Source organism: Mytilus edulis, chromosome 12 (assembly GCF_963676685.1).
Source record: "Mytilus edulis chromosome 12, xbMytEdul2.2, whole genome shotgun sequence".
NCBI lineage: Eukaryota > Metazoa > Mollusca > Bivalvia > Mytilida > Mytilidae > Mytilus > Mytilus edulis.
In genome coordinates, this window is record NC_092355.1 from 64,147,636 (window position 1) to 64,291,814 (window position 144,179).

General features: G+C 32.1%; 9 protein-coding genes across 9 annotated transcripts; 3 read left to right on the forward strand and 6 right to left on the reverse strand.

The window, feature by feature from the left end:
• Positions 1-4,534: 4,534 nt before the first annotated feature.
• On the reverse strand, positions 4,535-6,424 carry LOC139497765 (interferon-induced very large GTPase 1-like). Its single transcript, XM_071286001.1, has one exon. It carries the CDS (start codon positions 6,422-6,424, stop codon positions 4,535-4,537), a length of 1,890 nt encoding a protein of 629 aa, XP_071142102.1.
• An 8,403-nt stretch (positions 6,425-14,827) lies between these two features.
• On the reverse strand, positions 14,828-19,435 carry LOC139497766 (interferon-induced very large GTPase 1-like). Its single transcript, XM_071286002.1, has one exon. The coding sequence runs from the start codon at positions 19,433-19,435 to the stop codon at positions 14,828-14,830; it is 4,608 nt and encodes a 1,535-aa protein (XP_071142103.1).
• A 20,946-nt stretch (positions 19,436-40,381) lies between these two features.
• Positions 40,382-44,103, forward strand: LOC139497940 (toll-like receptor 4). Its single transcript, XM_071286191.1, has 2 exons — positions 40,382-40,473; positions 41,714-44,103. Exon 2 carries the CDS (start codon positions 42,780-42,782, stop codon positions 43,857-43,859), a length of 1,080 nt encoding a protein of 359 aa, XP_071142292.1. The 5' UTR covers positions 40,382-40,473; positions 41,714-42,779; the 3' UTR covers positions 43,860-44,103.
• A 1,131-nt stretch (positions 44,104-45,234) lies between these two features.
• On the reverse strand, positions 45,235-98,197 carry LOC139498927 (tubulin epsilon chain-like). Its single transcript, XM_071287518.1, has 8 exons — positions 98,071-98,197; positions 54,355-54,421; positions 53,751-53,871; positions 52,848-53,044; positions 50,420-50,560; positions 49,159-49,299; positions 46,276-46,450; positions 45,235-45,417 (listed from the first exon to the last, which is right to left on the reverse strand). Exons 1-8 carry the CDS (start codon positions 98,078-98,080, stop codon positions 45,259-45,261), a joined length of 1,011 nt encoding a protein of 336 aa, XP_071143619.1. The 5' UTR covers positions 98,081-98,197; the 3' UTR covers positions 45,235-45,258.
• On the reverse strand, positions 75,458-84,262 carry LOC139499276 (tubulin epsilon chain-like). Its single transcript, XM_071287946.1, has 6 exons — positions 84,236-84,262; positions 83,580-83,776; positions 80,866-81,006; positions 79,082-79,222; positions 76,497-76,671; positions 75,458-75,640 (listed from the first exon to the last, which is right to left on the reverse strand). The coding sequence occupies exons 1-6, from the start codon at positions 84,260-84,262 to the stop codon at positions 75,482-75,484; spliced, it is 840 nt and encodes a 279-aa protein (XP_071144047.1). The 3' UTR covers positions 75,458-75,481.
• Positions 88,814-92,799, forward strand: LOC139498926 (tripartite motif-containing protein 2-like). Its single transcript, XM_071287517.1, has one exon. The coding sequence runs from the start codon at positions 88,873-88,875 to the stop codon at positions 90,157-90,159; it is 1,287 nt and encodes a 428-aa protein (XP_071143618.1). The 5' UTR covers positions 88,814-88,872; the 3' UTR covers positions 90,160-92,799.
• Positions 98,198-109,985: 11,788 nt separating the features above from the next.
• On the forward strand, positions 109,986-120,513 carry LOC139498928 (uncharacterized). The gene is made up of 4 exons (XM_071287519.1): positions 109,986-114,582; positions 115,114-115,192; positions 115,803-118,103; positions 118,883-120,513. Exons 1-3 carry the CDS (start codon positions 114,450-114,452, stop codon positions 116,977-116,979), a joined length of 1,389 nt encoding a protein of 462 aa, XP_071143620.1. The 5' UTR covers positions 109,986-114,449; the 3' UTR covers positions 116,980-118,103; positions 118,883-120,513.
• Positions 120,514-123,091: 2,578 nt separating this feature from the next.
• LOC139497941 (uncharacterized) lies at positions 123,092-128,051 on the reverse strand. Its single transcript, XM_071286192.1, has 5 exons — positions 127,407-128,051; positions 125,924-126,006; positions 125,031-125,126; positions 123,587-124,343; positions 123,092-123,197 (listed from the first exon to the last, which is right to left on the reverse strand). Exons 1-4 carry the CDS (start codon positions 127,759-127,761, stop codon positions 124,209-124,211), a joined length of 669 nt encoding a protein of 222 aa, XP_071142293.1. The 5' UTR covers positions 127,762-128,051; the 3' UTR covers positions 123,092-123,197; positions 123,587-124,208.
• Positions 128,052-137,830: 9,779 nt separating this feature from the next.
• Positions 137,831-138,508, reverse strand: LOC139497767 (zinc finger BED domain-containing protein 4-like). Its single transcript, XM_071286003.1, has one exon. It carries the CDS (start codon positions 138,506-138,508, stop codon positions 137,831-137,833), a length of 678 nt encoding a protein of 225 aa, XP_071142104.1.
• Between the last annotated feature and the right edge of the window lie 5,671 nt (positions 138,509-144,179).

Genomic DNA, 144,179 nt, shown 5'->3' on the forward strand with positions numbered 1-144,179 from the left:
ATTTTGATGACCTTTGCATATTCCATTCGAGAAAAGTATGCATGCTTTATGTTTCGTTGAAAAAGAAGAGATGAACAGATGAAAGGGTACAAGACAGAGTGAAATGCATTGTCAGAAACATGGTCAACAACTCGTTGTCCTGTGCAATAACATTCTAGTATTCAGGTAGGCATACGTTTATGTATAAATGCAATTAAAAGTGTGACAAGCAACACCAATATTAAACTAGAGATTCTCAAGAGACTTGTCGCTCACATTGATGTGCATATTAAACAAAGGACACACTGAAACATTGTAGACGAAAATAACATTATGGAAAACAATCTCTGGCGTGTTTGTTTTCTAATCTCGTACTGCTGATCATTAAGGTCTGTTTGGTTGCCCTCTTTCGTCATGTTATTATTTAGCTTTTGCTCTAAACACAAAAGAGGGTAAACAACTCCTATGCAAAGTAACACTCATCTAAATATACCAGTAAACTTTGATTTGTTAGTATATCTTGCCTTGCTTATCCTTTTTGATTATCTAAGTTTTATCTCTTTAATTTAAGTGTATCATATTAGGCAAAACACAAATAAAACTGCAAAAATTGTATTTACTCCAATAAGTAGTCGGCTATTAATTTTAATTGTAGATTTTGTCTTGTTGATCATTTGTGTACGTTTAATTTATGTATATCTATCATAAGTTTTTTTGTAAAAAGATATCAGACAAACAGAGCAACATAAATTGTACAAATTGGCATCAAAGGCCAATAACTATATTAAGAAGTCATTTGAGGATTTCAACCTTAAGACGTGTTTGAAGAACTGGTCCTCTTGATCATTTTTGCAATTATAAGTTTCTCTAGATCAATCATAGTTTTCAAGATTAAAGGTAAATAATTGTGGCAAAATCAATTTAGGGCAAAAACTCCTACCTAAAATCAACTGACAATTTTTGACGAAGTTTTGCAAACCAACTTATTTTCACGGATACTTTATTTCGCGTTTTACTCTTTCTAGTACACTCCGCGGCAGTTTAATTTCGTAATTTCTAATTTACTAGATGTAGTTAAATAAAGAAAGATCCAAATTATACATATTCGTTTCGATTTATATTTGTGATATTTTTTCACTCGAGCAAGTCGCAAAAATAATCGCTCGCGAAAATAAGTTGATTTACAGAATATGGATAATTGGTATAGCTCATTATTCTGAACAATTTTACCAATTCAGATTTCTTACTCTTTCGACGGTTTTCAGAGTAATATACAAAACTTGCATGTTATAATTGAAGCCATTTTGGTAATCTTTGTTGACAGGCGGGCTCATCGAACATATTATTAAAATAAATACTCTTATGGTAATTGTTGTACAGTTTGATTATATTTAGCCAAGTAAATGCAAAGAAGTTTTTTTTAAAAAGAAAATCAAAAGTTACAAAACAATTGTTAAAAAATCTACTATTAAAGGACATATTGAGCCAAATGACATTTTTGGTCAAGCTTAACTTATTTGTAGATCGTACTTGTAGATAATACAAGTGAAAGGTTTAGCTAGCTATAAAACCAGATTTGATCCACCATTTTCTACTTTAGAAATTGCCTGTACCAAGTGACAGTTGTTGTTCGTTAATTTGATGTGTTTGAATTTTTGATTTTGCCATTTGATAAAGGACTTTCCGTTTTGAAAGTTTCCTCGGATTTAAGTATTTTTTGTGATTTTACAAACCAAGCTTAACTTCAAGTATTCAATTGACAGATATACTAAAAAACGAAAAATGAAAAAAGAGAGCATTTCATAGATAAATTTATACATTTTCAGATTATAAAACAGTTCATAAAATACAAACAAGTATTGATTTTTTATTTGCTTGTACCGGCAGGAAAACAGTTATTTTACAATTAACTTTTAAAATTGTTAAATGAAATTTAACACATAATGTTCAAAGTGAACTATTAACGATTGTGTTTATCTATTTGTTGATTGAAGTGTGTTGTATATCAGGTAAAAAAAGTTTCTCCGCAGAATAATTTAACTTTCGAGTTTTATCGCCAATGCCAGATAAATCATTATAACTGGATCAATAGTTTAGATTTAAGACGTTCTAATCTTGACCTTTTAACGCACAAGTTTGCAATGATATTTATTCCCAGGCTAACATCTTCATTTAGGGCTATCTTCATTCTTGATCATGTTGATGGTTAGAGACTTGATTGCATCATCTGCAGTTATCTTCTTCCATTCGTCCATTTTATTTTCAAATGCTTTATAACCATATGTTTTGCAAAGTTCTTTTTCGAATTGTGAAATGAACCAAATCCAGTATTTTGGAAGTTCATCGAAAGAAGATGGTTCAATTATCCAATTATCTATTACTTCTGTATATTTCCTGTACTTATGTAAACAGTTCAATCCATCCTTCCCAGAGTTTTTAAATCTCAGTTTCGTATCAATTGCATTACAACGAAAGTAGTTATCTGAAGACACTAAACAATTGCAAGACATCCATGCCATCATTTGAGTTCGTGTTTGTCGTATACCAAAAACACCTGGAGGTCTGTGTTGAATACAGGAATGCGTCTCCCTTTTGTGTTTATCCCTTTTCTGACAGATTTCATTGCAAAAAGGGCACTTCGCAGTGCATCCCCATAACCAATTAAACACTTTTTGATATGGTGAGTCTGTCCATTTAACGTTTTCAGCAACCTCTGATTTGAAACTATTTTTAACTTTTTGTTCAACGTTTTCAAACTCGTTCAATGTAAGTTCTTTGAAATGAAACACGTCTACGCATTCGTCACCTATATCAGTATGAAAAGTACCCTTTGTGACCGTGTTATCTTTGTAAGGATTCTCCTCGAATATAGTGCACCATTCAGACATACGTGCTTTTTTATCATCGCTGGTTTTGATGACAAGAGATTTCAAGATTGTTTTTATCTTCATACAACTTCTAGAAATGGAAGTCTCGGCAAATCTTGTATATTCATTTTCTTGCCCGTTTTTAGCAAATATTTTTTTGTTAATATACTTTGTCAGCCAATTGAGGGCATATGAACTACTGTCGTCAATATATTGCATAAATTCGTCAAAATTGGGATTATTAACAAAATTTGTCATTATAGCTATCATTAGGCTATACTTTGTATTGAAAGTGTCAGGTATGATACTGTTTACAACAATGGTAGGTAATTAACGTGAAACGGTTTCGATAATAAATCGTTCTATATTTCTTAAAAAAAGTTGTGCCATCCTCACCTCTGTTGCTGGGTCTTTCACTAAGCTTATAAAATATTTTGAATATGTTTCTTTTTCAGATTGCATTTGTTTTTTTATATCATTTCTGCCATTGGTTATTCAAACAAGTAAAATCTTCCACTATAAACATTTTGATATGCACTGCTAGTTTTGCACGAAGTGCTTTTGTCAGCAAAAAAGAGCTATTGGTGTTGGAATTGTTGTTATCCAAGCTTTTCATCAAAATAAAAAACACTTTTTTGGCATAAGTATCTTTGAATTGCCGATATTCCTCATGTAACGAAGAAATATAATTATCATTTTTTTCATAATGATGTTGATTGTGAAGTGAGCACTTGTCTTATGTTCCAGCAAAACTACATCTTTTGTATGATCATCGACCGGTGACAATGCCCATGTGATATGATCATCTTGAAGCTGGTCCAATCCTACACTATCCGCCAGTGCTTTCATATGCCGATATCTATCCCGAAAAGCCTTATTTTTTTTTGTTTCTTCATATAACAGTGATTTCTCGGCTTTAAATGTATCAAATAGGATTTTGTCAATGATCTCTTCCACTCGCAACGGGTTTTTATCATTAATGAAATCGATGCCTTTTAACCAACTATTCCATATTCCATCAAAAAGTGAATACATGTCTTTTTTCTGATAACTCTTCTTCTTTACATTTAGCAACATAACTTTGAGCTTTTTCCTTTAGCTCTTTTTTATGTCTTGTCATTTTAGTAATTTGATCCAAAGAAAATTGATGACACGATTTAAGAAGCTCTATATCATTTGTTCCTTTCAGTATAAGCAGTCTTTTCAGTTCTTTAATTTCTAAAATTCTTATTTCTGTATACTGCTCCATTATATTTTTGAGTCTGTGTCTGTTTACATAATCTTTGAAGTCCTCCTCTGCCATAGACAACTTTTCTGTTAAATTGTTCCTTAGTTCTTCGGTGTTCTTTTCGCAAACAGAATCGATAATTTCCCTTTTTGTACAAGCTATACGTCTTGTTACTATGGTAGAGATGAATTCGTCAGCTTCACATTCGAGCATCCATGTCATTTTTTGATAAAAAAAGTTCCATTTCTCTGTACACTTTAATTTCAAGACTGTTTCGGAAACTAAACACAAAACCCTCTGCAAGTATTCCGCGAGAAAAATCTCCAATTCTGATGATTGTGTCTGTAAGAGAATAACTTGTTTCATGTGATTTTGCGATGTCATGTAATATGTGGTGTTTTAAAAGTGCTACCTTGTTACTATAACCTTATGCAACAGTCGCCATCGGAGGTTCTCCTTGTCATAAGTTGGGAAAATACCGCACGTCCGACTCGGGTTTTATTCCAATAACTTGATTAAATGAGAAAATGTCAGAACGATCTTCACTGAGAGCAGCATATTTGACCATTTCGTCTAATCTATGCATAAGTTTGTCTATATCGTCTTTCAATCTAACGTCTGCATCATGGGCATCCACATTTTGGTGTAAAAATACGCACCTTTGTTGCATTTTTAGATTTTTGTTTACCATCTTTAGTCTTAAGCAAGCATGGACGGCAATTTGAAGGAAATTTTCTATTTCAGAAGTATTTTCACCTTTGATGTTCAATATAGTGATATTTCCGAGACCAATTGCAAACGTAGCAAGTTCATTTTCAAAAACACGCCTAGTCTGATCCAAAGAAGCGCGGATACCTTCTGTGTCAAGAATAAGTAAATAATTGAATGGTAAGGTATCGTCTGTAACTCTGATCAACTGCATGAATACACCACGAGTACATCTTCCAGCGCTGACTGCAAAGTGGAGTCCACACATAGTATTTAGAAGAGTAGACTTTCCAGAACTTTGGATACCAAGTACAGATATAACATATACGTTTTGATCACCGATATCTTCTTTCAATTGACTTAGAACGGCTTTTACCCACTGCAGTGGCACCATACCTGTGTCTCCGTTCATGAACTCAAATGGAAAACCAAACTGTAGCATGTTGCTTACAAACTTTTGAAATATGCCAACCTCCGACCTGTATGTAGTTTTGCGTTCAATTGTGTGTTGAACCTGAATTGAAAATGCCAGACCCATTTCTCGTATAAAATGATCATAACAATGTGTGAGTGTAAAACTTAAGGTTTTCTGATTATATTTTTGATTAGATCTTAACCTTTCATCCATGAAAGTTTTCATCCAAGCTATGAAAAACCGCTTTTCGTTATTACTTTCTTTTAGTTTGGCTGTACTGAGCATGTTGCGTGTAAATTGCTGCAAGGTTTCACTTTTTTCAATCAAATCAAATTGTTGCTGCTCAATTTTATATTTCATTCTTTTCAATTCTTCTAGTTCGTCTTCTAATTTTGACCTAAATAATTTTTTCGTACAAAAGCATAATTCTTTCCATACTCTGCCTTGTAGTGGAAAAAGTGTGCGTTTGTCAGGTTGTTTGTTTATAAAATCAATAATGTCTTTAGACATTGTATAGCCTTCAATGGAAAAATGTTCATCGCCAAAGTTGATATCTGATATCACTTCTGCAAACCTTTTTGCCTTTGTATTCAATAAAGACTTTCGTATTTTTCGTTGAAAGCGCTGAGCAATGGTAAAGTCTATTTCACCTCCTACCCTGATCATGTTCTCGTTATTTAACAAAAATTGTTTCTTGAAGTCTTGAACTTTAGTTATGTCCCCAGCTTCTTCTTTTCTGCTCTCGATACCATAAATTATACACTTATCAAAAGAATGTATCTTTTTAAGGGTTTGGACAATATTTAATTTATCAAGACTGTGGATATTTATTAGAACAATGACTACATCTGAAATGGACGATACAGTTCTGATTTCTTCCTCGTAATGCAAACAGTTGCCTCTCAAGTTCAAAAACATTACCACGTCTTGGGAAACATTTGCTGAATCGCTATTAGAGGGTATAAACCATGACGCCTCAACCATTCCATTCGTTATTAATTTCTCGGTTTCGAATGACATGCAAGCTTTTTTATTAAAAAATGTAGGAGGCTTTTGATTTGATAGAATTTCGTTAATCATGTTTGATTTGGAAACAGTTTCATGTGTCGAAGGTCCAATTCTAAGGAAAGTAACTTTTTTAATATCCTGAGACAGTGCATCTTCCTCTACCCATTCTCCATCCTTTTTTCTATTAATGTCAACTTTTCGAAATGCCCACTTCGACATTATAAGTTTGTCTTCCAGAGTGCGATAAATAAATGGTACAACAAGTCGACAGAAAAAACATTTTAGATACAAGTTCTTGTTGTAGAATTAGGTCACAACATAGAAAAGTAAGAAGAAAGACATCTAACGGATGCAAAGATATGACAGTTTTGTCAGGTCTGTCAAAAGAAAAATCGTCGTGTTCATCGTCATGGCATCCATAAAGAGCGATCAAATCTGCTTCCCTTCCCTCGTAGTTAAGATTCATAAATCTTCTGAAGAACAACCAAGGGATAGATTCTAAATTCAATTCTTCATCAGTAGATTTTCCAATGATTTCATTAATCATTGGTAGTGAAATCTTTGAAGGATAAAACTCTTCCAATTTAAGTTCTTTTAACATATTTAGCATAAACTCTTTGCGTGCAGCCTGATCTGTAAAAAATATTTCACACATTTCAGATAGCATCATTGTACAAGTCTCATGAAAGATTATTTTTTTTGGTTGAAGGTATAATATATTTGTGTAATAATCAAATTAAATTATTACCCTCATATGACTTTCCTTATATAAAAATTGAAATTTACCACACTTAATTCCGACAACGCATTTCTCTGCACATCTACATTTTAGTTGGTGATACAAAATCAAAATGTATAAATGACGGACCCTTAGGATATAAAGAACCTATCGATACAAAATATATAATAATCATGCATAATCAACACCAAGACGTTGGAATTTCATAGTATGATAACTTGACGTTATGTAATAAAACTGACGACGTCACGATTTTTGATGTTTTTTTTTTTTGCAAAATGTTGAGGTTGCGTCGCTTCGACCGGGAAAACGAAGTCGGTGACCATATATATCTTTTTTACATCATCTAATTGGTAAGACAAAGAAGAAGAAAATGTTTTTTTTTTTTTAAATCTATGGAGTGATTTGTGTGATTTATACATGGAACTGAAAAATGTAGAAGAAAAACAAGGATTTTCCCTATATATTCAATGTAATTTAGTACCTTCCCGGACCATTCTAAAAATTGATTTTTCTCGAAAACGAAGTCGGTGGCATATACTTTTTTTTACATTTTTGGATGTATATTTTCAATATCTAATTGAGTTCAAAATTTAAAAAAAATCTATGGACTAGTTCATTTACTGATCCTTGACCTTAATGGGTGTTTTCATAATGGCCATGCAATATGTCCAATCTATCTGATAATAGTTAAGGGTGTCTGTAATGACATAATGCAAAGCAGAGGGACATTTCAGACATGAATTTGGGATAGATAATTACTGTGACACGTCTATATATATAGTCCCCTACTGTACTGTAAGGGGAATAAATTAACATTTATATAGTTATGATAGGGTTCATTATACAGACAACATATGTTTAACTTAATGAATGAAGTACACTTTGCAATGAATAAAAACTTGTACACAGTATACAATCGATATAAACTTCTTGATATATATTGTACAAATTTATTTAGGAAAAATAGTTGTGAAGATCTTTACATGAATTTATTTTCAAATAGTTTCTGATTATCATATTGTTGACAAAGTCTCCCGATTGTTAACCACCGACTGTGTGCTCAAGCACACCGCCATATTCACTTTCATGGAAAGTGTTGTGTCTCCAATATTTTATTGATTAGATATAAATCAGGCAATAATCAGGATTGTTCCTTTAAAACTTCTATTAACAGAGGTTTTCTGGATTTTTACGATTTATTCATCATAATTATAGATTTCTTATATATTATAAATCGCGTGACAAGATTATGGAGTGTCTTCACTTAAACAATGTTATATGGATATGGCCATTGTTATATTATAGTTCGTTTCTGTGTGTGTAACATTTTAACGTTGTGTCGTTTGTTTTCTCTTATTTTTGAGTGTGAATTCACATTACTATAAGACGTGTCACGGTAATTATCTATCCCAAATTCATGTATTTGGTTTTGATGTTATATTTGTTATTCTTATAGGATTTTGTCTAATGCTTAGTCCGTTTCTGTGTGTGTTACATTTTAATATTGTGTCGTTGTTCTCCTCTTATATTTAATGCGTTTTCATCAGTTATAGTTTGTTACCCCGATTGTGTTTTTTGTTCATGGATTTATGAGTTTTGAACAGCGGTATACTACTGTTACCTTTAATAAATAATTTGAAAATTTAGAATGAACAATGCTCTTAAATATAAATCGCTACCAGAGTCTTAGATATGTTTATATATATTCAGCAAATTCATTGATACAAACACTCCAAATCATATGGGACAAACAATAAACGACAAACAATATGAGAAACAACAAAAACCACTTCCACTCAGCCACAGGGTCCTGTCTTGGACAGTTACATAAGGAAAATGAAAAGGTTAGACATGTTGGTAAAACCTACGTTCTAACCTGGCAGAGTGCTATATTCGTACAACATAAATACAAACTATAAAAATCAGCTAAAAAGGGTTTTAGATATTATATCGATACAAAGAAGAAAACATCTAACAGTTCGAGAATAATATTGAACAATGATAACTCAATTGTACCAGTGTGTTACCGTCAAAGTCCACAATTCATCTTAATTCCACAACGCCGCTAAGGTTCACCAAATAATTCCACTTAGATCCATAACTCCGCTAATGTCCGTACTCTTTTCACTTATTTCAAAAGCTCGGCTGAAATCCACAAATAATTTCCGCTAAAGTCCACAAAATAACACCGTTTTTAATCATAAACAATCAATGTGTTTTTTTTTTTATCCCGGTAGTACATGACAACGTATGGGCTTTTGTTCTTGGTATAGTTTCTTTTTTTTTCTATTCCAGTTTGATTAATGAAAAAAACCATACAGTATCTGTTGACAATTTTGTTTTATTTATTTGATCTTTGTATTTTGATGATTAGATCAGTGAATCAAACAGGCCAATTTGATCATAATTTCTGAAAAGTTATCTATTTAAATTAAATCCGTTTGTTAATACATAATTACTGCATCCTCAAATACTGTATTTTCCTTTACAATCTATTTTTGACATAGCTAATGTACTGAGAAAAAGTTCACATGAAGACAAATAAAGGTTATTTATATAGAATAGCTTGCAAACAGAACTTGGACAAATGATTGCCTCGAAAAAATTGGCAGAACAGGATACATCATCATGACCCCATGTACCTGCATATATAAGAAGATGTAGTATGAGTCACAATGAAACCACTCTCCATCCAATACTTTTGTATTGATTATTTCTATCGTATTAACATATTTAAAAAACTACATTTAATTTATAATTATCATAACAAGCCTGTTAAAACTGATTTTTTTTCCTTTTTAGTGTTTATAATTGAATTTATTAAAAAAAGTGAAAGAAAGTTTTTACTTCAAGCATTTCATTTGATTAGCAATTCAATGATCAATGAACATGAGAAAAATCTTTTCAGACAAACATGGAGGTCGTATAAATAAATGTATTCTTTGCATCAAATTTTAGTCAATTTTTTGTTTAAAGTATCTCGAAAGCAATCTTAATCCATAAATAAAATCTTTGACCAATGAATCACTAAAGTAGGTATAATAATAACTCTTTATTCCGAAAGCAATACAGCTTATAGGATACATACACAATTGTACACCAATATAATAATTCAACAAGAGATATATAATGTATATAAATATAAGGTGTGCATGAAAGAACATATATTACATAATACATAATACATAATACGCAATACGAGCGGAGAATGATATAATACTTAAATAATGTGAGTACAAAAATATGATTTACTACAATCAAATTCTAAGTTTTTCTGCAGATTTAAGAAATATACCTAAGTTATTCAATTCTTTAATATTTCTGACAGATAACAACTGGATAAGTTTGTATGTAGAAGGATTTCTCCAATAATACTTTTTTATATACTTTTCTCGAATTTGACTATATCTTTTACATTCAAGTATAAAATGATATTCATCTTCAATAGAGCTAGTATTACAATTTGTACATAGTTTATTATAGTACGGCGGCTTTGTGACCAATTGTGCACATCCTGCTTCAAGCATGAAATTTAGCATAGACCTTTCTCAACCATTACTCTTTTAGTTCAGATAGGGAGGCATTTACAAAAATGTCACATTTCCGTGAAAATCCAAAATGGCTGACTTCATACTTAATTCAGCCCAATATCAAAGGCTAGTATGTGAAAAGATGTTTCTATCATGCTACTATCATAATATTTGGTAAAACCTTTTTTCTACTTTTAGATATATAATGTAGATTATATGTCTTGAAAAACCTTACTTCCGGTTAAACCTAATATGGCGTACATTGTACTAAAATAAGCTTATTTTTAAGGGAGGTAATATCCAAAATGGCGGATATAGAAATATCAATTTCTTATCTATATATTCAACTTTTTTCAAAATGTAAAGACAATTTTGTTTTTTGTGCTGGTTGTAAATGTTTAAAAACATAGTTGACACTTCCGGTAAAAAAAGAACAATCTGGCGTCAATTTCTTCGATGTAGAGTTTTGGATAGATTGATTAAAACAAAATAAATTTACTAAAGTACACAAATATTTTTAACACTACTACTACTATTCGGCCAAAAATACATGTTTATTTACGATTACCACTACATATACACAAGGCAGACTACTGTAGACCCGATTTTTCACATAACAACGATCGACCGCATTTTCCTTTCTAACATCCACATGCACAAGCTTCTGACAAAATGATGAGGCATCAGAAAGAGTTTTTATTAAAGGGATCCTCTGTCCTTTCGCCATCCATTAGCGCCTGTATTGGGTAGCATAGGAGCAAATTCCAAGCTCGTCCCCTTTAACACCTGCCTTAGTATATTGCACGTTTTACGTGCTAGAAAAGACTAGACCAAATTGAGGAAATAGCCTCAATTAGCCTTCCCTTTTGCGCTAATGTTTATTTTCATGCTTCGTTAACCATGTTAACCCCATCTGTTAAGTTTGTGCGATCTTACAGTTAAACCCCGGTGATATCGATTCTTTATGTTAACGTCACATCTTCAAATGCCATCAACGTCTCTCACGCAGTCTTTTTTCTTTTCAAGCAAAGAGAGAACTGTATCACAACCGGTAAAGGCATGGATCACAATAAGTGTGTGTGATCACTCATTGCCTAGTGCATTTAAATGGTCATTGATAGATATTAGTATCCTGATCATTTGTTGCTACAACTACCATATGCATTCGAGAACTCATCCACTCGTGGTACAGTTTTAAAGTATTGTATTGAGGTAAGGACATAATACCCAATCAGCATACTCGTTAGGTCGTAAATACATGTTTATTCACAATCGGAGCTGATTTTCCACATTTACAAAGACTGGTATTGTTTCTTACATCCATAATGTACAAGCACCTAATAAGATGAAGAGGTTTCATTAAGAGTTGTCCAAAAGGGTTCCCATGGATCATATTTGTTCCTTCGCCATTCATAAGCGTCTGGACTAGTTAGCATAGGAACCAATTTCAAGCTTGTTACCCATTCATACCCACCATGGTAAATTGTTCGCTTTACATGCTGAAAAACACCAGACCGAGTCGTGGGAATAGCCTCAATTAGTCTTTCCTCTTCCGAAATCGCATGTATTCTTGCTTTGTGCTTAAGTCACATCTTCAAACGCCACCCATGTCACCAACGCAGTTCCTTTTCCATCAAACATGTTATCTCTCAATGCCCAGTGCATTTCAAAGGTCATGTATAGATATATATCTTAAGTTTTTCCTACTTCCAAATGCAAACCAAAGTTTGTCTGCCGCTTCGTACCGGAATAGCGAAACAGCAATGACATCAGTATCGACGGTTTGAGTCATGACTCCGTTAAGTCTGAGTTTTACTGCATCAGACACATCCATCTTGATTCTAGTGTAAGTCTCTTCGTGTAAACATGGTGCAAACTTGAAGCATCATCAAATGGTGGATAACACTGAACATCCTGAACATTTCTTGCTACAACTATCTTTTCCTCAAAATTGTATTGAGCAAGCTGCTGTGAATGATAACTAAAAAGTTCTTTCTTATTGTCGTCATCTCTCAGAAAACTTTGTTAATTTTGAGGAATTTCTTTTGACCCTGAATACGTCTGTGTATTCCCTTTCCCCAAAATGTAGCTCTTGCCTCTTGTAGAAGCCTTCAAACTACCAGTATTGTCTATGTCCGAGATGACATCCACTATTGTTACAGTTTCAATGTCTTTCCTAACAAGTATGCTGATTGGGTATTATGTCCTTACCTTAATAAAATTCCTTAAAACTGTAACAAGAGAGGATGAAATCTTTGATGAGTATGGTAGTTGTAGCAACAAAGGCTCAGGATGTTCAGTGTTATCCACCACGTGAGGTATTTCAAGTTAGCACCATGGCAAAACACTTTGAATTAATATCTTTCAATGGCCTTTCAAAATTTACTAGGCAATTAGTGATCAAACATACTAATTGTGATCAATGCCTTTACCGGTTGTGATATGGTTCTCTCTCTGTTTGAAAAGAAAAAAGACTGCGTGGGAGACATTGATTGCATTTGAAGATATGACCTTAAAAAAAAGAATGATTTTGAATTCTGTGATTGTCGATAATGCCTGTGATTATACATTTAATGCACTAAAAATTTGATTCTATTTAGCCTATCATTTGAACTCATTTTATTAAATGCATCACTTGGCTTCCACTTTGTCAAGAACAGGACTACTGACCTAGCTATGGGAATAACCAACGTTCACATAACACTGTCTGTGGTGTAACTCTCACACAACATTAAGCGCTAACTTTGATACATCTACTGTCGTATAGTTTTCAATCAGACCTTGATAATTTATTTTAATTTTAATGTTCACAACACATATTGATGAACCATTCTTAACTGTACTTGTGTTTCTGTTGTCTCATCAAAGAGGGACGAAAGATACCAGATGGACAGTCATACTCATAGATAGTACAGAACACAAAACATGGACAACGAAAGACTAAGCAACACAAACCCCTCCAAAAATTTGGTGTGATCTCAAGTTTTCCGGAAGGGTATGCAGATCCTGCTCAACATGTGGCAGCCGTCGTGTTGTGTCTATATTAAGATCCGGTAAATAGTCTAATTAAGTAAGTCACATTCATGAAATCTACAAGAACAGGGATTTTGTCCCTATTAGATCTATTTTTTGTTTGTAAATAGTCCCAGTTTTCAAAAATAACAATATCATCAGTAGTTTCCACTTTGAACAAAGAATCACGTATCGAAATAACCGATAATCCAAAAATAATATTAGCAAACATCAATCGTCAAACTTGAAAGTAATTCGGTAGACTGTCAATGAAAATCGGTTTCACAGTTGACCTTGAACATGTTTTAATTATAAAACCATAATCCCGTCTATGTTTAAAGAATAAGACTTATCACCAATTGAGATCGATCACAAAATTAGTACTTGCTATTATCACGATCAACACTTCAGCTGTGAATCTGTATCTGCTTAACCTGCAGAAGCCTCTAAAATCACTTGCATCCTTTTCTTAAGTCCTTAACTTCGTGTTATGATTTGTAAACTGTTTTGGGAATTTTTGTGTTTTTTTCCTTTTTTTGAATTATGATTTCTCTTTTGGTATTCCATTATTTTGTAAGCTAATGGACATATAGCTGCTGATGTTCATGGATAGTTTTCGAGAAAATCGACAAAAACATTGAAACTGGTATAAAATCGTTTTCAAACCTATAAAGCATTTTTCGTAGAGCTTTTGTTGCTGTTCCTTTCAACATCGTTTTTAGGTATTACGAGGATATTAATACAAATCAACAATTTTATTGATAACTGTGTTAGGGAGTATCTGAAAATTTTGAACGGAATGAAACATAGTTATATGTAAATATATACTGCGACAGATTTTTCTCTCCATTTTGCCATTAATAGGTCAAGATGGTACAATATAAATGGGACGTAAATCTGATACAATTACTCTCACATACAATCAAAGCCGGGAGTCCCTTGCCTGTTTTCATATCTGTGTTTTGCATTTATAAGTTAATTTTGTTTGTTAAACAAACATAAACCTTAGGTATTAAATTAACAGATGTGTGGAAAGGTCGAAAATGAAAGAAAACGGGTTCGTCATTAACAGTTTTCTGTCAATTTAATTCCGATTACTAGTTTGTTAATGTTAATTCAAGTGAAATTTTGAACATTTTATTTCAAATATCAAATTGATTCAGAATCAGTTGTATATTTACAGGCACAAGTTCTACCAGTTTATGATTAAAGGACTTTAACTTTTTAAAGGACTATTTTGTTGTCTTTATAACGTTTTTCTTGTTAAATCAATGACTATAGGTTGTACAATTATGTCATAACAACATCCAGCGTATCTTTGGTATTGCACGTGGAATATTAGGTAAGAGAATCAATTGCATCCTGGAAAGAGAGCTCCTCTGAATTATTTTCTGACGGCATATAGCGATATGCCTCGCACAACTCTTTTTGGAATTTTGACATGAACCAACGCCAGTATTTTGGTGGTTGACAGACAGGTATTGTTTCAATAGTCCATTCAGGTATCAGTGTTTTATATTTACTGTACGGCAATTTACATTTTCCTTCGCATTTCCCGGGGCACTTATGTTTACTATCAAAAATGGCATCACAAAGGAATGTTTCACTTGAGGAAACTAAACAATTGCAAGGCATCGTTGCCATCATCTTAGTGGATTTCCTCCGTATACCCCATAAAGCTGGAGGTCTGTGCTCAATGCATGCATGAGTTTCCCCTCTGTGTTGATAGTTCTTCTTACAACTTTCTTTACAAAAAGGGCATTCAGCTCTGCATCCCCATAACTGTTTGAACACTTTTTGGTAAGGAGATTTTGCCCACTTTACATTTTCTGCAGTTTGATTTTTGAATTGATCTTTTATAGTTTCCCTTAATTGTTTAAGCTCGCCGATTATAAGTTTCTTGTAATTATAAATATCTACGATTTCATCTTCAATATCTGTTAGAAATATACCATTTGGGACCATGAAAGTGGTATTAAACTTCTGCTCAAATAATTTATACCATAAACATATTTTCTGCTTATTACTACAACAGTTTTCGTTGAAATATTTTGTAGCATGGTCAATGCTTTCCTCAATTTTTTCAAAGATTATAGTGATGTGCTTCTCTGCAATTTTTGTGTATTCATTGTCGTGGCCTTTGGTGATGAACATTTTTACATTAATTAACTCTGTTAGATAATCGAGCGCATATAAATAACTGTCGTCAAGAAATTGCCTATATTCATCAAAGTCAGATTTGTGTACCAGGTATGTCATTATTCCTATCATTAGGTTATGCTTTGTATTATAAATGCCAGGAATTATACTTTTAACCACATCTGCAGGTATGTTTTGTTGAACGGTTTCCGTGATAAATTTCTGCATCTTTTTTACAAACAAATTTGCCATTCTCATTTCTATTGTTTTGTCTTTCACCATGCCTAAAAAGTCTCCTAAATATGTTTGTCTTTCAGACTCCGTTTGTTTTTTCAAATCATTTTTCTCCATCCATTCTTTATTTAAATCAGTAAAAACTTTCCCTATGTACATTCTTATATGCACTGCCAGTTTTGCACGAAGTTTTGTTGTCAGTGAAAAAGAGTTACTGGTGTTTGAATTATTTGCGTATAGGTCTTCAATCAAAAATCTAAATACTATTGTAGCATACGACTCTTTGAATGGAAGATATTCCTTTTGTAATGAAGAAATATAAGTATCAATTTTTTTCATTATTATGTTGATTGTTTTGAAAGCATTGAGCTTAAGTTTTAACAAAACTGCATCTTTTGACTGATCAACATCTATTGGGAATGGCGATGTGATATGATCATCATGAAGCTGATTCAATGGAATACTATTTACAAGTGTTTTCATTGTGCGATATTCATCTAAGTTATATTTTTTTATTTCGTCTTGTAACCACGGAGTTTCTAAATGAAACATTTCAAACATTTTTTTTTGAACGATCTTGTCAACTGACAACATGTTTTCATCTTTGATGGAATAGATACCGTCCAACCATTTAACCCACATTTCGTTAAAATGATAAATCGTGTCTTTTTCTGATAACTCATTTGTTTTACATTTCGCAACCAGATCTTGAGCTTTTTCTTTTAGTTCTCTCATATGTTTTTTCATTTTAGATATTTGATCTAAGGAGGACTGGTGCCGTTTTTTCAGACGTTGTATTTTATTTTGTCCTTTCGTTATAAGTAGTTCTCTCAGTTCATTAAGTTGTAATGTTTTGCATCCTTTATACTGCTTCATTATATCTCTAAATCTGTTTGTCTCTATAAAATTCAGGAACTCCTCTTTTCTCAAAGTAAAATGGTTTTCTAACGTTTTCTTTAATTTTTCGCAAGACATTACACAAACACACTCAAGTTTTTCCTCTGTACATTGAGCAATTTTATCACTTGTCTTAGAGATCAATTCGTCAGTTATCAATTCGAGTTCCCATGTATGAATTTGAAATTCTGAATCCATTTCTCTGTAAACTCTGATTTCAAGACTGTTCTGGAAACTGAACAAAAAATTATCTGTAAGTATTCCTTTACAAAAATCTTCAATTCTTGTATATGTTTCATTTACAGAATAGCTTGTTCCATGTTGTTTTGCAATGCTATGTAGTATGTGTCGTTTTAAACTTAAAACCTTTGTACTGTAACCTGGTGTAACAGTCGCCATTGGAGGTTCTCCTTGCCATAAGTCGGGAAAATACCATACGTCCTTATCAGCATTTATTCCAATAACTTGTTTAAATGAGAATATATCAGAACGATCTAGACTTGTAGCAGCTTCTTTGACCACTGTGTCTAATGTATGTATAAGTTTGTCTCTTTCTTCTTGCAATCTGTCGAATGCATCATGGGCACTCACATTTTGATGTACAAATACGCACCGTTGTTCTAGTTTTATATTATTGTTTGCCATTTTCAGTCTTAAACAAGCATGGACGGCAATTTGAAGGAAGTTAATTATTTGGGATGTATTTTCACCTTTAATGTTCAATATAGTAATATTTCCAAGACCAATTGCAAACGTGGCAAGTTCATTTTCGAATTTACGCCGGTCTGTCGTGTCATTCTGAATCCCTTCTGTGTCAAGAATAAGTAAATAATTGAATGGTAAGGTACGGTCTTCAACTTTAATAAGCTGCATAAATACACCACGAGTACATTTCCCGGCGCTTACTGCAAAGTGCAGTCCAAACATGGTATTAAGAAGTGTAGACTTTCCAGAACTTTGTATACCAAGTACAGATATAACATATACCGTTGTATCACCAATGTCTTCTTTAAGATGACTAAAAACGGCTTTTACCCATTGCAATGGCACCATACCAGTGTCTCCGTCCATCAATTCAAATGGAAAACCAAACTGTAGCATGCTGCTAACAAACGATGGAAATATTCTAGCATCCCATTTATAGATGTTTTCTCGTGGAAATGTGTCGACAATTGAAAACGCCTGACCCATTTCTCGTATGAAATGTTCATAGCAAGGTGCTAATTTGAACTGTTTCTGTTTATATTTGTTAACGGTTCTTAACCTTTCCTCCATTAGTGATTTTATCCATGCAATGAAAAAAAGAGTTTCGTTAGTATTTCTATTATCATAACCTTGACTGAGCCTGTTGCGTGCAAAATGTTGCAAGGTCCTACTTTTCTTAATCCAATTAAACTGTTCCTGTAGAATTTTTTTTTGAAGTTTTCTCCATATATCTTCATCTTCTTTCGACTTTGATCTAAATAATTCTTTCGTGCATTCGCATAATTTTTTCCATGTTGTATCTTGTAGTGGGAAAAACGGGCATTCGTAGTTTCCAGATTGTTTGTCTATAATATCTACTATATCCTTAGCCATTCTATAACCATCAACGGAAAAACTGTCATCTACAAACTTGATATTTGATATCACTTCTGAAAATTGTTTTGCATTGTTTTTTGATAGAAAATCTAAAATATATCGTTTAAACCTTTTAACAAGTGCTAGATCAATTCCACCAGCTACTTCGATACATTTTGTGCTTACGTCATTTTCTTTTATTTTTTCCTTGAAGCAGTTAAATTTAGCTTTGCTTCCATGTTCTCCCTTTTTGCAATCTATACCATAAATCATCAATTTACCAAAAGAATGCATCTTTTCAAGATGTAGGACAATATTGGATTTAGTTAAAATGTTGGCATCTATGTGAACAACTATAACATCTGAAATAGAAAACACCAATCTGACTTCTTCGTCGTGTTCCAAACTGTTGCCCCTCAAATTCAAAAACATAACCACGTCTTGGAATGTAATTGGTGAATTGTCGTATGAACGGTTAGAAGGAACAAACCATGACGCCTCCACCATTCCATTTGTTATTAGTTTCTCGGTTTCGTACGATACACAAGTTTTTCTATTAAAAAATGTAGACATTGGTGGAAACGATATTAATTCGTTAATCATATTTGATTTGGAAACTGTGTCATGTGTCTGTGGTCCGACTCTAATGAAAGAAACTATTTTAACAAGCTCCGACAGAGCATCATTCTCTACCCATTCTTCGCCCCTTTTTCTACTTATGACAATTTTCCGAAAAGCCCATTTTGACATGTTTAGTTTGTCTTCCAAATTGCGATAAATAAATGGTACAGCAAGTCGACAGAAAAACATTTTGGATAACAGTTCTTGTTGTAGAATAGGATCGCAACATAAATAAGTTAGAAGAAAGACATCTAACGGATGTAGGTGAATGTTATTTTTTTCAGACCTTTCGTCTTCATCTTCATCATAATCATAAAGAGCATTTAAATCTTCGTCTCTTCCCTTGTAGTTAAGGTTCATGAATTTTCTGAGTAACAACCAAGGGATAGACTTTTCAGTCACTTTTTCATCAGTAGAATTTTGAATGATTTCATTTATCATTAGTAGAGAAATTTTTGAAGGATGAAACTCTTCCAATTTAAGATCTTTCAGCATATCTATCATACATTCTTTGCGTGATACATTAGAATGGGTTTCCGTTGAAATATCATCATGCGAACGTACTTCTTTTTCTGTAAAAAATATTGCAACAAATCTGATGACAGTTCACATTAAGTGATAGTGTTTGGGATATTGCAAACAAATATTATTGTTTCTAAAAAAGAATATTTTTTTCAAGAGAAGAAGAAATAATCTACGTTTGACCCACTGAGAGGCCCAGCTTTAAATGATTTCGACAACAATGGTAATTTTATTCAGATTTATGGCATAAACAGATATTTAATATATTCTCTTTAATATATACAAGCACAAAGATTACATATGAATTTGATAAAAGCGACAAATAATTGTAACAGGATGCTGTTACGAAGTATCCATGAACAAATGTCCCGCAATTCGTCATTCTCATGGTCGCCTGATACGCATACTTGACGACTAGGGATTGACCCTGTATGTCATTAAAAACTTCTTGAAATGACGAACTGTAATATATATGGTCTAAGAGTGGAGATCTCAACTGTTTACAAGTTCTCAAAAGAGGAAATTGGAGTTGCCTTCATTATATTTGACTTTTTTTATAATATAGAATATATATGATTAGGGGTGGGGAAAATTGACCGTTTACAATTTCTCAAACCAGAGGGGATTGGTGACCTTAGGAAACACACCAATATTTAATTTGATGTGTCTTATTGTCCAATACAAAAATATATATGGGTTAAGGGCTGTGATCTCGACAAGCACATTCTCAAATTGAAGGGAGTGGAGGTGACCCCGAGATAACACTCTATATTTTATCTGATTAATTTTATCTAGTTCGGTCTATCACTTACTATTTTCAAGTCATTTGAAAATTTTAAAAAATGAAATCCTATAGGGTTCTATAGTTAACCCATCCCTTCTTTAGATCCCTAAAAATATCCCTAAATAGACTACAATGAACAAATAAAAGATTCATTACTCCCCTAGAAATGTTAGTCTAACACTTTATGGAACCCTAAGTAAATCCGATAAGCTGTTTTTGAGATTCGCTGATGACAAATTTATCTTTCAAGCGATGGAAAAAAAGAAAAAGAATAAGAACGTAACAACACCAATAAGTCTCCAAACTTTGTTCGGGAGTCTTATCAAACATATCCAGTTTCAACGAGCAAATTCTCATGAGTAAAACAATAATATTTTAATAACTTTCTCAAATAAGAAATGCAGATGGCATAATGAAGTGACACCAAAGCTCGAGCAGCAACATCAGTCAAATTCTTCCCCGATTTCTTTTTTGTCCTTCATGACAAATCAATCGATGAAACTAATTAAGGAAATTGATATAATTGACGGCATGAAGACCTTATAATAGTTGGTTTATGTAATAACCAATATAACAATGAACTGTTTTGCATTCATACAATTGGAAAAGTGGTGTTCTTCAAATGAGTTTGATCTCGAAAAATAAAATAGAAAAATATATTTTAAAAACCTTTCGAACATATAGGTTATAACAATTAATTTATGCTAAAATACCTGGTCGACTGCTACGAGTTTCGTTTGAATTTGGAATATCAAAACAAACATCACGCAGATCATTGGTAAGTTCACTGGGAATTGTAACATCTGAAAACAAATAGATGAATACAGCATGTATAAATTACACACTCCTATTCCTAAATCTAAATTTGTAATACAAAGCGATAAATATATGTGAGCTCTTGTATTTTTGTATTCAACAGAAAATTAAATGTTCGTAAAAAAAAGCTACATACATGTGTTATTCGAATATATATATATATATATATATATATATATATATATATATAAATCTAAATCGTGTTGACAAATAAATATATATAGGACTATCACGATTTCATGGATATATCAGATCTTACATCATCATGATCTTGCTGCGAAAAAGGAACATTAATATTAAGACTTCTGTTATCTTGTTAATTGCTTAGTTTATACATCAGAGCGTTTCAATTGTTCTAGTGTACTTTTAAAGATAACTTTTTGGATGTTTTATTTTTCGACTCATTGTTGAATGCCATGTGGTGAAGAAGGGATTTCTACGGTTTTTTTTTTTTTATTATTGTGGACAATCATGCCACATTTTCTTTTTTTACATTTGGAATTCAGTAAAAAGAAAAAGAAAAAAAAATTTGATGCGGCAGACTAGAATGTATGTGTGCTTTTCTCTATCTCAAATTAAAGGCGAAAGTTGCATTGATCATATAGGCAATACAGTATGTATTTCAAATCATCAACGTGGAGTAAGCGAAAAGTGTAGTGTTTACTCATTTTTCTTGAGAAGCTCATTCAAAAAACAAAAACAACTCATTTCGACAAGTATAGAATTACGAATTATTCCTTTTTAATGAAATAATAAACAATTTATAATTTATAACAGCCCTTCTTCGTGGGGGAACCAATCAAAACAACAATAGATTAGATACATTTTTGGCTATCAAAATTACAGGTTTACTAATGAATGTATATCAGTAAAAACTAATTTAGACGCAACATATTTTAGATGTTGAGTTTCACTTTTATCTAACACTAGGTCGAAACACTGACAGTGAACTGAAATTACAAAGGAGTATTATCATCGTGATAGTAGGTGTTTTGACTACATATACATTTCTAGTAAAATTGGTTGATAGACAATATCAAATAAAAATAATCAATTATCCTTTTTATCATATAAATTCTGCTAAATGTTTCAAAAGTTGGCGTTCTTTTTTTTTATATTTAACTGTAAATAAACGGCTCTCATGATAAACTCCGTTTAAAGTGTTCTTCATCTTCAAATATTAAATTGCATTACCGGGAAAAGAAATCAATAATCTTACTTCAATATAAAATTGACAACGTGTATTATGTTTGTTAAAATGATAAATATGTTTTTACTCCTATCAAATCTGAAGTACGAGCTTGATATAAAAAAAATGCAGGACAACAATTAAAGATTAAATGTTAGGATTTTAAAATATTTCGATCCTATTTCATTTGCATTGATTTATTTGTACATGGATACAAAGGATCGACTACTTACCACTAATATCTTCATTCATACTGTCAGATATGTTCTTGTATTCTGCTTCAAAAAATACTTTTGCAAGCAAACGTCTGTGATTCTCATATTTTGTTTTAACAACGTCACACCATTTTTTCAGCAAAACATAAAACATTTGTTGAGGCTGGTTGGAATAAATTCTCTCTAGGTTATTCAGTTTGGCAGACGGAAAATGTAAGATTGTGCCGACGTTTCTCGTGTGCTCAATGTGAATTTTCCCTGCTATTGCCCAGAGCTCTATGAATTAAACAAATAAATAAGATGATGCTATTTTTAACACATGAATATATAGTCTTATAGTACATTAGTTACAAGTAAACAGCAAAATAAAATTGTACATTTAAACCGTATTTCACAGCAAATAGTCAAAATAAGTATATGAAGTTCAGGATTATTCATTCGTAACATAAATGCGTCACTGTTTGTGATGTCCTATGTTGTCAGTTGCAGATGATGAAATCAGTTCGTTGCTGTTTTGCGGTTCGCAGTTTGTGTCGACAATTCTATTATTTGTTTGTTCGTTTCTCTGTGCTGTGTGATCTCGGTGTGTGTATCTGCTACATTTTAGTCACGCAGTGGTGTTATTTTAGTGACATTTTTTTTAATAATGCCATATAAGCGGGAAGTTTAGATAGCCTTCAACCAAGCTTCAACCCGCCTTTTTTAAATGTCCTGTACCAAAACAGGAATACAAGAAGTTTCAATCAATTAATCCGTGTCTATATATGTTTGGCGTTTGTTATTGCTGCAATTCAGAGTTGGCGTTCGTTTTTTTTTTGTTATAGTTGATGTGTTTCTCTCGGTTTTGATTTGTTAGCAAGATTCGTTTTTTTTTTCTGTTCTGAATCGGTTATTGGCTTTCTAAAAGATGCATACTACTGTTACCTTTTTTTAATCGTAAGATAAGACAATCAGAATGGTGTTACTCAATCAATTATATCATCATATATACATATCATTTCATTAGTGTGTAGGATACGACAAAATCATATTGTACTACAAAACCCTCGATCGTGTTATATTTTTCTTTATTTAATAATATCCAAATATAGTTTTACAATAAAAATGCTCCACCAAACTAAATCATTGAATTTAAAGTAAGTCATTTAATTATAAATACCAGAATCTTTTCTGATGTTTTTATTCGAGCTGGTGCTGTCAGTAATTCTGAATTCTTTGGATTGCTCTCTTTCATAAAGTAAATTGTCTTCACCCGACGATTTTGATCCCATATTTATAAAGAATCTGCAATATTATGTCAGGTTTACAATCAAAATAATCAAAAGAACAGGTTATGCCATCAATTTAAACTATTTGCTTGAAAATTTGATATAAAACCTCAAATGTCCAAATTCTAAATGAATGCATGTGCATTAAACAAATGATCAAACAAAGTATCACTTCAGTTGTGGGACTTTTATTAATAAACAAACGACATTGTCACCAGGACTTATTATTCTCTTCTTCTTGATGACTTCATTTTGTAGTCTTGATTGTCTGCTAAGGCCATCAATATAAATTTCTCGAGAACAATTAATTTAACTGACATAAGTCTTTTGTTCAACTTTCCGCTATAACCCAGTTGGTTTAAATCTAAACGAGAAACATAAGCCTGCATCCTTGGAAAATGAGAAAATTGTTCACAGAACTGTTTGTGGATGCTGTATATTTCAAATCAAAAGACCGATGAATTCGAAAACGTTTATTGTTGACATAAATTTACTGTCCAATTTACAAAATCCAGCGTCAACGGAAAACTGTGGTAATGTATTTTTTTAATAACTGTTATGTCATGTCCTGGATATAAATGTGATATCCTAAATAATGACTGAACGGTTTGAAATTTCAATGGAAATATATTTCGTGGTTATAGAAAACACATCTGACAAAACCTAAAAATAAATGTAGGTATTCTTGTTGTATCTACTGTGGATTCATAATCTATGAGATACCAATTAAAACTATTTCCATAACAAAATGTAAACAAAAAAATCTAAATGGTCAACGAAGTGAAAATTTTCTACATGTTTATTACATATTTTGGCAAAATACGCAATCAGATAAAAAAAAGATATAACAAAGATGATCCTTAAGAAAAGTCATGATCTCAGTGGAAGTTTGTGTTGATTTCAGAACTTTTACAAAAAGAGCAAATTGAAAAATTTCGTCAAGGTTGCATATGTCCAATGAAAAAGACAGGTTTAATCGTAAATGTATATTTGACATTATTCGATGCAATTATGTTTTTTTCTATTAAAAACAAAATTAAAAACGAGGTTTCTTAGCATGTTTTGTTTTTAATGTGTCATTATGATATTCCCTGTTTTATATCTTTGTTCAAATGAAGACCTATCACCATGATAACTATATAATACATTCTAACTGATTCGTAATCATCAACCGATTTATTAATCTCAAACATAATTTAAATGTTTTATTCAATCATATCTGTTCATGATTTTAGCTATCACATGCCTTTATTTGCAATATACAATAAATGCCTGACAAGTTGTGTGTAGGTCAATCTCTCTTTTACGTTGTGTCATTTAACATCCGGAGGTCTATTATAGATACATTCATCGTGTTGGTTTTATGTGGATGCTAGATTTTCTGCTTAGTTTCATGGTCATTGTCTCCGTTTTAAAATATTACAGTGCCCATTATGATTTTAACATAAGGATACCACTACGAAGATTGCAGGCTCATTATTTTCCACGAAAGGCGTATAACTTCATCTACACAATACTCATCACTAAAGCACAAATTAAAACAGTTTTACGATGTCGTAGCATTAGTCAAGTGTTTTTGTTTTACACACTTGTTCATGTAAAAATTCCAACAAATTCCTTATAACTATTAGAAAATCTGTTTTTTAAAACGAGAAAATGTTTATAGAAAATTCAGAGCGCGTAACATGCGAATTCTTTTGGCAATGTTAAATATGATCGCTCCTCGGCATACGATATAGTTACAGGGGAGGTAATGACGTTGCTAACGTACACTGTTATATTCACGACGCCAAACTAAGACTTATCGGGAAAAGATTCAGTTTTCGACTGATTTTTATCATTCAAACTTATTTAACTTAAAAACGAGTTTATGGACTCCTCTGTTTAAAAATGCCATGTGATTTGATAACACGAGAAGATAATGTTTGCCAATTTTCATGAAAACGTAAATAGTGCAATTTTTTTTAACTTGATAAATATACAGCAAAACATGATGGTTTTTTCTGCATTCATAAACATTTGATAAACATGAGCTATTTCTGAATGAAAAATGAAATTTTTAGGGTACTTATAAATTACAGAAATTACAAATTATTTAACAAAAAACAATTTGTGTTTATCCTTTAAAACATAAAAGTTATGATTTTCTTTCGAAAGAGAAAATACGGCCGCAAATCCGAATTTTGAGCAAATATACAAATTTCGACCAGATTTTACTCAAAAAGTACCACATGAAGGTATATTTTTTATTACATATTTGATTTAATCAGGTAAAAAATAGTCTATATGAAAATTTTATCAAAATGTAGATTCGGGATAAAAACTGTATCGTATACCCTTAAAAATGCATTCATTTAAAAAAAAGTTGAAGGCTGTACGGTGACCTATAGTTGTTAATAGAATTGAGAATGGAAATGGAGAATGTGTCAAAGAGACAACAACCCGACCAAATAAAAAACAACAGCAGAGGGTCACCAACAGGTCTTCAATGTAGCGAGAAATTCCTGCACCCGGAGGCGTCCTTCAGCTGGTCCCTCAACAAATATATACTAGTTTAGTGATAATGAACGCCATACTAATTTCCAAATTGTACACAAGAAACTCAAATTAAAATAATACAAGACTAACAAAGGCCAGAGGCTCCTGACTTGGGACAGGCGCAAAATTGCGGCGGGGTTAAACATGTTTGTGAGATCTCAACCCTCCCCCTATACCTCTAACCAATGTAAAAAGTAAACGCATAACAATACGCACATTAAAATTCAGTTCAAGAGAAGTCCGAGTCTGATGTCAGAAGATGTAACCAAAGAAAATAAACAAAATGACAATAATACATAAATAACAACAGACTACTAGCAGTTAACTGACATGCCGGCTCCAAACTTCAATTAAACTGACTGAAAGATTATGATTTCATCATATGAACATCAGGCACAATCCTTCCCGTTAGGGGTTTAGTATCATACCATCATAACATATATGAAGAGAACATAACCCGTGTCATGCCAACAACTGTTTTTAGAATAAATGTGTTTAGTTCCGATGCAAAGACCTTATCAGTGACTCAATATTAACGCCAAAATATGCAATCTTTAATGACTTGACAATAGTATCGTAATTATATCCCTTCTTAATAAGTCTATTCAAAGGTTTTGTAAGTTTCTGAGGTGAATACTGACGCCTTTGTGCTTTATAAAGAATATTTCCATAAAAAATTGGATGTGAAATACCTGAACGTATTAGAAGTCTGCATGTTGAGCTATATTTACGAATGATGTCTTTATACCGATGATAAAATTTAGTAAATGTTTTGACTAGTTTGTGATATCGAAAACCCTGGTGTAATAATTTTTCAGTAATACATAAATTTCTCTCGTTAAAGTCTAAAACATTGTTACATACACGAGCGAATCGTACAAGTTGAGATATATAAACACCGTAAGATGGTGACAAGGGAACGTCACCATCTAAAAACGGATAATTAACGATAGGAAATGAAAAATCATCCCTTTTATCATAAATTTTAGTATTCAGCTTTCCATTAGTGATATAAATATCAAGATCGAGAAAAGGGCAGTGGTCATTGTTAGTATTAGCTTTATTTAAAGAAAGTTCAACAGGATAAATTTCATTAATATACATACTGAAGTCGTCATTATTGAGAGCCAAAATATCATCCAAATATCTAAAAGTATTATTAAATTTGTTTATCAGATGTTGTTTCGATGGGTCTTTGCTTATTTTTGTCATAAATTGTAACTCATAACAATACAAAAACAGGTTAAATGTCTGTGTCATTTTGGTCTCTTGTGGGCAGTTGTCTCATTGGCAATCATACCACATCCTCTTTTTTTTTAATTAGTCTAAAAAACGGATTGTAAAAAGTAAAAAGAAATGATAGGTCCGTGTCCTTTGCAAGTTTAATCGTAAACGATTGTTTCTAGATTTTTTACATAAGCACTTTAAGCACTTTTATTCTTTCTACAATTATAAAACAATTACAAGTATTTTATGAGACTTCTAAAAACAATATGTAATAAAGACGATAGAACTCATCTGTATCGTCTTTATTGAACATTGAATTTTGATTTCTAACTATCTATAAACTTTGAACATCAGTTCTTTATCTTTTCGTCCTCGTTCAATTTGTTTTATCATATATTTGTGTTTACATTATTCGATTATAATCAGTCATGTAGTACGAAGGTAGATCTTAGTAAATGTCGGTCTCACCAACTAGTTACATACTAATTTGTTTTTTCTGGGTTTCAAGGTCAGTTTGTGGAAAGGAAATTTCGCACCTTAATATTGGAATCCTCTTTATGATTTTATTAACCATAAAATAAGCAAAGATACCAGGATTCTTATAATATCATTACGTACGCAACCTTCAACAACGCCTCAATAATCAAAAGGACTCAATCTAAAACTGTTTCTAAGGAACAAATGGGAAGCATGAATTGAATTTTGCTTTAATCCTAATTTTAAATACTATTAGCTATCTTCTTAATATAAAAGCTTAGTTTTCTTTCCATTACTAACAATAGGGTTTTTCATATATACTCTGTACTCTGTAAAACAAGCTGCAGTTTGGAAATATCCCAAAGCCTATAGCTTGTAAAATTAAAAGGTAAAAATAAGCTGATTAAAAAGAACAAAAAGATTGTGATTAAAATTGTGTCAGTATGGTATCAGCTTCAGGCGAGATTATCAAAAATAAAATACATCAGTAACTACAAAATTTATCATATATCGTAGACAGTTTAAAACTTGTACATGATTTTCATAAGTACTCGGAGAGAGGACAATCATCTATACTAAGATAACCCTGCTATTATGTACAGAGACTCTTTAAATAATTATAGCAGTGATCGCCGAGGAGAAGAAACTTGGAATCCGTAGTTAATTGCAAATAAACTTTATTAATAATATATATATGTGCACAGTATACAGATGGCTTTCATACCACCCTTTGTTCGTGGTTCGTGGAATATAGTTCCCAATTATTATATGAGGTCATGCTTCCGAAGTTTTTCTGTCTATGTGTTTTTTTGTTTTTTTTTTAAATATTTACTATTTAAGGGGTCATAGTAGTTGCATATGTCTTGAAAAAATAAAACACGCGGAAAAAATGTATAGTTGAAAATGAAATTAGGGTAGAAATTAGTCTTAGTCAGTTACATTTATTTCACGTTTGAAGCGGTGCAACGGTTTTTTTAATTCAATTGGACTTTTATCAAAAATTGCATTGTAGCAAAGGGAAAGAATAAATGTGGTTTGAGGCCAGAAACACGAAAATAGTGGAATTTAACAGAAAGGAAACAAATATCGGATTTTGGTAAAAAGGGAGAGGGCTTTTATTTTACCATTTCTGAAATTCTCAAAAATTCATCTTACAACAGTTTACAAGCGGTAAATGCGCGCAATTTCGCGAGTGTGTTCTAGTAATTTTTAACATGGCAATAAAATGCATCTCGATGAAATTTACAGATTACATTAGAATGTATTAAACCCAACAGTAAAACAAATACTTACTTAAACTTCTTCTGTAAAATTCGTGATTGAGTATTTGTGATACCTAAAATACAAAACAAATCGATTAAACAAGGGGTGGTGTTCTCGAAAATATCCTAAGATACGTCCTAAGTCATAGATAAAACCGATTTTAGGATGGACTTAGAATCGACTTAGCACACTCTTAAGTTGCGTCTCGAAGCTATTTCAAACGCATCTTATGTTAGGACGTCCTTAACATATCCTATATGTGAAAGTCTAAATAGTTAAAGTAATTGTTTGATAAAACATTTATTAGAGACGAAACCAATTAATAAAATAGTTTATAAAATTTTGTAATAACATGTATTTAATTAAATGCATGATTTTAAATGTAATTATGAAATAAATTCAAATAGGATTTTGATATAAAGTGTAAAACTATTTGTTTTGAAATAAGAATATTGATCTTCGTAGTGTCATCGTATCGTAAAAATACGAAGTTCAAAGTTTAAATTCATGCACAATTTCTTTGTACGAATTAATAACCGATGGTGCGTTTCTTTTCACGTTCATCTTCACGTAAAAAAAATGAGAAAACATTCACAAAGTTAGGATGAAGATATGATGATCTTAAGACACCTAATTTGTCTATTGTGTCTTTTTTGTTCACGCATCGTTATCAATATCATGGAATTTGACAAGACTGTCATACAAATGAGAGGTTCAGCTCTTTAAATCCGGGTTAAATACGTCATTTATTTACACTGTGAAAATGCCTGTAACAAGTCAGGAATATGACAAGTAACTGTGTTGTCCATTCGTTTGATGTGTTCAATCATTTGATTTTGCCATTTGGTGAAGGACTTAATTTCCGTTTTGAATTTTCCACGGAGTTAAGTATTTTTGTGATTTTATTTTTTGTAAGAAGGCTTTTAAAATGTGAAAAAAAAATATTGTTTAAAGTGAAAAAATATAAGAAGATGTGGTATGAGTGCCAATGAAACAACTCTCAATCCAAATTACAAATTATAAAAGTAAACCATTCTAGTAGTGATTGGACCGAAATGAACGGTAGGATAGAAAAATAAACCGACGTCAATTGAGACTCGTCATCTATACTCTATTTAAATCCTACCATTGACCTGGTGAATAATAGGGCCCTCAAAAGAATTGTCCCGAGACAATCATAGTTTTATTAAAATAATAATGTTCTATAAGCAGTTAAAATAATTTAATGTTTGAAGCGCGCAAAAGTTTTTAATTCAATTTTACTTTTATCAAAATAGGGCCGGAAGAATAATGGCGGTCTGCGGCCAGAATTGTTTTCCTTAGGTTAAATGGGTTGTTATGCGCATTTAATCGTTTATTAAAACGTTTTCTATGATTCATTTAAGGTGATTCTAATTTCTTTGCGAGGAACCAAAAACGGAGACACCAGAAAATTATTAAGAACTCGTAACTTGAAAACTATTACGATGTAACTTAAGGAAGAAATAAGAGCGATCTACGAACAACCTCAGGGAGCTTTGATTTACACTCTTTGAGTGATCTTAGAATTATCTTATCTTCCCTTTAATTCAATACTTACGACCTCTCTTAATAAAATATCTTGTTACCGGCACACGGTTTATTAATTAGACAATAAGGACCCTGGGGCCAGTAACAAGAAACATCTCATAAAATTCTCGTAAGTCATAGTTTAAGATAGCACAAAGAGTGCACTAAGAATCTTTTAAGAATGTAACTAGAAGCATTATTTATTCGCCCTTTTCTTTCTCTTAACATCGTTTAAGAATATCCTTAAGACGATCAATTCTAAGTACACTTACTAACTTTCCGTCCTGCCCGTTAACGTTTTCTTTCTTTGGTTTAGTCATTGCCGAATAAAAATTTTTCGTTCGCTTTGAAGTAAAAGAAATTGTTCTTACATATTCTTCACAAATATTGATCCTGATTAAGTTAAAAATGTGGGAATATTTAAAGGAAAAAGAATAAACTGGCTCAGTGCAAGACTACGAAAACTGGATTTTAAACAAGAGGAAATATCCCCCGTCCCCACAACGGGAAAATTGGACATGACCATTTTATTATGATATCGGTCCATTTCATTGGTTATCTACCTATGAATAAAGGAACTATTTAATTCATTTTCGTAACCCGAAACGGCGACGTTTTGTAGTTTTGGTGGAAATTTGAGGATCATTGAAAAAGAAACAGATTTGGCATGATGGCCAATTAGACAACTTTCTACCAGAAACAACGTAACGTAGAATTTAATAGATATGTGTCACTGTACGACCTTCAATAATTAGTAAAACCCATACCATATAGTCAGCAATATTTAATAGGCCCCGAATTGAAAAATGTAAAACAATTCAAACGAGAAACTTACCGCCTGGTTAATGAACACAACAATAAATGGAAAAAGAATATGATAAACAGCAACAATCGACAACCACTGAATTATGGGTACCTGTCTTGGGGCAGTATTATAAGACAGTGTTTTAATTTTTTGTTGTTGAAAATGTGAGGATAGGTATATATTAGAGAGTGTTTTGGATTTTTTGGAACACATTTGAGGATAGGTATATATAAGAGAGTATTCTATAATAGTTTTGGGGGAAATTTTAGGATCAGTATATATAAAACAGTATTTTATTTGAATAAGAAATATCGGAATATTCATACCGTTTATTCCGATAAAATGCAGTTCGTCTTTTTAATTAACGGAATAAACTGTACTGATATATCGATATATAGTTAGTGATTGTATAAGTTTTGGGGAAAATTTCAAGAGGATCAGTATATATGAAATACTATTTCATAGTTTTTGGGAAAAATTTGCGGATCAGTATATATATAAGACAGTTGTTAGAAATATGTATCAAAACAATAATTTATTTAATATTTCAGTGTCTAAAAAGATCTCTTTTGTACAATACTTGGGAAAAGTAGGGCTTAGTAGGATGTTAAAGGATATAGCCATAAATCATATATGCTAGCTATGGTCGCTTATGTCTTATCGACGGTTCTTGGTAATTTGTAAATCCGTCACAAAATCATGAGGATTTCAGGGTCATGGAATAAATGTCTTGTAAAGTGATCTTGATTTCTTCGCCCGTTAATTATTAATCATATGTTGAAAAACGCCATTTTCATTCAAAGAGTAGTAGAGTGGTGGGTAAAACTACTTACACTCAAACATGTTAAGTCCGAGTCGTGTTACGTTCGTAAATGTTTAAGTTGATGCAAAGAGTTCTTACTAAAGGAAAAAAAAAACGATATTTTCAAGTTACCCAAATTGATAAGTTCATGATAAGGGGTTGCAAAGAAATCACTTAAATCCGGAAGAAATTGAAATGTCTTAAGGGCTGTCAATCATTTTAAGATTGATATACGATTGCTTCTTGTTACACTCTTAGTCGCTAAGACGGTCTTAAGATGATCTTAAGGGCTAAGAGAGCTTCTTGTTACCGGTCCCTGGGTAACATTATGACGAAAGGTATTTAAACATAACAATACATCTACTATGTATTTCAATAATAATGCATGCATATATATAACATTTTTATATGACCTAAGAAACTTACCTAATTATGATACTTCTCCTGTTTGACGTTTTAAACATTTGTGAAAGGTCATATTGAATCAAACAAAATATAACTCATCAGTTTGCTTTATACCTGTGCGCAACACAGGACAGTCTGACATTATATAGGTCTGGATGTATACTTTGAACTTTGAAATGCTGATAAGTTTATGCATTCGTATGTTCAATTATAAATATTCAATATCATAGTAGTTTTGTCCTTAATATAATACCATCCATCGAATGTTTGACAATTGCATATTGGACCTTAAGATTATATCACATGTCATGCATGTGGACAGGTTTGTTTCAAAGTGCAATTACACACCAGTCTGCTACTTTATGAAATAAATGGCTGTGGGAGGATTGCAAACAAAACAACTTTCCTCAGTTTCAAGGTTATAAAGTATTATCATATGCTGATTTTCCAATTTGAACCTTATTTATCCCAATGTCTATTTTATTCTGGATTTGATCTGTATATAACAAATATACTTTCCGCTTTATATATGATGTGCTCTCACTAAGTTATTCAAAATTTGGTGACTATGTTGAAAGCATTAATTCCATCGAACTAGATAGACAGGATACAACAGATAAAATTAAGTCTGCCTCATATCTTGACTTACATCTAGAAATTGACGATGAGAATCGGTTAGAAACCAGACTTCATGACAAACGAGATGATTTCAGCTGCCAACTTGTGAAATTTCCATTTCTATGTAGCAACCTTCCAGAAGGGCCTGTATACGGAGTATATATCTCCCAATTGAAACGGTATTCCCGTGCTTTTATTTCCTAACATAATTTTATTGATAAAGTGTTGCTGCTCACAAGGGAGCTATTAAACCAACAGTTTCAGATGATGAAGTTGAAATCATCCCTTCGTAAATTTTACGGACGCTATTACGAGTTGGTGACCGTTATGGAATGACCATTTCACAGATGATATCGGATAGGTTTCTTTTATCGTAAATACAATCCCCTTCCCTTTTTATGAATGTGACCTAACGAGTTAGACTATTTACCGGGTTCTTAGTAACATGAGCAACACGACGGGTGCCACTTATTGAACAGGATCTGCTTGCCTTCCGGAACATACGAGATTAACCCCAGTTTTTGATTGACTTTGTGTTGCGCAGTCTTTTTTTTCTATTTTGTTTCTTGTGTACTACTATTTGCTTGTTTGTCTTTTTCATTTTAAGCCATAGCATTGTCAGTTTATTTTCTATTGATGAGTTTGACTGTTCTTTTTGGTATCTTTAACCCCTCTTCTATGCCAAAACCACTGGCCATTACAAAATTATAGCTCTTTTTGGTTAATTTTCTAAAATTATATGAAGTTCTTAAAAAGTTATGTATATCACTATTGTTTTGTCAGTAGGTAATTATATCATGTGTGCATGTCGTCTATCCATACCTTTTATAACTGTCAGAGAAACACAGGACGTCTGATAAAAGTTTAAAGTATGAATATACAACCTTGCAAGAAAAAAATCTAGAAATATTGTTAAAAATGTTTTGCATAGCATAATTAAACAGTTGCAAGGAAGCTAAGGAATAGTTGACGATCGAACAACAGTAGAAGATTACTATATCAACTAGCAAAAATAATTAATTAATGTCAAACATTCGTGTAAAACGCAGGTTGATTTATACAAAATGCAATGGTAACAAGACACGAATCTTGTATTCATGTAACTCGTGATGAATTTAAACTACTACCTTCTTCTTCAAAATGATTTTATATTGCATTAACATACACCAGAAACATGTTGTTTTATGTCTTTTACAGTGTGTACTTAGTATATTAAACTTTAAAGGAGGCATGCGTTCATATTTGAATGATTGTAATCTTCATTTAGTCTTGTATAATCTGATTACTACATTTATTTTCACATTTTTGTTCGAAGATACTTTTATCACACACTTCTATTTATATGTATATCAATTGATAACTACTAAATTTGAAGTGTAAGTTTTGTTTTGCATAATTTTGTTCTCACATCGCGATTCTTTATCAATTATTGTCGGCAACAATCGACAATATACGCGTTAACTACAAACTAGTAAGTTTGACCTTGATTTTAAGTCAGTTAAATGCAATTTATTGCTGCTCACAACCAACCCCTTTCATACAAGGATTTACGTATTTCATTTGTGTCAAGTCATCAAGGACATCAGGCTTAATATAAATAGCAGACGTGCGCCTTATCACGTATTATCCTTAGTGGTGCTTGACGCATATCAGAGGTCAAGTACATTCAGTGACTTCTTCTTTGTTCTTAATGCGAGCATCTTGAATTCATTTTTCAGACACTCAAAACTGTATTTAAATCAGATTAAAAAAAAGGTGTTAAAAGGATAACAACATTTTAGATATGAAATAACGCATCTTTTCAAGTACTTTAGTAAACAGTACTTAAGTGAATCATTTTGACATTTCAGAAACTAATATTTCAATTCCCTCAGTCAAAATTGCCCCATAAATAAATTTGCCTACTCTGTTAAGTCCTTTTTTGTCCTAGCACTGCACTAGTTTTGCTTATATATACACTAATTTTTGGCCTTCAACTATTCGAGTTTGAACGCGTTCTTGAAAGAAAATTCAAAAATGTTCTTCGGATGCATTAAAACTATAATGTGGTGTTTTCAATTTTACATCACTGGGTCTATATATCTGCTGGTGGATTACCTTCCCAATAGGGTGCTATCAGCTCAGTTGTCAGTACTTCGGTACTGACAAGATTTATAACAAACCCTTCTAAAGATTACATGTTTATAAATCTTAAAATCATAACAAACTAAGGTTTTAACTCCTTTAGGCAAAGTTGACCAGAGATATAGTTTGCTGTTCTTAAAGGTCCTTTTTTGGCCATATAGCTCTACAATGATTTTGTTAAACATTTATTCACGGCTTTCAGATATTTGTCTTTCAGCGTTCCTGATGACGGTAAATCACAAAAAGTGCTTTGGAGGCATTAAATTTATAACTTGTTGTTTTCATTTTTACAGCACTAGTCCGATCCCCCTGCTGGTTGATAATCAGGCCCATATGGTATCATCATCTCAACAGTCAGTTGTTCGGTACTGATATGATTTATAACGAACTTTTCTAAAACTGTCCGTTAATGAATTCAGAAATTATCATAAACTTAGGTTCAACAACCGCAAGCCGAGATAACATGTCATACATTTGTCTGTTTTTGTAGGTCCTTTTTTTGCCAAATATCTCTGCAAATGTTTAAGTTATCATACATTCCCGGATTTCAACTGTTCCTCTGTGAGCGTTACTGATAAAGATAAATCAAAAAGCTCTACGGACACATGATATTCATAACGTGTTGCTTTGAGTTTTGTAAATGTATTTGATCATCTACCAAACACAACAAGAAATGAAATACTTTTTCTGTGTGTAAAAACACAAGGGACTCAACAGTATATCTGATTGCATGGTGTTTCTCTTCATTTGTTCATATCAATTATATATTTGATATAAAATCGACTGCGGTGCACTCGAAATGGTTCACCAAAAACCTGTCTTCATATGCTATTCTTCGAGAAGAAACTAAAAACTAATAGCAAAGGACTACATTTTGAAATATGATATGAATAAAACTTACCATTATTAGCTGCTTTGATTATATCCTCGTTGTAAAACACATTGAAATAATATATCTGAATAGATTCTGAATACATATTTGAATTTAATCCAAAGTTTGAAACATCACAATCACTAACAACGACATCTCTTTCTTCGTTTGTTTGCATTAGGAGTATACTTTCATCACTTTATCAATTTTGAAACACAAAACTCATGTAAAGGTGTTCACGGAAAATATGAGCGGAAAGTGTGAGTAGTCCTGACGCACGCACAAATTATTACACGCATACCCTGTGTTTTATTCTTCGTGTAGCAATACATGTTGTTTACCTTCAACTGTACTGATGTTTGTCTATTTTTATAGTCGAGCTATTTTTAAAGTGGCCAACATGTAGAATTTTTTTTAATGCAAAGAAAGTTTGTTCCCAAAACAATTTTCATACTTGATGAAAATAAATATTTGATTGAATTTTTCTTTTGTTTTACCTTTTTGGACGTGTAAAACAATATTTTAAGTAAGATATAAGCCTCAGAATTTTCCAATATTTTACAGAATTGACTGTTATTGGCTTATATCCCATACATAATGTAAAAATGCAATTATTTTTTCAAAGGTTTTAACATTGATATGTTAATTTTTGCTGTGATTATCTAAAACCATGCATTTCATTTTTGCACATGTATCATGTGTATTATCAAATGCATAGTTGTAAATTTTTACAATTTGCTTCCTCTAATTATATTAGGTTTAACCGTATTGTTCAAAATTAAATTCTGTGTGTAGAGGTTGTCGTATTGAATGTAGGCCTCTGATAATGAACGGGATTGTGATGTATATGATGTTTAAAGCCACCACTTGCAATTGTTTATAAACCTTTTTTTAAAAGCTTCATACACATAACAGGACAATTATATAAAAGATCAAGTTTTAGTAAGAAACATGATCGTATTTAGTTATCGGCTTTTATTTTTATCACCCTAAGGAATATTGTAATGATGATCATAACAATTCTATGTATCAACATTCGCCTTTTGTGAAGACCGTAATGTCAGTGTTTAGATGGCTTTTTGGTTTTGTTGTTTGGTTGCAGTCTGATCGACGTATATCCAAAAAAAAAAATCAATTCAATACAATTTATTTGAAGCAACATTATAACATCAGTACTTTTAACAGAAATAACTTTGAAAAGCATCACTTTGACTTTGAGTAGATGTACTGCAAAAGAGGGACGAAAGATACCAAAGGGACAGTCAAACTCGTAAATCTAAAACAAACTGACAACGCCTTGGCTAAAATGAAACAGCACACATGTGAAAGAATTGTGTTGTTGTAGTCATGATAAAGCAGTAAAATTCCTTATTGTTGATGATTTACTACATGCACACTACATAATTTTAATACACTTTTAAACTACATTTCGCCATATCACGTGTCTCAAATACCAAGTAGCCAATTGGATTTATCTTAAGATAGCATATGAGTTGATAAGGATAAAAAAAGGATAGCATATCTGGACTGAATTTATTACCCTTCAACTTCAAAAAAGTGTAAATATTATGAAAACAACTTCGGTATTAACGACCAAATAATCAATTAAGCAATTCATTGTATGAGTTATAGGTAATGCACATACCTATATTGAGTAATAAAAGTATTACCACTGCACGATTTTATTGAAAAGTGCAGATACAATTGAATTGCAGTACAATTTAACATCAAGCATCTGCTGCTTTTTTCTTTTTCCTTCTGTTTGTCATGCAGCGATCAACCATGGCTTTTCATAACCATTGTCTATATACTTATGTTGTTCTTGAAGTTACCGTAGTTGAAGAAGCAGGAAAAATCTCTTAGTCACTTCTTCCAAAAGTCCTTGTATATTTTCAATCGATATACTTGTGACACCTATCTAATTTCAAAATGTGTCATATCAAAGTTAATATTTTTTAGTTAAAATCTTCAAAACATACATCAAATTGCATTTAATTAACTGCATCATTTCTAACAATGAATGGGTGACCAATATACATATTCAATATTTCTATTTGGTGTATGCGCAATATATTACCCATCATCCTTAATTTATGAAAGAGTGAAATAGGGGCGAAAGAAATTAAACTGACAACGCAATGGCAAAAACGAAAAAATAAACGGACATTAATAGTTTACAAGACACAAAATAGAAAACAAAAGACTAAACAATACGTACCCCCACCAAAGGCTCTGGATGATATCAGATGCTCCGGAAGGGAATCAGTTTCTGTTCCAGATGTTGCACCTGTCGTGTTGCTAATGTCATTAGAACCCTGTAAGTAATCTATTACCTGCACTGTCACGTTTATATAAATTCACTGTGACAAGCTCAAGTAACAGTATCGCATTACAATTGGGTTTGACGATGTAATTTTCGCACACATTCATGCAAGCCATTGATCTATTGGACATTGTTTGCTTTGAGTGATAGAAAGTAAAATAGAGTAGCCACAAACATGGTATATTATCTTTGCTTCAGCTGCTTCATAAAAACCTTATTTGTCCTATTGGAGTCAAGTAATGATCCATATATAACATATTATTTAGCATTTTATAAAATTAATAGAACACCTGCATGACCAAGATTGTGTGTTACAACAGTTTTAAAAAGGGAAAGGAAACTCAAAACAGAATATAGGTACAGGAAAATGTCAATGAGACATGAACATGCATAAGCCAGAAATGAACAGTTTCTTCCACGATTACGTTCAGATTGGACATTGAAGAAAACATTGAAAAAAACTTAAAAGGTTTATGGACATTTGACAATCTTATTCGTCGTTATTGGTTGTTTATTGAAGTGTTTTTCTATTCATATATATGTGTATTAATTGGATGGTGAAACACCAAGCGTCACTTCACAATAGTGTTAGCACCTTTCAAGTCCTTACAGTAAATGTCTTCTTAAGTTCATTATGTCTAGCCTGGGGTCCTGGCTAATCTTGTCAGTATAGCCAGGCGTGTATCAATATACTGCCTGTTAATGATTGGTTAAAATTTGTCGTGCAATTTTTGTTTAACATCTATATCCAATCAATTGTTGTTTTATATCAATTAGTAAAAATTAGACTGTAATTATTTTTCTTTATGAATTGATGTATAGTGTTATCATATCTAAGTATTAGTATGATGCTAATTGGTAAGCAGAAAAAGGGTTAATTTTTATCAGCAATCGCCTGGTGAGAAAGTTAAAAGCTTAAGATTTCACATAACTAAGGTGTGAATTGGATTTCATTTTTGCTGGTTAACATCAAACATCAAATTTATGCAAATATTTATTCAGCCTCACTTTAGATTCAGAGTCAACTAGCACTGAATCGATCACATGGTATTTGTTCCCCACCTGGCCCTTACGACGCACAGCTAGATTGGGCCGGATGCCAGGCTACATTATGTCATGGTATGATTTGAAAAAATATAATTTCAAAAATATCTCTTCATAATTTGTAAAAGAAAAGTAAATAACAAAAACACCGAACTCCGATGAAAATTCAAAACGAATGTCTTGTTATCAAATGGGTAAATCAAAAGCTCAAACGCATCAAACGTCAGAACGGATAACAACGGTCATATTCTTGACTTGGTACAGACATTTTTGTATGCAGAGAACGGTGGATTTAACCTAGTTTTATTACTAGCTTAACCTCTCAAGTGTATGACAGTCGACAAAAAAGTACAATTACAAAAATACCGAACTGCGATGAAAATTGTAAACGGGAATTTTATGAGCAATTAACAATAAAGGAATAAGTGTGTTTACGTCCTTAGATAATTTGGAGTACAATATAGATCTAAAAAAAAAACATGTACATTATTCTTAACGATGATAAAAAGGATACCGTTATCATTCATTCTACATATAACAAAAATTCGAACTTTGGTCTACAAAATACATATCTTTAAATTATAAGGAAGCAATTGCCGATGTTATCAACAATTGTGATACTTAAAATTCTTTCCAATGTATAACAGTATCTGCATTGCATACAGGATGAACTGACAACAATAATATATGAAACGTGAGTATTAAATTTGTATTTGTGTTGGAAAGAAATAAAGTGTGTATTGCAGTTCAGTAAAAAGAAATTATTATGTTTTGATGTTCGCACTTTTGTTAGTACAGCCAAAGTACCATGGCATTCGGTCAATATTAATTACTAATGACAACATTGCATATATCAAACTATATGATCTATGTATGCGTGTATAACTTTTTTGATTTAAATATAAATAAGGAGATGTGGTTTAATTGCCAGAAACAACTATTCATCAAAGTTCAAGTGAAATGGAGGTAAGCAATTATAGGCATAAATCTCATACTGATTGTCGGTCTTAAAGGTCAAAACAAAACAAAATATGAAACTATTCAATTGAGAAAACTAGCAGCCTAATGTATAACAAAAAACAAATATGACAGATATGAACTATAGACTCTTGACTTGGTGTAGGCACAATGTGACTGGGTTAAACATGTTTGATGCCGCAAAGGCTCTTCCTTACTCTGGTCAGTGATGTAGCGGCACAATACAAAACTAACTACAAAAGCAGTCAACGAATAATGAATATTAGACATAGCAATGAACGACATGCAATCACTACATTACAGTCTCCTGACCTAGGACAGGAACATGCATATTGAATACTGCTCAGTTAAACATGTTTGACATCGGACATGTTAGACATGGCCTCATTTTTTCCCTTCATTTCAGATATTTAGATATGACATATTTTGAATCGTTGTGATAACGTATTTCTTATGGACAAGTCCTTGTTTTTATATCGAATTTTAACATAAAACTATGTGAAAAATTACAATTATATACTAATTTCTTCTTAATCCATTTAATTATGAGATATCGGTAAACTGGTGAACTAACAGCTGACATTTACATTTAAAAAATGTCCATTATTTCCGATTCATTTGTCAGTAGTTAAAAGTCACATAATTTTAAGACTGCAACTCAATGATACTAAAGGGGTTTTAATTGTTAATATATTCTCTTTCAAGATCTCGTTTGGTTTTACGGTCTACAGTTTTATAAAGGGAATTGTTATAAATATGTATATAAGGTGAAGAAATACAAATGATAAAATGAGTCACTCTTTTTATTCTCCTTCTCTCATTGAACTGTAATATCTGCATGGGATTCTATCAAATTGCAAAGCATGACGTTGTCAGATTACTTATACTAGTAAGTGGTTATGTATATTTCGTCTCTCAGTGTAAGTGTGTATCTAAAAGATTGCTATATCTTTCAGATTCAGCTTCAGAATGAGACTAAAAGACCTTGCTATCTGGTTATGGCTTAAATTCTATTTGATACTTGAATACAGGACAGAGACTGCATATTGCGCCAATCATTGTCAGTGTTTAAGTAAACCTATCGTTATTTGTTCCGGTCGAGATTTAAATTATATTCCCACAATGCCGAGCGGTACGACTGTGGTTGTAATGAACGGGACCAATCTAACTCACATCGGGGAAAATGGATTGGTCAATCTTACAGACCATGTTATAAAAAAATTAGAGTTCGAAGATAATATTATTTCGTATATACATCCTAAGGCATTTGACGGATTGGTGTACCTAAGCAGTTTGTTCATTTGGTACGAAAGAAGACTCGATGTCAATATTTTTAAAATTGTCATTGACAACATGCCAAAAACACATCTCAAATTTCTTCATTTTCGCTTTAATCAGTGGACATCGATCCCTCGAGATATGTTCACGAGTTTCACAAATAACTCTCTCCGAACACTGTGGTTGGAAGGAAATAGATTTTATAATATGAACTGCTCAATCTTTTCTCCTTTGAAAAAACTTAAAAAACTTTACTTACCCGGAAATTCAATATCATACTTTGCTACAACTGGCATACCAAAAACAGTCATGGATTTATATCTAAACAATAATTCGCTCCATCTTATTCCCAATTGGTGTAAAGATCGCCACAGAGAAACAAGTTTTCTACCAGATTTACGAAATTTAGAACTCAATTCCAACAATATCGGCGATATCGGTAAACATTCACTGTTATGCCTTCCAAGAGTTGAAGTCCTGAACTTAGATGGCATCCATATTGGAAAAATAAGAGACAACATTTTCGCCTCGATGAAAATGTTGAATACCGTGAAGCTATCTAATATTGGAAATCTAAAAAGAATTGAAAGCTTCGCCTTTAATTCCTCATCTTTAATATCGCTTATAATGGAACAAACTTACTTTCATTTCGATAGATCCGGTTTCAACCCACAAACAATATTTGCATAAACGCCAAATCTCGAATTTCTCAGTTTATCTCATAATTACTTTCCAAAAGATGAGATGATTGTATACAGCATGTTTTCACCTTTAGTTAGATTAAAGAAGTTGATACTGGCATCAACTAGAATTACAATTCTTCCAAGATATGTATTTTCCAAATTTAAGTCGTTAAGGGTGCTTAGTTTAGATGCAAACAAAATCACAGCCTGGAATAACGGTGCTGACATTTTTCAAAACATGACATCCCTTAAAAGACTTATTCTATCAAATAATCAAATTGACACTGTGAATGAATCTTCATTTCCGCCTAATATGTTACGTTCAGTAGATGGCATAGATTTGAGTAATAATCCGTATACGTGTGATTGTAACCTTTTATGGTTCAGCGATATGTTAAAAAGCACACCATCTAAATTTCTTCAATACCCGTTTGCATATAGATGTCACCAACCTTCTAAATTTGTTGGACGGTTTGTAATGCAATTTGTAGAATCAAAGAAGACATGTCCGCCCTGGAATCCCTTATACACCATGGCAATATGTATATCTTCCTTTGGGATAATAATGGTGACTTTTATTTTTGTGGGAGTAAAATGTCAAACAAACATTAAAAACTATATCTATTTATGGCGAGTACAATCTAGTAGAAAAAAAGGTTACATCCCTTTACCGGAAGCCGACGATTTTGAGTATCACGCATTTGTAGTGTATTGTGACGCAGATCGTTCTTGGGTTCACGAAACTTTTCTTGTAAAAATGGAACGAGAGGAGAACGTCAAGTTATGCGTCCACCATAGAGATTTTGATGTTGGCGAATCCATTACCGAAAATATTGACAAATATTTAGAAAGATCGTGGAAAGTTGTAATCATCATATCGAATGAATTTGCGAAAAGTGAATGGTGCCAATGGGAAGTTGACGTGGTTCAGGAAAGACGTCGAAGACATGGACGAGATGTTGTCTTGCTTATTACGTTAGAAAGCATTGATTCCAAACATATGACAAGGCGACTACGAACACTTTTAGATAGCGCAAGCCCTATAATGTATCAAAGAGGTTTCGGCGAAGTCCTCTTTTGGAAGGCTGTTACTGAATCACTGAGGAAACCATTAGGGAACCCTCCAACGTCACAACTGTAATAGTGTTGAAAAACAATCTTTTTTTACAGATTCTGACAAAACAATGCCATGGTCTAAACTCAATTTACACCAATGGAACCGCGTGAGATACATGTAATGCAGCTGTATAGTTCTTTCTACTCTGTAGTAACTACACATTTACTATAATGAAGAGCTATATGTCTAAGCTTTTTACATGAGTTTGTTTTAAAATATGTTGATTTGGGCCTGGGAGTCTAATATTTCAATAATTTATCATGTACTTGTTCACATGTTATCTCTTTAATGGTTAGTTTTCTCATCAATATTCAAACCACATCTCCTTATTTTCTTATAACTTAGTACAATAAAAGTTAAATTAATCATAATTTGACTTTCTTCTCAGCCAGTATTTTTTGTTTGGAGTTGGAACACTATTGAGGGCATTAATATGAGTATCAGTTGATATCAGCATTTGGTTTGGGCATGTCTTGTGTAATGAATTGATACATCATACCTTTTTTTTCTTTTTCCCATTATATATGTATGTCTTCGTTGCTACGAAAGTTATTGCATCTGCAGAAATAACCCAGATCTCTCAGACATTAATGCTTAAGGGCCCTTTTTATTTTCATTTTTTTATTTCAAATTAACAACGCATTGTTTAATTACAAGCAAACCCTCACAGAATCTAATAAACCTGTGCTCCTTTGTGCTGCATTGTACTCCTTTCGGTGTATTGTTCCCATTTGCGGCGCAATGTACTCATTTGTTGTGCATTGGACTCCTTTTTATGTATGTACTTGAGGAGGGCATCAGTAGCCCTTCTTACAAAAATGTATACTAGTTCAGCAAGATGGATGTCACATGCATTCCAGGAAATGTATTGATGAGTTAACTAAATCAACCTAAACCATGAATAATTACTGTAAAAACTCATAAATCATTGAAATGTTTTTTTATAGAAAAAATTGAGATAGAATAAAAGTTACAAAAATGAAAAAAATTGCATTCTTTAAATATCTTAAACCCATATTTGTATGCATAATTTCCTCACATTATTATCAATTGGTCAACCATTGCAATAACAAATGCATGCAAAAGTTTATTATTCCTGTTTCAATTAAAATTTTGAAAAATAAAACTGCCACAAAACATTTTCATGTCTACAGTAATCGATCAATGTCATATTGAAATTAATTCTATTTTGGACTGTGAGTGAAGAATTTAACCAAAAGCCTGTAGATTCTAAAACACGAAATCTTTTTGACGATTTCTTTTCAATTTCATTGTGTCAGGATTATAGAAGTGATCTGCATGTGTTATTTTTATTTTTAAAGAAATCGAAACTCCTATGAAACCTATGGTCAAAGGCCATGTCAACTTTATCTTTAACAATGATTCACATAACACAATATGAAATTAACAATTTAATTCTCTGTCACATCAGTATCTGAAGCCTTGGTTCTGGTGGTGGTGGGTTATGCATTTGTTTTTCCAGTGCCTGATATTCATCTATCAGAGTATTAAGAGATTCATAGCTCTGGTTAAAGTCTGATACCTCCATTCCTTCTATATGTGTATAATGATGGACATGAGCCTGGAAAAAAATAAAATAAAATACATAAAGAAGCTTTATTCATGTATTTAGTTTTGATGTTATATTTGTTATTCTCATCAGATTTTGTCTAATGCTTAGTTCGTTTCTGTGTGTGTTATATTTTAATGTTTGTTTCTGCTGTGTCGTTGTTCTCCTTTTATATTTGATGTGTTTCCCTCGGTTTTGGTTTGTAACCCATATGTGGTTTTTTCTATCCATTTATGAGTTTCGAAACAGCGGTATATTACTGTTGCCTTTATTTAAGTATATTTTGATAAAAAAACAACAACGCTAAAATATCAAATATTGTGATGTTATATGCTTGACAATGGCTCAACTATTCAACAAAGGTCAAATGATGAAAGTAAATATAAGTGACTGTACAGTCTACAACTATGATCAAAAGCCATACAAAAACCCACTGTGAATCTTAGAAAAGTAGTTTATAAAAAGTTTATGACAAGAAAATATATTTACCAAAAAGAATACATGGCTATCAGACAATAATATGAACTTCAGCATCAGTTTATTGCTATTTTTACATATCACAAATAATGCAAACATTGGTATTAACCAATCCTATACAATTATTTTTTTACTTTTTTAACAGAATTTTGAAAACTGTGCTTTTAAGTTGTGCTTACTCCTGTATACATGGGTTGTATTTGTTTTTTATGTTGTTGTTTGTGTATTATTGTAATAAAACAGTATTATGCATGAATATTAGCAGGCATCAATAAGAAGTTTAATTGTTATAAATTGAGCCAATAGTTTTTTTTCCCCAATAATAAAAACCTCAAAATAATTTCTAAATTTACGGCATCTAACTTCCACACAATACATTAACAACATGCTTACTTTACGTTTATATAATTTAACAAATCGATCCCTGAGGTCAGTAAAGGAATGTTGAATACATGTATTATTAGCTAATGTCAGTAAAGAATATGATTGACCAACAGGGGGCACTGCACACAGTCCTGTCTTCCAACCTTCTTGGTTCCAGTGGATAAATTTTAAGTTTGGTTTAAGTCTGAAAATACATAAATTGTGTCAATTAATATTGTTTCAAATATCATATACCTCAAATCTGTGTGACATGTACCTATTTCCTTCTTAGAAATCAAATGTATAATGTGCACACTGTTTTAATTTTGTATTGCTACCTTTCATTGTAAATTGTGTTTATATTATAAATAAATGACAATACATCATAAGCCTCTGGCTGGATGGTATATACATCTTAAAAATTGTAAAATATTGTATTCTAACCTGACATACTTCAAACGCTTTGAGTACCAGGGGCGTAGCTACCCGGAGGCACGACAGCATGTGCATCCACGTCGTTTTCACAAAAAAAAAAAAACAGAAGAGGGAGAGGTGAGTTGGTCAATCGGAATTGGACAGAGCGATGCATGAATTATCTAAGACTATTATGATTATGATATTTGTATAACGTTCAGAGACTGTCAGTGTCTTTTCCGTCTATCCCGGATATTAGTTTGACAAACTAGTTACAAGTGTTGATGAAGCTGTTCGAGTCATGCAGAAAAAGATTGTAGCTCCGCAGTTGCGTGCACATTGATTCGGCTTGCAAAAAAAAATGACAAAATAAAAATTTATAAATTGAATGTTAAAGGAAACACCTATGTTGTCACTTTTTTAATTGATGAAATATCATTAAATAATAAACGATTTGGTTTCAAAATAAAATAAAATTTGGAGATTATGACAAAATCGGAAGGGGAAGGTAACTGGTATCTTTTACAAGATTTGAATTTGTAATACTCAGTCTTAAGATATGTAGTTTTGGAGCACATTTTACAATGTACAGTTCATCAGTTTGGAATGAGTTGTACCAATGGGCATTAGAATTATCAGATCCCTTCGATATCGTTGAAAATATGCCGCGGCGATGTGGTTAACAGACTACCGGAGCCAATCACCCTGCAACCACGCCAAAACAGTATTGGAAAGTCTCATTATTTTTTGCGTTCATAGACCATATGATAAAGGAACTGAAGAGTGGAGTCGCGTCAAGTTATCAGAAAATAGCTTCTTTGCACTGTATCTGCTTCATCGTGTTGTAGGAAATATTACAAACGAACAAATCTCAATATTGTCTGAAACATACGAAACTGACCTGGCATGTAATTTTGACGAATTCAATTGGGAGGTCGCTCCATGCCGAACACGTACCCTGGTTTATAACATCTCTCGTGTGCTGCCATGCCATGATGGCCCTGAGATCTATCAGTCATGGTACTATGTATGAGGGGGGATATGAGGAGTCCTGATCCCGAAATCTCGGGCTTAAAAACATGAAATCCTGAGATCCTAGGCTTAAAAACACTAAATCCTGAGGTCCCGAAATTCGAAAAAAAGAATTCCCGGATCCCGAAAAGGGTCAATCCCAAAATCCCAAGCTGAAAACTCCCGATCCCGGAGTCCCAATAAAGGTCCTATTCCCCCTCACGTATGTAACTGAAAACAAATGTACAATCAACAATGAACAAACAACAGTTACATAACATTACTGCATATTCATCGGGATATCAGTGTGAATGTTGACAAAGTAAAAGAAGTTTGTTTCTGCCCAGACCCGAAGAGCAGATTTTGGACAATTTTGAGTAAATTCTGTATCACAAATGTGTTGTTTATGTATTACTATATTCAGAAGATATATTAATAGTTTTGCATTCATAAATTTTTATCTACATATAGCTCCTCTTTTAAACGTCCTATGACCGTAAAACCGGAAAAAAACCATTTTTCTGCATAATAGGGTCCCAAAATATTTTTGGGCTGTTCCAATCATACTCCCACATGATATGATTGTTTATGAATGAGCTACCCGCTTGGATTCAAAGACTTGCCTTATTTGTCCTATTAGAATTGGAATAATTCATGGGGGCTTGAATATATCGTAATAAAACCATGGGTTGTCCCTTTATATTTTACCCCTCTCTATTGCTCAGGGTAAAATATTTGTCATAAAGGGCCAACCCATGGTAAAATCATGACATATTCAAGCCCCCATGAATTGTTTCTTAATTTCACATCCATGTACCAAGCTGTACTTTAATATAAAACTATCTATCTATATTATATAGAAGACATGATACATGAATCAAGTTGATTTTTTCAAGACTGTTTTGGTAATGAATTTTCCATTTCTCTTTGTTTTTGTCAGTGCAGAATGTTTTGTTATAACAAATAAAAAGCAATTCTCAACAATATTACATTAAGACATCAACAAATCAACATAAGAAGTTTTTTGGTAAAATCTTATCATAATTGATGTAATGGATGGAGGCCTAAATATAAAAAAGAAGATGTGGTATGATTGCCAATGAAACAACTATCCACAAGAGACCAAAATGACACAGACATTAACAACTATAGGTCACCGTACGGCCTTCAACAATGAGCAAAGGCCATACCGCATAGTCAGCTATAAAAGGCCCCGATATGACAATGTAAAACAATTCAAACGAGAGCACTAATGGCCTTATGTGCATTAAAAAATGAACGAAAAACAAATATGTAACACATCAACAAACAACAACCACTGAATTACAGGCTCCTGACTTAGGACTAAAGTCAAGTGGCACATTAATATGCATATTCAGGATGAGAACATGTTAATGAATTAAGAATATTAGCCCTGACTTGTACTAGACTGATACGCTGAGCCTGATTTGTAAAGTATCATAACTAATTGCCATCCTATTATGGTACCTTTCAATATTTCTCCTAACATCTGAGATTTCTACATTTCCCCGTACCATCAAGGCACATGCTAAATAAAGGCTATGTTTAGGATCTGCCCGCAGTAATTGATGATCTCTTGAGAATGCATCTGAAAACATTTGATCTAATCTACAAAATAAAAAATACATTTTTGTATCTGAAAAATTAAAATTGATATTTAAAATAAATTTCAAACCACTTTTTTTTTGTATATCCCTAGTTTATCTAATTTTTTTTGGAATTATTTAAAAAAATGTGTTATTCATATAGAGTTTATTGCAGCTAAATGTAGGTATTTCTATATCAATTAATGCTTTATTCTTTCATTTGATATATATTCCTAATCAATTGAATGAGAAAGCTTAGCCCTGGTTGAACAGACTGTATTAGGAATATGCTAGATGTATATAAAAATAAAAATAAATTTACTGCAGTGAATAGAAACTACCTTAAGCAAGTGCACTTCTACATGTACATGTATAAGCCTTTGATTGCTTTTGGAACATTCAAATACAAACTGACAGATGAGTTTTGGTCTGTCTAATGTAAGTCTGGAAAGAACTCAAATTTCTAACAGTTAAATACTTTGCATAGAGATCTTTATCAACCAGAAATAGGATTAGATATATTAAGGGCATACGATACAGTTACAGGGGAGGTAATGACGTTGCTAACGTAAAATGATATTTTCGCGACATCAAACTATGACATATCGGGAAAAGATGCATTTTTCGACTGATTTTTATCATTCAAACTGATTTAATTTGAAAACGAGTCCATGGACCCTTATTTTTAAAACAAAATTTTGGTTCATTTTGCAGGGAGATTATGTGGACCAAATTTTATAAAACTGTAAATAGTTCAATTCTTTTAATTTTGATATATATACAGCAAAAAATGACGTTTATGATACTTATAAAATACAGAAATTACTAAATTATTTAACAAAAAACAATTTTTGCTTATCTTCTAAAACAAAAAAGTTATGTCTCTCTTTCGAGAAGAAAAATACGACCACAAATCCGAATTTTGAGCAAATATTCGAAATTTCGACCTCAGTTAACTCAAAAAGTAGCACATGAAGGTATATTTTCTATTACATATTTGATTTAATCAGGCAAAAAATAGCCTATATGGAAATTTTCATCAAACTGTAAATACAGGATCAAAACTGTATCATATGCCCTTAAACTTCATGTATATCAGGTTGATTTCTATCTAACTTATCTCCACAACATACATTACTTACTTTCTGGGTGGCAAGTGGACATCTGCAGATGTGTAAAGGGGACTCTGACTTGCCACTAAATAATGTAACTTTTGGAATGGCACTAAATTCATGGTGATTTCATTCAAATCTACATTCAATGATCCTTCAAATCTTGCAGAACTAAAAAAAAAAGACTGTATCAAGAAATATAACAAATATATTTATATATATAAAATATATAAAATTTATTTTCATGATCTTTAGAAAAATGACAAAAAGCTAGGCTCCACAAGCTTTTCTCCTGTTTCGTAGCGAGTACAAATAAATTTCACATATTTTCCGACAATGTACATATATTGTGTTTATCCTGAAACTACTTCAATAAATTTCTCAAAGAAATCGACATGGTTGAAATGCGGACCGCTAAGAGGACCCCAAATGAACTGGTTAGGAAACATAAATATTCATATAACCGCTTGCTTAACATGGCAGTGGAGTAAAAGGATACGTTATTTGTACATGTGCAAATAAAGCAAAAATAGTTTGCTAATTGCAGGATAAAGATATTTTACACATGCAGTTTAATGGTTCAAACTATTTATTGTTTTTTTAATAATCTTTAAAACTATAGATTCCCCTACACAACAAAAGTATACTACATACATGACATACATGTATGTGGGTTATCAGATCAAATATATTCGTTCATAGTGTGTTAATTGATGTTTTTTGATTGAGTTAAGCCTTCTAATTAATATATTTTATCGTGTGGTTTTCTATGTTGTGATGTTAAGCTATTGTTTCAGAAAAAGGGAGAAAGTTTGGGAACATTAAAACGTTTAATCCCGCTGCAAATGTTTGCACCTGTCTTAAGTCAGGAATATGATGTACAGTAATTGTCGTTTGTTTATATAATTTATACGTGTTTCTCGTTTTTCGTTTTTTATATAGATTAGACAATTGGTTTTCCCATTTGAATGGTTTTACACTAGTTATTTTTATACACTTTTATAGCTTTTTGTTCAGTGTGAGCCAAGGTTCTGTGTTGAAGGCCGTACATTGACCTATAATGGTTTACTTTTATAAATTGTTATTTGGATTGAGAGTTGTCTCATTGGCACTCACACCATATCTTTCCTATATCTATGTTCTGAATATGATGTAATACGCCAACATATACTTTAACATATCCATTTCATTTAAAAATAAAACAAATTTAAAAATTTCTATTGACAAGGAGAACAGATTATTTCTTTTAACAGAACAGAGACTTTTCTATAAATCAAGAGTTATTTCCCTTGTACCATCACAAAGACATATTTTATATTAAAATATTTGTTAAATATTGCTAAATTTTCATGCATCATCATAAAACAACCATTTAAGGAAACTTCCAATCAGCATGATTAAAGAGAAACATGTGAATTGCAAGGATTTTGCTCCATACCACAGTATAAATGTACACCAATAAATTTTATGAAGTTTATTCTATAATAATAACATTGCATGTATATGTTTCATTATGATACGTTATTTAAATTAACTAACAGCAATCATGCGTCCTTCTGAAATCGACATTCATTACATAATAAAATGTAACATTCATGATGACTCTAGGTCCAACAAAAGTGCACAGGTAAATTAAAGAAAAACTTGATAGAAATTGTGTTTTCATGATCCTAGCTAAAAAATGTAATTATAAGTATTGAATGCTTCTTTTGTAATTTCATAGGGTTGTAAAAGTGTTGACCATGCACATTTTTTATAATATAAAAGAGTTTCATCTTCAAAATGCACCCCGCTCACGTATTTAAACTCCAATAATTGACAAAAAAAACATTCAATTTTTTGTATCAAAGTGACTTTCACAAGTAGTGATTTGACACCTGTTTTACAAACATGTTTTTTTCTCCTATATCAATACATCAACAAGTAATCAACTTTTAAAAAATAAATCGCCACCAGTGGCTAGAAAAGGCTTATGGAAAACTAAAATATCTTTTTATTGAGAATGATAAGTACACATTCTACTGGAATAAACAAGTTATATGTTATTCCTTAATTTTGTGGAGAAAAATCTGAAGCAAACAAAAATCCTACAGTATGTTTTGTCATGTTGTCATCTAGAGTACATGTTTATACTTTAAAATACCTTGAAACTCTAATGGTAAAGGTGTGTTTAACTTCAATCTTGATTGACTAACTAATTTTCCTGCCAAGGTTAGGTTGTTCTTAACCAGAACTATGTCTTCCTCCATAAATAAATAAAATCTAGCCACCATTTAAAGTCTAAGATTGAAATAGGCTTTCAGTGTGAGCCAAGGCTCCGTGTTGAAGACTGTAATTTGACCTATTATGGTTCACTTTAACAATTTGTGTCTTGGATGAGAGATTTGTCACATTAGCACTCATACTACATCTTCTTATATCTATTTAAACACTTACAAACAATCAATCACACCAATACCTTGTCATATTCAAGAGAAGATTTGCAACAATATTATTCATGCTATCAAATGGTTTTTCCTCTGATGTCTTGGTCAGTCCACCATATCCCATATGTATAGCACTTCCTGCCTTCACATCTGTAGGAAAGAATGTCTTTTTACCAGTTCTAGCCGAGGGTATGGCCTGACCTATTTTGTTAACAATATCCATTAATGCCTGAAAAAAGAGACAAAACATAAATTTAACTCAACTGAAATATAATCTAGATTCATGAATTATTTTTTAGCTTTGTATGTGGTTTTAAACATACAACTAATCAGAAACTAATTTAAACAATAGAATTCTGTGAAAGTATTCTACTTAAATGTTGCTGGATTGTGAAAATACAGTGGATTCATGGCCATATTTTTTTTTAAACTAAATGGAAAACAAGTATTTATTGGGTACAAAATTAATTTAAGTAGTTAGAAGAAACCAAGAAATCTACAAAAAATGTTTTCCCATAAACAATAAAACTTTTGCAGTATAAGGTATGTGTGCAATTAGTAATATAATTGGCAAAAAGCTTAAGAATATCTGATAGTTGTAAATTAACAACCAAAGTAATATATGTTAACCATTCCTATCACCTCAGTAAATGTATGATTAATAAGAAATTTCAAATGCTTTCATAGCTAGCTTACTACATATAGGTGGGTGTAGAGTTGAGCATGGTGACCAAGGCTCCTCTTATAGAACGTTACATGCATGGTTAATTCAGACTTTTAACCTGTTCTAAGATAAACAAAACCCCACAAAAGATAATTAGTCAGTGCCTCACATTTTTAAAAAGTAAACCAGAAATATATATATATATATTAAAAGCTGAAATAATAAATTATGACTAAACTGTCACCCGATATCAAGGAATTAATTTGCAAACCTGATTTTCAACCGGCAAGACACAATCAGCTTTCTCTGTTAACTGGTGCATGGCTAAAACACTGTTGTAAGGGGAGGTAACAACATCATCTTCTGCTGAAGGATAAACTGCTGTCACAAATCTGTCAACAGGTAGTTTTTACTTCATTATAAATATAAGATCAACAGTATTTACATAATAAAAATAAAATTCATACATTAAAAATAAACAAATTGTTGAATCCAAATATTGATTAGAAGGGTAATTTGCATTTTAATACTATGCTCTTAGCCTGTAAGCTCTATTTAAAGAAAGTTCTCTTACAAGTTTTTCTTGTTTTAAAATTCCAGTATTTCTATAATACAATTGTAATTTGTGGATTTTTTTAAAATGACATATTGTTTTATACTAAAAAACTCCCAAAAGACATTTCATGAGTATTTGGAAAAAACATTGGTTGAATAAGTCACTGTTCAGAAACAACTTCAGCCAAATGGAAATAGATAAATAAATAAAACAGCAATCCAAACAAACAAAAAACAAATATATATTAAATTCATAGTTCATCTTATAGTCCTTAAAAATAGGAAGATGTTTTATAAGTTCTAATGAGACAACTAATGACCTATATACATCAGGATATTCTTCTTCCAACAAATTCAATATAAATGTACCAACACCAGATCCTGTACCTGAAACAATATACATTTATTAAAACAGGTGATACCTTAATAAATGCAACATATTTATAAATTAATTAGTTGTTTTTTTTTTAAGATAATTGATAAAACTCAATTTTTTTTCTTTTTATTAAATATATACTGTTTAGCACGATATTTTGGCAGATAGAACAAAATGGCTTAAATATATTTTACCCCAATGTAAAAGTGCACATGCATGCAGGGTATTGTAGAAAAGTTTTCAATCCACCTTGGAACATTATATATGTATATGTTCCTGAATCCACCAATATAATATAACTTCCAAAATATTTTGCATATATCTTATGAAGAAAACCATGAAGTTTTACAACCGATATTCTATAAAAACTTTGCACTTCTTTCTCTATTCTTAAGCTTAAATAAATCTATGCATTCACTAATCTCTATTCTTTATTTTTCTATATATTGCTTTTATTTTTTTACATTCAAAATTGCACTATTTCCCCGAAATAAAAAAAACTCCAGATCCTTATTTAAGGCAAAAAAAGCAAACAACTAATAATTAATTCATCGTATACAACCCTACACTGGACCCTCCCTTCCCACTCCCTTTTTCCCTTATGGTCTAAATATATATATGATATATGAAAAAATATATATGACTTTTTACCGGTATCACTACAAAATTAGTTTAACAGAAACAAAAATTAATTATCTTCCAAGACATGATAATTATTTAGACAACTCAAATCCATGACATGACATATGGTCCGAGTACACAGTTATCGTCCTTTGATTATCGTTGTCCACGAATATAGTCCTTAGTGTGGACAGTGTGTTACTTGCCAATTTTTGTTATACCCCTTCCTAATTTATTTCTCCATGTTTTATTCCTCATATAGCAAGTAGGGGGGTGAAATGGCACTGTAAAAAAATTTGGGTCATAAATATTAATATTAGTTTTCTTTCCATAACTAACAATAGGGTTTTTCATATATACTCTGTACTCTGTAAAACAAGCTGCAATTTGGAAATATCCCAAAGCCTATAGCTTGTAAATTTTATTTTTTAAGATGGTAAATAATAAATTTGTTATAAATTATATTATATCAATATTTTTTTTAGACAATAAATCAACTAGTACCTTATATTCCCCGTTTTTACACACTAATATCAAAACATTAGAATATCTATACTATTAAACGAGAAAACCTCATTATGTGTGGCGTTTCGCTTCCTTATACAATAAGCTAATCATCATGCATCTGTGTCCTACAGATACTATGCACGTCGCATTTATCATTCATTCTTATGATTATTCAGATTGCGTTTTTTTGGGAGAAAAACGAAAAAAGGCGTTCGGATATTGTTTCCGTCATCGGACCGATTTTTTAAATCATAGATACGATTGTTCTGTTCTGTACGGGTATTTTCTTCCGTTATATATCGGAGCACTACCACTTGAGATATATAAGGTTTAAACTATTTACACAGATACTTACACAGTGTGGTGGGGTGCTTTAGTTTATATACAGTAAAGACTGTGAATTTAAAAACAGTGTTTAAGATTAAATGATCTTTAAATCATATATAATTCTACCTAGGTTATAATTTTTGATTTTAAAAACCGTTTTGCTTCCTTTTAATGAGACAATGGGCTGTTTCTATCGTTATAAGTTAAAGGATTGAAATATGAAAGAAGAACAAATAAAATCAAAGATGACAGGTAAAAATAGGTTGATCAAACAGAACAAAAAGATTGGGATGAAAATTGTGTCAGTATGGTATCAGTGACAGGCAAGATTACCAAAAACAAAATACATCAGTTACTACAAAATTTATCATATATCGTAGACAGTTTAAAACTTATCCATGATTTTGTACTCGGAGAGAGGACAATTCTTTTCGAGTTTATCTACATCTATACTAAGATAACACTGCTATTATGTACAGAGACTCTCTAAATAATTATAGCAGTGATCACCGTGGAGAAGAAACTTGGAACCGGTAGTTAATAGCAAATAAACTTTATTTATAATATATGAATGTGCATAGTATACAGATGGCTTTCATACCACCCTGTGTTCGTGGTCTTGGAATATAGTACCAATTATTATATGAGGTCATGCTTCCGCAGTTTTATGTGGCTATGGTTTTCTTTGAAATATTTACTATTTAAGGGGTCATAGTAGTTGCATATGTCTTGAAAAAAGTAAAACACGTGGAAAAAATGTATAGTTGAAAGTGAAAGTATTTGTTTGGCCAAAATGAAATTAGGGTAGAAATTAGTCATAGTCAGTTACATTTATTTCACGTTTGAAGCTTTGCAATGTTTTTTAATTGAATTGGACTTTTACCAAAATTTGCATTGTAGCAAAGGGAAAGAATAATTGTGGTTTGAGGCCAGAAACACAAAAATAGTGGAATTTAACTGAAAGGAAACAAATAACGGATTTTGGTAAAAAAGGAGCGGGCTTTTTATACCTTTTCTTACAACGGTGTACAAGCGGTAAATGCCCGCAGGTGTGTTCTAGTTCATTTTTAACTTGGCAATATCATGCATCTCGATGAAATTTACAGATTACATTAGAATTTATTAAACCCAACAGTAAAACAAATACTTACTTGAACTTCTTCTGTAAAATTCGTGATTGAGTACTTGTGATACCTAAATACAAAACATTTCGATTAAACCAGGTTTAGAAATTAGACAATAAGGACCTGGGTGACATTATGAAGAAATGTATCTAAACATAACAATAAATCTACTATGTATTTCATTAATAATGCATGCATATATCATGTATATATAACATTTTAATATTGCCTAAGAAACTTACCGAATTAGGATACTTCTTCTGTTTGACGTTTTAAACATTTGTGAAAGGTCATATTGAATCATGCAAAATATAACTAATCAGTTTGATTAATACCTGTGCGCAACACAGGACAGTCTGACATTATATATGTCTCGATGTAAACTTTGAACTTTGAAATGCTGATAATTTTATGCATTCGTATGTTAAATTATAAATATTCAATATCATAGTAGTTTTTTCCTTAATATAATACCATCCATCGAATGTTTGACAACTGCATATTGGACCTTAAGATAATATTACATGTTATGAATGTGGACAGGTTTTTTTTTCAAAGTACAATTACACACAAGTCTGCTACTTTATAAAATAAGTGGATGTGGGAGGATTGCAAACAAAACAATTTTCCTTAGTTTGAAGGTTATGAAGTATTATCATATGCTGATTTTCAAATTTGAACCTTATTTATCCCAATGTCTATTCTATTCTGGACTTGATCTGTATATAACAAATATACTTTCCGCTTTATAAATGATGAGCTCTCACTAAATAATTCAAAATTTGGTGACTATGTTGAATTCATTAATTCCATCGAACTAGATAGAAAGGATACACCAGATAAAAATAAGTCTGCCTCATATCTTGACTTACATCTAGAAAATGACGATCGGTTAAAAACAAAACTTCACGACAAACGGGATGATTTCAGCTACCCAATTGCAATATTCCATTTCTATGTAGCAACCTTCCAGTAGCGCCTGCATACGGAGTATATATCTCCCGATTGAAACGGTATTCCCGTGCTTTAATTTCCTAACATAATTTTATTGATAAAGGGTTGCTGCTCACAAAGGAGCTATTAAACCAAGAGTTTCAGATGATGAAGTTGAAATCATCCCTTCATAAATTTTACGGACGCCAATGTTACGAAATTGGTTGACCGTTATGGAATAACCGTTTCACAGATGATATCGAATATGTTTCTTTTGTCGTAAATACAATCCTCTTCCCTTTTCATGAATGTGACCTACCGAGTTTCTTAGTAACATGAGCAACTAGACGGGTGCCACTTATTGAACAGGATCTGCTTGCCTTCCGGAACACATGAGATCAACCCAAGTTTTTGATTTAATTTGTGTTGCTCAGTCTTATTTTTCTATTTTGTTTCTTGTGTACTACTATTTGTCTGTTAGTCTTTTTCATTCAAAGCCATAGCGTTGTCAGTTTATTTTCTATTGATGAGTTTGACTGTTCTTCTGGTATCTTTAACCCCTCTTCTATGTCAAAACCACTGGCCATTACAAATTATAGCTCTTTTTGGTTAATTTTCTAACAAATCATATGAAGTTCTTAAAAACTTATGTATATCACAATTGTTTTGTCAGTAGGTAATTATATCATGTGTGTATGTCGTCTATCCGAACCTTTAAGAACTGTCAGAGTAACACATGACGTCTGATAAAAGATAAAGTATGAATATACAACCTTGCAAGAAAAAAATCTTGAAATATTGTTAAAAATGTCTTGCATAGCAATATTAAACAGTTGCAAGGAAGCTAACGAATAGTTGACGATAGAACAACAGTAGAAGATTGCTATTTCAACTAGCAAAAATAATTTATTAATGTCAAACATTCGTGTAAAACGCAGATGGATTTAGACAAAATGCAATGGTGACAAGACACGAATCATTCCATCAGCACCTGCATACGGGGTATATATCTTCCAATTGATACGATATTCCTGTGCTAGCATTTCCTATCATGATTTTCTTGATAAAGGGTTGCTGCTCACAAGGAAGCTATTAAACCAAGAGATCCAAATGGTGAAATTGAAATCATCCCTTCGAAAATTTTATGGACGCCATCACGAGTTGGTTGACCGTCATGGAATAACCGTTTCCTAACTGATATCGGATATGTTCCTTACGTCGTAACTACAATCCCCTTCCCTTTTATGAAAGTGACCTACCGAATTAGACTTTTTACCGGATTTGTATTCACATAAGGTAGCAATACACAGTTAGAAGTTTAGTTTCGCATTATGGCCCCTGTGAATTTTTTAAATATAAAAGTTTTTGTACAATAAAATTGATTTTTAGATAATTGAAGAATAATATAGCCTTCTTAGTGGGTTTATATGAACATTTAGATTGATTTTAACATGTTTTATAGGCCATTTCTATGATTGACAGTCCGTATTTTCCTATCCGTACCGTTCATAGGTCCATAAATTATTGTAGTGTTTATCAACAAAGATTTTGCGCTCGATCTTTTCAATTCAATTTTATGGAAAAACGAGCAGGAAAGCATATGATGTTTTTTGAACTAATTGATAGATATAAACCTATGGATTCAGGAAAGGTATCACTGTAATTCATTGAAATTTTCCTTTAGACCAAATTTTGGAGACTTTTGTGACATGTTCACCCCCCTTTTTTGCTATATTTTGTATCTAAGAAATGCAGATTGTTGCCATGGTTACAGCTAAAAGGGATTATATTTCACCCTTATGACCATTAGAAATCAAATCTATGGAAGGTTTTCTTTTAACAAGTATATACATGCATAACACACATATAAAGCCTTCTTTGTTAGACAGGAGGGGAAAGAGGGTGTTAAAAAATTATGAGTGTCAATTTTAAGTTTTTTTCCTAACTGTGTATTGCTACCTAAGCAACACGACGGGTGCCACATGTGGAGCAGGATCTGCTTACCCTTCCGGAGCACCTGAGATCACCTCTAGTTTTTGTTGGGGTTCGTGTTGTTTATTCTTTAGTTTTCTATGTTGTGTCATGTGTACTGTTGTTTTTCTATTTGTCTTTTTCATTTTTAGCCATGGCGTTGTCAGTTGGTTTAGATTTATGAGTTTGACTGTCCCTTTGGTATCTGTTGTCCCTCTTTTTGTATTCATGTAACTCGTGATGAATTTAAACTACTACCTTCTTCCTCAAAGTGATTTTATACTGCATTAACATACACCAGAAACATGTTGTTTTATGTCTTTTACAGTGTGTACTATGTATTTTAAACTTTAAAGGTGGCGTGCGTTTATTTTTGAATGATTGTAATCTTCATTTAGTCTTGTATAATCTGATTACTACATTTATTTTCCCATTTTCGTTCGAAGATACTTTTATCACACACTTCTATTTATATGTTAATCAATTAATAACTACTAAATTTAAAGTGTAAGTTTAGTTTTGCATAATTTTGTTTTTGTTTTGATCAATTATTGTCGGCAACAATCGACAATATACGCGTTAACTACAAACTAGTAAGTTTTACCCTGATTTTCAGTCAGTTAAATGCAATTTATTGCTGCTCACAACCAACCCCTTTCAAACAAGGTTTTACGTATTTCATTTGTGCCAAGTCAACAAGGACATCAGGCTAAATATAAATAGCAGACGTGCGTCTTATCAACATATTATCCTTAGTGGTACTTAACCAAATCAGAGGTCAAGTACTTTCAGTGACCTCTTCTTTGTTCTTAATGCAAGCATCTTTCGTTCATTATCAGACACTGAAAACTGTATTGAATTAAGATTAAAAAAGGGGTTAATAGGATAACAATAGATATGAAATAACGCATCTTTTCAAGTACTTTAGTAAACAGTACTTAAGTGAATCATTTTGACATTTCAGAAACTAAGAATTCAATTCCCTCAGTCAAAATTGCCCCATAAATAAATTTGCCTACTCTGTTAGATCTTTTTTGTCCTAGCACGTACTGCATTGGTTTTGTTTATTTGTACACTATTATTCTGGCTTTCAACTATTCAGGTTTTTTCGCGCGTTCTTACAAAAGTAAATTCAAAAATGTTCTTCGGATGCATTAAAACTATAAAGTGGTGTTTTCAATTTTACACCACTGGGTCGATATCTCTGCTGGTGGACTACCTTCCTAATAGGGTGCTATCAGCTCAGTTGTCAGTACTTCGGTTCTAGCATGATTTATAACAAACCCTTCTAAAAATTACATGTTTACTAAAGTTTCTAACCCTTTCAAGAATCCGGAGGTTGTGGATGCTTTATCCTCTTTGCATGACAAATATGTCGTTGTTCCAGCAGATAAAGCCTCCAATAATATTGTCTTCATATGTAAAAAACATTATTTGCAATGTCTCACTACAGAGCTTGGAATTGATAAAACTACTGGTAATCCTACATATTCTTTAACATCATTTACCAAGGACGAAATTTTACAAAATCATAAATCTGTCCTTCTTTCTTTTGGTATCAACATCAAAGAAAACGAAGAAAACTTGCCTTCATTATACTGGATACCCAAATTACACAAAACTCCATATAAAGAACGATACATAGCTGGGTCTTCAAAATGTTCAACCAAACATCTTTCTAAAGTACTGACTACTATTCTTTCGACAGTTAAAGATGGGCTTCAAAAATATTGTGAGGAGATATATTCTACCAGTGGTGTTAACCAGATGTGGATTCTCAAAAATTCGAAAGATCTACTGCTTAACCTTCAATCACAATCTTTGCAATTTTGCAGCAACACAAAAACTTTTGATTTTTCTACGCTATATACTACTATTCCCCATGCTCAGTTGAAAGATCGACTACACCATCTCATAAAACAGAGCTTTTTCTATAAAAATGGAAATCGTAGATACAAATTTCTTGTTTTGGGTTACAATAATTCATATTTTGTGAAAAATCACACTGAATCTCCCAGAAAATATACAGAAGATGATATTATCAAAATGCTGGACTTTTTGATCGACAATATATTTGTTGAGTTTGGAGGATTTATATTTCAACAGACAGTCGGTATTCCAATGGGTACTAATTGTGCACCCCTGCTGGCTGATTTGTTTTTGTACTCGTATGAAGCAGAATTCATTCAGAACCTTCTAAAAGACAAAAAGAAAAAGCACCTTGCGAAATTCTTTAATTTTACTTTCCGATATATTGATGATGTTCTATCATTGAATAACCCATATTTCAGCCAATACTTACATCTCATATATCCAAGTGAACTTGAAATTAAGGATACCACTGATACTAGAAGGACTGCTTCATACCTTGATCTTTTCCTCAATATTGACGTAGATGGACGACTTCACACGAAAATCTATGATAAACGGGACGATTTCAACTTCCCAATTATCAATTTCCCATTTCTCAGCAGTAACATACCCTCTGCCCCTTCGTATGGTGTTTACATATCACAATTGATACGTTATTCACGTGCTTGTTCACACTATACGGACTTCATATACAGGAGTGTGCTCCTTACGCAGAAACTGCTCCAACAAAGTTATGAGGAGGACAGATTAAAATTGACACTCCGTAAATTTTATGGACACCATCACGATTTGGTGGATCCATACGATGTTTCGTTGACCAAACTAGCTAAGGACATTTTTACCACATGGTAGATTGTGTTTTGTCATAATGTCGTCTAATCTTTTAATTACCAAACGTGACTTATTCCCGATTGTGACTGTTTTGCCGAGTGTGAACTCGCATTACTATAAGACGTGGTACGGTACTTATACATCCCAAATTCATGTATTTAGTTTAAATGTTTAATGTTATATTTGTAATTCTCATCGGATTTTGTCAAATGTGTTGACGTCTTTTCTATTATATTTCTGTGTTATGGTAAAGAAAATTAATCACCGCCTTCATTTATCAGATTTGATTTCGTTCAAAGTAATCAGTACGATATTTTACGTTTGAAGTTAGATTCATAACAAACCTGACATAGTTTTATAATATAGTTAATTGCTACCTCAGTTTTATATTAATAAGAATTAAAATGTGCTTTGTTATTAAATGCAATATCAGTATTTAGTTCAAATATATAATCTTAAATTAATCCTAATTCTAATGACGTCATTTTTTCGTCATTTTTCATTTTTTGATGCTCTGTTTTACTAATTCTAATGACGTCATTTTTTCGTCATTTTTCAGTTTCAAATAGGACGTCACTTGGCGTAGAGGTTTAAACGTATTCGGATGTGTCTACTTTTGTGTTTCTAATGTCTGGTTATGTAAATGTATTTCAGTTGTTTCCTGTAATTAGTTAATACTTCAGCTTTATCATGTACATCTTTTGAATATTCATTTTATTAAATTTACTGTTTGCAAAAGTATAAATTACTCTAAATTATAGGGATTTTCTGGTAACTTAACGGAAAGCCCTTGCCGTTTTTGGCACAACCTTTTTGATCTTTTGGTCCTCGATGCTGTTCAACTTTGTACTCGTTTCGGCTTTCAAACTTTTGTATCTGTGCGTCACACATAGGTCTTGTGTGGACAAAATACACTTCTGGCGTATTAAAATTTTGAACTTGTTGCCTTTTGTTGGCTGTTGTTCGTGTGATTCTTTATCAATTGTGTTCTCCAATTTATTTATATTGTAGTCCTGTGTTGTCATTTTGATGTTATATTTCACATGGCCATAAAAGTGCGAGGTTTGGCATGCCACAAAACCAGGTTCAACCCACCATTTTTTCCTTTAAAAATGCCCTGTACCAAGTCAGGAATATGGTCATTGTTATATTATAGTTCGTTTCTGTGTGTATTACATTATAACGTTGTGTCGTTTGTTTTCTCTTATTTTTGAGTGTAAATTCACATTGCGATAAGACGTGTCACGGTACTTGTCTATCCCAAATTCATGTATTTGGTTTTGATGTTATATATATATGTTATATTTGTTATTCTCGTGGGATTTTGTCTATATGTGTTACATTTTAGTGTTATGTCGTTATTCTCCTCTTATATTTAATGCGTTTCCCTCGGTTTTAGTTTGTTATCCCGATTTTGTTTTTTGTCCATGGATTTATGAGTTTTGAACAGCGGTATACTACTGTTGCCTTTATTTATACATTTTAAAATCATAACAAACTAAGGTTTCAACTCCTTTAGGCAAAGTTGACCACATATATATTTTGCTATAGGTCCTTTTTTGGCCATATAGAATCAATGATTTTGTTCAACATTTATTGACGGCTTTCAGATATTTGTCCTTGAGCGTTCCTGATGGCGGTAAATCACAAAAAGTGATTCGGAGGCATGAAATTTATAACTTGTTGTTTTCATTTTTACAGCACTGGTCCGATCCTCCTGCTTGTTGATAATCAGTCCCATATGGTATCATCAGCTCAACAGTCTTCGGTATTGCTATGATTTATAACGAACTTTTCTAAAATTGTCCGTTAATGAATTCAGAAATTATCATAAACTTAGGTTCAACAACCTCAAGCCGAGTAAACATTTTATACATTTGTCTGTTTTTGGTAGGTCCTTTTTTTGTCATATATCCCTGTAAGTGTTAAGGTTATCATACATTCCTTGATTTCAACTGTTCCGCTGTGAGCGTTACTGATAAAAATAAATCAAAAAGCTCTACGGACACATGGTATTCATAATGTGTTGCTTTGAATTTTGAAAATATATTTGATTATCTCCAAACACAACACGAAATGAATTACTTCATCTTTGTTTAAAAACACAAAGGACTCAATACACAAAAAACCAAGAAAGAGCGACACGACCTTGCAGAAATATAAAAAAAAACACACACAGAAAAGGGCCAAAAAAGGGAGTTCAGGTGGTACTGTTATGGTAAACAATAACAGTCACTTAAAATTTTCAACAAAAAAATATAACTAATTGCATGTTGTTTCTCTTCATTTGTTCATATCAATTATATATATGATATAAAATCGACTGCGGTGCACTCGATATGGTTCAACAAAAACCTATTCTTTTTTTTCTCATTCACCTAGTAAAAATAAAAACCGAGAAGAAACTAGAAACTAATAGCAGAGGACTACATTTTGAAATATGATACACATAAAATTTACCATTATTAGTTGCTTTGACGTAATCGTTGTAATCCACATTGAAATAATATATCTGAATAGATTCAGAATACATATTTGAATTTAATCCAAAGTTTGAAACAACACAATCACTTATAACGACATTTCTTACTTCGTTTTTGCATTAGGAATATACTTTATCACTTTATCAATTTTGAAACACAAAACTCATGTAAAGGTGTTCACGGAAAATATGAGCGGAACATGTGAGTCGTCCTTACGCACGCATAAATCATTAAACGCATACCCTGTGTCTCATACTTTGTGTAACAATACATGTTGTTCACCTTCAGCTGTACTTTCTTTTTGTCTATTTTTAAAGTTGAGCTACTATTTAAAGGGGCCATTATGTAGGATTTTTTGATAATGCAAAGAAAGTTTGTTCACAAAAACAATTTTCATAATAATCTTGATGAAAATAAGTATTTGCTTGATTTTTCTTTTGTCTTACCTTTTTGGACGTGTAAAACAATGTTTTAAGTAAGATATCAACCTCTAACAGACCATTCTGTTATTGGTTTATATCCCTTACATAATGTAAAGATGCAATTCTTTTTTCAAAAGCTCCAACATTAATATGTTGATTTTTGCTGTGATTATTTAAAACCATGCTTTTCATTTTTGCACATATAATATCAAATGCATAGTTGTAAATTTTTACAATTTGCTTCCTCTAATTATATTCGGTTTTTACCGTATTGTTCAAAATTCAATATTCTGTGTAGTGTTTGTCGTATTGGATGTAGGCCTTTGGTAATGAACGAATTTTTGATGTATAGGATGTTTAAGGCCACCACTTGTTAATAAATCTTTTTAGAAGCTTCATTCATATAACAGGACAATTATTTAAAAGGTTAAGTTTTAGAAAGAAACATCGTATTTAGTTATCGGCTTTTATCTTTATCACCTTCAGGAATATTGTAATGATTATCATTACAATTCTATGTATCAACATTCACCTTTTGTGAAGACCGTAATGTCATTGTCTAAATGGATTTTTGTTTTTGTTGTTTGGTTGCATCACTTTGACTTTGAGTAGATGTTCTGCAACATGTGAAAGAATGGTGTTGTTGTAGTCCTGATAAAACAGCTAATTCCTTATTGTTGATGATTTACTACATGCACACAACATATGTTTAATACACCTTCAAAATACAGTTCATCATATTGTGTGTCTCAAATACCAAGTAGGCAATTGGGATTATCTTAAGATACCATATGAGTTGATAAAGATAAAAAAAAGGATAACATATCGGGACTGAATGTATAACCCTTCAACTTAAAAAGGTGTCAATATTATGAGAGGAACCTCGGTATTAAAGACCAAATTATCAATTAATCAATTCATTGTATGAGTTATGGGTAATGCAAATACCTATATTGTGTAACAAAAGTATTACCACTGTACAATTGTATTGAAAAGTGCAGTTACAATTAAATTGCAGTTAAAATTAACAACAAGCATCTGCTGCTTTTTCTTTATTGACGTATACATTGTTTGTCATGCAGTGATCAACCATGGCTTTTCGTAACCATTATCTATATATCTCTGTTGTTTTTGAAGTTACTGTAACTAAATGAGCAGCGTAGATCTCTTAGTCAATTATGCTTAAAGTTCTTGTACATTTTTAATCTTTTTATCAAAATACAATAGTGACACCTTATTTAATTTAAAAATGTGCTTTATTTATGAGTACCCGGCTACGTCCACTTGTATTTTTGTCCATCTGATGAGTTATGACTTTTTCAACTGAATTTTATAGTTAGTTTTTATGTTGTGCTGTTATACCACTGTTCCAGGTTAGGGGAGGGTTGGGATCTAGCTAACATGTTTAACCCCGTCACATTATTTATGTATGTGTCTGTTTCAAGTCAAGAACTGTGTATGTGTCACATATTTGTTTTTCGTTCATTTTTTTTGCATAAATAAGGCCGTTGGTTCTCTCGTTTGAATTAATTTACATTGTCTTATCGGGGTCTTTTATAGCTAACTATGTGGTATGAGCTTTGCTCATTGTTGAAGGCCGTATGGTGACCTATAGTTGTGAATGTCTGTGTCATTTTGGTCTTTTGTGGATAGTCGTCTCATTGACAATCATACCACATCTTCTTTTTTATATTTATCAGAAGTTAATATTTCTTGGTTAAATCTCAGGCATTAAATATTTGTCATTGATTAATTTGCATCATCCCTAACAATGAATGGTTGACCAAGATGCATATGTATATTTCAATTTGGTGTATGTGCAATGAATTACCAATAATCCGTAAATTATGAAAGAGTGAATCTATTCAATGCACTTTCATGTTTTTATAAATTCACTCTTTCAGGCTCATGTGATAGTATCACATATGATTCACATTAATATGGGGTTTTAATCAGGTGTTGTCTTATTGCATTACTCGTGAAGTCATTGATTTCAACCAGTTGACAGTCAACATTGCAGCTTATACCCCTAAGGTACGACATATCAACTGTGGAATTGTCGGATAATAAGCGGTAACGAAAACAATGGTTGTATTGAGACTAATAAGGATTAAACACATCTTTGACGATGTTATTTAAGAAAACAAATCATGCAATCCATTTATCTTTTCGAAAGTGTTTGCTTTGAGTTATAGAAAGTAAAATAGAGTATCCACAAACTTGGCATTTCATCTTTGCATGCTTCAGTTGCTTAAAAAAACTATTTGTCCTATTGGAATCAAAAATTAATCATGAATGATATATATTATTTAACATTTTATAAATGGAACATCTGAATGACTACGGTTTTGCATTACACGAGGAAACAAGAACAACATTTGTGAAAAGGGAAAGAAAATTCAAAACAAAATATAGAAAATGTCAATGAGACAAGAAGATGCATTTGCTAGAAATGTTTAACCGTTTCTTCCATGGGTACGTTTAGATTGGACATTGGAGAAAACATCGTAGACAAGTTAAAAAGTTTATGGGCATTTGACAACAATCTAATTCGACGTAATTTCTTGTTTATTGAAGTGTTCTCCCTTTTTATAGATATGTGTATTAATCGGATGATGCAACACCAAGCGTCACTTCACAATATTGTTAACACCTTTCTCCTCCTTACACAGTTATGTCCTGTTAAGTTTCTTGTGTCTTGGTTCTTGGTATGTGGTATGATTTACATTAAGATTATTTCAAAACATATCTCTTCATAATTTGTAAAAGAAAAAGTAAAATTAAAAATATCAAAAAATCCGAGGAACATTCAAAAAGAATGTCTGTAATCAAATGTTCAAATGGGAAACTCAAAAGCTCAAACACATCAAACAAATGGATAACAACTGTCATATTCATGACTTGGTACAGACATTTTTGTATTCAGAAAATTGCTAGCAAAACCTCGAAAGTGTGTGACAGTCGAATAAAAAGTACAGAAACAAAAATACCGAAATGGGAGGAAATTTATAAACGGAAAGTCCATAATCAAATGGCAATTTAAGAATAAGTTTGTTTTAGTCCTACAACATGCATCTCTTTTTTAACTCATAAGGAAGCAATTGACGATGTTATCACTAATGTGACACTAAAAATTGTTTTCGGTGTATAACAGTATTTGCATTTCATACGGGATGAACTGACAACAATAATATATGAAGCGTGAGTATTAAATTTCTTTTTATTTTGTTGAAAAGAAATAAAATGTTCATGACAGTTCAGTAAACCAAACTTATTGTGTTTTGATATTCGCACTTTCGTTAGAACAGCTAAAGTACCATGAGGTATGCAGTCAATATTATTAATTATTAACCAACTAAGTACATTATTGCCAAAATGACTGTTTATTATAAACCCTAACTGGGCTTAATACAGACAAACTGGGCATTAATACAGGGCCATTACAGAAAAACAGGGCCATTACAGAAAAACAGGGCCATTACAGAAAAAACAGGGCCATTACAGAAAAACAGGGCCATTACAGAAAAACAGTGTTAATATCAAATATAATAAATTTAACATGGCCGCCGATTTTCAAATATAGGGATCACTGTTCATCCTGTTTTTCAACACATAACTTCTGTCAACTTAATATCTTGGATATTTGGTATATTTAAAGCTTTATGATGGTGAAGTACAAATTATTTTTTTCAAACTAAACTGTCATTAAAAGAGTAGAAAGTACATCAAGTTGGCAGCAACCCATACACTTTTGTTCAGTTGGTTAATAAATGTATTAAGGAATGGGTGTTATTATAATGGCCCTGTTATATGTCCTCGATCAGTAATAATGGCCTCGGATGTCTGTGATGGGCCTCGGCGTTGCCTCGGGCCATTACAGACTTCCTTGGCCATTATAACAGACCTTGGGCATATAACAGGGCCATTATAAAACACCCATTCATTAATATTATATTAAAACAGTGCGTACATCAAATTATCTGATCTATGAATGCGTGTTTAACTTTTTTCTTTTATTATAAATAAGGAGATATGTTCTAATTACTAGAAACAACTATTTATCAAAGTTTAAATGGAATAGAGGAAAGCAATTATAGGCATACATCTTATATTAATAGTCGGTCTTAAAGGCCCAAACATTAAAACTATGAAACTATTCAATTGAAAAACTAACAGCCTAATTTATAACAAAAAAAGAAATATGACATATATGAACTACATACGTTTGTCTTTGGGGCATGTACGATGTGACTGGGTTAAGCAACGCTCTTCCTTACTTTTGTCAGTGATGTAACGACACAATACAAACACTAACTACAAAAGCAATCAACGAATTAAAAACCAATTGTTCAGAGAACAATTGAAGGTCTTTCCATCAAAACAATGTATTTTGATATGAAAAGTTGTGAAACTAAGTTTAAAATGTCATTTCAATCGTCAAATGATAGCTCCTAGTAAGCTGATTCCAAAAATATATTGTTTCCATACATTTTTTTTAAATAAGGGAGATAATTTGTTACTTCCGGTTTGAAAAATGTTACTTCCGATTATATTTGAATATTTACTTGACACTAATTCCAAAAATATCTGGTTCTATATACTTTTATATTAATAAAGTACAAAAAAATAGCTACTTCCGGTTTACAAAAGGTCACTTCCGGTTGTTTTTTTCAAGGTTAAATGGTTTGATACCTTTTTCTAAAAGTTGTATATCTTTATCATGTATACATATAGAATAAAAGCAAAGGTCAAAATCTAGAACGCCAAATTAAGCTATGACCTTGAGATCAATTTCAAGGTCATAAACCAAGGACCTCAAATCAAAAGACCATAGGTCTTAATTATATTTAGTTAATGAGTTATATCACCAAACGCGTATTTTTAAATACAAGAGGGGAGAAAACTCCCTTTTACATTCAACGTACGCTTGCAATCAAAATTTACATCTTACGACATGTCGCAACTAACAATTTAGTAAAAATAATTTGTTGATATCTTATACAGTCTTTGGATATAAGTGAAAATAAGCCAAATTCAAATATTAGAATATGACCTTGACCTTTGACCTTGACCTAATTTTTATTTTTTGGGACCAAGGACCTCAAATCAAAAGATCCTAGGTCTCTATCACTTATGATTTATAAGATAGAAATTCATATCACTTATATCAGATGCATAAGGGGAAATAACTCTCATATGGAGCGGTCATATCGCTTCGGTCAAAACAGGACAAATCATGCCAAGGATATAACGAGCAATTTTGTAAAATAAATTTGTCATAATCTTTAACGGTTGCGAAGGAGATGCGCTAACAAGGAAAACAGTGTTTGGGGAGATAACTCCTACAAAGAAAAGTATTCGTTTACGCAGGGTAAATTTCAAAAGCGCATAAACTGTTCGATATCATATACAAAATATCTAAGCGACATATTGCGAAACAAATGTTTATCGCAAGAACAAAATTAGGCGGAAGAAAAAAAAAAAAAAAAAATAATCAGAAGAAAAACAATAGGTCTTTCCACAGAAAAGTGGAAAGACCTAATAATAAATAAAAGACATAACAATACCCAGTTAAACATGTTTGACATTAGACATGTTAGACATGGCCACATTTTCCCCCTTCATTTCAGATATTTAAATATGAAATATTTTGAATTGTACAAATATGTTCGTTGTGATAAGATATTTCTTTTGGACAAGTCCATGTTTTTTAATATCCTATTTAGCATAAAACTATGTGAAAAATTACACTTATATACTAGTTTCTTCTTAATCCATTTAATTATGAGATTTTAATATTGGTAAACTGGTGACCTAATAGCTGAAATTTACATTTAAAAAAGTCCATTATTTCTGATTCATTTATCAGTAGTTAAAAGGCACATAATTTCAAGATTTCAAGGATACTAAAGGGTTTTTTGTTAATATATTCTCTTTTAAGATCTCTTTCGATTTTACGGTCTACAGTTTTATGAAGCCTTCAAGGGATTTGTTATAAATAGGTATATAAGGTGAAGAAATAAAAATGAATAAAATGAGTCACTCTTTTAATTCCTCTTCTCTCATTGAACTGTAATATCTGCATGGGCGTCTATCAAATTGCAAAACATGACGTTGTCAGATTACTTATACTAGTAAGTGTTTATGTATATTTCGTCTCTCCGTGTAAATTGTGTATCTAAAAGATTGCTATATCTTTCAGATTCAGCTCCAGAATGAGACCACAAGGCATTGCTATCTGGTTGTGGTTTAAATTCTATTATATTTGATACTTGAATACAGGACAGAGACTACATATTGCGCCAATCATTGTCAGTGTTTAAGAAAACCTATCGTTAATTGTTCCGGTCGAGATTTAAATTATATTCCCACAATGCCAAGCGGTACGACTGTGGTTGTAATGAACGGGACCAATCTAACTCAAATAGGGGAAAATGGATTGGTAAATCTCACAGGCCATGTTATAAAAAAATTAGAGTTTGAAGATAATATTATTTCGTACATACATCCTAAGGCATTTGACGGATTGGTGTACCTAAGCAGTTTGTTCATTTGGTACGAAAGAAGACTCGATGTCAATATTTTTAAAATTGTCATTGACAACATGCCAAAACACATCTCAAATTTCTTCATTTTTGCTTTAATCAGTGGACATCGCTCCCTTGAGATATGTTCACGAGTTTCACAAATAACTCTCTGCGAACACTCTGGTTGGACGGAAATAGATTTTATAATATGAACTGCTCAATCTTTTCTCCTTTGAAAAAACTTTAAAAACTTTTCTTACCCGGAAATTCAATATCATACTTTGCTACAACTGGCATACCAAAAACAGTCTTGGATTTATATCTAAAAAATAATTCGCTCCATCTTATTCCCAATTGGTGTAAAGATCGCCACAGAGGAACAAGTTTCCTACCAGATTTACAAAATTTAGAACTCAATTCCAACAATATCGGCGATATAGGTAAACATTCACTGTTATGCCTTCCAAGAGTTGAAGTCCTGAACTTAGATGGCATCCATATTGGAAAAATATTTTCGCCTCGATGAAAATTTTGAATACCGTGAAGCTATCTAATATTGGAAATCTTAAAAGAATTGAAAGCTTCGCCTTTAATTCCACATCTTTAATATCGCTTATAATGGAACAAACTTACTTTCATTGTGATAGATCCGGTTTCAACCCACAAACAATATTTGCATCAACGCCGAATCTCGAATTTCTCAGTTTATCTCATAATTACTTTCCAAAAGATGAGATGATTGTATACAGCATGTTTTCACCTTTAGTTAGATTAAAGAAGTTGATACTGGCATCAACTAGAATTACATTTCTTCCAAGATATGTATTTTCCAAATTTAAGTCGTTAAGGGTACTTAGTTTAGATGCAAACAAAATCACAGCCTGGAATAACGGTGCTGACATTTTTCAAAACATGACATCCCTTAAAAGACTTATTCTATCAAATAATCAGATTGACAATGTGAATGAATCTTCGTTTCCGCCTAATATGTTAACTTCATTAGATGGCATAGATTTGAGTAATAATCCGTATACGTGTGATTGTAACCTTTTATGGTTCAGCTATATGTTACAAAGCACACCAACTAAATTTCTTCAATACCCGTTTGCATATGGATGTCATCAACCTTCTAAATTTGTTGGACGGTTTGTAATGCAATTTGTAGAATCAAAGAAGACATGTCCACCTTGGAATCCCTTATACACCATGGCAATATGTATAACTTCCGTCGGGATAATAATGGTGACTTTTATTTTTGTGGGAGTAAAATGTCAAACAAACATTAAAAACTATATCTATCTATGGCGAGTACAATCTAGTAGAAAAAAAGGTTACATCCCTTTACCGGAAGCCGACGATTTTGAGTATCACGCATTTGTAGTGTATTGTGACGCAGATCGTTCTTGGGTTCACGAAACTTTTTTTGTAAAAATGGAACGAGGGGAGAGCGTCAAGTTATGCGTCCACCATAGAGATTTTGATGTTGGCAAATCCATTACCGAAAATATTGACAAATATTTAGAAAGATCTTGGAAAGTTGTAATCATCATATCGAATGAATTTGCGAAAAGTGAATGGTGTCAATGGGAAGTTGACGTGGTTCAGGAAAGACGTCGAAGACATGGACGAGATGTTGTCTTGCTTATTACGTTAGAAAGCATTGATTCCAAACATATGACAAGGCGACTACGAACACTTTTAGATAGCGCAAGCCCTATCATGTATCAAAGAGGTTTGGGCGCAGTCCTCTTTTGGAAGGCTGTTACTGAATCACTGAGGAAACCATTAGGGAACCCTCCAACGTCACAACTGTAAAAGTGTTGAAAAACAATCTTTTTACAGATTCTGACAAAACAATGCCATGGTCTAAACTCAATTTACACCAATGGAACCGCGTGAGATACATGTAATGCAACTGTATAGTTCTTTCTACTCTGTAGTAACTACACATTTACTATAATGAAGAGCTATATGTCTAAGCTTTTTACATGAGTTTGTTTTAAAATATGTTGATTTGGGCCTGGGAGTCTAATATTTCAATAATTTATCATGTACCTGTTCACATGTTATGTCTTTAATGGTTAGTTTTCTCATCGATATTCAAACCACATCTCCTTATTTTCTTATAACTTAGTACAATAAAAGTTAAATTAATCATAATTTGACTTTCTTGTCAGCCAGTATTTTTTGTTTGGAGTTGGAACACTATTGAGGCATTAATATGAATATCAGTTGATATCAGCATTTGGTTTGGGCATGTCTTGTGTAATGTATTGATACATCATACCTTTTTTTTCTTTTTCCCATTATATATGTATGTCTTCGTTGCTACAAATGTTATTGCATCTGCAGAAATAACCCAGATCTCTCAGACATTAATGCTTAAGGGCCTTTTCATTTTCATTTTTTTTTTATTTCAAATTAACAACACATTGTTTAATTACAAGCAAACCCTCACAGAATCTAATAAAAATGAGAATGGAAACAGGGAGTGTGTCAAAGAGACAAAATTCAGTGGTTTATATGGTTTGTGGTTGTGTTTTATACATATATTTTTTTTCGTTAATTTTTTGGTACATTAATCTGGCTATTGTCTCATTTGAATTGTTTTACATTTGTCATTGTTAGGTCTTTTATAGCTGACTCTACTGCATTGGCTTTGCTTATTGTTGAATGTTGTACGGTGACCTATAGTTGTTAATTTCTGTGTGATTTTGGTCTCTTGTGATTCTAAAAAGTAGGCAATCATACAACATAACAAAGAACAATACACAGCCACAAATGGGTCTTAAAGGCAGGGAGAAAATACTGCAACTGGAGGAGGGCATCAGTAGCCCTTCTTACAAAAATGTTTACTAGTTCAGCAAGATGGATGTCACATGCATTCCAGAAAATGTATTGATGAGTTAACTAAATCAACCTAAACCATGAATAATTACTGTAAAAACTCATAAATCATTGAAATGTTTTTTTATAGAAAAAATTGAGATAGAATAAAAGTTACAAAAATGAAAAAAATTGCATTCTTTAAAAATATTAAACCCATATTTGTATGCATAATTTCCTCACATTATTATCAATTGGTCAACCATTGCAATAATAAACGCATGCAAAAGTTTATTATTCCTGTTTCAATTAAAATTTTGAAAAATAAAACTGCCACAAAACATTTTCATGTCTGCAGTAATCGATCAATGTCATATTGAAATTAATTCTATTTTGGACTGTGAGTGAAGAATTTAACCAAAAGCCTGTAGATTCTAAAACACAAAATCTTTTTGACGATTTATTTTCAAATTCATTGTGTAAGGATTATAGAAGTGATCTGCATGTGTTATTTTTATTTTTAAAGAAATCGAAACTCCTATGAAACCTATGTTCAAAGGCCATGCCAACTTTATCTTTAACAATGATTCACCCAACACAATATGAAATTCACAATTTAATTCTCTGTCACATCAGTATCTGAAGCCTTGGTTCTGGTGGTGGTGGGTTATGCATTTGTTTTTCCAGTGCCTGATATTCATCTATCAGAGTATTAAGAGATTCATAGCTCTGGTTAAAGTCTGATACCTCCATTCCTTCTATATGTGTATAATGATGGACATGAGCCTGGAAAAAAATAAAATAAAATACATAAAGAAGCTTTATTCATGTATTTAGTTTTGATGTTATATTTGTTATTCTCATCAGATTTTGTCTAATGCTTAGTTTGTTTCTGTGTGTGTTATATTTTAATGTTTGTTTCTGTTGTGTCGTTGTTCTCCTTTTATATTTGATGTGTTTCCCTCGGTTTTAGTTTGTAACCCAGATGTGGTTTTTTCTATCGATTTATGAGTTTCGAAACAACGGTATATTACTGTTGCCTTTATTTAAGTATATTTTGATAAAAAAAAACAACGCTAAAATATCAAATATTATGATGTTATATGCTTGACAATGGCTCAACTATTCAACAAAGGTCAAATGATGAAAGTAAATATAAGTGACTGTACAGTCTACAACTATGATCAAAAGCCATACAAAAACCCACTGTGAATCTTAGAAAAGTACTTTATAAAAAGTTTATGACAAGAAAATATATTTACCAAAAAGAATACATGGCTATCAGACAATAATATGAACTTCAGCATCAGTTTATTGCTATTTTTACATATCACAAATAATGCAAACATTGGTATTAACCAATCCTATACAATTATTTTTTTACTTTTTTAACGGAATTTTGAAAACTGTGCTTTTAAGTTGTGCTTACTCCTGTATACATGGGTTGTATTTGTTTTTTATGTTGTTGTTTGTGTATTATTGTAATATAACAGTATTATGCATGAATATTAGCAGGCATCAATAAGAAGTTTAATTATCAAAATTGAGCCAATAGTTTTTTTTTCCCAATAATAAAAACCTCAAAATAATTTCTAAATTTAAGTCATCTAACTTCCACACAATTCATTAACAACATGCTTACTTTACGTTTATATAATTTAACAAATCGATCCCTGAGGTCAGTAAAGGAATGTTGAATACATGTATTATTAGCTAATGTCAGTAAAGAATATGATTGACCAACAGGGGGCACTGCACACAGTCCTGTCTTCCAACCTTCTTGGTTCCAGTGGATAAACTTTAAGTTTGGTTTAAGTCTGAAAATACATAAATTGTGTCAATTAATATTGTTTCAAATATCATATACCTCAAATCTGTGTGACATGTACCTAATTCCTTCTTAGAAATCAAATGTATAATGTGCACACTGTTTTAATTTTGTTTTTCTACTTTTCATTGTAAATTGTGTTTACATTATAAATAAATGACAATACATCATAAGCCTCTGGCTGAATGGTATACATATACATCTTAAAAATTGTAAAATATTGTATTCTAACCCGACATACTTCAAACACTTTGAGTACCAGGGGCGTAGCTACCCGGAGGCACGACAGCATGTACATCCACCTCGTTTTCACAAAAAAAACCAAAAAAAAACAGAAGAGGGAGAGGTGAGTTGGTCAATCGGAATTGGACAGAGCGATGCATGAATTATCTAAGACTATTATGATTATGATATTTGTTTAACGTTCAGAGACTGTCGGTGTCTTTTCCGTCTATCCCGGATATTAGTTTGACAAACTTGTTACAAATGTTAGTTTAGTTTAAACATATTTTATTGTCCAAAAAAACATTGACAATAGGATTAGACACAATGTTGATGAAGCTGTTCGAGTCATGCAGAAGGCGATGTGGTTAACAGACTACCGGAGCCAATCACCCTGCAACCACGCCAAAACAGTATTGGAAAGTCTCATTATTTTTTGCGTTCATAGACCATATGATAAAGGAACTGAAGAGTGGAGTCGCGTCAAGTTAATAGCTTCTTTGCACTGTATCTGCTTCATCCTGTTGTAGGAAATATTACAAATGAACAAATCTCAATATTGTCTGAGACATACGAAACTGACCTGGCATGTAATTTTGACGAATTCAATTGGGAGGTCGCTCGATGCGAACATGTACCCTGGTTTATAACATCTCTCGTGTGCTGCCATGCCATGATGGCCCTTAGATCTATCAGTCACGGTACTACGTATGAGGGGGGATATGAGTAGTCCTGATCTCGAAATCTCAGGCTTAAAAACATGAAATCCCGAGATCCCAGGCTTAAAAACACTAAATCCCGAGGTCCCGAAATTAGAAAAAAAAGAATTCCCGGATCCCGAAAAGGGTCAATCCCGAAATCCCAAGCTGAAAACTCCCGATCCCGGAGTCCCGATAAAGGTCCTATTCCCCCTCACGTATGTAACTGAAAACAAATGTACAATCAACAATGAACAAACAACGGTTACATAACATTACTGCATATTCATCGGGATATCAGTGTGAATGTTGACAAGTAAAAGAAGTTTGTTTCTGCCCAGACCAGAAGAGCAGATTTTGGACAATTTTGAGTAAATTCTGTATCACAAATGTGTTGTTTATGTATTACTATATTCAGAAGATTTATTAAATGTTTTGCATTCATAAATTTTTATCTACATATAGCTCCTCTTTTAAACGTCCTATGACCGAAAACCGGAAAAAAAACATTTTTCTGCATAATAGGGTCCCAAAATTTTTTTGGGCTGTTCCAATCGTACTCCCACATGATATGATTGTTTATGAATGAGCTACCCGCTTGGATTCAAAGACTTGCCTTATTTGTCCTATTAGAATAGGAATAATTCATGGGGGCTTGAATATATCGTAATAAAACCACGGGTTGTCCCTTTATATTTTACCCCTCTCTATTGCTCAGGGTAAAATATTTGTCATAAAGGGCCAACCCATGGTAAAATCATGACATATTCAAGCCCCCATGAATTGTTTCTTAATTTCACATCCATGTACCAAGCTGTTTTAATATAAAACTATCTATCTATATTATATAGAAGACATGATACATGAATCAAGTTGATTTTTTCAAGACTGTTTTGGTAATGAATTTTCCATTTCTCTTTGTTTTTGTCAGTGCAGAATGTTTTGTTATAACAAATAAAAAGCGATTCTCAACAATATTACATTAAGACATCAACAAATCAACATAAGAAGTTTTTTGGTAAAATCTTATCATAATTGATGTAATGGATGGAGGCCTAAATATAAAAAAGAAGATGTGGTATGATTGCCAATGAAACAACTATCCACAAGAGACCAAAATGACACAGACATTAACAAATATAGGTCACCGTACGGCCTTCAACAATGAGCAAAGCCCATACCGCATAGTCAGCTATAAAAGGCCCCGATATGACAATGTAAAACAATTCAAACGAGAACACTTATGGCCTTATTTGCATTAAAAAATGAACGAAAAACAAATATGTAACACATCAACAAACAACAACCACTGAATTACAGGCTCCTGACTTAGGACTAAAGTCAAGTGGCACATTAATATGCATATCCAGGATGAGAACATGTTAATGAATTAAGAATATTAGCCCTGACTTGTACTAGACTGATACGCTGAGCCTGATTTGTAAAGTATCATAACTAATTGCCATCCTATTATGGTACCTTTCAATATTTCTCCTAACATCTGAGATTTCTACATTTCCCCGTACCATCAAGGCACATGCTAAATAAAGGCTATGTTTAGGATCTGCCCGCAGTAATTGATGATCTCTTGAGAATGCATCTGAAAACATTTGATCTAATCTACAAAATAAAAAATACATTTTTGTATCTGAAAAATTAAAATTGATATATAAAATAAATTTCAAACCACTTTTTTTTTTGTATATCCCTAGTTTATCTAATTTTTTTGGAATTATTTTAAAAATGTGTTATTCATATAGAGTTTATTGCAGCTAAATGTAGGTATTTCTATATCAATTAATGCTTTATTCTTTCATTTGATATATATTCCTAATCAATTGAATGAGAAAGCTTAGCCCTGGTTGAACAGACTGTATTAGGAATGTGCTAGATATATATAAAAATAAAAATAAATTTACTGCGGTGAATAGAAACTACCTTAAGGTGGTAGACCTAGTTTAAGGGAAATAACTCTTAAAATCATCAGTACGTTTGTTTCAACCATTTTCAAAAACATATTCTAAGCTTCTAGGTTACATAGATTTTTTTCAATCTGTTTCAGATAAATGCTTAAAATACATTGATGAACTTGACTTTTACAAACGCTTAACTGAATTAAAGAGTTATCTCCCTGAACCAAGGTCTACTACCTTAAGCAAGTGCACTTCTACATGTACATGCATAAGACTTTGATTGCTTTTGGAACATTCAAATACAAACTGACAGATGAGATCTGTCTAATGCAAGTCTGGAAAGAACTCAAATTTCTAACAGTTAAATACTTTGCATAGAGATCTTTATCAACCAGAAATAGGATTAGATATATTAAGGGCATACAATACAGTTACAGGGGAGGTAATGACGTTGCTAACGTAAAATGCTATTTTCGCGACGTCAAACTATGACATATTGGGAAAAGATGCATTTTTCGACTGATTTTTATCATTCAAACTGATTTAATTTGAAAACGAGTTCATGGACCCTTATTTTTATAACAACATTTTGGTTCATTTTGCGGGGAGATTATGTGGACCAAATTTTATAAAACTGTAAATAATGCAATTTTTTTAATTTTGATATATATACAGCAAAAAATGACGTTTTTTTCTCAACTCATGACCATTTGATAAATATGAGTTATTTCTGAATAAAAAATGCATAATTTTTTATGATACTTATAAAATACAGAAATTACTAAATTATTTAACAAAAAACAATTTGTGTTTATCTTTTAAAACAAAAAAGTTATGTCTCTCTTTCGAGAGGAAAAATACGGCCACAAATCCGAATTTTGAGCAAATATATATACGAAATTTCGACCTCAGTTAACTCAAAAAGTAGCACATGAAGGTATATTTTCTGTTTGTTTTGTTCACACATCGGTGACAATATAATGGAATTTGATGCGACTGTCATACAAGTGAGAGGTTTAGCTAGCTATAAAACCAGGTTCAATCCACCATTTTCTACATTTGAAAATGCCTGTACCAAGTCAGGAATATGACAGTTCTTGTCCATTCATTTGTGATGCGTTTTGTTATTTGATTTTGCCATGTGATTATGGACTTTCCGAATTGATATTCCTCTGAGTTCAGTATTAATGTGATTTTACTTTTCATTACATATTTGATTTAATCAGGCAAAAAATAGCCTATATGAAAGTTTTCATCAAACTGTAAATACAGGATCAAAACTGTATCGTATGCCCTTAAACTTCATGTATATATACTATCTAACTTATCTCCACAATATACATTACTTACTTTCTGGGTGGCAAGTGCACATCTGCAGATGTGTAAAGGGGACTCTGACTTGCCACTAAATAATGTAACTTTGGGAATGGCACTAAATTCATGGTGATTTCATTCAAATCTACATTCAATGATCCTTCAAATCTTGCAGAACTAAAAAAAAAAAGAACTGTATCAACTAATATAACAAATATATTTATATATATAAAATATATAAAATTTATTTTTATGATCTTTAGAAAAATGACAAAAAGCTAGGCTCCACAAGCTTTTCTCCTGTTTCGTAGCGAGTACAAATAAATTTCACATATTTTCCGACAATGTACATATATTGTGTTTATCCTGAAACTACTCCTAATTACTCAAAGAAATCGACATGGTTGAAATGCGGACCGCCAAGAGGACCCCAAATGAACTGGTTAGGAAACATAAATATTCATATAACCGTTTGCTTAACATGGCAGTGGAGCAAAAGGATACTTTATTTGTACATGTGCAAATAAAGCAAAAATAGTTTGCTAATTGCAGGATAAAGATATTTTACACATGCAGTTTAATGGTTCAAACTATTTATTGTTTTTTAATAATCTTTAAAACTATAGATTCCCCTACACAACAAAAGTATACTAAATACATGTATGTGGGTTATCAGATCAAATATATTCGTTCATAGTGTGTTAATTTATGTTTTTTGATTGAGTTAAGCCTTCCAATTGATATTTTATCGTGAGGTTTTCTATGTTGTGATGTTAAGCTATTGTTTCAGAAAAAGGGAGAAAGTTTGGTACCATTAAAACGTTTAATCTTGCTGCAAATGTTTGTACCTGTCCTAAGTCAGAAATATGATGTACAGTAATTGTCGTTTGTTTATATAATTTATACGTGTTTCTCGTTTCTCGTTTTTTATATAGATTAGATCGTTGGTTTTCCCATTTGAATTGTTTTACACTAGTTATTTTTGGGCCCTTTATAGCTCTTTGTTCAGTGTGAGCCAAGGCTCTGTGTTGAAGGCCGTACATTGACCTATAATGGTTTACTTTTATAAATTGTTATTTGGATGGAGAGTTGTCTCATGGGCACTCACACCATATCTTCCCTATATCTATGTTCTGAATATGATGTAATACGCCAACATATACTTTTACATATCCATTTCATTTAAAAATAAAACAAATTTAAAAATTTCTATTGACAAGGAGAACAGATTATTTCTTTTAACAGAACAGAGACTTTTCTATCAATCAAGAGTTATTTCCCTTGTACCATCACAAAGACATATTTTATATTAAAATATTTGTTAAATATTGCTAAATTTTCATGCATCATCATAAAACAACCATTTAAGGAAACTTCCAATCAGCATGATTAAAGAGAAACATGTGAATTGCAAGGATTTTGCTCCATACCACAGTATAAATGTACACCAATAAATTTTATGAAGTTTATTCTATAATAATAACATTGCATGTATATGTTTCATTATGATATGTTATTTTGATTGGCTAACAGCAATCATGCGTCCTTCTGAAATCAACATTCAGTACATAATGAAATGTAACATTCATGATGACTCTAGGTCCAACAAAAAAGTGCACAGGTAAATTAAAGAAAAACTTGATAGAAATTGTGTTTTCATGATCCTAGCTAAAAAATGTAATTATAAGTATTGAATGCTTCTTTTGTAATTTCATAGGGTTGTAAAAGTGTTGACCATGCACATTTTTTATAATGCAGAGTTTCATCTTCAAAATGTACCTCGCTCAAGTATTTAAACCCCAATAATTGACAAAAAAAAACATTCAATTTTTTTTTATCAAAGTTACATTCACAAGTAGTGATTTGACACCTGTTTTACAATAAAATTGAGAATGGAAATGGGGAATGTGTCAAAGAGACAACAACCCGACCAAATAAAAAACAACAGCAGAAGGTCACCAACAGGTCTTCAATGTAGCGAGAAATTCCCGCACCCGGAGGCGTCCTTCAGCTGGCCCCTTAAAAAATATATACTAGTTCAGTGATAATGAACGCCATACTAATTTCCAAATTGTACACAAGAAACTAAAATTAAAATAATACAAGACTAACAAAGGCCAGAGGCTCCTGACTTGGGACAGGCGCAAAAAAGCGGCGGGGTTAAACATGTTTGTGAGCATGTTTTTTCTCCTATATCAATACATCAACAAGTAATCAACTTTTAAAAATAAATCATCACCAGTGGCTAGAAAAGGCTTATGGAAAACTAACATATCTTTTTATTGAGAATGATAAGTACACATTCTACTGGAATAAACAAGTTATATAAATATGTTATTCCTTAATTTTGTGAAGAAAAATCTGAAGCAAACAAAAATCCTACTGTATGTTTTGTCCTGTTGTCATCTAGAGACCATGTTATACTTTAAAATACCTTGAAACTCTAATGGTAAAGATGCGTTTAACTTCAATCTTGATTGACTAACTAATTTTCCCTGCCAAGGTTAGGTTGTTCTTAACCAGAACTATGTCTTCCTCCATAAATAAATAAAATCTAGCCACCATTTAAAGTCTAAGATTGGAATAGGCTTTCAGTGTGAGCCAAGGCTCCGTGTTGAAGACTGTAATTTGACCTATTATGGTTCACTTTTACAAATTGTGTCTTCGATGAGAGATTTGTCACATTAGCACTCATAATACATCTTCTTATATCTATTTAAACACTTACAAACAATCAATCAAACCAATACCTTGTCATATTCAAGAGAAGATTTGCAACTATATTATTCATGCTATCAAATGGTTTTTCCTCTGATGTCTTGGTCAGTCCACCATCTCCTGTATGTATAGCACTTCCTGCCTTCACATCTGTAGGGAAGAATGTCTTTTTACCGGTTCTAGCCGAGGGTATGGCCTGACCTATTTTGTTAACAATATCCATTAATGCCTGAAAAAAAGAGACAAAACATAAAATTAACTCAACTGAAATATAGTCTAGATTCATGAATTATTGGTTTTCTAAACATACAACTAATCAGAAACTAATTTAAACAATAGAATTCTGTGAAAGTATTCTAATTAAATGTTGCTGGTTTGTGAAAACACAGCGGATTCATGGCCATAATATTTTTTTGTAGACTAAATAGAAAACAAGTATTTATTGGGTACAAAATTAATTTAAGTAGTTAGAAGAAACCAAGAAATCAACTAAAATTGTTTTCCCATTAACAATACAACTTTTACAGTATAAGGAACTGGTGCAATTAGTAATTTATTGATTGGCAAAAAGCTAAGACTATCTGATAGTTGTAAATTAACAACCAAAGTAATACATGTTAACCATTCCTATACATCACCTCAGTAAATGTGCGATTAATAAGAAATTTTAAATGCTTTCATAGCTTACTACATAGGTGGGTGTAGAGTTGGGCATGGTGACCAAGCCCCCTCTTATAGAACTACATGCATGGTGTATTCAGACTTTTAACCTGTTCTAAGATAAACATAACCCCACAAACATGACAAAAGACAATTGGTCAGTGCTTAAGTAAACCAGAAATATATATATATATATATATATATATATATATAAGTGCCTATAAATAGCAGCACATGACATACAAATCTATGGGAGTGTGGATTAATCAGTACAGAGATTAATTCAATTACACAAATAAAATTATAGATTGCCTAACAATGTAATTTTAACACACTATTTAGTATGTAAATATAAGAATGTTTAAAATATTTACAAAATGATGAAAATAAACGCAATATTTCGCTAGACCAACTAGCTTTATCAAGCGTGCATCTATCCAGGTGAAATAGGATGTAGATGATAAGAAACTTTTGCAGCTCAACGTCTGTGTTGCACTGAACTGCCTTCAAAATAAGAAAATTTTGCAGCTCAATGTATATGACCTCTTGCATTTAGCTGCTTTGAAAATAAGAAAATTTTGCAGCTCAATGTACATGTTGCACTTGGATTTAGCTACCTTAAAAATACATTATTGGTAGTTGAAGTTAGCAACGTCCATTGGCCAATATTACGGGATAAAAAGGACGATGCTTTGTTTTAAATTATTCTTTATCTTTCCTGTATCTTTTTTCGTCTTTTTCGTTAAGACCATCAGGTTCTAAAGTGTGGAGTTGGTGGATCCAAAAGTTTTCTCTTCTCCTTCTCATCGTGGTGTCCCATTCGGTGTTGACTTCTATAATTTGGAAAGTGACATTATCAAAAGGATGTTTCGTTGAATGAAGATGTCTTGTGAGAGGACAGTTTTTGTTGGTTTTGTACGATGAACGATGGTTATTGAAACAATGGACAAATTTAATATTCGGCTCAATAACCATCGTTCATCGTACAAAACCAACAAAAACTGTCCTCTCACAAGACATCTTCGTTCAACGAAACATCCTTTTGATAATGTCACTTTCCAAATTATAGAAGTCAACACCGAATGGGACACCACGGCGAGAAGGAGAAGAGAAAACTTTTGGATCCACCAACTCCACACTTTAGAACCTGATGGTCTTAACGAAAAAGACGAAAAAAGATACAGGAAAGATAAAGAATAATTTAAAACAAAGCATCGTAATTTTTATCCCGTAATATTGGCCAATGGACGTTGCTAACTTCAACTACCAATTATGTATTTTTAAGGTAGCTAAATCCAAGTGCAACATGTACATTGAGCTGCAAAATTTTCTTATTTTCAAAGCAGCTAAATGCAAGAGGTCATATACATTGAGCTGCAAAATTTTCTTATTTTGAAGGCAGTTCAGTGCAACACAGACGTTGAGCTGCAAAAGTTTCTTATCATCTACATCCTATTTCACCTGGATAGATGCACTCTTGATAAAGCTAGTTGGTCTAGCAAAATATTGCGTTTATTTTCATCATTTTGTAAATATTTTAAACATTCTTATATTTACATACTAAATAGTGTGTTAAAATTACATTGTTAGGCAATCTATATATATATATATATATATATATATACTTAAAGCTGAAATAACAAATTATGACTTAACTGTCACCTGATATCAAGGAATTAATTTGCCAAACTGATTTTCAACACGCAAGACACAATCAGCTTTCTCTGTTAACTGATGCATGGCTAAAACACTGTTGTAAGGGGAGGTAACAACATCATCTTCTGCTGAGGGATAAACTGCTGTTACAAATCTGCCAACAGATAGTTTTTACTTCATTATAAATATATGCTCAAAAGTATTCACATAAAAAAAAAAATTCATAGGTTAAAAATAAACAAAATGTTGAATCCAAATATTAATTAGAAGGGTAATTTGCATTTTAATACTATGTTCTTAGCCTGTAAGCTCTATCTAAGGAAAGTTCTTTTACAAGTTTTTCTTGTTTTAAAATTCCAATATTTCTATATAAATACAACTGTAATTTGTTGATTTTGGAAAAATGACATATTGTTTAAAACAAGAATGTGTCCATAATAAATGGAGGACCCACTGGCAATGTCATTTTCTATGTTCAGTAACACTGTGTATCATTGTACAGCGGATATAGATACTAATCAAGCGGGTGTGAGCGATTTTGATCTTACACTGTAACGAAAAATCTTTGTTTTGTTCACATAATATCAATGTGTACTTCAATCTAAACCTAACTGCTGTTTTAGGAAATGATTTGGTCGGAGGTTAATGATTAGAGATGTCTCATTATTTTCCCAAAACAAGAGGGATTACTAAAAGCATGTGCAAATACTTGTAAAAGAAGTTGGCCCTCGTCTCATCCAACATAATTCTATATTCATTGCAACTCTTTTTCTGATAGAAGGTCAACGTGTGTGTGTAATAAGTATAGCTGTTTCAATAATTGGCATTGAAATCTTTCATACATATGTTATTTTTCAATATTTTATCCCTAAAGAAGCGTTGTGTACGGTGTTCAGCTGACCACATAAATCCTTATGTACGGTGTATAGTTAAGTTGTTGTACACCGTACACAAAAACTTTAATTTCATACTCGTTTATTATCAAAACAGTTTCAAGGAATGAGTAATCACAAGTAGGTTTATGATGGGTAACCATTACTGTTGCCCTGTATTAGGTTTCTTTCAGATAAAACATGCAAATGTCTCAACTACTGTATCGAAATTGAAAGTGTCTGTTGACTTTCACAACTATTTGCGCATGAACAAGTTAATTGTTCTTATTTGAATATCAAAATTGTTTTATGAATAGGAAAAAATCGATGCAAAAATTATTTGGGAGCAGGAATTTCAAATGTTGAGAAATGTACATTGAATATTGATAAAGCAAAACAAAGATGTTCTTTACCTTGTAAGGTCAAAATCGATCATGCCCGCTTGGTTAGTACCTATATCCGGTGTACTGATAATACACGGTGAGTAAGTGAACCTTGAAATTGGGGTTAAAACTCTAATTTGGCATTAAAATTAGAAAGATCATATCATAGAGAACATGTGTACTAAGTTTCAAGTTGATGGGACTTTAACTTCATCAAAAACTACCATAAATGGTGCATAAAAAATCCAAAAGACATTTAATGAGTCTTTAATGAGTATTTGGAAAAAAACATTGGTTGAATAAGTCACTGATCAGAAACAACTTCAGCCAACCGAGACAGATAAATAAATAAAACAGCAATCCACACAAACAAAAAACAAATATATAAAATTCTTAGTTCATCTTATAGTCCTTAGATATAGGAAGATGTTGTATAAGTACTTACAGTGCCAAAGAGACAACTCTACATCCAAGTCACTATTTACCTATATACATCAGGATAGTCTTCTTCCAACAAATTCAATATAAATGTACCAACACTAGATCCAGTACCTGAAACAATATAAATTTAATGAAAACATCTGATTCCTTAATAATTAAATGCAACATAAATTAAAAGTGTCATTCTTTATAAAGATAATTGATAATTAATATACTGTTTAGCATGTTATTTTTGAGGATGGAACAAAATCGCTTAAATATATTTTACCAATTTAAAAGTGCACATGCATGCAATATGGTTTGTAGAAAAGTTTTCAATCCACCTTGGAACATTACAAATGCATAGCTATACGTTCCAGAATTCACCAACATAACTTCTAAAAAAATTTGTTTACCTTATTAAGAAAACCATCTGTGGCTTTACCACCGGGGACGCCTAGGTAGGTCCGTCGCCCGTCTATCGTTGCCTCCCAAGGCCGAGATGCATAAAGTATCGTTAAATTTTTGGGCGAGATTCTGACTTAGAGGCGTTCAGTCATAATCCCTCAGATGGTAGCTTCGCACCATTGGCTTATCATGAAGTTTTACACCTGATATTCTATAAAAACTTTGCACTTCTTCCTCTATTCTTAAGCTTTAATATATATCTATGCATTCACTAATCTCTATTCTTTATTTTTCTATATATTGCTTTTATTTTTTTACATTCAAAATTGCACTATTTCCCCAAAATAAAAAAAAAAACTCCAGATCCTTATTTAAGGCAAAAAAGCAAACAATTATTAATTAACTTATCGTATACAACCTTACAGTGGACCCTCACTCCACACCCCCTTTTTCCCTTATACAAATGGGCTAAATATATGATAAATGAAAAAATATATATGACTTTTTACAGGTATCACTACAAAATAAGTTTAACAGAAACAAAAATTAATTATCTTCCAAGACATAATAATCATTTAGACAACTCAAATCCATGACATGACATAAATTCACAACTAGGTACGTGTCGTTTGTTTTTCAGCTTTGGTCTTCAGCTATATCTTCATAGTCATAACATGTTGGGTTTTAGTCATATTGTAACGGTAAAAATCTATTTACCTCCCTAAATGTCACTTATATTTATAGTCTATTTCTATGGCTTATTAGTCAACATGAAATTATATATGGGGATTTTCATTGTTCAAATTATTAAAGGAAGTGTCAAATTTGTAAAAACATCGCTTAGTATTCATTAACAACAAGACTTCCTCTTATAGGGAGGTTAAACTAACGGCGGAAATTGAAGCTCATTTCTAAAAACAAACAACATGGCATCTTTCAGTCAGGGACAAACTGTTCCACAGAAAACTTTACGTTCAAAGATAAAAGACGACCATTTAACGTGTGCCATCTGCTTAGGAAACTATGATCACCCGAAAGCGCTATCATGCTTGCATACTTTCTGTGAAAATTGCATCAGGGGATATATATTCGGCAGAAATTTTGACAAAGTTGGCAATTTTCCATGCCCTGAATGTAAGCAAATCATACAGATTCCCGCGGGTGGTGTTGAATCTTTCCCCGATAACTTTCATATCAAAAGTTTGTTGGATGCTCTTTCGACCCCGGCACGTCCGGCCCCTCCTAGAACAATAAACCCAAATTCTGAGCCTAATAACAGTCAATTTACAGACCAAAGTGGGGCAAGTGGTGATTCATATTTATACCCAGCACTTCAACGTTCTGACAGTGAGAAAAAAGACTATGTGTTTGTTGAAGGAGATAAAATGATACTGAAGTTTGGACAGTTTGGAGGTACCTTGATAGACTTTCATAAGCCATACGATTTAGCCATTAGTCAAACTGGCCAATACGCAATATCTGATAGAAGTGGCTCAAGAATACTTGTTTTTTCGAATACCGGAATATTATTAAGCCGAATCACTTGTATGAATTGCAAGATAAGTGGGCTCACTTTTATGCGAGATGGAAATATTCTTGTAGCTGTTGCAAATGCTGGTTCATCAATTATGAGAGTTTATAATATGGACGGGAAACTTTTAGAAGACATTGGTGAATTTTATAAATTTGCTAAACCTAGTGGTATAGCTATAAATAGTAGTCATCAAATAGTTATTTCTGACTTAGAAAGTCACACAATAATGATTTTCACTGACAAGAGAAAATTTTCAACTAAATTTGGAAGTAAAGGTTCTGGAGAGAAAAGATTTCTTTCTGCAAACTTTATTACCATCAATCAGAAAAACCACATTATCGTTTCTGATTGTGGAAATAACTGTATTCAGGTGTTTGACAGTACGGGTGAATTTAAACATAAGTTCGGCATCACAGGTGAAGGTCATGGTCAACTCTCCTGTCCCATGGGAGTTGCAACAGATAGTCACAATAACATTATAGTGGCTGATGCAGGAAATTTCAGAGTAGAAATTTTTGACAAAAAGGGAAGACATATCAAGTGCCTTATTGAAGATACAGACGCAATAGGAAATGAAGCAAAGCCTTTAAATGTAGCAGTGACTCATAAAGGGGACATTGCTGTTTTACTTGTCGGTGAACAGTTCGCTGAAGTGAGAGTTTTTAGATGGAATGGCTAAAAGATGTATTCTGACAACTGACAATCTTCAATTTAAATGAATCAGAAATAAATGTATTAAATTAAAAAGATATCCTTGATAATATTTGATGGATGTATATGATTTACAATTTTTGCATTTTGACAACTGACAATCTTTAACTTTAATGAATTGGATATTATAATGATTAAAGTGTATTAAATTAAATAGTATTAATAAATTAATATAAAAACAATTACATGCATAATATTACAAATGAAAGTATACTTGTATTACATGTATATATGTATTTTGTTCAACATATATAGCATTGTATATTTTATTATATAAGAAAATGTATGAACATGTACCTGTCATGCCTATGTACTATTTAAAATCTCCCCCATTCCATCAGTCAGAGCTCAGACATAAACAAGTCCATTTTTGTTTTTGACTTAAGGAAGTCAAAACATGTATTTATTATCATGATTATAAAATGTGTTTTAAATTTTAGACTTATTTAAGTCAGAAAATGACAGACTTGTTTAGGTCTATTTATGTTGATGAAAAAACTTAATTTTACTTGGTGGCCAAAGTACACCACCTACATGTATGACAGCAAAAACCTGTCTGAGAGTTCACAAGGACTTGAGCTATCTATATTTAATTATTTAATTGAACATCCTTACTAAACACAGATGTTTTACCTCATTTAGTGTGGTTCTAGGTGGTTGTTTTGTAAGGATAATTAACATTATCTCCGATTTTTTAGACTCTCATTCATATTTTTCTATAGAAGACAAAGCATCGTCTTTCAATGTTGTCATTATTTGATTTAGATGCATGACCTTTTTATAAATATGCGTGGGTCTTGAAGTTAACCAATTTTGATAACTTATCGACTTGTACATGTTGTAGGAGTCAACATTTGCAACTTTTTGATTCTGGTCAATTATTTCTTGCTTAACAGTATTTGACTTATTTTAGTCGTATTTTATCTTGCATTAATTATAAGGGAGACAAATCCTAAAACTTACAAATTTAGACCTCTATGAGTCAAAAGCAAATTCAGACTTATTTATGTCTGAGCTCTAACTGTCCATTATCATGATTATTTAATTATTTGCAATTGTTTATATTTTATTTCAGAAGCATGAATTATGTTGATTCTCCATGCCATGATTGAAATATATTTTACAATGTACAAGATGTATACATGGTATATTAGATTACTATGCACTGATTATAATTTATACTAACTAAAGACAAACAGAGAGTTAACTCGTCATTACATGTACAGTACATAAACATGATGAAGATAAGTATTGTTTATATATATTTCATGTCTTATACACAGTCACTTGAGTTGAGGTTTATTTATGTTATTTGTTCAAAATATCATTTCCAAAGAGCTTTTATTGGTTGAATTTTAAATATTTTATGTCAGATTGTCATAAATAAGTACATGTAAGTACTGTAACTTATACAATGACGATAGATGTACATTAACAGTATTTAATTTGACATGATAATTGTTACTGTGCCATTGATAATGTACATGTATCACATATCATGCTTATTTGTCATGAATGTTTATTTATTTTTTCATTGTCATCTAAAAAAAAAGAGTATCATTGATTTTATATGTCAGAACATGATTTACATTTTCCTTATAAAGCCATGAAAGCTGATGAAAAGCTACAAGATATACAATGATATATGCAACAATTTTTTTGACAGTTTACACATTAGACATGTTAGATGTATGTTTATTTTTTACTTATAACTAAGGACTAAATCCCAGGTTGGATATTTTTTTATTACAACATTGAGCAAGAAGCCAAAGTACATGTATGTGAATTTCATGCACACATGCATATATGATACATGTGTCATGTTCATGATGTTTGTGTAATATTTTTTTACTAGTAGATATGTTTTTTCTGTAAGACTGTCATTGTATGACACCTGCCTATATACATTGTGATATACACGATAAACATTTTAGCTAGCGTACAACCTTTTTTATAACATAACATATTAATTGTTAAACAATGTTAAAAGGTGTTTTTCTGAATTATCTGAGTTTGATTTTAAAAGCAGAAATTAAAATAAAGTTAAAGACAGTTGATTAAGAAATGTTGAAAGTAAAGTTTTTTCCACACCATCAATTTCAAAAATATTTACCATAAGCCATGAATATTTAATATATCAATGAATACATTTTTACAACAGGACACTATCAATGACTGTACTCTTTGAAGTTTTAAAAATACAGGCATTTTTTTTAATTTTTAAATGCACATTGACATGTTCAGTTGTATAAATGGCTTGTTCTATAATAATTAATTTTACTTTTGTGGACACTAAACAGATGCTAAAAGGTTTAAATCAGTGCATATTATGTTCATTTGATAATGAAGTAGGCATTCCTTTTGTGGCATTTATCATATTTATTTCTATTGTGCATTTCTGCATGAACTTAAACAATATATCTGTGATATTATGTACAATTTTTCCTAAATTTTGGTGCCTTGGCATGGAAATACAATGTGATATATTTTCTAACCTTTTTTCTTAAAAACTGTTTATTGTATTTGTAACAAGTGCCTTCATATACAGTGTATATGGTTTTCAGTGCAGGTTTAAGTTTTTCTCTTGATTAAAATTAAATACAATCTACATGTAGATGTCTTTTATTTTTTATGCCCCTGCCACAACAGCATTGAACAGAGGGGGCATAAAGTTTTACCCTTGTCCGTCCTTATGACCCGAAATTGGTTTCCGTTCTCTAACTTTACTTTACCTTAACCAAATATTATGAAACTTATATACAATGATTATTACCACAAAACACAGATCAAAGAATTTTGCTGGCATCACTTTTATCATTCTTGAGTCATATAAAAAAGAAGATGTGATATGATTGTCAACTGTCTACAAGAGACCAAAATTACACAGAAATTAACAACTATAGGTCACCATACGGCCTTCAACATGAGCAAAGCTCATAACGCATAGTCAGCTATAAAAGGCCCCGAAATGACAATGTAAAACAATTCAAACTAACAGCCTTTTTTACATAAAAAAATGAATGAACATGCCCCTTTCCAAATGGAAAATTGCTGAATTTTTTGTTTCCATTCTCTTACTGGATTGAAGTTTAATTTTTTGTCATTAGGTTTTGAAAACACCTACACCAGTGTAGATCAATCTTGCAGGAAGACTTCTAATAGGTGATATTTTAATATTTAGTTCACTAGAAATTTTGCTATAAAAATAAGTAGATGGGGTATGTCAGTGCTAATGTGACAAATATTCACCAAAGTTCAAATTAAGTAGATGCAAACAATAACAGGCAACCATAAGGCCTTCAACTATGAGAAAAACCCATACCGTATTATTGGCAATAAAAGGCCCCGACATAAAATATATGAATGAATATATATAGGAAGATTTGGTGTGAGTGCCAATGAGACAACTCTCCATCCAAATAACAATTTATGAAAGTAAACCATTATAGGTCAATGTACGGCCTTCAACACAGAGCCTTGGCTCACACTGAACAACAAGCTATAAAGGGCCCCAAAATTATTAGTGTAAAACCATTCACACGGGAAAACCAATGGTGTAATCTATATAAAAAACAAGAAACATGTATAAATTACATAAACAAACGACAACTACTGTATATCAGATTCCTGACTTAGGACAGGTACAAACATTTGCAGCGGGATTAAACGTTTTAATGGTACCAAACCTTCTCCTTTTTTCTGAAACAATAGCATAACATACATCACAACATAGAAAAACTCAATCAAAAAACGTAAATTAACACACTATGACTGAATAAATTTGATCTGCGATATAGTACATTTGTATCATGACAATTGTCATCATTTCATACAAAATATGAAGACAGATCAATAGATAGTGTGTAATTCCAATGGTAAATACTACATGCATATCAGAACAAGAATGTGGTAAACATATATGTCTATAGCTGTATAGTGTGAAAAATTTACAAGTCCTTGACCAGACACAGCCATGAATCAAATCTACAGTATCATGCACATCAGAAATCCAAGACGGTCAAAATATCAGAAGAGAGTGAAGGTTTACTGAGTTGAGGAATGGGTTGATCAAAACTTGACAAAAGGGTGAGGTTTCTAGGTATTGGAACCCCCCTTTTTTTCGACTAGTTATACATTTGAATTGGGACATTCACATATGATAAAAACACCCCCTCCCCTTTCTCCTGGGTTTGGAATTTTGAACACCCCTCTTCTACCTCATAATTTAATATGTGTTCATGGATTTGGTGTGAACTGTTTATATCATTTTTGTTTATGGTCTGAACTGATTTACATAATGCAAAGGACAAGTTCAATATTATAATAGAGATGTGAATAGATATGTTGTGATGTTACACTTCCTGGTTTACCATTATGTTTACAGGTAGGGTTGTGCACCCACAACATTTTTTATGCCCCACCTACGATAGTAGAGGGGCATTATGTTTTCTGGTCTGTGCGTCCGTTCGTTTGTCCGTCCGTTCGTTCGTTCGTCCGTCCGTCTGTCCCGCTTCAGGTTAAAGTTTTTTGTCGAGGTAGTTTTTTGATGAAGTTGAAGTCCAATCGACTTCAAACTTGGTACACTTGTTCCCTATGATATGATCTTTCTAATTTTAATGCCAAATTAGAGATTTTACCCCAATTTCACGGTCCACTGAACATAGAAAATGATAGTGCGAGTGGGGCATTCGTGTACTGAGGACACATTCTTGTTATTGCTTGTAACCCAAAGTCATGAGCCTGTAACTCTGTTGTTTTCCATATATATATTTTTTTAGCCTAAATGCAGCAGTTGGTTATGTCATTTTTAATTATTTCATTTTTTGTCATGCTTGGGTCATTTAATGCTTATTTATTATAGTGAATACATTCATTGTTGAAGGCTGCACAGTGAATAAAAGTTGTATAACCCCAACCTTCTGACTCTGGTGGGTAGCTGCATCATATTGGCAATCATACCACTGACATTGACCTATAATGGTTTCCTTTTAAATTAATAAAATGTTATTTGGATGGAAAGTTATCTCATTATAGGCACTCACACCACATCTTCCTTTAAGTTTGTCTCAACCAAATGTTATGAAACTTATACACAATGCTTGTTACCATTAAACACAGATCAAGTTTGAATTTTGGTGTCCTCAATTTAACCATTCTAAAGTTATGCCCCTTTATAAATGAAAAAAAAACTCTATTTATTAAGTTTCAGTTCTCTAACTTAAGTTGGCCTCAACCAAATGTTAGGAAACTTACACACAATACTTATTACAATGTACCACAAACCTCAGATCATGAACATTTTTGGGTAGCGTCACTTTTACTGTTCTTCAGTTATGTCCCTTTCTAACTTTATACATTAGCAATTTGGGGCATCATCTGTGTCATGGGACACATTCCCCATTTATTTATAAATATATTACATGCACAAATACAATGAAGTATTGATATCACAGAAATTATACATGATAATTTTTTTTAAACAATATTATGTAAGTGGATTCATTTCATTAATTTGTCCTGAAAATAAGTATTATAAATCTCAATGACCCACATGATTTTGATCAGTGGACATTTTTAGATGATCAACTTTTGTTTTTCACAGTGAGACCACATTTATATCCCAGAAAATGATTACAAACCTCCACTTGTATTTTTGTCCATCTGATGAGTTAAGCCTTTTTCAACTGATTTTTATAGTTTGCTCTTATGTTGTACTGTTATACCACTGTACCAGGTTAGGGGGAGGGTTGGGATCCTGCTAACATGTTTAACCCCGCCACATTATTTATGTATGTGCCTGTCCCAAGTCAGGAGCCTGTAATTCAGTGGTTGTCGTTTGATTATGTGTTACATATTTGTTTTTCGTTCATTTTTTTTTTACATAAATAAGGCTGTTAGTTTTCTGGTTTGAATTGTTTTACATTGTCTTATCGGGGCCTTTTATAGCTGACTATGAGGTATGGGCTTGCTCATTGTTAAAGGTCGTACGGTGACCTATAGTTGTTAATGTCTGTGTCATTTTGGTCTTTTGTGGATAGTTGTCTCATTGGCAATCATACCACATTTTCTTTCTTATATTATTATTATTAAATAAAATTGAGAATGAAAATGGGGAATGTGTCAAAGAGACAGCAACCCGACTATAGAACAGACAACAGCAGACTACATTATTATTAAATATAGGAGAGAGAGAAAAGAAAATACTAGGCTGATGTACATTCTGTGAACATTGTGTAATTGCATGTCAAAGGAACAGTACTTTTATTGCTGTTCTTCATTTTGAAAAGAGACAACTAGTGATTTATGATGAAATTATGACCATCCATTTATTTTTATTAAACAATAACAACTACAAAGGTTTTGAGGATACACCAATTTTACATTAAATAAATAAGTATTAAGGCTTCCCTGCAACTACTGCAATTTTTGTACCAGTGAAAAAAATAACTATAAAGAAAACAAACAATTGATCCACTTTCACTGTTGTTTGTTGGTACTTGTTTTTGTCTACTGATAAAATTATTTAAATTAATATCTTAAAAAGACAAAGCAAAAAAGTCTGGACACAGCTTTTGTTTTCTCTGTTTGAAGTATTAAGACAGGTATTAAATAGACTGCATATCAGAAAATGTCTGTTTTATTAAGCAAACTAAATAGAACATTCTCATTGCAATCATGAACTCTTTAAAATGTATTAATTGAGATTTCTGCCATAAACATTGGAATAAAATGTCATAGGTTATAACATATTCAGAAATATTGTCTAGTCCTTTTAACATTGTCCAAATAATTCTGATTTTGTATCTGAAAGTCTACCCAGTAAACAAATTCCCAGAATAAATCTCCATTAAAAACAAATGTTTAAATAAATGAGAAGTTTCATTGAATGGATAAAGATACACAGTGTGTTAACATGTGGTGGGTCCCCTTCAGCATCAAACATCAATGATAAGCTAGGTATTAAACATAACATAGTTCTTATGTTTACTGCTATGAAAAATAGATGTCTTAAAATATAAACAAAAATAAAATAAACTGTACAGCAAGGTAAAAAAGACACTCAAAGTATAAGTCAATATTCTTGTGAAAAAAGGGAGACAATCAAAAAATGAATTTCTAAACAGATTTGCAGTACACACAAATAAATTCAGCCAAGCATTACTTTTGCTGGTGTTATGTGATTCACTGCAGTGAAAGAGGGTAATTTCTGAAGACTAAACATGATAAAACTCTGATTTAAGACTCAGCATGACAGGAACATGCTACCAGAATGCAATATGAATATTAACCTTGCTTTGTGTGATACAATCACACTAGCCCTTGTTTCGCTTGCTACATTTTTAGTTCACAAGTTAATAGTCTGTAGGAAGATGTGTTACAATTTTTCTATGCATTATTCTAACTAAACCCAAACTAACCAGTTTTTGCTCTTACTGCTTAATGCTGCATGCTTAGTGGAGAGGAAGCAAATACCAATTTTAAAGTTTTTGGTTTGACCTGACCAGGCAGTGGCGGATCCAGAACTTTTCCTAAGTGGGGGCACGCTGACTGACCTAAGGGGGGGCCCGCTCCAATCATGCTTCAACAATTTCCTATATAAACAACCAAATTTTTCCCACTAAAGGGGGGGGCCGGGCCCCCTGGATCCGCCTTTGCCAGGGTTGGAACCAGCAACCTCCCGCACTTGAAGTTAACAGGAGACCATTAAGTCGTTCTATCACATAAGGAAAATATAGTTCAGAAAGAATCACCATCAAATTAATTGATTTGTGTATAACGTCACTTTTCACTATATCATTAAGGAGGAAAATTTACTGTAATGATTTGAATCAAATCACCTTGTGTGTTGTAAATTGTAGTATAAAGTTAAATATGTTACCTCCGCCCATGGAATGTAGTATAAAGAAACATTGTAGACAGTCACAGAACTCAGCAGCTCTCCTTATAACATCGGATAACTGTTCTCTTTACTGTGTACCATACATCTTATGTCCAACAGCCCTAAATAAAAATATACTGTGTACCATACATCTTATGTCCAACAGCCCTAAATAAAAATATACTGTGTACCATACATCTTATGTCCAACAGCCCTAAATAAAAATATAATGTGTACCATACATATTATGTCCAACAGCCCTAAATAAAAATATACTGTGTACCATACATCTTATGTCCAACAGCCCTAAATAAAAATATACTGTGTACCATACATCTTCTGTCCAACAGCCCTAAATAAAAATATACTGTGTACCATACATCTTATGTCCAACAGCCCTAAATAAAAATATAATGTGTACCATACATCTTATGTCCAACAGCCCTAAATAAAAATATACTGTGTACCATACATCTTATGTCCAACAGCCCTAAATAAAAATATAATGTGTTCCATACGTCTTATGTCCAACAGCCCTAAGTAAAAATATACTGTGTACCATACATCTTATGTCCAACAGCCCTAAATAAAAATATACTGTGTACCATACATCTTATGTCCAACAGCCCTAAATAAAAATATAATGTGTACCATACATCTTATGTCCAACAGCCCTAAATAAAAATATACTGTGTACCATACATCTTATGTCCAACAGCCCTAAATAAAAATATAATGTGTTCCATACATCTTATGTCCAACAGCCCTAAATAAAAATATACTGTGTACCATACATCTTATGTCCAACAGCCCTAAATAAAAAAATTATGTGTACCATACATCTTATGTCCAACAGCCCTAAATAAAAATATACTGTGTACCATACATCTTATGTCCAACAGCCCTAAATAAAAATATAATGTGTTCCATACATCTTATGTCCAACAGCCCTAAATAAAAATATACTGTGTACCATACATCTTATGTCCAACAACCCTAAATAAAAATATAATGTGTACCATACATCTTATGTCCAACAGCCCTAAATAAAAATATAATGTGCGTTATACATCTTATGTCCAACAGCCTTAAATACAAATATACTGTGTACCATACATCTTATGTCCTACAGCCCAAAATATAAATAAACATATATTGTGTACCATATATCTTATGTCCAACAGCCTAAAATAAAATTAAAATTAAAATAAATTAAAACCTCTAAATTCAAAGTTATCTCCCATATTTTTGAAGCACTGCCTGACATAAACAAAAGCAATTAAATATATCAAAGAATTTAAGTGATTTGTAATTGTCAACTTTCCTAACTTTATAATGAATATTATCATGATTATGGTATAGCAATAACCATGATAACATTTCGAAACTTCAAAAAATATATTTGTTTTTTTAAATTTTAGATATTGTTTTAAAAATGGATTATCTCCCTTGGTTTGGTTATATTATTTCTAATTTTAATTCTATTGTTGTGAGATGTGAAAATTTGAACAGATGAAATAAAATAATTACTGCATAAACGTGCCAGGATGAATACTTCAATTGTTTTAGCTATACAATATTGTTTGATATAAAAAATGTTTCTATTAATAGTTTTAACTTAATTTCTTACAGATTATTATATAAATGAATTTGGCATCTTCCATAATCATGATAATGCTGACTCCATTAAAAAAAAATCACCATAATTTATACAGATACAGTGAAATCATGTATTATTTCAAGGATTTGTTGGATGACAATTTTCTTGGATTTTTCAAGGTTTTGATGGACCATGAAATCAAATGTTCGACGAGTTACAGATTTTCTATAAATGTCTATATGCAAATTTCAGCAAAACCACGAATTCAAATATCCACAAAAGTTTTCCTAAATCCATGGATCATCATATCGGGAATCAACATTTCTGATAAAGCTGCTTAATGATTCATCATAATTACCACTCTACAAAAAACAAAAATAAATTCATTGTACATTTTGTAATAAAATACCTGACCTCTAGCAGGAAATTCCAAATGTTAGTTCGGAAATTTATGTTCGGAGTATTCGGACTTCTCCGAGCTCCAAAAAAATATTTTCGTGCAAAATGAGAGGTTTTTGAAAAAAAATCCAAGCTGGTCTCCGCATATATTCGGAATTCCAAACTTTTGTTTGGAGATTTATTTAAAATTCCGCATTCTATTCGTGAATTATTCGGAGTTATCAGAAAACTCCGAACTGACCTCAGAAAAAAGGTCGGAGTTGTCCGAATACTCCGAATTGACCTTGGAAAAGCTGTCGGAGTTGTCCAAATACTCCGAAGTTAGGTCGGAAAATTATAATTAGTTTGGAAATTCACTAAAACATTCGGATAATTTCTCCGAATAATTCGGAAGTATTCTCCAACTCATTCGGAAGATTTCTCCAAATTATTCAGAAAATTTCTCCAAAACATTCTGAAATATTCTCCAAATCATTTGGAAATTTTCTCCGAATCATTCGGAAAATTTCTCCAAAACATTCGGAAAATTTCTCCAAATCATTCGGAAATATTCTCCAAATCATTCGGAAATATTCTCCAAATCATTTGGAAATCTTTTCCGAATCATTGAAAATATTTTCAAAAACTATTTAGAAAATTTCTCTGAATCTTTTGGAATATTTCCCCAAATCATTCATTAAAAATCTGCAAACCAGTCAGGAAAACATTACCAACATTGTAGGGAAACCCTAAATTATTAAGCAATTTTTCTAATTAATTCATTAGAAGTTCTGTTGGGTTTGCAGATATCCTAATTTTTTGCTTCTGTTATGGTTTTTGAAGGTGTTTCAAATATATCTATCCCATAATTCAATATTATTAAAAAAAAACCAATTCTATGAAAAATAAAATTTATTAAACTTCAACATTTGATAACAATATAGAAAATAAATACATGCAGTTGTCACATAAGAAATTACTAAAATTGAACCTCTATTTTTAAACAATCATTGGGAAATGGCTCATACATATCAAGTATCATGAAAAATATAAATATTTGTCTAAAAAAAATGCACTATTTGTAAAAGACAGTTAAAGCAAACGTGGAAACAAAATCCTTCATTTTCTTGAACAAACTCAATTACTTGCTGGCACTTGGTTTCAGACATTCAGCTAGCTTGCCGTTGATTTCTTTTTTTGACACAGTGGGCCATTTCTTGATTATGATATCTGTAAAAATAAAAAAAATCAATATATTTCAAGTTTATGAGATGTTGTAACCTAATAAAAAGCAGTTAATGAATTTGTTGAAAGAGCTAATACATAGCTAATCCTACTGCAAATGTCTGAAGTATTCATATTGACTTTTACGCTGACAAGGATGATAATTATTTATCATGTCTCTTTTGGTATGGATTCAAAGTCAATTCCAGTCAATTGTATTAAAATTGTTCTATGACACTTTATGACTAAATTAAGTCTATGAGCTGATAGAAAACAACGTCAGCCAATCAGAATATTTTGCAGGATAATGTATTACCGGTAAAGAGGCAAGAAAGATGAACAAGTTCAAGATCCTTTTTTTTTTTTTTTTAAGTTTGTACAAAACACATCATTACACAAATAAGTTTAACTGTAGAAAGCAGTTTTAGTGTGCTGCCCATAGATTTTGGTTGTGTGCTTTGTTTAAAGACTTCACAGCAGTAAAAATCTGAAATTAATACATTCTATTACATACCATAAATAACCTGAATTCTGTTAGGATGTTGTAATGCAGGTTTGGCCTCATACTTTGAATTAGCAGCTACACCTGATATACTCCGCCCCTGACGTTCCTGGTCACTGTATAGCAGTCTCAGTAGTACCTTTGCACATTTGCTGAAGTTTTTCACTTTGGAAACCTTGGCTTCTAGGATTTCCTGAATTTAAAAATAAATTGTAGTCATATGCTTTTAAATACATGATCATGTTCAATAAAATTTAACTTTTGAGTTTTTTTAAATATCAACGACATGACATATTCATATTTAAATAAAAATATATCTAGAAGTGACTTACTTTAAGTATAACACAAAGAGAAGCTATTACTAAATATATCAAAATTCATTTTGTTTCAAATTTATAATTCAATAGTATTAATAATAAGTTATTAAATCAATAAGCAATATTTTTTAGGTGTACAAATCTCTTTATTGCTTCAATATTAAATTTGGTAGCTGTCTCATTGATTTCTACCATTATCTAAATAAACACAATTCTGTCCTTAGTACACAGTTGCCACACAAGCACTATTATTTCTATACTGGGTTGACCAAAGTGGTTTATAGTTCTAATTTGGCCTAAAATTAGACATGACTTATCTTAGGGGACATGTGTACTAAGTTTAACATTGATTCACCTTCAATTTCATTAAACAGACCCAAAAAACATGACATCCCTTTGTTAAGCATAAAAAATATAATACCTGTGTGTAGTTGTTGTAAAAGGCAACTGTGGAAGAGGCTGCTGTATTCTATAAAATAAAATAAACCATTAAACAATCAGAACGATAGCATTGTAAAGAATTAAACTTTAGACAATTAGACAGTTGGTTATCCTGTTTTTCACTAGTAATTTTGGGGCTTTTATACATTTCTATACTATTCTTTAGTTTTCTAAGTTGTGTGTGCTATTGCCGTCTGTTCGTTTTTATCATTTTTTGCAATAGAGTTTTCAGTTTATTTTTGATTTATGAGTTTGACTGTCCCTTTGGTATCTTTCGTCCCTCTTTTATAGCTTGTTGATCAGTGTGAGCCACAGCTCTGTGTTGAAGGCTGTACCTTGACCTATAATGTTTACTTTTATAAATTGTTATTTTGATGGAGAGTTGTCTCATTGGCACTCATACCATGTCTTCCTATATCCATTTGTATCTTTCAAATTAGGTCATGTTGATTTTTTGTTGTTGCTAAAAATAAATAAAACAAGTGCTTTTTCCAAGCATTTTGGGGCTTTTCATAGCTATGATAGTTGACAAAGAGATAATGTCTTTGTCTCCTGTGAAGAGTTGTCTCGTTTGGCAATCATACCAAATTATCCTTTGTATATATAGCATTAACGCTTTATTATTTCAGTGTAAATGTTGTTATTTTAAAAATGAAATAATCATTTTCATTAGTTTATTTACAAGTTTTCATTTTTGATTTAGAGGAAAATTTTAACATTTAAAGGTAGACATACAGTTTCAAGGTTTTAAAAAAAAATTAAGTGATATAATACCTGAATGAATGATGAATTGGCAATTGGTGTTGTACTGACTGGAATACAGCTGATGTCAAGAGTTTCATTCTGTGAAGTGGCAAATGTAACTCTGTTTAAAGATGTATGGTTGTCAGTTGACTGAGGAGTAGATGACTGAGGAGTTGACGACTGAGGAGTTAACTGAGTTGTTGATGGCTGTGGAGTTGATGACTGAGTAGTTGATGACTGAGGAGTCGATGGCTGAGGAGTTCATGGCTGAGGAGTCGATGGTTGTGGAGTTGATATCTGTTGGTTGTTGTTACTGTTTTGTTGGAAGCTGCTCTCACCTCTATAGCAAGTACTAGGGTCATTGCGTGAGGACTGAAACCAACCCTGAAATATAAAAAAAAATCATTACCCTATTACTCGGCAACTGGCTTGTTACCATTATTAGGCATTATCTGTACTACTCTAGCACATATAACTATAAAAATTTACAAAATAACAATATTCAGTTATATACAGTAAATGACAGAGATCCGTAAAATTACCTTTATCATCCATAATTTAGTCCTGTATCTATGAGTCACAAAAATTATAAGAATGATAAGCCTGGTACATTTAATTTAACAAGTATTTAGATATATATTAAGTTGTTGCAATATTTTTTTTGTATGAAGCTTTTTAATCTTTAGATTAAATATCTATTTAATTATTTATCATGTCCCTACTAAACAATTTAATTTATGTCAAATATTCAAATAATGTTATTTTTACCTACTTGGGTACAATGGGAGAACTGTTTGTTTCTATAAGCATAAATCTTAGGAGGAGAATTATTGGTATTAAGTTACATGATAATTCTTACCGGATTCTTACTCCACATTATCTGCACATAGTATTGGAGAATACTAAGTTGATGTTGTAAGCTCTGGTTGAGGTTTAGTGAAGACTGCAGTTGGCTCTTTGTTGAAAGGAGCTGGCTATTATAGGACTGCAGCTGGTTTTGTAGACCACATATCTGGTTGGTGTTGGACTGGACCTGTTCCTGTAGAACTGTACAATCAATACAAACGTCACGCTCTGGTGTTGCTGGTCGACAATCGGTTACCAAGATATCCATCGACTCTCTTATAACTTGGCTGATTGGTAAGTACCTACAAAATTTAGAATTTGTTATGTTGGGACAAAAACACTAAGCATTGTCATTTTTTGATGATTTAGATTTAAAATAAAATATTATAAAAATAGATTAAAACTTTAATATTATTTTATGCTATAAATATGTGTAACTTTTATAGATGTGTTATCTTGCACCAGGTTCATATGTACATGTTTATATATATTAAATTACTTTATCGAATCTCAATGGCATTTGGTGTTACTTACAAGTAACCAATTTTTATACGCCCGTCTTTTAGACGGGACGTATTATGGTATACCGTTGTCTGTCCATCGTCCACACTTCGGACAATAACTCAAAAACACTTTCACCAATTTCCCTGAAACTTGAGTGAATTGCTTATATCTATTGACGTAAACTCCCTTTCGTTTTTTTTTAAATTTAAGATTTTAAGTTTTAGATTTATGGGGCTTAATTCATAAAAAAGGGGGGATTTTCAACACTTCGGACAATAAACTCAAAAAGGCTTTCACCAATGTCGATGAAACTTTGGTGAATTGTTTATATCTATTGATGAAAGCTCCCTTTCAATTTTTATAAATTTCAGATTTTAAGTTTTGGATTAATGGGGCTTTATTCATAAAAAAAGGGGGATTTTTAACTTTGGACAATAACTCAAAAAGGCTTTCACCAATGTCCATGAAACTTTGGTGAATTGTTTATATCTATTGATGCAAGCTCCCTTTCAATTTTTATAAATTTCAGATTTTACATTTCCGTGTTATGAATTTTTATGCTTAAAAAGGGGGGGATTTTCCAAATTGGGACAATAACTAAAACTTTCACAAAATTTTATGCAATTTTGATAAATTGTTTATATCTATTGACCTTAATAGTGCCAATTTTTTCATGCATTTTTATTTATTATTTGGGGGGGGGGGGTGTTTGACAGGGCTCACACTTTTTCTAGTTGATCATATAAATTCATTTAAAGCATAAAAGACGAGTTAAAAGAGCAACAGGCGTATCATGCGCTAAAGTGCAGCCCTTTATTAGCCTACTGTTGTGGGTTTGATATACAAAATGTATTTTCCAATTATGTACTTACCGGTTTTCCTCAAGCTGCTGGTGAAGCTCTGTTACTTCCAGTTCTCTGGCAACTGTCTCAAGGTTTTTCTGAAAATTTAAAATATAGGTCAATGGTGTTTTCATCATAAGACAGTGTGATTTCTTGTTTATATTATCACTTTTGGGTTCTTTCTAGCTTGTAGTTTTGAGTGAGCAAGCACTCTCTGCATAAAAGGCTGCTCTGAAAGCTATAATTTTTACTTTTAACTACATAATAATCATTAAAATACATTGTTTCTTGGATGAAGAATCGTCTCTTTGACATTCATACCACATCGTATTCATATTGTGTCTTAGATGGAGCATTGGCATTAAAACCACATTTTCTTATTTTAAAAAATACTATAATCGTTTAGGCGATACTACATGTACTATCATTTAAATAGCATGAATAGTGCCAGAATAGAAAAAAGATGAATTTATGAAACGTTCATATATATTCATAACATAAGAAGAAAAAAATCTGTTGATAACATTCATACCAAAAATACATACCTCTACTGGTTTGGGTGTAGACTTTTCTTTTTGTATCTTGCGCTTTTTGACAGGAACGACAGGTTTTGCAACTACAGGAGTTTTGGAAGATGTCTAAAAAAGATATAAAAAATAATGTTTTCATGATAATAGCCTTAATATTTAATATATACAAGGGCAAAGGTTGGTACCTATTAAAATGTTAAAACCTGCTGCATTTGTTTTCACCTGTCATATGTCAGGAATCCGATATTCAGAAGCAATATATAGTTGTCATTTGTTGATGTGGTTCATAAGAAGTTATCAATTTTATATACATTAGACTATTGGTTTTCCTGTATGAATCATTTTACACTAGTCATTTTTGGGTTCCTGTATAGCTTGCTAATCGGTGTGAGCCAAGGCTCCATGTTGATGACAGACTGTACTTTGACCAATTATGGTTTACTTTTTTTTGTGACTTTGATGGAGATTTGTTTCATTGGGTCTCAGGCCTAAAATAAAATATTGTTTGTCTCCCAAATCCCGACCGACGCTTCAAAATTGGTGCTACTCATAAAATTTTATTGTCAAAACTGAGTCAAATATTATTTTCTTCATTTTGGATTTTCAGGCTTGTCGGATCGTCCGAAAATATTCAAACTTTTTGGAAAAAATAAATTACTTTCCTACCTATCTACCCACATCTGGCTTGGCAGGACAGTATTGGGGAAACAAACAAAAGTTTAATTTAGGCCTCATACCACATTTTCTTATATCTAGATGACTCATTTTCTTACATACAATGCATCTTTTTTTTTATTTTGAGTTAAAAAAAAATCGAATGGTCAACAATCCCCATCAATCTTCTTTAAATATTTGAACCTTTATATATATATATATATATATATATATATATATATCTAAGCTTGTGAGAGCTGTATGCTATGATTATAATATCAATAATTTGATCTCCATAAGATTTATAAAAAAAAAAATTTTTTAAATGTGGTATGATTGCCAATGAGACAACGTTCCACAAGAGATAAAAATGAAATGATGTTTATTAAAGAGCTTAATATGGTAACTTATGATAATGATCATAGTCAAAGTGAACCGTGAAAAAACACTTTACACTTGGTTTTGACCTTCCATGCAATATTTAAGATAAACACCTTGTCAGGGATCTTTTCTGTTCTTTCCTCTTGGTCTTTGTTGACATATGTCTTTACAAGCTGATTAAACTGGTCACCTTTCAGACAGTCTTCCAGCTGCTTCTTCTCTTCTAAAGCTAAAATACAGATACAGTATATAAAATGCTATAAACAAGCTTTTTTCAAAATTAGATAATTATTAGAAAATTAATTTTCATACTTTGACAATTGCAAGACATTTGCTCAATTACTACAAGATATACATGTAATATGATCAGAGCTAGAAAGGGGTACATTCTGCATTTTGTAAATATGTTATTAGTTTTTTTATTTAAAAAAATCTATCAAAATGTTAAAGTCATTCTGATGCATATTTTTATTAGACTTGTGATTTTAAATTATTCATGTAAATTATTCATGAATGATTAAATAAATGATGTGTATTAAATATTCCTTTTTGTTATGTCAGATATCCAAATTACTTCTTAATTTTATCAAGATTTTATTTTAATTGCTGCCTATTTGCAAAATGTTTTATTTCAAAATTATCTAATTGTTTAAATGAACGAATTTTTCAAGACGTTTCCGACATTGGCCTTCCTCAGTTCTTTATTTTTCCTCTCAACTACATGGCTGACATTACATTTGTATTTCCTTTTCAATCATTGATATAATAAATTTATGATAAATTATCTTTTTCTCTGCTCTTTAATAATTGTCTTTTATTTTAATCTGACATATATATACCTGTCGTCAAAATCTATTAATTAATTTAAGCCTTTTAGTGGACAATGATGCAAGAAAATATAAGCATTTTCACGTTTTACATTTTCCTAAAAAACAACATATAATCTTAACTGACCTTGAATGCATTCTTATCCAACTAACATGTTTACATTATGTATGTATGTGTCTGTCCCAAGTCGGTAGCCCATATTCAGTGGTTGTCTTTTGTTTATGTGTTATATATTTTTTATATTTTAATAAGGCTGTTCATTTTCCTGTTTGAATTGTTTTTCATTATCATTTTGGGACCATTTGAAGCAGACTATACAGTTTGGACTTTGATCAATGTTGAAGGCCATACGGTGACCAATAACTTTTTAAATTTCTGTGACATTTTATTCTCTTGTGGACGGTTGTCTCCTTGGCAATCAAAACCAGTATATATATTCTTAAACAAGTTTATTAACTTATTTTAAAAAAAAAATATAATAATTTTGTTGGCAGATAATGATATTCTTCAATTTTTTTCATTTTAGATCTTTAGGGAATAAAAGTTATTTATAAATGTTAAACAAATTTAATGGTGAATTTGACCACAGGGAGTTACATTTTTTTGGGTGTGGTACTGATTACACGCCCCTGGTCATAACATTGGTGCTCCGTTAAGGAGGAAGTTAATTTGGAAAAAATGTTTTTTTTTTCTCTCAAAACTATTTTAACTTAAGAATGAGATAAAATTATTTAACCTTATTCACAACTTCTACTAAGATATATATATATGCACTTACAACCAATCATTGCAATAACACCGTTGTGTACACCACGAAAACCAGGGCACTTTGCTGTTACTTTCTCACCGACACTGTATTCGTTGAAGGTTTTGCGTGGCTCGGCGATGTTAGTAACCTTCACAACGTTGCCTTTGCTAGGATCGTCGTTTACCCAGATGATAAGAACAAACATACCAGTAGAAGCCATTGCAAATTACACTTTTGATCGCCATGCTGTATCACGGTGTTTTATATTTCAAAATATTTACTTTTTTTGGCGCCGCCCAATCAGTTCACTGATTGGTCAAGTAATTTCATTCGATAATTTCCGTTCAATCCCGGAATGTTTTTACAACAACATTGTTACAAAAACTACGTAATTTCACAACGATAGTGCTCTAAATATTTCATTATTAAAGAAAATATTAAAATCGTAGTGAAAAAATCTGTAATATCGCTAAATTTCAATATTGATGATAGATTTTGTTTTCCCACAATGCCATATATGTAAACATTCCGCCATCTTGGTTGTTTATTGACAATACAGAATTTTAAAAATACTACAAGAAGGAAAAAACGATTTGTAGGTACATAGCAAATGCAGGTCCTTTATAATAAATCATAGTTGTAGTATCAGTTCCAATTTCCTGATAGACCTTAAAATAGATACACAAGTTTATGAAACGAACATTTGCAAATTTCCGAAACAAGTACCGAGCAGACACATAACTGCAACTTGATGAGGACAAGTGCTTAAAGAACTACTGCACATTAAGACACAAAATTATACCACTATAAACCAAAAGCATAGACATTAAAAATACATTAAATACAAACATGTATGCGTAGATTAAATATTTCAAACTTTGATGGTCAGAATTTAACAAAAAACACTGGTTTCATTTGGCAGCAAATGTAAATAGAACAATAAGTAATTTTATTATTAATCACTTTGCGTCATTGAATAAAATTATTTTGTGTTTGTTGTAGTTTGTTTTTACTTTGAATATTAGAGGTTAGATATATATATGACCCTTTTCCTTCCAATAATTTGTCTGATTTCATACCTTATTAAACTTTGCTTCCAATTCAAAATGTATTGTCACAACTAACAATGACTAAGATATATATGCAAGCTCAACTCCATTGCAATGCTTTTTGGCTAGCACTTACAAAAAAAAACCTCAACAACAACCCAAATAATTATCAAGTATGTATGGAGCATTTGTACAAGAAAATGTATTTATTTTAATGTGTATGACAATGTATGAAGCTTATCATAGGCTAAACAAACTTTTAGTGATTATAATAACATGTGCAGCTTATAATCCCTTTGTTGTTTATATCATATTAATTAATTTCGGATTGATTTTTTTACCACAACAAACCTTTGCTGATCATGGTCCTAATCAACATTTCAGTATTCATTAGTAAGCTTCACAGCTGGTGTTACACACATTTTTAATAATTTGTTTGTGGACTATGCATTCAATAATTAAACTCTTGGTTTACAATTTGTTGACATCAAATCTGTCACTGTATCACTTTATTTAATTTTATTGTTGGCCTCCTTTTTTTACTATGTCAAAATGTTTACTGCAATTTGATGGACTATACCTTGTTATAAATTTAATTGGCTTGACCAAAAAGATACATGTTTTCCTTTTAAATACATGTACATTTGAAAAACAGTTGGCAATATTATTTTATTTTACAGACATTTATTAGCTTGGTTACTAAGTAGGAAATCAGTAGAGATTTAAATATTCCTCCTACAAAAATGAAATAAAAATTTAAGGGTGAGCAAGAGATATGTATATTTAAAAAATAAATAACATCAGATTGTAATGTCATATTGATTTAAAATTTGTTTATTAGGTTAAACATTTCCTGGTTACATTGAAGCCATATTGTTTTATGATCAATGAGGTCCTTGTCATTCTTATTAATCAAGAATTGTTTATGTAGGTAAAATCATTTTTTTATAATTATCCCTTTCAATTGATTTGAAAGTTGTTTCCTGTGATAAGTGTAATGCCTGCATTTCCATTTTACTGCCAATTTTGACCCTTCCATATTGACAATAAACAAGCTTTAATACAGTTTTTAAAAAAGGGCATGACATGCAACTCCAAATAACATTTTAAAGAAATAAAAAATGGAAAAATGAGCGATCAATCTGATAATATTTTTTCATCTTAAATGGTTAATGTAAAAAAAGTTCCAGGGAAAAAATTTCATACAATTGATATATGTACATGTATGGAAAACAGTAACAAACCAAATAAGAAGTAATCTCCTTGTTTGTTAAAATGCTGAATTATGTTCAAATATTGTTTTTCTCTCATTTTTAAGTAACACACAACTATCAACATGCATATGTCATGTTGAATGATAAATTACAGGCATATTAATTTTAGTATAAGGATATATAAGAATAAGAACATTTACTTAATACCATTAAATGTCCTATTGTTGACAAATGTTTGAATATAATATAAGGGAATAATCTTGAAATATTTTCTTTTTATAATATATTTATTTTTAAGTGTACAAAATTGTTCATACGACTTGATAAATGAATATTTATTCAGTTTAATCAATTTTAATCATGCAAAGGATATATTTCGTGGCACAATAAAAGCATTTAAGTACCAATAATAGAAATATAACAAACTGGAATAATTATAATATAACTAATCGCCCTATTTGAATTTCAAAAATTAGACAAAGTGCGCAGCACCAGTTTAATCCATAGCGGCGTTCTGTCACAAGTTGTCTTATTTTTTATATTCAAATAGGACAATTAGATAAATACTTTTTATTACATTGGCTAATGTTTTTTTTTTATATGAAATTAATGTAGAAAAAGTACGGAACTATATGTTTTTCCTACGCATTCACAATTTGTTTTGATCCACCGTTATCGACGTCTTGACAACGCCTATTGTTGTCAGAGAGTGAAATAGCCACGTTTATTTAACATGTCAAATTATCAGTTTTTATCTAACTGGGCAATCAACATGATCAATGTAATTTATTGCAACCAATGTAATAAATATGTTTAATCATTAGGCCACACCAATTTAATTTCTTGTTCTACGGATTTTTGGAGCGAGCGATTTGAAAATTTTAATAAAAAAATATTTATTTTGCAAATTTTTGAGGCGAAGCTTGAAAAGTAAAGGCGAGCGATTATATTTTTTTTTTGTAAACATAAAATAGTAGGTTTTGACAATTTTAAAACTTGATTTATCACTTATACTTTGGCATTTCTTTAATTTATGAAGTATTTTTCCCTGTTCACCAATAAATAATTGAATAATTAGATTTGGTATATGTATTTGTGCCAATTAATGAGACAATTCTCCATCCAAGTCATAATCAGGTTGGGAACAACCCCTCAATTTTATAAATATCCTTTTTAAAAGGGGTAAATATAAGTTGCAATATATTTTTTTGTAAATAAAACTTTTTAGTACAAAAGAGCTCATATTTTCCCAAAGAACTATATATCTATCTGGTATTAAATGGTCAAAACATGCCCAAGAATTTTGTAATATTCCTGGACTTAGGCCATGTTAACACATTTACTTTAATATTATTCAAAATAAGTGGACCCCTCTTTAAGAATAGTAATGTTGTTTAAAATATGATGTATCTCTCCTCTTTTTAAGTAAATTTTTTTAAGTTCTTCAAAGGATTTGTATAGTAACACTATGCAAATCCTTGATATTTCTTTTTTTTCTTTTTTACAACAGTAAAATGACCCAATATGTGCTCTGTCTGAGGGATAATAGCAAATACAGGTCATAGTACGTACGGCAGGGCTTTGACCCAGACCAAACAGCAAGCTATAAGGGACCCCAAAATTATAAGTGTACACAATTCGAACAGGACAAACAACGATCTAATTTATATATTATATACAAACGGGAAAATACCAAATAATATTTATGAACATCAACCAACAATATCTAACTGCTGAACGACAGGCCCCTGAATCAATCAGGACAGGTGCATAAACATGCAGGGGTATGGATAGTTTTGTATCGCCAGCATATTGCAGTTGAAGGCATTTCTTTCCTAAGTTCTTTGAAGTTTATTACTAACAACGAACATATTTTGATAGGGAATGTAAGTAAGGGGGAAGGAAACCAATGTTTTGTTCTGTACAGATATTTTCTTCTGTTTTCTATTTATTACGGAGCACTCCCATTTGGGATAAATGGGTTTCATGCTGAATCAAATATTATCACAGACATTGACATAGTGTACTTGGATGTTTATAATATTTACAAAAAAACGGTGCGGGAAATGGACACGATTACATTTCCGAATGCGGGAAGCGGGAATATAAAAAAAAAAAAAATCTACTTTGAAAAAAATAGGTGCGGGCGGGTCCGTCGAACAAGGAATTAAATTGGTGTGGCCTTAGATTGTTTTCTTCATCTCTATAAATGTTTTCCTTTCCTCTGAGGGCTCATTCACAGAGAGAAAACTCACACCATTTAAAAAAATAATATTTAGTACAAACTGGCATGACTAAAAACTTTTTTAAATCACCAAAAAGTTATAGATAGTCTTCTCCTAGAAATTACCTTTGTTCTTTGAGCACGTTTTTTCACACAGAGAGTAAACTTATTATTATGCACCTTTCTTAAAACTAGCATCACTGAGAAATGATATGAATAACAGTGTGCTAGTTTGTCTTCTCTGCTGAAATAATTCAGCCGTTCTAGGAGCACCCATCTAAACACTGAGACAGAAACTACTAATTGTACATTCAAGCTCCCATGGATGGATGAAATGAAAAACTATTTAAAACTATCAGCAGAATGCATCTGTGCATATAAACAGTTTGAGAAACAAGAACCCAAAAGGTGTTTCACTCTAAATATTTCAAGTAGTCTTCCAACGAAACACGTTATCATGTCTTTTTCCCTAGTTAACTAGAAGTTTAATGGGAAAGTTATAAAGATCTCCAAATACATGTCAAACCCCACCACTTTTATGCAACTGTTCTCAATCAGAAACCTCTAGCCTTTTTTAGTCTTGTACTTTTTTTAAATATAAGAAGATGTGGTATGCAAGGTATGAGTTCCAATGAGACAACTCTCCATCAAAGTCATAATTTGTAAAAGTTAACCATTTCAGGTGAATGTACAATTTTTAATACAGACCCTTTGCTCACACTCAACAGTTAGCTATAACAATGTAAAAGGGCTGACCCCAAAAAAAAACCAACTAGTTTAAAACCGTTCCAAAATGACAATAAAAAAACATATGTGAACCATTTCTCAAAAGAACACCGATGAACATCAGGTTCCTAAGGACAGGTGCTATCAATGCAACCGGTTTAAATAGGTACCTTCATAGGATCACCCTATCCTGAACCAAAAGTGTAACATCATTACATTGAAAGACACAATCTTTGTTTTTCAAGTGTAGAGTGATATCCATTTTTCTGATCTAGTATACATTAGCATTTAGGAGACTGTTCAATCCCGCCTCTTGCAGTGGAATTTCTTGCTTTGTTGAAGGTCTATTGGGGATCATTGGTGGCTCTGGGTTGTTTTGTACATTTGTATTATGTTGTTACAAGTCTCTTTGCAACATCGGGTGATTCATGAATCCCAATGTCAATTCTCTTTCTCAAAGTATGTAAGTAGGTACAAAAAGTTAACACCAAAATTATTAAAATTTATATGTGGATTCTATTTAACATATTTTTTTGACGTTCTAGATGTACACTATGTATATATGGCTATAATTCTCACCAATAAACCAAAATAACAATCTTTATTTTTAACTATTGCAGAATTACAATGGATGAAGAAGAGCTTGAGGCTTGCAGAAAAAGTGACAAAGAATGGTTTTGTCCAGTTCCTAATTGTGGAAGATCTTTATCAAGAAAACAAAATCTACAGAAGCATTTATGGAGCTGTCATGAAATTAAAGGTATTTTCATGAATTGTTCGTTGTTTGATATATTTTTTAAAGAATGAACAACAGCCAGAAACATAAACATGTATATAATCTGAAAAAAAAATGAAATCAAAAAGGTAGCTCACATCAATTGACCAAAGTTTCATGCAAATTGCTTAAAGTTTAACAATTTATTGTCAAACATATTGATGACAAATGGACAGACAACAGTATACCACAATATGTCCCATAAACAGGCATATAAACACTTTAGTACAAAATAACATTTTCATATCTAATAAGCTACTACTTTGAGAAATTTAAAAACATCACAACATTCACAAGAGCTGTAGGGTTATAATTATACATAGTTATTACTTATTTACTTGATATTAACTTAAAGTGTAAGTGAGTCGAATGTCGAATATGAATATGTCAGTCAAACATATATATTATTATAAATCAGCTTTTTTAATCCATGTATAGTACCATATTTAGAAGTTTTTATGATAATTGATCAAATACATGTAATGTTAAATAAAATGTTGTTTTTTATTATTTCAGCTGGTAACCCGTCAAAGAGATACAAAATGTATGAAGTCAGTGAAGATGTTCCATTGCCAAAGAGTACCTTTTACCATCAGTATGTTTTCTATATATGCATTTTTCTCCTTAAAGATAAATAAATTAGAATTGCACTAAAAGACTTAATGAATAGGCAAAAAAAAGAAGATGTGGTATGAATACCAATGAGTCAATTAGAGACCATATAACACAGAAATTAAGTTTACAATACGACCTTCAACAATGAGCAAAACCCATTCTGCAAATTCAGCATTTTGGACCTAAACTGGTTAGACAATGACACATCACTAGACACTATAGTATGAGTGAGTCTTATTTTCCTATAGACACATATTTTTGTTTCTACTGATCCCAAAATAAAACGATAAATAATTGACTATTTGTCAATTTGCATATCATGACTGGAAACAGTAAGTGTTAATAGTGATGAAATGACCTTGAGCTTAAAACTAGTGTATAGTTAACTTATGTGTAAATCAAATCAAAAAACAAATTTTCAGTAGATCTTTAATTTTTGAAACCATAGTTATTGAATTTGAAATAACATTTTTTTTTAAATCAACAAATGTGTCTCAGTGTCAGGCTAGCTTATATACACTAACTTAGATCATAAATATATTCAATTTTCTGAACCATGTTTAAATTGTTGTTTTTACCCCTTTTTGCAGGAAAAGCCAAGAAGAAAGAGAACTACCTGAGCCACCTGCTGCAGCAGAGCCACAACAAGCAATGCCAGTTCAGGATACTATGGAAAGCATCGGTGATAATAATGACAATTCTCCAAACGTTATACATGATACTCAAGTAGACATGGATATTGAAGATGAAGAAGAGCTAGTTGAAAATTTTGTTGAAAGTTTTGGACCACCACTTTATGTCTTGCCACCTAGTCAGCAGGTATACAACGCTCCAATTCCACAGTATCATCATTACATGACCATGTGTGCTTTTGCAACTTACCACAGTCTATCAGACAGAGGCTTTCGTCATCTTATCCAATTAATGGGACTCCATATACCTACAGAAAACCTCATGGAAACCAACATCGACACACTGAAACAATTATGTGGTTTTGACACAGACTGCCTAATACATCACCTCTACTGTCCTTCATGTAAAAAACTTTTCACGGGTGATGTAGAAAACTGTAAGACACCAGGCTGCCTAGGAAAACAAGAAAAGAAGACTGCCAACTATTTTGTGACTGGAAGTATGCAAGCCCAGCTAAAAGAGATCTTGGAAAGGGATGGCATATGGACAGCAGTTCAAGACTATGTAAGCACTATATCTTCTGACCACACAACAATTTCTGACATCTTGGATGGTGAAGAGTACATAAAGTTGAAGGAACCAGGTGGATTTCTGGCTGACAAGAAGAACATCCCCTTCTCCCTGTTCACAGATGGTATACCACTTTTTCAAAGTTCAAAAGTATCACTCTGGCCTGTGTACATGATTTTGAATGAACTGCCACCAAAACAACGCTTCACTAGAAAGAACATGGTGTTATGGGGAATTTGGCAAGGTTGTGGTAAACCACAAATGAACATGTTCCTGCGTCCATTGGTGGAAGACTTGAGTCAACTTTTCCAAAGAGGTATTGAAGTCAACATCCAGCAAACTGAGATCAGAACTAGAGCCATGATGATTGTTGCTACGATGGACCTGCAGGCAAGAGCTTATGTGCTGCAAATGACTCAACACAACGGCGAGCATGGCTGCTTATATTGTCCCGAGCCAGGAAAAGTAGTGAAGAGCGGTAAAGGAAACTGTAGAAGCTACCCATACAGAGATGTTGATCCAGAACCAAGAACCAAAGAAAACATCAAATCAGATGCCCAGTAAGCAATTGCTAGTGGAAAAAGGGTTCATGGTATAAACTCAGAGTCAGTCCTGTCTTGCCTTCCATACTTTGATGTCATCACAAATGTTGTAATTGACTACATGCATGGTATCCTTTTGGGCATCCTAAAGAAACTGATGAGTTTGTGATTTGATTCCAAAAACAGCAAAGAACCATTTTACATTGGGAAGAGAGTTGATGAGGTTGACTCAATCATCAAGACCATACAGCCACCATACTTTTTGAGGAGATTACCCCATAAGATTAATGGAAATTATCACCACTGGAAAGCGTCTGAATTTAGATCCTGGCTGCTGTATTTCTCCCTGCCAGCATTACAGAACATTTTACCAGATATCTGTTTAACTCACTATAGCTTGCTGGTAGAAGGTACCTTCATTCTCCTTGGTGAAGGCATTTCAGAGGCAGACTTAAGAAGAGCAGATCTCCTTCTAAGAACCTTTGTTAGAAATTTAAACTTATTGTACAGAGACAGTATTGTAGGCCTAAATGCACACAATTTAATCCACCTGACAAGATGTGTTAGAATGTGGGGGCCACTTTGGGCCTGGTCCTGCTTTGTTTTCGAGTCCTTCAATGGAGAAATAAAGAAGTGCATTCATGGTACTGGAAATGCTTGCAGGCAGATATTTTGGTCCCTTCAGTGCCAGAAAAAGGTAGAGGCAGTGGCAGTTCAATGCAAAGAAGACCAACTCAGAGACTTCTACCAGTGTATGACTGAAGGCAGTAATGCACGACAGAAAGGAGGCGAAGATGCCTACCAGTGTGTTGTCTTCACCCCTGCCAAGATTCAGAAAACATTTAATTTCTCAAATATTGTGAAGGAAGAATTGGTGAGACTCTGTGGTACATATGACACCAACAACTTCATGATAGTCAAAAAGATTTCAAGGAATGGATTTTTGATATTTTCAAAACAGTGTTTACGTGTTGTAAAAAGAAACTCCTACACAATAAAGATGGTGGATAATACAATTGTAGAAGTGGAACATTTTCTTATACACAAGTCTTCAAGGAAAGTGGTCGCTCTTTGCCAGAAGTTTCAGCCATTGGGACCATTGATTAGAAACCGCTTGCAGCATCTTCAGACTTTCCAATTACAAAGGTAAATATTTTTAAAACTATACAGAAGCCTATTATAATTTAAGGTGTTACCTAACACTACAGGGAGATAACTCTGTAAAATCATCTAAACGTTCAAATTTTTTGAAATTTTTATATTTTTGTCTAAGGGTCAAAGTAAATACTTTGTCAAAATTTAATGAAAATTATACGAGCCAAATTTATTTTAGTGAAAGTGTTGGGTACCACCTTAATTGAAACAAAGTGATTCTTAAACAATATAAACAGAGAAAAATTGAAATAAGCAAAGGAACAGTGCTTTTATTGCTGCTCTTCGTAACAATTCATTAAAGGCTGTCAACATTAAGAAAACTCCCACATCACTGCAGGTTCATTAGACCCCTAGCACCAGTTATATATTTTCTGTTTTTTTTAACTGTTTATCTAGGGAAATCACTGACTTTGAAGACGCAGATAATGACTAGTAGGGCTATAAGAAAATCTTAGTTTCAATATATTTAGCAATATTGCCAATGAGTCAACTGTTAGTTAAAGGGCAAAAATGTAAACAACAATAAGTCAATATGTTCTTTACAGAAACAAATCAGAGCTAGAAATGTAAGATACAACTCGACACAAAAGGACTATAGATGTAGAAATTTTGGTACTTGGATTGATCATATCTATGCAACTAAATTTTCACGGCTAAATATAGGTAAAAAGCAATAAATAAACTTAACTTTCTGAAGAATTTTTTACATGATCTTATGAATATTTTTCCTTATTGTGTTCATTGTGATTGAATAATACTCTTTTTTTCAGTGTTGAAAATACTGTTGTAAGAGCTGAACTACTGCAAGAACCAGTTGTTGTTGTAAAGACTGATTCAAAGATTTGCTGTGGAGTTATCCCAAACAATGTGGAGCGAGACTGAACATCTTTAACTATTCCTGAAACTTTAAATGTAGAACTTTAAATTTTATAGTTTAGTTCCTTAGAAATTTAAATGTTATAAACATGTTATTTCTATGTTATTGCTGATATTTGTGTTGTTGTATTTTTGTAAGGAATGATCAATTTGAGTAGAGCCAACACTGTTGAAAATGGTTAGCCATTGTATTTTTTTTTATTATTATTGATCCATTTAATCATGTTAATATTGGCATTTAAACTGCCCAGTTGGCATATTTTTATATTTATTAAATTTTTTAATTGGTTAATAATTAAAAAAAATTGTTAAAAGGATTTTTCAATTGATAATGATTTCAAACATAGGCCAAAGTTTTGCAAAATTTGAATTTGTGAATTTGAATAACCACCACAATGCAAATTGTTTTAAAGAGTTATAAGAGTTATGTGGTTAAAATATATTATAAAGTGTTCATATATATTGGAGTTTAGATACTGGCTTAGAATGGGTGAAAAAACTTATTTGCATGCAATTTTTATGTAACTGTGTGTTTGTGTATTTGACAGAATGTATTTTGTAGAGACGAGGTAATTGGCAAAAGTATCAAGATTATTCTATATATGAATTAATTTGTGTTCATTTTTTATGGAAAGGATTTTTTAATTGATAATGATTTCCAACATAGGCAAAAGTTCCTCAAAATCTGAATTTGTAAAAAACCACCACAATGCAAATCTATTTGAAGAGTTCTATAGTAAACATATATCATTAAGTATGCATATATATTGTATTTAATATACTGGCTTAGAAAGGGAAAAACTATTTGCATGCGATTGATATATAAAACTGTGTTTGTGTGTGTATTTGACAGAATGTATTTTGTAGAGACGAGATAATTGGCAAAAGTATCAAGATAATGGTATATCTATATTGTATATATGAATTAATTTGTATGTTGAAAGATTTCAATCAAATGGTAATTGTATAAACTGAATGATTTAATATGAAATTATTAAAAAAAAAATTCATTGAAATGTTTTATGTTTATTGTTCATGATGTTTATTGAAAAATCAAAAGAAGTACCAGGAGGACAATACTACACACACTTCTAATCATGAAAAAAATCTGTCCATTGGATGTATGACTTTAAATTTTTATCAAGAAATCCAAATTCAACCCCATCTCTGACCTACAAAAATGACTAAGTCCAAACCTCCAGATCATCTCCAACCTACAAAAATGACAAAGTCCAAACCTCCAGATCATCTCCAACCTTCAAAAATGACAAAGTCCAAACCTTCAAACCATCTCCGACCTACAAAAATGACAAAGTCCAAACTTCCAAACCATCTCCGACCTACAAAAATGACAAAGTCCAAACTTCCAAACCATCTCCGCCCTACAAAAATGACAAAGTCCCAAACTCCGAACAATCTCCAACCTATAAAAATTACTAAGTCCAAAATTCCGAATAATCTCTAAGAACTCCGACCTATAAAAATGACAAAGTCCAAAACTCCGGATAATCTCCGACGTATAAAAATGACAAAGTCCAAAACTCCGAATAATCTCTAAGAATTCCGACGTTTAAAAATGACAGAGTCCAAAACTCCGGACAATCTCCGACATATAAAAATGGCAAAGTCAAAAGCTCCGAGCTTTTTCCGAACCATAAATTGACAAAGTACAAATTTCCGAACATTTTCCAAGCTAAAAAATAACTAAGTACAATTCTCCGAATTATGTAGGTCGGAACTCCAAGCTCAAAGCTCGGAATTCCGACCTTAGCTTGGAATCTCCTGCTAGAGGAAAGTCCCCTTCAACTTTTTTTGTAGGGGACTAAAAATTAAAAAGTTGAATAATTCAAGCTTTCTAGGATTATACTTTGACTATAATTGCATATCAAATATTCTTAAACTCATTGCCTTTATTACAATTAACATACCAGTTTCATTTGGTGTGCAGTTGTCACATTATTGCCCTCGTTTACATATCTTTTTATAGCCGACTTGATATGGGATGCCTTCCTGTCACATGCGCCCTTCCCATCCTGAGCCTCACAAAAATTGTAGGATTTTATTTTCTTGCCTAGCTCTTGATGTAAAGTGGCTATGGTCAAGGTACTTTTGTAGCAACCTGCATTATCTGACCATATGTTGACCTTTTTGACAGATGGAATATTTTGAACCACATCGACAAGAATAGCTCCAGTTGTAGCTCCATCTTGAGGGGTTGGTTGTTCAAATATATGCACATGTGTAAGAAATTTCACACTTTCCTCTGATTTTAACATAGTAACAGTGATGTGCCAATTAATGCCTCTCTTTCCAAACCAATCTGTCTGGCCCTCTCTAAATTTTCGCGGTAAAAATTTCATGGCCCAGTCAGCTACCATGAAAGCCTCATTTTCCCCAAGACAGTTCACAACAGCTTGTCTAGCCTTTTCTTGATTTTTTGATCGAAGGATATGACTCTTCCATTCATAAATATCAGCTATTGCTTTTTCCACCTAAAACAAAAACAAATTTTGAACTTCTTTTTGTAAATAAGAACAAAATACAATAAAACTTGTGCTTATGTTCAAGTTCATATTCACCTCATTCTCACAATTATATCTAGAATTTAAACTAGAGGCTCTAAAGAGCCTGTGTCGCTCACCTTGGTCTATGTGCAAGTAGCAAATTAAACAAAGGACACGTAATATAGAGGAGATTAGAATTCATGATAAAATTTGTTTTGGTGATGATAATAACAAAAAACTGCGAAATTTTCTTAAGATTACCAATTCAGGGACAGCAACCCAACAACTGGTTGCCTGATTTGTCTAAAAATTTCAGGGCAGTTAGATCTTTACTTAATGAATAATTTTACTAATATCAAATTTGCTCTAAATGCCTAAGTCTCAGATATACTAGCCAAAAACTGCATTTTAAACCTATGTACTTTTTTTAGCCATGGCAGCCATCTTGGTTGGTGGGCTTGGTCATCGGACACATTTTTTAAACAAGATACCCAATGATGATCGTGACCAAGTGTGGTTTAATTTGGCTCAGTAGTTTCGGAGACGATTTTTGTAAAAGTTTGCGGACGACGGACGCCAAATAATGAAAAAAGCTCACTTGACAGGGCCAGGTGATCTAAAAACCAGAGAAATGTGTGATGTAGGTCAAATTTCCATTTTTTTGGAAGGATGCTCTCATACTCTCGGTGCTGTATCTCCTTTACCAAGTCGCATAAATGTACTTGTTATTCATTTAGTACTAAGAAAAGAACTTGGATCTATCTACACTGAAACCAAAAACTATGAGGAATGAAGTTTGATAAGATGTTGTCTCTATTCAAAATACAAATCACATCTGTATTAGTCACACAGTACCTTATTAATGAAGTAGGACATACAATTTTACCAGAATTTAAATATACCTTAAAGAGCACTGCTTCAGGATTATCCCAGTGTCTTTCAATTGCACTCTTTGAAATAAAAGATAATGTTTCATCAACAAAACTACACTGTTGGCATTCATCAGTATGTGAATGGTCATCACATTTTTGGCAGAAGGGTCCTTTTTCTTCACTCAAAGCATACGAACAACAGTGGTCTGCTATGGATGATGATGTATTTACATGTAGCTGAAAAAAAAACATAGTTTATTCAATCTTTGGAGTGGCTTCTGAAAAGATATATATATATATAAAGAATAATTGTTGCTTTGAAGGTCACATTTCTATATACCCCTAAAAACTTTGTTTTGAGGGAGGGGGCATAACAAAAGTACTGTATCAGACCTTTTTTGGCACTTTTTTTTAGAAACATGTGATACCAGAATCCCAAATTAAAAAAAATAACCAAAGTTATATGCCAATAAAATATGTAAACATTTGATAAGGCTCTATTAATTACCCAAAGTAGACACAAAACCTGGCATAAATTTTATGGATGGATAACAGACCCATAACCTTATAACAATGTACAACCACAAAATATTTTGAAGTCGTATGAAAAAGGGAATATAAAAACTAATAAAAACCTTATAATCTGTTTTTAAGTAATGCTTTGCTACCACCAAATTATCCAGTGTTTTCTTCTTTTCATCCAAGGTTAAATCTAGTTTCTGTCAGATCTGTAAATGCTCGACTTCCCTCAGAAATATAGTAGTCAAGACCCTCCATAGACTGTCTGACTGAAGCACTGCAGTCGGTCAAAATCTTGTACATAGTACTTGTGCCTGCAAATGGAATTAAAATTGTTTAAGAAGGAAGGTCTCTTGGCCAAAAAAGAACACCAATATTTTACAATATTTCACATGAAGTGTATGTATGTAATGAACATGAACATGAAAGGAAGCCTGCTTTGTACTAGTCGGACAAGCTGAACACGATCTTTAACTTTCTACCACACAAGATAACAGTCCACAGGAAGACATGCCACCCCAAGGCGACCATCTGGGCGGTTAAAAATAAAATGTTTGTGGACTTTATATTTTAAGGTAATGAAATGGGATTAGCCAGAAACCTCAAATTTTGTTAACAAAATGTCTGATATCACCAGCAAACATACTTAATTCATAAAATTCAAACTGTATAAACAAAATTGTATTCCAAATGAAATAAATACCTAAAGGCTGAATGTTTTCATCCTCACATAGCTGTGTATACTGCCTGATGATTGTTGCAGGGGCAATACTTCTGATTACATTTGGTGTTTGAATGAGTTCACCAGTTGAAAGCTGTAATGTTTTTTTTCCAATTGGTAAATCTTTGATCAAGTGGTTTGAAGTAATGAAGTCTAAAAAATGGTCAAGCTGTCCATCATTTATTTTTGAACGAGGAATCTTTAATGTTTGTGCAGGAACACCTAAACCAATATTTTGTGCATGCTTCTTAGCAGAATAAAACTTGTAGTGTGATAATCCTGGTATACTGGCACTGACTTCTGCAAAACTGTGATCATTTGTCGCTATTGATAATAACTGTCTCCTCAATGTTGAGGTGTTTGCAACCATGTATGAGCTGACAATAGCATCCAACAAAGAGCTTGTGATTTTATTTTTGTCATTTTCTTGCTCTCCAAATAGAGACTTTTTGATGAACTCAGAATCATCAGGACAAATAGTGTTCAGTAGAGCAGTTATACAAGTATTTGCTTTTGATAAATATCTTCTTTTTGTTCTCTCACTTGACTTCTCTAAAGATTCAGTTAGACACTTTACAGGGCTTATGTCACATGTTTCCAAGAATTAATTGAATTTTCCAAGTCTATCAATTCTGATAACAGATGCTGCTGTACCCTGACTATCAGTATTGCAGCAACTTTCAGTTTCAAAATAACTGGTTGTTTCCTGACTTGATGATGTGGATGCATGTACAGCAAACTGAAAATAAATGTTATTTTAAAAAATATAAATAAAAATTCACAAATTTTATTAAATGAGTGCCTTTGATTTCTGACAAAATAATTTTAATGCTATATTTATTTAATGGGATTTGAAAAACCACTGCTGAAATAATAAATGCATGTTTTTCTCACTATGGAGCTTTTAAATATAAATTTGAAGTCAATTAATTTACAAATAAAAAAGCTAGAATGTTTACAAATGAAATTCATTAAAAAAAACAATCAAGGGGCAATAACTCCTATAAAATAGGAATTTTCCCAAATTTGAACTTGGCCAAGAAATTTGTAGACACTCTAGACAATTATTAGAGTGATCTCAAATGAACAAAATTATCAAACATGTAGTTAGTACATTGAAAGTTCTTGAAATCTTTTAGTCTTTAGCAATGACGACAAGGAGATGCTTCATCTTATTGTATGGGGCTACGATACGGTCTGTGGCCTTGTAACGTAGCAAAAAATATTCAGAGTAACATTCAGCATATAGACAAATTTTTATATAAACCTATTCAATAGAATCGATTCAAACATCATTTATCGAAAACATGATGTCAATCCATTAACCTTGACCCAACCAGCGTAAGGCTGTGATTGGGCATACTTTATCGTATCTAGCTTTAATACCGCAAATTTTGATATAAATGAAATTTTGAATGATACTTACATTATAACCACTAGCAAGTCGATGAGGTCTGAGATTATACTGTTCTTCATATTGATAGCTACACGTGTCACCAAGGTTGTCACTGTTCATCAAACACTGCATAAAAAAAAATGTTTACTTATATCAAATGATAACTTAGTCTTTACAAACATAAACCACAGTAAGCTTATCCATTAACAGGCTATCAGGACTCTGAATTTTCGCTTGTTTTTGTCCATCATATGTCATATATGTTTTCAACCCTCATAGGCAAATTCAAAAAAAATATTTTGATGAGTTTATTTGTACTGAAAAAATGGGACAACACAATTTGCATAATGATATATACAGTATATATATATGACTAGAGGTTTTAAAGTACTGAATGAACCCACATATATTCAATTATAATAATGTTAATATTCTGCACTTACTTATTGAACAAATATTGATTGTAATTTGTACACACATAAATTTGAAGTATCATCATTTTTTTTTCTCAATATATATTAAAAATGCTGAAATATACTGAATGTCAATAGAAACACAACACTTACATGTACATGTATTTTGCATTGAATAAAAATTCACTGTCAGATCTTCTAACAAAATTTGTCTGTATCTGTAATTTTGCTCAGTTCAAAATTGATAGAAAAACTAAACAAACCAAATTTTTGTTTAAGTTTAATTTAATATTTAACTAATATTTTAATATTTTTTTAATAAAAATAAATTGGGAGAATCATTATAAATTCTGGTATTCAGGGTAAACTATTGTAATATATCATGATGTTTGATATACTCCTTTATATGCCAGTTAGACTGATAAAATAAAACCCATTAACAGATAGAGATACCATACATGTACATTGACTCTGAATAAAATAAGAACATGTACTAGCATTATAACTTACATTTTTATTTGCAAAATTTTCAGCTAGGCTACAGGAAGTTGATTGCCCACAATAAAGGGTCTTTCTGCATCTTGGACATATTGCTGAAACATACAGTTCAAATTATTTTTTTATAAAGAGTTAGATACATTTTTAGTATATGCAAATACATTTGTACTGATAAAATAAGTATCATTTACCTTTCTCTTACATTCAAAACAATTTATTTCCAACTCAATTACCATCTTACTTTTCATGCTTTTGTTTATAATGCTAAAATTTTGTAATATCAAATAATTTTTGCAAATTTGAAGTAGAATATCCAGGAATAATAGAAATCACTATCATTTATTGTTTCCAAAATATATTGTAGTTTCTGCTTTTGAAATGAAGGTAAAATGTAATGCTCATTTTTTTTTGGGGGGGAGGGGGGGAATTCTTTTTGATAAGAATATTTAAATCATTTTATCAGTAAAAATGAAAAAATAATAGATGCATGTAACAACTCTTAACATTTTTCATACCTTGATTGTTTTGTTTTATATGTCAGTTTCATTTATGATGATTTTTATGTACCGGTACATGTACATAAGTTTTTCATATAAATAAAAACTAGTCCAAAAGCCCCCCCCCTTGTCAGTTTTTGCTGAACTTATTATGTACCTTTGTTGTTGACAGGTTGAGCTACATTTTTTTAAGTTGAAATTTTGTTTCTTGTTTACCTTCTGCAAACATCGGTAATATTTTGGGTAGGGGAAAGAAATGATAAAATCATGCAATGTAAAGGCGTTTTTTCTTCTTTGATAACTCTAGAAAGATTTCAGCCATTTATGCAATAGCCTGACTGTTCCTCGTAAATTTAATAATAGTTGTCTCTTTATTTTGGAAATAAATGACATTTTGATTTAATTCATAATGGTCCAGTATTGACTGGGGGTGGGGTCCACTTCAATAATTAATTGATAGGGGGTGCCGCTGGGGTTCTGTTACCCTACCCTTTTCATATAATTTAGATTCTAGTAATGTCATAAATGTATACCTTTTCTTATATTGCTTAGGTAAAAATTTTACATTTTCCAATATTGTTTACATTTCATGTGGTGTGTAATGTAAAACGTGGAATACCAAAATGCAAAAAAAAAATGTCCTATCACCTTGTACATTGTATATACATGTAGGAAGTAGCCCGCCCCTCCCCCTTTCTTAATGCATAGCTGTGATTCTGTAATGCCCATTTGCCGAAAATTTTCTGTTTTAAAAAACATGGGCATTTCTTTACACATTGTAGTAAGGGACGACATCAAAAGATCGATGTAGGATAAAAAAAAAACTTAAATCAAATACATTTGTAGTTTGGGGGTGAAAAAACTATGTGAACTAAGTTTTTTATCCTACATTGAACTTTTGATGTCGTCCCCAAGTTGGTTACTAAATATAAATAACAAATTATGTGATACTCAGTTATAAAAAAAATCATTTTAATTATTTTAATTATTTTACTTACGAGTTCCAACTGGAACTATGATTCCTGTTCTAGCATGAATCTCTTTCACTTTTTCCAAAGATACATTTCTGTCTGCCTTTACCCCATACCATCCTCCATATATTTTATTGTCTTTGTTGTGAGACGAAATTATATCAGGTATCCCACATATCTTTGATTTACAGCCTGCTTTGTTTTTATTCAAAAACCTGTGAAAATGTTCACTGCACACTTGAAACTTCTGTGTTAGATCACTTGACAGTAGACCAGCCTCAGTTAGAATAATGGACTGCAATTCTGATGACAAAGAAGTCAGTGGGGAATTTTCACCTATGCATTCACATATCTGTGAGCATTTAAAGCTACAGAAGGACATGGTTATTTACAGACCATACTGTTTTAACACCCTGACTGTTGATCACTGATATCGTCTGCCAAGTTTCTCCAATTTGTGTATACGTCCTGTGTACACCATGTGTGCTTTTATATCAGAAGAGTTCTATCAGGGGAGATAACTCTATATTCTCAATAATGAATAATGAAGATTTTCTTAATACTTTTTTAAGGACATGCATGAATATCCCATTCAATTTACAAGTTTATTTGGTTATTTATATAATATAGATTATATTGAGGTCAGATAATACTTTGAAATCAGTGTGGAAAGGAATGAAAACATCTACAGATTTTAAGGATCTATAGAACCACTAAATTCTTTAAAAAGTAGAAAACCTTGATAAATCTGCATTTTGGCTGATTAAAACTTTTGAAAACATTGAAATAAGCTTGGAGAAAAATTTTCATGACATTAAGCAGCCTACAAACAAAAAATTAACAAAATTTTAATTACCTTTATTTTTACCTGAAAAGTCATGTTTCCATGGCAACAACAGGGTGACACATTATGATTATGGAGTGACAAATATTTTTTTTTTGAAAATTGAGACATAGAATGCATTGAGGTCAAATTTGGTGAAATTCTGTATCATGTGATGGCCAGCTCATTTTTATATTTACAGAGAATTGATATTAAATAGCACTATTTTGAACTATAAGAGCATGCACTTATTCAAAATGGTGGACATTCTACTCCATTGTACTTACCAAAAGATGTTATCCAAAATATGTCTGAACACAAATCTTCCTAAATCCAAGATTCATGTCATCAGAAGGCTACATCTGCACTATCTAGTGTCAACAGAATTAATTGGAACTATTGGATGTACATCCATTGTAAAATTCACATTTTGTTCAAGATAGAAGACATCTTTGTTTGTTGTTTGAATATTCATTTCCAGGTCAAATTTGTAATTTGTTGATCGAGGTTGTTTAGGGTATTGTGTCAGTGTGAACCCTTTGAAATTTACCCCTGATTATAAATAGCAATTGCCTAAATCTTATACATTTGATATTTTATAATAAAAAAATGGTTATATATTTTTTTAATCTTTGATGTTATAAGTTATGATGGAAATATATATATATATATATATACATGTATATAAATGTTCTTCCCTTAATTTGGCCTCAAACTCTGTGTACATTAATTTGAAATACTTTATTTCTTTGCCACTACACAAAGATAAATTGAACACAGATGGCACATTACATTTCTATCACCAGCTCATATTACTAATTCAGATAAGAACGAGCTGGCATTCAAAAAATGGTGTATACATAATTTCAAAATAATGATACTAGAAATTAAACAAAATGCAGCCTACAGTTGAGGCTAAATTCATTTGATGGAATATATAAAAACAAAAATATTGTTCACAGAAAAATGTCACAAAAAAGTGACAAAAAGGCATATAATTAAGATATAGAACAGAAATTATTATGTCTCAATTATTTAGGTTAAACTTGTTGAAATAATACCAAAGTGTTCTCGAATTATTTGTTACAAAATATCATACGAAAGTGGTGTATCTGCAGTTTATTTTGAAATCTTTATCAGCATTGTTTTTTTAAAGATTTAAAAAAAAAAAAAATTTAAATATCCTGATATTTCTGAGTAAAATGAAGATAACACATTTAGATAATTAGATAAAGTATCCATAACCAAATGTTCAAAGAAACATGTCGTGTAAAAAACCTTAAATCTTACAAGTAATCTTATGTAATATTTTAATATGCTTGAAATATTGGTGTGAACTATCCTGTCTGACATTTTAAAAGAAACGTTTCTTGCAAAGTTGTTGCAAATAGTTATTCCTTAAACAATAAAATAAAAGGTTCCTGCACCTTTCCAGCAAACAAACACTTTCTACCAACATTGCAGCAAACTTTCTACAATCTTCTTGCAAACAAATTTGTGTTGCAGTAACATTGCGAGAATGTTGCAGGTAGCTGCAACAATCTGCAACTTTCTCGCAAACACTTCTTGCAAACAAATTTGTTTGCCGCAATATAGCTGCAATATTTTATCCTCATTTCTGTATTTACAAATAAAAGTGCTCATATGGTCAGATTTGGTCGATTCGGTCAAATAATGTTGTTGTACAAGTCAGCATGAGGTATCAAAACTACTGAAATTTTGTTACGTATCTAATATTTTGAATAAAAGGAGGACATAGTGGCACCCTAAATTTATACGAAAAAAAATTGTTCTTAATGTATTGCAATATTGCTGTCCATTGTATTATACATTGAATCCTGTCATAAAAAATGTGACTGATTTAATATGCGGGAATATAGATTTAAAAATTAAAGTGCACATATGGTCACAGTTATGGTCGATGCGGTCAAATAATTTTGTTGTACGAGTCAGCATAAGGTATCAAAACTATTGAAATAATGTTACGTATCAATATTTTGAAAAAAAGGAGGACATGCTGGCACCCTAAATTTATTCGAACAAAAATGTGTTGTTATTGTATTGCAATATTGCTGTCATTTGTATTACACATTCAATCCTGACATAAAAAATATGGCTGATTTACTATGTAGGTATATAGATTTACAAATGAAAGTGCACATATGGTCAGTTTTGGTTGAAGCGGTAAAATAATTTTGTTGTACGAGTCAGCATGACATTTCAAAAGTACTGAAATTTTGTTACGTTTCAATATTTTAAATAAAAGGAGGACATGCTGGGACCCTCAATTTATGCGAACAAAAATTTGTTGTTATTGTATTGCAATATTGCTGTCAATTGTATTATACATTGAATCCTGACATCAAAAATATGGCTCATTTACTATGTAGATATATAGATTTACAAATTAAAGTGCACTTATGGTCAGCTTGGTCGATGCGGTCAAATAATTGTGTTGTACAAGTCAGCATGAGGTATCAAAACTGTTGAAACTTTGTTACGTATCATTTATATATTGAATAAACGGAGGACATAATGGCAACCTAAACTAATGCGAAACAAATTTGTTGTTTTTGTATTCAAATATTGCTGTCATTTGTATTACACATTAAGAAATATGGCTGATTTATCATGCGGGTATATAGGTTTACAAATTAAAGTGCACTTATGGTCAGTTTTGGTTGATGCGGTCAAATACTTTTGTTGTACGGTTTAGCATGAGTTTTCAAAGGTACTGAAATTTTGTTACGTTTCAATATTTTGAATGAAAGGAGGACATGCTGGGACCCTCAATTTATGCGAACAAAAATGTGTTGTTATTGTATTGCAATATTGCTGTCCATTGAAATATACATCGAATCCTGACATAAAAAATATGGCTGATTTATTATGTGGGTATATAGATTTACAAATTAAAGTGCACATGTGGTCAGTTTTGGTCGTTGCGGTCAAATAATTTTGTTGTACAAGTCAGCATGAGGTATCAAAACTACTGAAATTTTGTTTTTAATCAATATTTTGAAGGAGGATAGTATGGCAACCTAAATAAATGTGATTTTTTTGTTGTCGTTATAGTATTCCAATAGTGCCGTCATTTGTATTGTACATTGAATCCTGACAAAAAAAATATGGCTGAATTACTATGTGGGCATATAGATTTACAAATTAAAGTGCACATATGGTCAGTTTTGGTCGATGCGGTCAAATAATTTCGTTATGTATCAATATATTGAACAAAAGGAGGTCATGCTGGGACTCTTAATTTCTGTAGACAACATTTTGTTGTCATGTGTTTTAATGATGCTTTCATTTTGTATAATAAATTCTATCCTGAAATTATAATATTGCTGATTGTTGCTAAATAGATCAAGGACGTATACCAACATAGGACGTAAAGCTAACAAGGACGTTTAGCTAACATCTGATATACGTCCTTTCACAGATATACATAATAAAGTGCAAATATGGATGAATTTGATAATTATTGGAATCTATTTTCAGTGCCCGTTATCATTGTAACCAAGATAATTTTTTAATCTATAGATTGGCAGATCACAGATAGATTTGTGTTACAAGCAACGTTTTATGCGTACTCTATTTTCAAGTATTTGTATTTAATCCTCTTTATATAACGGAAGTATTAATTTCACTTTATTGTCTATGTTTATACTACGAAACAAAGCTTTTAATTTATTTTTTTTTAAATCGACGTAGAGCGGTCCTGGTTACAAGTTAACTTAGTGTTGAGAAGACCAGTCAAAAGTTAACTTGGGAACAGGTCTGGTTTTGATCGGATTAGTCAAAGCAAAAGTTAACGTATGTTAACTTTGTGGCAGGACTGGTTTCGAAGTTAACTTATGTTAACTTATGACAGGACTGGTTCGAAGTTAACTTATATCAATGATCATCAATAGCGGACCAACTTAACTTTTTGGCTGACATGAAAAAAATCTTAGTACCAAATCCGCTTTTCAAGTTAACTAGATCTTGGTCCTAGGACGGACTGGTCAGAGCAGTCCTAAATCCGGTCACAGGTTAACTTTGACCAGTCCAAATAGTGGAAGATCTTAGCAAGCAAAATCGAAAGAATTGTGCAAATGATGATACATGCATGAAAATTAGCACGAAGCATTATTATTATATACTTTTTAAGAAAAAACTGCTGGCCATACAAAAAAAAACAACATTTTTTTCAAGATGGCCACTATCTTTTCTAAAATGGATGTTTTTTTCAGGTTTAATATACTTATTTCCTGGAAAACGTTTCCTTTTGACCCCTTTTTTTAATAAAATCTTATCAGATTTGATGGCTACCTTCATTTCATATGACATATATTCTAGAAATGTGTTCAGGGTTTGCGCATGCGCGAAAATGTAACAAATTCACACAAAAACATTTGAACTACTCATTATATACTTTACGCTTTTGGACTATTAATGACGTTATGAATTTGTTCTTTAAGGTTATGATACACATGCGTTTAACAATTTCGCGCATGCGAAGCCTTTTTATAGACATAAAGAGAGATTTGCACGCACTACAAGGGCACAATGATGTAACTCGTAGTTTATCTTACGGATGAGGATTTGAATTTTGTTAACATATCTTTCTCATTATTTCTTTCCTAGAAACATATAGGCTCTTCCGTCTAAGTTCGTGTAACTTCTATGAGGCCACTGTTTACTTATGATTTTGTGATTATTTGGGAAATTTGTTTTGACCTCACTGATAATGGAAAAATGAAGCAGACGAAACATGGCGTCAGATGTTGTTGTCCAAACTTCGGTAATTTCCGTGGTACAATCAAATTTAAATAAACTACATAAGTTACCAAAATTTCTAAATTCTTGATTTTGTAAACAAATAAAAATTTATGTCGTATTTAACATCGAAATTATTCCGATCTGTCCCGTTTTTTCAAGTTCACGTTTAAACGTTAAATTCGGCAGCCATTAAAAAAAATAATCGTACGAGATTTAACGAGAGTGACGGAGTTTTTCAGATGGGTCGTGTAGAGAGAGTTATCGTTCTTTATTCCAAAACGATGCTTCTACCATAAGTGCCAGCTAAAGCTGGCATATTATAATCATGAAAATAATGCTTAGAAATAGTTCAATTATATTATCAATCTTAAAATTATTATACTAGTATAATAGTCCAGATATTTATAAGCAATTATGACAAACCAATCAAAAATTTGTTGTTTGGCATTATTCATGGTTGACTAGTTGTATAACCAGTGGCACATGTCCTAATTATTAAGACAATTTCAGGGACAGAAAAGTATTACACAGAAATAACCGTTTTTCAAAACCAAATATCAAAATTCACTGCATGATTTAAACAGCTTACAAATGTTTCATTTAATTAAATTTGTGCGTAAACGATGTTCGTGTCCTGAAGGGCTCTCTTCACAAAAAAAATCTTACAACAAACATTGATAGCAAGTTATACTCTAATGTTCATGACTTACTTTTTCTCGTTAGATTTCTTGTGAAATTAATCGATGAGCGGCTTTTTGCAAATACCGAAAAAAGAATATGGCGTGAACGTCAATGGACAAGCAACAAAACGAAAAAAAAATATTAGTTTTGAGTTGGAGAAACCATTCAATAATGCCATGTGATTCTTTGTAGGTTTGTGCGTTTTTCGATTTAGCTAATCGGAAAATGAACTATGCAGCCACGATAAATGGAAAAAGTTTGATGCGTCGATATGAAATTTTACAGATCGATGTAATATTTATAAAATTGCATCAAGTCTTTCAATAACAACCATTTGTAGAACTGATTATTTTGATCCTCCAATATGTGTAAAATGGTTAGTATTTATATTAGTTTAGTTCTTTCATAAATACAATTGCAGTATGTTTATAAATACTGTAGATTTGTATTTGACCATTGATTGCATGCATAACGTCCAGTGACAAATATTTATAAGTATTCGTACAAAGAAATAATCGACAACTTTAAAATACAATTGATTGGCTATTTCAGGTGATTCGATCTTTATGATTTGCATTAAAGTTTGTAAAAATTGGATAGAAACTAAGAATACCTCTAAAATAAAGAAATATAAAAAGGAGCTTTTTTTCATTCTGTATTTTACTCATACATGGACTTTAGCACTTTTTACAGTCAAAATAACAGTTTTAACACCGACATCAGTAATCGCAAGTGACGCTAGTTCGATAAAAATCTTCACGAGTTTTTATATGTTCCTGGCAATCTTCGGTTTATACTCTGAGGGTAACAAATACCATGGATGTCTTGTCTTTTTTTAAATCATGACATTTAAATTTTTGTTTTGTAAGAGTTACAAACTACATAGGTTTTTCGTCTTCGTCATTTAGATATGGAATTTGTTTCTCATATCATTTATAGAACATTATATATAATTTATTGTGTCACGGAAATATTTGGATCAAAGAAATATTTGGTGTAGGATGAGGAGAAAAGGGAGACATATTTCGCGGTATTTGGTTTCCTGTTACTCATGTCAAAATGTGATGGAAGGAAATGTTTCCCTTCGTTTTATGTAACACGGTATTCCATAGTTTAATGATATGAGTTGCAGATTTCTTTCTATCGGTAAGAAATGGTATATAATTTTGAAACCGTCATTAAGTTGTAGTACATGTAAAGTAAGTTTTTTGCATTAATAAACATTTCTCAATCGAGATAAAATATCTAAAACCAATAGATTTTTTTACGACTAATATAAATAAGGTTGATGTTAAAAAGATAGTTCACGTTTTATTGACTTAGTGTATTAATTCGGTTATTTTTATTTGTGTGTAATATTTTATAAGATATATGTTTGGTTGTATTGTAGATACAAGTACGCAACCAACCATCAAGCAATACAATCTAATAATTTTCTTTTAATCCCGCATTTTTTATTTTATTAAATTATTTGAACTCCAATAAGAATTGAAATGACTTTATGAAATAAAAACCTTAAATATATCATACGCTCAACAAAACGATATACCATACGATAAACGAAACTTTACACGCTAAACCATACCATGTACCATACGACAAATAAATGCTAAACGATACCATGAACCATACGATGTACAAAACCCTAAACGATGACATTTACCATACTATGAACGACTGATCACCCCTAGTTTTTGGTGGGGTTTGTGTTGTTTATTCTTTAGTTTTCTATGTTGTGTCGTGTGTACTATTGTTTTTCTGTTTGTCTTTTTCATTTTTAGCCATGGAGTTGTCAGTTTGTTTTAGATTTATGAGTTTGACTGTCCCTTTGGTATCTTTCGTCCCTCTTTTATATCACGGTGTAGTATGAGAGTAACCGAGAAGATTATTGTACATGTTATATCACAGTGTGGTATGAGGGTAAACAGAAAATATGGCTGTACATGTTATATCACGGTGTGGTATGAGAATAAACAGAGAAGATGACTGTACATGTTATATCACAGTGTGGTATGAGGATAAACAGAGCAGATGACTGTACATTTTATATAACAGTGTGGTATGAGGATAAACAGAGTAGATGACTGTACATTTTATATCACGGTGTGGTATGAGAGTAAAGAAAGAAATGACTGAACATGTTTGTTTCAGTGTTTTATGAGGAAAAACAGAGTAGATGACTGTTTATGTTATATCTCAGTGCGGTATGATGGTAAACAGAGGAGATGACTGTACATGTTATATCACAGTGTGGTATGCAGATAAACAGAGAAGATGACTGTACATTTCACATTTCAGTGTGGTATGAGGATAAATAGAGGAGATGACTTCACTTCTTATATTACAGTGTGGTATGAGGATAAACAAAGTAGATGACTGTACATGTTGTATCACAGTGTGGTATGAGGGAAACAGAGAAGATGACTGTACATGTATATCACGGTGTGGTATGAGAGTAAACAAAGTAGATGACTTCACTTGTTATATTACAGTGTGGCATGAGGATAAACAGAGTAGATGACTGTACATGTTATTTCACAGTGTGGTATGAGGATAAACAGAGTAGATGACTGTACATATTTACCAAAGTGTGGCATGAGGCTAAACAGGAAAGATACATGAGGGTAAACAGAGAGGATGACTACATGTTATATCTTAGTGTGGTATGAGGGTAAACATAGAAGATGAGTGTACATGTTATATCACATTGTGGTATGAGGGTAAACATAGAAGATGACTATACATGTTATATCACGGTGTGGTATGATCCTAAACAGGGAAGATAACTGTACATTTTATACCTCAGTGTGGTATGAGGGTAAACAGAAAATATGGTTGTACATGTTATATCACGGTGTGGTATGAGAATAAACAGAGAAGATGACTGTACATGTTATATCACAGTGTGGTATGAGGATAAACAGAGCAGATGACTGTACATTTTATATAACAGTGTGGTATGAGGGTAAACAGAGTAGATGACTGTATATATTATATCACAGTGTGGTATGAGGATAAACAGAGTAGATGACTGTGTATGCTATATTACAGTATGAGGGTAAACAGAGAATAAGACTGTACATTTTATATCACGGTGTGGTATGGAGGTAAACAGAGTAGATGACTGTACATTTTATATAACAGCGTGGTACGAGGGTAAACAGAGTAGATGACTGTACATTTTATATCACATTGTGGTATGAGGTAAAACAGAGTCGATGACTGTCCATGGTACATTACAGTGTGGTATGAGGGTAAACAGAGAATATGACTGTACATGTTATATCACGGTGTGGTATGAGGGTTAACAGAGAAGATGTCTGTACATTTTATATCACAGTGTGGTATGAGGGTCAACAGAGTAAATGACTGTACATGTTATAACACAGTGTGGTATGAGGTAGACAGAGAAGATGACAGTACATGTTATTTCTCAGTAAGGTATGATGATAAACAGAGTAGATGACTGTACATGTTATATCACAGTGTAGTATGATAATAAACAGAGTAGATGACTGTACATTTTATATAACAGTGTGGTACGAGGGTAAACAGAGTAGATGACTGTACATTTTATATCACATTGTGGTATAAGGTAAAACAGAGTCGATGACTGTCCATGTTATATTACAGTTTGGTATGAATGTAAACAGAGAATATGACTGTACATGTTATATCACAGTGTGGTATGAGGTGGTATGAGGCTAAACAGAGAAGATGACTGTACATGTTATATCACAGTGTGGTATGAGGATAAACAGAGTAGATGACTGTACATGTTTACCACAGTGTGGTATGAGGCTAAACAGGGAAGATACATGAGGGTAAACAGAGAGAGTGACTACATGTTATATCTTAGTGTGGTATATTACAGTGTGATATGAGGCAGATATGGGGTCAATTACATTGGAAAGTAGTTAATTACATTCAATTACAATTACAAAATGTTCAATTAAATTACACATTACATTTGACTTTTTTTACCAATGTAATTAATTACATTCCAATTACTTGGCAAATGTAATTAATTACTTCAATTACATTTGAAAGGAAATTTAAGATAAAACATTGAAAACATGCATTTATTCTATGATATGTACATAAGTATTATACATTGCTCTATAGTTATAACAATTAGACAGTGTTCAACTAGTATATACATTTTTGTATTGTGTCATATAACTTATTTAAGCATTTTCCCATTACATTTGACCATCATCAGCTTTTCAAATGTTCCATCAGCCAGTCTGCACCTTTCCGGCCTAAATGTTTTTCCAGCAGTGCTAAATAAGCGTTCAACTGGTGCAGATGTGGCTGGAATAGCTAAATATTGCACTGCTAACTTAGCTAGACGTGGTAAACGTTGACAGTTACTATGCCAATACAAAAGAGGGTCTTTTGACATATCAATACAATTATCTGACAAGTAATCATCCATTTCTGAACTTACAGAAATCCCTGAAGGGTTTCTTTTTCTTTCCACTGATGGGGCTGGCATGAAACTGAAAAGATCATCATTTTTTGCTCGCTTACATGGGGGAGAATTTTGATCACAAGGGGGCTCAGATGATGTAGGGACTTGACTAAGTTTGTCCTTAACAACAGCTAAACACTGATCAATCTGTTCAGTTTCACACCATCTGGTCTTAAATCTTGGGTCTAAAAAGCTAGCAAGAATATATGCTTCATCCTCTACAAACTGAAACAATCTTTCTTCAACAGAAGATTTCAATGATTTTATCATTTTACAATTATAGTCAACTGATATAAGTTTTAACTGGTGTTTTAATCCAAGTGTTACAGGAATTGGCAAGCTAACAGTTACAGTTTTTTCACCTTGGACATTTTTTGTCATATGCATTATCCCTTCAAGAATTTAAACATGTACCTATAGGCCCTAGGGGTATATTTATCTCTCTCTAATTAGCCTTATATCTGTTTAACATAACTGTTATAAAAACAGTCATTATATAGTTTGTAATAAAACAAATAGCCAGAGGTTATATTTATTGGTTATTTAAGTCCTTGAATAAAGTTAATTATGTTAAATCAATGTCTTAAAATATCTATCTAAATCTACTAATTAAGGTCAAGACAGTGACTTCCTAGTGGTTTCTTTTAAAATTATGGCATGTGTCTACATTTTTTTTATCATTCAATACAAAATGAAGAATCTACCATGGTTGTGTTAATACAGAAAGTATACTGTGAAGGCTTTTCTTTGTCAGCTTACAACATTTGTTAAGATTATTGCTTTTAATAATTTTTTGAGAAAACACAAGATTTAATCTTTTGATCCAAAATTTCAAATGTAATTGACTTGTTATTGAAAAGTAATTGTCAATTACAGGCAATTTTGGCTATGTAATTAATTACATTCAATTACATGTAATTGAAAAAATGCTCAATTACACATTACATTCAATTACATGATCAATTGTAATTAATTACAGTCAATTACAATTACATATTTCAATTACCCCATGTCTGATATGAGGGTAAACAGAGAATATGACTGTACATGTTATATCACGGTGTGGTATGAGGGTTAACAGAGAAGATGACTGTACATTTTATATCACAGTGTGGTATGAGGGTCAACAGAGTAGATGACTGTACATGTTATAACACAGTGTGGTATGCGGTACACAGAGAAGATGACTGTACATGTTATTTCTCAGTAAGGTATGATGATAAACAGAGTAGATGACTGTACATTTTGTATCACAGTGTGATATGAAGGTAAACAGAGTAGATGACTGTACATTTTATTTCACGGTGTGGTATGAGGGTAAACAGAGAAAAATACTCTACATGTTATGTCACAGTGTGATATGAGGATAAACAGATTAGATGACTGTACATGTTATATATCAGTATGGCATGAGGATAAACAGAGTAAATGACTGTACATTTTACATAACAGTGTGATATGAGGGTAAACAAAGTAGATGACTGTACATGTTATATCAAAGTGTGGTATGAGGATAAACAGAGTAGATGACTGTACATGTTATACCACACTGTGGTATGAGGGTAAACAGAGTAGATGGCTGTACATGTTATATCATACTGTGGTATGAGGGTAAACAGAGGAGATGACTTCAATTCTTATATCACGGAGTGGTATTAGGATAAACAAAGTAGATGACTGTACATGTTATATCACATTGTGGTATAAGGAAACAGAGAAGATGACTGTACATGTTATATCACAGTGTGGTATGAAGGTAAACAGAGACGATGACTGTACATGTTATATGTCAGTGTTGTATTAGGAAAAACAGAGTAGATGACTGTACATGTTATATCTCAGTGCGGTATGATGGTAAACATAGAAGATGACTGTACATGTTATATCACAGTGTGGTATGAGGGTAAACAGGGTAGATGACTGTACATTTTATATTTCAGTGTGGTATGAGGGTAAACAGAGGAGATGACTTCACTTCTTATATTACAGTGTGGTATGAGGGAAACAGAGAAGATGACTGTACATTTTATATCACAGTGTGGTATGAGGGTAAACAGGGTATATTAATGTACATGTTATATCACAGTTTGGTATAAGGGAAACAGAGAAGATGACTGTACATTTTATATCACAGTGTGGTATGAGTGTAAACAGAAAAGATGACTGTACATGTTATATCATAGTGTGGTATGAGGGTAAACAAGGTAGATGACTGTACATCTTATAGCACAGTGTGGTATGAGGGTAAACAGAGAAGATGACTGTACATGTTATATCACAGTGTGGTATGAGGGTAAACAGAGTAGATGACTGTACATTTTATATCTCAGTGTGGTATGAGGATAAACATAAAAGATGACTGTACATGTATATCACGGTGTGGTATGAGAGTAAACAGAGTAGATGACTGTACATGTTATATCTGAGTGTGGTATGAGGATAAACAGAGTTGGTGGCTGAACATGGTATATCACAGTGTGGTATGAGGGTAAACAGAGAAAAATACTCTACATGTTATGTCACAGTGTGATATGAGGATAAACAGATTAGATGACTGTACATGTTATATATCAGTATGGCATGAGGATAAACAGAGTAAATGACTGTACATTTTACATCACAGTGTGATATGAGGGTAAACAAAGTAGATGACTGTACATGTTATATCAAAGTGTGGTATGAGGATAAACAGAGTAGATGACTGTTTATGTTATACCACACTGTGGTATGAGGGTAAACAGAGTAGATGGCTGTACATGTTATATCATACTGTGGTATGAGGGTAAACAGAGGAGATGACTTCAATTCTTATATCACGGAGTGGTATTAGGATAAACAAAGTAGATGACTGTACATGTTATATCACATTGTGGTATAAGGAAACAGAGAAGATGACTGTACATGTTATATCACAGTGTGGTATGAAGGTAAACAGAGACGATGACTGTACATGTTATATGTCAGTGTTGTATTAGGAAAAACAGAGTAGATGACTGTACATGTTATATCTCAGTGCGGTATGATGGTAAACATAGAAGATAACTGTACATGTTATATCACAGTGTGGTATGAGGGTAAACAGGGTAGATGACTGTACATTTTATATTTCAGTGTGGTATGAGGGTTAACAGAGGAGATGACTTCACTTCTTATATTACAGTGTGGTATGAGGGAAACAGAGAAGATGACTGTACATTTTATATCACAGTGTGGTATGAGGGTAAACAGGGTATATTAATGTACATGTTATATCACAGTTTGGTATAAGGGAAACAGAGAAGATGACTGTACATTTTATATCACAGTGTGGTATGAGTGTAAACAGAAAAGATGACTGTACATGTTATATCATAGTGTGGTATGAGGGTAAACAAGGTAGATGACTGTACATCTTATAGCACAGTGTGGTATGAGGGTAAACAGAGAAGATGACTGTACATGTTATATCACAGTGTGGTATGAGGGTAAACAGAGTAGATGACTGTACATTTTATATCTCAGTGTGGTATGAGGATAAACATAAAAGATGACTGTACATGTATATCACGGTGTGGTATGAGAGTACACAGAGTAGATGACTGTACATGTTATATCTGAGTGTGGTATGAGGATAAACAGAGTTGGTGGCTGAACATGGTATATCACAGTGTGGTATGAGGATAACCAGAGTAGATGACTGTACATGTTATATCACAGTGTTGTATGAGGGTAAACAGAGAATATGACTGTACATGTTATATCACAGTGTGGTATGAGGGTAAACAGAGTAGATGACTGTACATGTTATATAACATTGTGGTATGAGGGTAAACATGGAAGATGACTGTACATGTTATATCACGTTGTGGTGTGAGGGTAAACAGAGAAGATGGCTGTACATTTTATATCTCAGTGTGGTATGAGGGTAAACAAAGAAGATGATTTTACTTGTTATATCACAGTGTGGCATGAGGATAAACAGAGTAGGTGACTGTACATGTTATTTCACAATGTGGTATGAGGGTAAACAGAGCAGATGAATGTACATGTTATTTCACAGTGTGTTATGAGGATATACAGAGAAGATGGCTGTACATGTTATATCACAGTGTGGTATGAGGGTAAACAGAGCAGATGACTGTACTCGTTACATCTCAGTGTGGCATGAGGATAAACAGAGTAGATGACTGTACATGTAATATCACAGTGTTGTATGAGGGTAAACAGAGAAGATGGCTGTTCATTTTATATCACAGTGTGGTATGAGGTTAAACAGAGTAGATGGCTTTACTGTACATGTTATATCACAATGTGGTATGAGGATAAATAGAGAAGATGACTGTACATGTTATATCACAGTGGGGTATGAGGGTAAACAGAGAAGACTACTGTACATGTTAAGTCACAGTGTGACATGAGTATATACAGAGTAGATGACTGTACATGTTATATCTCAGTGTGACATGAGGATAAAAAAGTAGATGACTGTACATTTTATATCACAGTGTGGTATGAGGGTAAACAGAGTAGATGACTGTACAAGTTATATCACAGTGTTGCATGAGGGTAAACAGAGAATATGACTGTACATGTTATATCACAGTGTGGTATGAGGGTAAACAGAGTAGATGACTGTACATGTTATATAACATTGTGGTATGAGGGTAAACATGGAAGATGACTGTACATGTTATATCACGTTGTGGTATGAGGGTAAACAGAGAATATGAATGTACATGTTATATCACAGTGTGGTATGATTGTAAACAGAGTAGATGACTGTACATGTTATATAACATTGTGGTATGAGGGTTAACATGGAAGATGACTGTACATGTTGTATCTGAGTGTGGTATGAGGATAAACAGAGTTGGTGGCTGAACATGGTATATCACAGTGTGGTATGAGGATAACCAGAGTAGATGACTGTACATGTTATATCACAGTGTTGTATGAGGGTAAACAGAGAATGTGACTGTACATGTTATATCACGTTGTGGTGTGAGGGTAAACAGAGAAGATGACTGTACATTTTATATCTCAGTGTGGTATGAGGGTAAACAAAGAAGATGATTTTACTTGTTATATCACAGTAAGGCATGAGGATAAACAGAGTAGGTGACTGTACATGTTATTTCACAGTGTGTTATGAGGATATACAGAGAAGATGGCTGTACATGTTATATCACAGTGTGGTATGAGGGTAAACAGAGCAGATGACTGTACACGTTACATCTCAGTGTGGCATGAGGATAAACAGAGTAGATGACTGTACATGTAATATCACAGTGTTGTATGAGGGTAAACAGAGAAGACGGCTGTTCATTTTATATCACAGTGTGGTATGAGGTTAAACAGAGTAGATGACTTTACTGTACACGTTACATCTCAGTGTGGCATGAGGATAAACAGAGTAGATGACTGTACAAGTTATATCACAGTGTTGCATGAGGGTAAACAGAGAATATGACTGTACATGTTATATCACAGTGTGGTATGAGGGTAAACAGAGTAGATGACTGTACATGTTATATAACATTGTGGTATGAGGGTAAACATGGAAGATGACTGTACATGTTATATCACGTTGTGGTATGAGGGTAAACAGAGAATATGAATGTACATGTTATATCACAGTGTGGTATGAGGGTAAACAGAGTAGATGACTGTACATGTTATATAACATTGTGGTATGAGGGTAAACATGGAAGATGACTGTACATGTTGTATCTGAGTGTGGTATGAGGATAAACAGAGTTGGTGGCTGAACATGGTATATCACAGTGTGGTATGAGGATAACCAGAGTAGATGACTGTACATGTTATATCACAGTGTTGTATGAGGGTAAACAGAGAATGTGACTGTACATGTTATATCACAGTGTGGTATAAGGGTAAACAGAGTAGATGACTGTACATGTTATATAACATTGTGGTATGAGGGTAAACATGGAAGATGACTGTACATGTTATATCACGTTGTGGTGTGAGGGTAAACAGAGAAGATGACTGTACATTTTATATCTCAGTGTGGTATGAGGGTAAACAAAGAAGATGATTTTACTTGTTATATCACAGT

What these genes read in the sequence shown, in the direction of transcription:
- LOC139498926 (XM_071287517.1), top strand. Translation starts at nt 88,873, where the DNA reads ATGGCATCTTTCAGTCAGGGACAAACTGTTCCACAGAAAACTTTACGT.
- LOC139499276 (XM_071287946.1), bottom strand. Translation starts at nt 84,262, where the DNA reads ATGCCCAACTCTACACCCACCTATGTA. An exon ending in ACTCTACACCCACCTATGTA is followed by an intron (nt 83,777 to 84,235) that starts GTAAGCTATGAA and finishes TCTTTTTTTCAG; the next exon opens with GCATTAATGGATATTGTTAA. An exon ending in TTAAATTATATAAACGTAAA is followed by an intron (nt 75,641 to 76,496) that starts GTAAGCATGTTG and finishes ATTTTTTTCCAG; the next exon opens with GCTCATGTCCATCATTATAC.
- LOC139497766 (XM_071286002.1), bottom strand. Translation starts at nt 19,435, where the DNA reads ATGCTGAAAGATCTTAAATTGGAAGAGTTTCATCCTTCAAAAATTTCT.
- LOC139497940 (XM_071286191.1), top strand. Translation starts at nt 42,780, where the DNA reads ATGATTGTATACAGCATGTTTTCACCTTTAGTTAGATTAAAGAAGTTG.
- LOC139497941 (XM_071286192.1), bottom strand. Translation starts at nt 127,761, where the DNA reads ATGTCCTTCTGTAGCTTTAAATGCTCACAGATATGTGAATGCATAGGT. An exon ending in AAAATTTTGCAAATAAAAAT is followed by an intron (nt 125,127 to 125,923) that starts GTAAGTTATAAT and finishes TTTTTTATGCAG; the next exon opens with TGTTTGATGAACAGTGACAA. An exon ending in GACTTGCTAGTGGTTATAAT is followed by an intron (nt 124,344 to 125,030) that starts GTAAGTATCATT and finishes ATTTATTTTCAG; the next exon opens with TTTGCTGTACATGCATCCAC.
- LOC139498928 (XM_071287519.1), top strand. Translation starts at nt 114,450, where the DNA reads ATGGATGAAGAAGAGCTTGAGGCTTGCAGAAAAAGTGACAAAGAATGG. An exon ending in GAGCTGTCATGAAATTAAAG is followed by an intron (nt 114,583 to 115,113) that starts GTATTTTCATGA and finishes TTATTATTTCAG; the next exon opens with CTGGTAACCCGTCAAAGAGA. An exon ending in AAGAGTACCTTTTACCATCA is followed by an intron (nt 115,193 to 115,802) that starts GTATGTTTTCTA and finishes CCCTTTTTGCAG; the next exon opens with GAAAAGCCAAGAAGAAAGAG.
- LOC139497767 (XM_071286003.1), bottom strand. Translation starts at nt 138,508, where the DNA reads ATGCATATGACAAAAAATGTCCAAGGTGAAAAAACTGTAACTGTTAGC.
- LOC139497765 (XM_071286001.1), bottom strand. Translation starts at nt 6,424, where the DNA reads ATGTCGAAGTGGGCATTTCGAAAAGTTGACATTAATAGAAAAAAGGAT.
- LOC139498927 (XM_071287518.1), bottom strand. An exon ending in GTTAGGAGAAATATTGAAAG is followed by an intron (nt 46,451 to 49,158) that starts GTACCATAATAG and finishes ATGTATTTTCAG; the next exon opens with ACTTAAACCAAACTTAAAAT. An exon ending in TTAAATTATATAAACGTAAA is followed by an intron (nt 45,418 to 46,275) that starts GTAAGCATGTTG and finishes ATTTTTTTCCAG; the next exon opens with GCTCATGTCCATCATTATAC.